At 42.8% G+C, this 142657-nt stretch overlaps 8 protein-coding genes across 10 annotated transcripts in view; 4 read left to right on the top strand and 4 right to left on the bottom strand.

The window, feature by feature from the left end:
- Positions 1-3853, bottom strand: part of ushbp1 (Usher syndrome 1C binding protein 1) — a 7580-nt gene extending 3727 nt beyond the window's left edge. The window contains exons 1-8 of the mRNA XM_063460346.1: positions 3655-3853; positions 2441-2664; positions 2107-2234; positions 1747-1910; positions 1361-1519; positions 992-1239; positions 241-381; positions 24-112 (exon numbers count right to left, since the gene is read on the bottom strand). Of these exons, the coding sequence (XP_063316416.1) occupies positions 24-112; positions 241-381; positions 992-1239; positions 1361-1519; positions 1747-1910; positions 2107-2234; positions 2441-2664; positions 3655-3660 (1159 nt within the window). The 5' untranslated portion in view covers positions 3661-3853. The remainder of the gene's footprint in view (positions 1-23; positions 113-240; positions 382-991; positions 1240-1360; positions 1520-1746; positions 1911-2106; positions 2235-2440; positions 2665-3654) is intronic.
- Positions 3854-4286: 433 nt separating this feature from the next.
- babam1 (BRISC and BRCA1 A complex member 1) lies at positions 4287-8586 on the top strand. Its single transcript, XM_063500996.1, has 9 exons — positions 4287-4391; positions 5007-5456; positions 5549-5607; positions 5682-5802; positions 5995-6073; positions 6155-6179; positions 6286-6415; positions 6514-6600; positions 7696-8586. Exons 2-9 carry the CDS (start codon positions 5022-5024, stop codon positions 7894-7896), a joined length of 1137 nt encoding a protein of 378 aa, XP_063357066.1. The 5' UTR covers positions 4287-4391; positions 5007-5021; the 3' UTR covers positions 7897-8586.
- Positions 8587-10134: 1548 nt separating this feature from the next.
- Positions 10135-15406, top strand: plvapb (plasmalemma vesicle associated protein b). Its single transcript, XM_063501000.1, has 9 exons — positions 10135-11495; positions 11804-11980; positions 12073-12160; positions 12516-12717; positions 12805-13024; positions 13719-13868; positions 14034-14090; positions 14273-14377; positions 14528-15406. Exons 1-9 carry the CDS (start codon positions 11295-11297, stop codon positions 14534-14536), a joined length of 1209 nt encoding a protein of 402 aa, XP_063357070.1. The 5' UTR covers positions 10135-11294; the 3' UTR covers positions 14537-15406.
- A 5788-nt stretch (positions 15407-21194) lies between these two features.
- Positions 21195-36963, bottom strand: gtpbp3 (GTP binding protein 3, mitochondrial). Its single transcript, XM_063460590.1, has 11 exons — positions 36689-36963; positions 36117-36391; positions 34756-34842; positions 33935-34017; positions 32439-32558; positions 29457-29529; positions 28655-28798; positions 25281-25446; positions 22587-22702; positions 22221-22395; positions 21195-22007 (listed from the first exon to the last, which is right to left on the bottom strand). Exons 1-11 carry the CDS (start codon positions 36751-36753, stop codon positions 21776-21778), a joined length of 1536 nt encoding a protein of 511 aa, XP_063316660.1. The 5' UTR covers positions 36754-36963; the 3' UTR covers positions 21195-21775.
- Positions 36964-39316: 2353 nt separating this feature from the next.
- ano8b (anoctamin 8b) lies at positions 39317-74807 on the top strand. The gene is made up of 19 exons (XM_063500355.1): positions 39317-39694; positions 57447-57557; positions 59060-59192; positions 62214-62352; positions 62438-62534; positions 62696-62812; positions 62900-63027; positions 63109-63270; positions 64545-64697; positions 64979-65105; positions 65585-65640; positions 65721-65795; positions 68012-68259; positions 68571-68730; positions 68813-69202; positions 70107-70298; positions 70490-70621; positions 71303-71413; positions 71760-74807. Exons 1-19 carry the CDS (start codon positions 39517-39519, stop codon positions 72507-72509), a joined length of 3459 nt encoding a protein of 1152 aa, XP_063356425.1. The 5' UTR covers positions 39317-39516; the 3' UTR covers positions 72510-74807.
- A 113-nt stretch (positions 74808-74920) lies between these two features.
- On the bottom strand, positions 74921-79331 carry dda1 (DET1 and DDB1 associated 1). The gene is made up of 5 exons (XM_063500356.1): positions 79021-79331; positions 78384-78464; positions 78231-78282; positions 78035-78096; positions 74921-77629 (listed from the first exon to the last, which is right to left on the bottom strand). Exons 1-5 carry the CDS (start codon positions 79027-79029, stop codon positions 77525-77527), a joined length of 309 nt encoding a protein of 102 aa, XP_063356426.1. The 5' UTR covers positions 79030-79331; the 3' UTR covers positions 74921-77524.
- A 1618-nt stretch (positions 79332-80949) lies between these two features.
- Positions 80950-91817, top strand: abhd8b (abhydrolase domain containing 8b). Its single transcript, XM_063460141.1, has 5 exons — positions 80950-82082; positions 85126-85938; positions 87501-87671; positions 88922-89138; positions 90119-91817. Exons 2-5 carry the CDS (start codon positions 85136-85138, stop codon positions 90356-90358), a joined length of 1431 nt encoding a protein of 476 aa, XP_063316211.1. The 5' UTR covers positions 80950-82082; positions 85126-85135; the 3' UTR covers positions 90359-91817.
- Positions 91818-92837: 1020 nt separating this feature from the next.
- On the bottom strand, positions 92838-109227 carry ptprc (protein tyrosine phosphatase receptor type C). Of its 3 annotated transcripts, XM_063501313.1 has the most exons (32): positions 108989-109227; positions 105837-105851; positions 105636-105653; positions 103825-104292; positions 103527-103679; positions 103302-103319; positions 102872-103138; positions 102525-102764; positions 102314-102436; positions 102018-102152; positions 101757-101903; positions 101094-101240; positions 100721-100938; positions 100548-100608; positions 100319-100427; positions 100088-100125; positions 99416-99525; positions 99115-99205; positions 98952-99028; positions 98728-98764; positions 98548-98645; positions 98269-98394; positions 97994-98151; positions 97568-97703; positions 96691-96840; positions 96291-96381; positions 96063-96202; positions 95780-95914; positions 95582-95698; positions 95315-95475; positions 94396-94531; positions 92838-93864 (listed from the first exon to the last, which is right to left on the bottom strand). In XM_063501313.1, exons 1-32 carry the CDS (start codon positions 109050-109052, stop codon positions 93541-93543), a joined length of 4308 nt encoding a protein of 1435 aa, XP_063357383.1. In that variant the 5' UTR covers positions 109053-109227; the 3' UTR covers positions 92838-93540. The 3 variants fall into 3 exon arrangements, with proteins under 3 accessions (XP_063357383.1, XP_063357384.1, XP_063357385.1); XM_063501314.1 differs by lacking the exon at positions 103825-104292; XM_063501315.1 differs by lacking the exons at positions 103527-103679; positions 103825-104292.
- Between the last annotated feature and the right edge of the window lie 33430 nt (positions 109228-142657).

The raw sequence follows: 142657 nt of genomic DNA, 5'->3' as shown, positions 1-142657 counted from the left end.
ATAAAAACTCGGTATTCCATCACCTGCTGAGACGCTCTGCTGAGGACTGCTTTGCTGCTTCCTGGCGTCATAAAGCGACAGCAGCTCGCCATAGGCCTCTTCACACTCCTCACTGTCAGTCACAAAAGACAAAACGTGACCTTGCTAATACTGTTAAACCGACCTGCGCGTGCTGATGGTTTCTGACAGGTGATAACAAACTCGTCCAGCGTTGACACAGACAGAAATATTTATTTGTACCAGTATCTGAGAGCCATCTGCAGGGCCGAGCAGTCGGACTCAAGCCTGTTTAGCGTGAGATTGATCTGCTCCGACTCTCCTTTCCTTCGCTCCAGAGCTGCAGTGAGACGTTCGTTTCTGGCCTTCAGCCTCTCGATGCATCTGCGGTAAAGTGAGTGAGGATGAGGCGATTAAGAGTGAAATGGCTTTAATGATGAAAATAACACATGTCACTAAGGAAGAAGCCGATTTACTTGATTGGTTGAGTTAAACTTCAGCAATTACATCATCAATCAGACCAGTGAGATTTGAGATTTGACCCTTATATGCACTTTGAGGCGGTCTTCAGGAGGTAGAGCAGGTCATCTACTGATCGCAAGGTTGGTGGTTCGATCCCTGGCTCCTTCAGCCTGTATGCTAATTATCCTTGGGCATAAAAAACTAATCCCAAGTCAGAGTGTGAATGTTAAACAGAAAGCACTGGTGAATGTGGCATGTTGTATAAAATGCTTTGAGTACTCTGTTAGAGCAGAAAGGTGATAAGAACCAGTGTACCTGTTACAGATATCTACCTGAATCTTTAAATGAGCTGTGGGAGGTTATAAGAACACATAGTCATAAGTCTAGTAAGTGAACGGGTCAATAAAAACTGTATCTGTGTCTTTCTTTACAGACATGTAAATACAGGGACAGCGTGTGTCAACAATGTGGTAGTCGAGTTTTTATTTTTATTTATAACTCCTAAACCTTCTAAGCTGCTAATCACTCCCACCTGTTGAGCCGCTCTGTCTCAGACTCCAGGCTGAGTGGGCTGGGACAGGGACTGCCCGAGTTAACTGATCCCAGCGGAGATCCATCCCCACCCACAGTCAGAGGCGTCACAGCTCTGTTGGCTCTCCTGTGGAGTAAAGGTGAACCGGGATAGGGGGGCGGGGCCCAGTCTGGACTTAGGGCCCCAGCAGTGGACCGGTAGGAAGGAATGTGGCCGCCAGACCTCCAGGCTTTATGGAGACCAACCAGCTGAAACACAGGAGAAAGGCAGCTGCACTGATTCTTGTCAGTCTCTTGTAGTGTTTAGTGTATCTTTGTCCGCTGAATGAGATTCATTCTGGTTAATAAAGTACGAGACATCTTCTCCCACCTTGTTCTTCTCCTCTTCCACCTGGCTGATGCTGCTCTGTGGGGGGCTTCTGAGAGCAGACTCCTGTTTGTCCCCATCCAGCGTGTCTTCCTGGTACTGGTCTCTTGGGAAGCTCGACCGGCACGAAATCCCAAACTCTCTTTCCATCTCTTCCAGTATCTGTCAGAAATGAAGCAGGATCATGAAAGGGACTGATGGGAGTCTAAGGATAGTCTGAACAATGACATTTTTTTCTCATAAACCGATCCGTGCTGAATTTTCTTTTTTTATGAAAGAAGAAGAGTCAGTATATGGACACTGAAGCTCTTTTTTCTTGGGCTTTGCAGCTTTAAATTACTTAATAGATATTTTAATTGTGATTATTCTTATTTGTTTTTAACTTATACCTGGCTGGCTTTAACCCAGTTCTCTTGAGCTGCTCTCAGATGCTCTCTGTGCTTTTCCTGGTCAGAAGCTGTGATGGGGGCCGCCCAGGTCCTTCTGAAGCTGATGGAGTCCTCCACTGACGATAAAACCTCCTGCAGTTTGCTCCAGACAACACCACTGCCTCCTAGTGGATAGAAAGCAAAGGTGCAGGGATGTATGCAGTATATGATGCTCTAACAAACATAAAATATGCAATAAAGGACATAAACATAAAATATTAATCATTCTCTTTGGTGGAAGCTTCTGGATTGGATGAAAGTGCATGGCATCCAAACTGATAAGATCTGCTGATGAACGAGTGATGCTATGGTAACGCCAACCTTGGTCATTCAGCGGAGGTTTAGATGTTGGGCTGTTTCTTTCTGGGCTGCTTCTAACGAGCCGGTGAGACAGTAGATCTGGAACCAGAGGCCTGGATGGAGCCGGCGGTCTCGTGTCATCTGGTTCACTGCAAGAGTAGTGCGTTTAGACGAGCTATAAGTTGAATATCAAACTCCCTATTAATGTGAAAATATGTGTGGTATTGCCCACAAGGATGAATACAAATCCACAGATTTCAGGTGTCTTGTAAGGATGGCATTAGTATTCAAGTCAAAGTCGAGCCAAAGGTGATGCTGCAGCAAATCCAGCCGTCGCGCCGGGCGCCTCGCTTACCTCGGAGCTTTTAGTGACCCCATCTTCTTGTTCAGTTCAGCAATGATGTTGAGCAGCGTGCCCACTTCAGCCTCACACTGAGCCAGCTCTGCTGGTGTAGGCTCGAGGATGACTGCAGGGTCACAGCCCTCGTGGTAGAGGGGGATATAGTCACTCGGGCTCATTGCCTCCTTGTCACACCTTGACCCTGCATCCAGACTGTCACATCTGCCTCGCCTGAAATCCTACAGAAACATGGAGTCGTGTTTGGACTGAAAGAAAAAATAACTTGGTGGTCCCATTCATTTAGTTTTTTGCTGTATTTTTTTGTATATTTCTGCAATCTGTCACTTCTGTGTGCACCAATAATAACACACATCACACCCGATGTATGCAGCCTTCTTTCTTCCTGTGAACAAGCACCTTTCAGCGAGTACAGCAAAATAATCTAATTATATAATGTATCAGCATTAAAAATCTGTTACGCTATTGAGCCAAACATGTTTGGCAGCTATTGTTCTGAGCAGCGGAAAAGGAGGAAACTAAAACATCCTGACATCCAACTTCCTGCCAAGCAAATATTTGTGGACCGAACCATCTATTGTTTTCATGAAGAACACTGAACAAATCTCTCAGACACAAAATGTTGAATCAGAACAAAATGTAACTCTTTTATTATGGAATTAACTACAGTTAGATGTAGAATGAAAATGTACTTTTTAAACAATTAAACACATACATCTTTTTTAATAACACACGTATATATGGTGCAGGCCACAGTTGGCAACATACTTGAAATTCCTTATCCTCATTATCAAACTATTCCCAGTCAGTGTCAGAGAAAAGTCATTTAGGCATGAAAAGGGGGAATAAAGACCTTACACATACTGTCAGACCAACTCTCTGATTTCAGATTTGTGGATTTAATTACTTATGTGCAAAGTGCATGTTTTCAAACAGTAAAAAGTCTTACTCTGCCTTATCGATGGTGCAGATTAAATCATTTAAAAGTCTCTATTATTAGGCTGCAGCAGTTCTGCAAACAACAGTTCTTCTCTTATGGGGCATATTGGAGCAACATGCGACATCTGCATTAGGCATTTACCAGTGACAGCTTTGAACGTCATTACAAACTCGTATACTGTGTCACATATCATAAGCTTTACTGGATTTATGTTGCTCCCAATCTCACTACACCTTCAAAACAATCCCTCAAACATTTCATCATAACTTACCTCCATGCTCGCTGATCTGTGTGACTGCAGAAGTGACTCAGTTTATCACGTGTAAAAAAAAAAAAAAAATTGACAAAATGAGGGTCTGTTTTCTTCAGTCCTACTATTTTGTGTAATTATATTTTCCAAGAGTCAGTCAGTCTCTGTAATAAGTCTGCTCTCTCCATGTCTGCCTAACACTGTTTTGTGTGATGGGTGAAGTAAGTGGAAAAGTCATCCCCACCCATTCCCTTTCACTCTGAGTCCTTTCCTGTTTTGTCCGTAGTGTGCTTCCATGTCTGATTATGACCAAAGGGGGTGTGAATTATCCTATCTGGTTATAATGTGATATATATGCAGGAAAATGCTACCTGTTTATTTTTTGGATACATTCTGCACACCAGTGTTGGCAAAAATATAGTAAAAGACTCACTTTGGTAGAATAAATTCAATACATCAATAAATCAATTGATTACTTATGCATGACAGTATCTGTGGACTCAAACAAAGCTTTTTATGCTACTACTACTGTTACTGCAGTAAAAACTATATTATTAGGTCAACAAAACTGTTTTTGAGCACCACAACCCATAAACTTCATTACCCACAATTCCATTGTACCCCTTCCAGTTTCTGGTTATTTCATTTCCGTTCAGGAAGTGTCCGTTCAAAACAAACGTTAGCTCGCTGTTGGAATATTTCTCAGTCCTCAATGAGTTTTTACCGTATATAAATACAAGACCTGTCGTAATAATTAAGTAAGTGTGTTTTCTTCTTCTTCCAAATGTAAAAGTTATACTTTAGTTCACAGAGTGACTGATTTGACGTATTTGTTTTAGTTAAAGCTAACTAATGCTAACGGCTAATGTTGCTACAGCCGCGGAGCATCAGCTGCTCTGTCTGCTGTGGTTTTTAGCACTTTGTCAGGTTTTCTGGTCGCATTGACTCAAGCTTTTGCCAATTAATAATATTTCCTGTAAATATACACCACCGCGTTTATCTACACATTACACTCGAGCTAACACGTAGAGAAGCAGTCCTTTTGTGTAAATGAACTTTACACTGGACTGAGTTTGCATTGAAAGTAAAAATATGATTTTAAAGTTGATGAAAATGGTTGTGTGGTGGTCTGGTGTAAATGTGCCCTCTGTAAGATAGGGACAAGCGGTGTTTGCCGTTTACGAGAAGCCCGTGTTTAGGATTTTAGGTGGATTTGCACTTGTTGGTCTTTGTGAAGGATGGACAGCAAGCAAAGTTAAAAATATTATACCAGCCTTTTAATGTCAAGTGATTCCATCACCTGTTAAATGCTAGAAATCTTTGAGATCCAGAATAACTTATCTAACTTCACCTCACCACCTCCACTTCTGTAGCTTCCTCCTTTATCAATGGACACACCAGAGCCCGGCCCAGCAGATGGAGAGGAGCGTCTCGTAGAGCTCCGACCTCGAACGCGCTCCAACCCCGAGGGTGCTGAGGACCGACGCAGCAGCACTGGCAGCCTCGGAGGCAACGGGAACTCCAGCATATCTCAGCCTGCCGTGGGAAGTCGTGTGGAGGGAGAAGGTGAGGCCTCGACCAGCGACAGCCCTCCAAGTTCCACCACTGCAACCATCTCAGTGTCTACGGCTCAGGCTGTGGCTCCCACTGCCGTCACAGGTGCGACTGCTGCGGCCAGTGCTGCGGTACCACTGTCCACTACGGCCGTGTCAACCAAAGACAGGCCAAAGTCCACACAGCAGCACCCCACACTCACCACGTCCGTCCCTTCACCGGCAGAGTATCAGCTCAGAGTGCCCCGCGTAAACTGCCCAGAGAAAGTGGTGGGTCCACTTAGCATTTCTGATTTTTGAAGAGTCACAAGAAAAAGAAAAAAAAAGTCATTTTCACTGTCAGTTCTTCTCTTTTATGACAGATTATCTGCTTAGATCTTTCTGAAGAGATGTCTTTGCCAAAGCTGGAGTCCTTTAACGGGTAGGCGGCTGCATGTTAAACTTCATTGTGTGTCGTCAAAGTTTCACCCCCTAATTTGACTGTTTTTCACCTAGGTCTAAAACAAATGCTCTGAACATATCCCAGAAGATGATTGAGATGTTTGTCAGAACAAAACACAAGATTGACAAACGGCATGAGTTTGCTCTGGTGGTCGTCAACGATGACGCCCTGTGGGTGAGTACGAGAGCTGTTAGGATGCTCTTTTTTATGTGTTACTTCTAAAAAAATGTAGAAGACTCAAAACACTTTTAGCCGTTTGTTTGGGTATGATCGTGTAGTTCCTTTTTTTTTTTTGTTGTTGTCTATGGCAGTTGAATGCACTTCCCTAATGTAACATCATTTAATCCATCTGTGGACATATCTCAGCTGTCAGGCTTTACCTCTGATCCCAGGGAGCTGTGTAGCTGCTTGTATGACCTGGAGACCAACGTGTGCGAGTCCTTCAGTATCCTTTTACTGAAATTGACAAAAAAAATGCTAGTAACTTCTAGATGTTTGGTTTTGACCCTTAACTCCCCTTTTATAGACCTGGAAGATCTCCTTAATGTCATGTAAGTAAAAGATCTGCTGTAAATTTGCTTAAAAATGCGAGTTTTTTTAGCTTCTAAACATATAAGTGTTTCAACTGAGCTGTTTACTCATTTTGTGCCTTTGCAGACGTCAGAAAATCGAGCTGCCGTTGATGGATAATATTCAGACTATCCCGCCTCCGTATGTGGTGCGGACTGTGCTTATCTACAGCCGTCATGCTGGGCAGCTGCAGTTCAACCCATCTGAGGCTGTTAGTGTAAGTACAGCACAGTCTCTCTTTGTGTCTGTATTTTAGTTTTTACACGTGCGACCTGTTCCTGACTGTGCACTTTGTGTTTCTCTGTCCTGTCACAGAAAATGCTGCAGTCACCATATTTTTTCTTCGACGTGGTCTATTTGCACAACGGGGTGGAAGAGCAGGGGGATGAGACCAGCTGGAGGGTGAGTGCAGAAGCTGGTGATGAAGGGTTATTGGTTCAAACTGTGTGCAGCAGCTCCATGTACCAGGTTTGACGCCCTTTTACCTTCAGAACTGCCTTAACCCTTTATTGACCGGCCCTTCAAATTTACCTGTAAAATGGGCCCGCCGGTGGGCCCATGGTCAATTAAGGGTTAAATCTTTATGGCACAGGTTCAACAAGGTGCTGGAAACATTCATCAGAGCTCTCGGTCCATAAACCGTTGCATCGAATAGTATCCAGTCTCAAACTGACCGCAGCCTTAGACTGTCACTGACCAGGTGGTTAAAGGTGACTCCTTTAACCACCTGGTCAGTGACAGTCTAAGGCTTCATGCTGTGCCACAGCGATGCAGTTACTGTGTTACCAAAGGGGGGGAAAGTGTGGATGATTATTAACATGAGGAATAAGAAAGCAGAGGAACATAAAATAAAGGTGATGGCAAGCTACATTGTAGCCACAGCTGCCCTGGGGCGCACTGACAGAGGCGAGGCTGCCAGACACTGGCGCCACCGGGCCTTCTGACCACCACCAGTAGGCAAACATGGGGTTAGTATCTTGCCCAAGGATATTTGGCATGCAGCCTGGAGCAGCCTGGGATCGAACCACCGACCTTCTGGTTAGTGGCTGACCTGCTCTGCCACCTGAGCTACAGCCACCCCGTATTAAAGCTCTTGCAGAGGTCTGCTCTGAGGCAATTCACTGCATGTCGTCCCCTGCATCGTCTCCCAGCTTTCATGTCTTCTCTCCACTGTCCCATCTCATTAAAGGCTAAAAGCCCCCCAAAATATATATTTGAAAAAATGAACCATCTATACCTCCAAGCTCATCTTTTAAAAAATTTTCTGCACATTGTAAGACAGCGATGGCAAACTCTGGGCTGTGGAGCTTTTGCACACCCGACTCTCCTTCAAACCCTTCTCTGCTCTTGTGTTCACACCCAGTGATGATAAAACTACTGTACTGACACTAAAAACCAGCACCAGCCTTTTGATTTTGTATGTAATAAGCTGTTTTACACTGTCTCACCTGACATTCTCTTGCATACTCTTAAACTGAGTATTTGCTTTTTCTCCAGGACAACTACACCTCTTTCAGTAACCTGGACTCTAAGGGCATGTGTTATCGCTTTGAGGTTTCCCTAGGCGGACCTGCCATTGAGCTGCACAATTGCATGGCCAAACTTCTGGCTCACCCTTTACAAAGGCCTTTCCAGAGTCATGCATCTTACAGCCTGCTGGAGGGGGACGACCCCCAGGACATTGAGGCAACAGTTTAAAATGGGACACTGGCTTCTTTGTGAAATCCACACGCACGCGTGTTTTGGTTTTTCCTCCACATTATGACCATTTTTTTCTCTTAGCTGCTGTAATTCATGTATTATTTGGGATGTAGGTGTAGATCTAAGGATAACCAAGGGGTTTGGTGAGTTGCCAACTGCACAGACATTGTATGTCCATACTAAAATAGACGAGTGATTTTTCTTCATCTTAACTGCAAAAAACATGCAGTTGTTAGCTGCAGGTGTCGTGGGAATGATTAAAAGTCCCAGAATCCAAGAAAAGGGTAAAAGCAGTAAGAATAGTTCAAGAACAGCTAAACGGTGTAAAGGCATCATTCATCCCTTATTGCTTTCTTTCTAACACACACCACACTGCTCCAAAGCAGGCGATCAGGAAACTAATGAACCTCAATTTGAAGTAGTGAATCACAGAGATACATGTCATAAAGTATGTGATCCTGCCTTTTCCTCTGTTGCCTGTTTTAATCTACTTTCTGTTTTATAATGGCTTGTTTTCTTTCTTAGCTGTCACACTTACGTTATGTTACATAGGCAATGAAAAAGTAATAAAGGGTATGATTGTAAAAATGGCCCTTTGTACTGCCCGTAGATGCACTCGAAACATGTTGTGTACAGATTACATTTGTAAAACTGTTTCTGTGGATTAAAACAACGTTCGTTTAATGACACTTGTCATGTTCATGTATTTGTCGTTATTTTTTAATGTCTAGGTTTTGTCAGGAGATGGCAGCAAAGCCTCTGCTGTTCTTCAGCTGTAACTATGATTTCACTGCAGCTCAGATGTCTGTATTCGTGTATACGGCGGGTGATTAAGCAGTCGAGCAGCAGACCCCATTGTAAACAGGAAGTCTTCTCCAGTTGTAGCATGAAGATTAATTCAGTGTGGAGGTTCTCAGTCTTGTTCTGATGCTTCACGTGCTGTTTGAAGCCAGCTGAATGTTAGTGAAGTACTGACAGCATCAGTCATGTCTTTATCATATTCATTCAGTTTGGTTCCACTCCATATTTTCCCCTTGTTGTTCGTGAGCTGCATTGGCTCTGTCCTCCACGTTGAGAATCACCGCTTTAGTGGTAAAATATGTTTTCCCGTCACCTCAACGATGTCTAGTCTGTTATCTTAAAAGGTGTCTTATCACGGTCTTCAGCCAGTTGGTTTCCTGCTTTTGTTCACGTTATCTAACGAGTCTTCCCGACTCGTTGTCTTCTGTCACTCTTAACGTGCCTCATAAATAAGTTTTTTTCCACTTGAGGACAGGTTGTCAGGGAGACAATAGGGAGCAGGAAAGCTTCAGGCTTAGAGGCCCTTTCCCCTTTCACACCCTTCCCCGGCAGACCAGACTGCGCCTGACGTCACCAGCTCAACCGTGGATGCCGTGGGTGGGACGGGGGGTGAAGGGTGTCTGCGCTCTGCAGGGAGAATTTGTTATTCCCCATCCCCAAAGAATGACAGGTCCCTATTGTTTTCACTCCTTCACTCCTCCACTACCACGACTCCTTTCCGTGCTCGTTCAAGACAGGATATGCTGGGAAAAAAATAATTTTGTTTGGCATTTTCTGCTTTTACTCCTTAAATGGTTTATATTGTTCATCAAGCACCAGGGGAATACGATCAGTCTGCAGCAGCTATAATTAAATAGGGCACTGATGGGTAATATTTCCTGTTGTTTCTTCATTATTTTTATATCACATGAAGTCATGGGTAACATAAGCAGTCTTACTAAAGTACTGAACGTCTGTGCTTTTAATTCTGGTGGACATGAGTCCTGACTGATTTGATCTGAGAAAATATCAGTGGCTTAGTATGGTGGCCCCTAGAGACAAAGCACGTACAAATTCCAAAACACATACAAAACTACAAAACTACAAAACACGTACAAACTCCAAAACACAACGGAAGTGCTCCAGGACGCTAGGGGCAGTGTTGAGCTTTTGTTACCTAGTGGCTACACAAGCCAGGAAGTACCAGCGACCGGATTTTAGTGTGTGGTAGTAACAGGTAAATGAACTTTTTAAAAAAAATTATTTGAATATATATAAGTGTGGTTGTTTTTGTTGCAGGTGTTTTCCGCCGGTATCCAACTCCATGTGTTTGCAACAAACTTGCCGTTTATTTTGCAAATCGAGCTCAACACTGCCCCCTAGCGTCCTGGAGCACTTCCGTTGTGTTTTGGAGTTTGCTTGTGTTTTGTCTCTAGAGGCCACCGAACGTGGCGTGCTTGTTGATGCCCGCTGAGCTGCTTGGTGTATTTGAGAAACTGTTGATCTGCTGGGATTTTACTGCACAACCATCTCTAGTGTTAAAAAAGAGGTTTTATTTATGTAGTGGCAAATCACAACTGTTACTTTGTACTGTAAGGTCAAGACCGTACAGTAATACAAAGAAAAACCAGAGCGCTTCAACCAACGTTTGTAGAAGAGCATCTATGAACGACTGTGGCAGATGGGCCCCAGCAGCAGGAGGCCTCACCTGTCAACAGGAAACTGATGATCAAAATTGGACCACAGAAGATTAGAAAAATGTTGCCCGGTCTGCTGAGTTTTGATTTCTGCTGCAAATAGCATGAAATCATGGACCCATCCTGCTGCAGCCCAGCCTGGGTGTTGTTGCTAGGTCCATATCTATGACCGCAGGGCGCTGTGATGCTGTCGCGGCAATATGGACCAAAATCTCTGAGAAATGTTTGCAGCATCTTGTTGTTTCTGTGCCACAAATTATTAAGGCGGTTCTGAAGGCAAAAGTGGGTCCAAACGTTACCTCCGGGGCATAATGAAGTGATTGCTCGCTTATTTTAAACCCTAATTTAAGGTCATTTAATAGAGTTAGTAGATTCCACTACAGGAGAGCATGCAGCCACAGTCCTCTGCAAAGGCGACTTCTTTAGGCAGCGTGAGCACATTTTGTTAGAACTGAAGGTTTTCTTACAGTTTTTGTTGAAAAGCTGTAAATTTATTTATGTCTTGAAGATCTTTAAATATAATTCCCATCACACCAACTTATTTTTGTTTCAAACGTTCCATGGAAAGTTTCTGATAACTTGGGCAGCTTTGCAGCAGGAGGCTGTCCTGCGACAGAGGCTGATTAGGGACGGGAGGGGAAGAGGCAGGAGAGGTTGGGCTGGGATGGGCAGGAAGTGTGCCTCTAGCACCAATTATAAACATGACCCTTCTGGACACCTAAGGGTCATTGTTTACGTCCATCACTGCCTGCCACTTGTGCCTGTCTGCTTCTTCACGTCGGCAGTGCTGCAGAGCTGTAAAAGGCGAGCAGAAGACCGGGAAACCATCACCTCACTGCACGCTCGACTTCTTCCATCTTCCAGAGGGGAATACTTGCGGATTTTCTTTATGGACAAATAATTTCTCTGTAGTCAGTCATGTACAGCTCCAGCTGCTCTCGGGCCAAACTGAGCCCAGAGGTAAGGCACCTGAACAAGTCCAAAGGGAAGAGCTGCGGCTACTACATGAGGATCGTCTTCCTCTTTTCTTCTCTCATCCAGTCGCTCATCATTGTCAGCTTGGTGCTTTTTGTCATCTATGGACAGCCGGAGAAGACTGCAGCAGAGAAAAGGGTCAAGGTCAGTGAGCTGGTCTAAGTTTAGTTTATTAAACTGAAGCATTCAAATATTTTTAAAGACATTTGAATGTCCAGGCCCACCTTAAATAACAATACAACTGCTTATTAGTAGAATTATTTTTTGAGAGGTTTTCTTAGATTTCAGTGATGTCATGTTCAGAAACCATTAATGTTGTTTTTCCACTGTAAATATTTTTTTCTAATTATAATAATTTTAGTATTTTATTTGATTTCCCAGTTGTTCTACTATCATATGTAGAGCTGTATGAAGCAGAGATGGCTTTGATGCTGAGTGCTGTTATCCTGCAGGAGCTGGAGCTGGGCTTCAATAAACTGAGTAACAACAACATCGACCTGAGGAAGGAGAAAAGTAAGATGGAAGCTCAGCTGAAGGCTCGCGCTGAGGAGAGAGCAGCTCTGGAGAAAGAGATGGCGAAGCAGAAGATTGATGCCAACAAGACGGAGCAGGATTTGAAGAAAAAGTCTGTAAGTTCACTTCCCCGTTGGTCCCCAGTGCAAGAAAATATAATCGTGAATCATTCTTCAAATGTCTTTGTTTGTGTGTTTTTTCTTCACAGGAGGACTGCAACAGGTTACTGAACCTAGCACGGCGTCCCCCCCCTCAGTTACAGCCCCCTCTTATGGTCACTAGAAGCAGCACGAGCAGTATGTACCTCAGTGCTTCTTCTTCTTCTCAGGGATTTATCATCTCATCAAACATGAGACATAAACAGTGTCTGCAGATGTAATTCTAAAGGTGAACAGTTAAAAGAATATCGATGCCGCGGATCTTTTATCCAAAACGCTTTTGGGTAGCGAGGTTGATCTCTTTCTGACTAAACAGTTAAACATGTTGCAAACCATCTGGAAACTCATTATCTAATAACTCTGAAGCATTAATAAATTATGCGTTAAGCCTTAATAAGCATTACTGTGAGAGTAATTATTTGGAGTTGGCCTTAATAAGAGTAAAATCGTCGCTTCGAGTCTCCCTGTGACAGTTTCTGTCTGTATCCTCCAGGCGAGCTGAGTAATCTGAAGAGACGCTACGATCAGCAGGAAGCCAAGCTGGACGTTGTCAACTCAAACTTCACCCAGACGGTGCAGAATCTGCGGGATGAGTTAGACAGCGCCGTCAAAGACCGAACGCGCCTCAACGACGAGGTGGTCAAGCTGCGGCGTGACAACACCTTTCTCAGGGAGCAGCACGCCTTGTACACCAGGTACGTGTGTGTGGCGTGTGCGACTGAAACAACCTGAAAAATAAGCAAAGTTAAAGCATTTTATTTTATTCTTTCTGCCTCCACCAGCAAGTGCAAAGAGGACTTTGCAAATTCTCTAGAAGGCATCACGACAGTGACCAGAGGATTCTTGGACCGGATTAACAAACTGTTTCCTCACCAGCTCACCTTTCACCTCACCTGCGACAGCCAGCGGGAGCATATGGACAAGATAAAAAACAGCTGCACGAACCTGTCCAGAGACGTGGAGAATAAGTTCCAGGTTTATCTCGACAATGTGGGGAAAATGGTAATTTAACACTTTTTAATGCCTCAGTGGAACCGTGGTTATACTTTAAAATCACTCTTTGGTGCAGCTGCTGCCAACTCAGAGATGCATCAGATCAGACAAACAATCAACCAGATCTGGGTTTTTAAAGAAGGGGTGATAGGCAATCGTAATTTCACTTCTCACTTTATTCTGAAAGGTCAGATAAATATAGTGAGCTATACCGTGGAAGAGAGATGTCTGCATAAAAGAGGTTTGCTTCAGTAAATTAACTACTTGAGGGAGAGGACGTGTTTATTTTCAGCCACTTTCAGCCTTTAAACTTTTGAACTGTCCCTGAAGAAGTTAATTCTGTGGAATATCCCAGAGTACAATCTGAATGGGAAACGGCTTTCTCAAGGGAGGAAGTCTCTGCATTGTATCATTGCTGATAAATGTAGCTAAAGAGACAGATGTCCTGTGAGGCGAGTGCCAGGTCAAAGCAGACGTGAAGTATGTGTCTCTGCTGATGCAGCACTTTAAAATGAGCCTCGGACGCTTTCAAAGTGTCGGGTCAAAGTTCTCAAAACAGCTTAAAAACGTTCGAAACGTCATAAATATTTTGATATTTTTCATGTTTTTACACAAAATTGCAGCAGGGGAAGCAAAAAAAAAATTCTATCTACTTATATGTTGTCCATTATTAAAATAAAATTGTGTTCTGTTTTGCTCTCAGGTGTCTGAAATTCAAGAAAAGTCCAGTGAGCTGGAAGTGAAAAACAAACACTTAATCTCCGACTTCGAGGAGTGTCAACGCAATCACTCAGAGTTTGTTGAAAAAACTTCCAAACAGTCGCAGATCGCACAAAAAGCTCATGACGATAAGGTAAATCAGATCTGGATGGACGGGAAGTGAGAGCCCACTGTGTCGTTACAAAGCAAATGCACCGTTTATGTTCCTGTTTTTATCTGCGTTTATAAGAGTGCAAATCCTACAGTTTCATATTAGACACAAACACTGTTTGACTTACACTGTGTGTATTTTCCTCAGGTTGAGAAATTACTGCGGGAGAAGGAAGAACTGAGACAACAACTGTCCAATATGAAGGTAAAAGACACGAACAAATAAACAAACAAATACTCTGTCACAGAACGAGAGCTTGATTAGGACTCGGAACAGATGGAGAAGCGAGATGACAAAGGAAGGCAGAAGTTCACAAAAGAAAGCTGCACTAATGTGCTGACTGTGTCTAACGTTAAATGACAGTGAAATAATCCTTTATTTTGCAGCCCGGTGCTAAACCTGCAGGCTTTCAGGCATCCTCGCTGCAGGGCAGACACACTCCAACTAACTGGACTTCTGTAGGAACGACCGGCATCTTCAAAGCTCCAACGGTAAACGTTCAGATTGCTGCGAGCTCGAAGCTTCATCAGCCTGCAGATATCATCCCTGTGACAATGATAAAATACTGATGCTGAGCAGGGATGAGACCTTTACACGTCCAGCTCATTTTACTTACAATTTTTTGATGTTTTATCTTCCAGGTGAAATGAAATAATGCGTCCTGATGGTCACAGAGAGAGGAGAGCGGCAAATCCAGCCCACAGCGCTCAGGACTTTGTTTTTTAAAGCATGTGTATATACTAGAGTGTGCAGATACTTTGCCTCCATATAGTAACTGCATCATTATGTGTTTTTGAACTTCTGCTGTGAAAGCATGTTTGTACCCAGGTAAACGTAAGAAATAGGTGTACATATGTCCTTTTGTGTGTCTCTCTGTGCAGGTAGAAAAACTGACTCTGGAAAAATACTTTTGTTTGCTGTGAAACGATGAAATTTAGTCCCGCTGACATTAAAAATGTAACAAAGACTCAGACACGGCTTCAGGCAGCAGCTGCTCACTTGGCTGTGATAAACAGACTAGTCTTAAAATAGCAACTGCTAAGTTTCCCAGTGGCTGGCAGGTCTTCACATGAGATGTTAACATAGCCCGGATGACAGTACAGATGTCCATTAAGTCATAAACACGTGGTCACGTCAGCCGAGTCGCTCGAAGTCGTAAACACTGGATGTCAAAAAGAGAAATCATGAATTCGACTGAAAACACTTTGTTTTTATGATCAGCTTAAAGAAAAGAAAGAAAAACAGCAAAACAGCTGAGTCTTCATGAACTGTCATTTTCCAGTTTCGTTGCTGTTTTCAGGCTTTACTGCTTCCTTTTCTTGTCATAAGCACAGGTCGCTGAGCACGTCCAGCCTGTGGCAGGAAACAGAAGTCTGCTTTTATGATTATTGTGGATCCGTTTGGACATGAAAAAGATGTCAGGAAAACAACACAAATACAATGAAAAGTCGTGTTATTTGGTTATCTGGAAGACTGTTTCATGGCTACTATTTATGTAAATACTGTATATTTAATAAAAATAAACAACCATTTCAGTTATGCAGTTTTGTTTTGTTTTTTAAATTTTACCAGATGTTCAGCTTTACGGGGTTAAACAAAAGTGCTTGTTACAGTTACATAGTTACAGCCATCTTTATACAAACGCCCACATTCTCAGAAACTCTAAACTGCAGGTGACTGACAACCAGTTTCACACACATGAGACCTGTTCTTTCATTTCAGAGGTTAAGCTTGTATCGCGTTATCTTTTCACTGTAATAATTCTTATGTGGTCCAAATGCACGTCACAGCCAACCGCCTTAACTCACAAAAACATGCTTTTTAGTTTTTAAAGGCAAAAACCAAAGAAACAAACAAGCAGCAGCTGAGGCGGCTGCTGTGACGGCCTGGCACAGCACGTTAACGAAGGAAACACAGCACTGGTGTCCGTGGGTTCTAGGCCAGACTCGTGTCCTATGAAGCCTTTAAGGAATTTTGTGCGTGGGCATTAACACTGAGACGGTCACCGCCTCCTCTTTGATTAGTGAACACGGTGTTTAAGTTCAGACACAAAAGCGTTTTTGCAGAACATCTTTGCCTATTTGTATACAGTGGCTTGCAAAAGTATTCGGTCCCCTTGAACTTTCCCACATTTTGTCACATTACAGCCACAAACACGAATCAATGTTATTGGAATTCCAGGTGAAAGACCAATACAAAGTGGTGTACACGTGAGAAGTGGAACGAAAATCATACATGATTCCAAACATTTTTTACAAATAAATAACTGCAAAGTGGGGTGTGCGTAATTATTCAGCCCCCTGAGTCAATACTTTGTAGAAGCACCTTTTGCTGCAATTCCAGCTGCCAGTCTTTTAGGGTATGTCTCTACCAGCTTTGCACATCTACAGACTGAAATCTTTGCCCATTCTTCTTTGCAAAACAGCTCCAGCTCAGTCAGATTAGATGGACAGCGTTTGTGAACAGCAGTTTTCAGATCTTGCCACAGATTCTGGATTGGATTTAGATCTGGACTCTGACTGGGCCATTCTAACACATGGATATGTTTTGTTTTAAACCATTCCATTGTTGCCCTGGCTTTATGTTTAGGGTCGTTGTCCTGCTGGAAGGTGAACCTCCGCCCCAGTCTCAAGTCTTTTGCAGACTCCAAGAGGTTTTCTTCCAAGATTGCCCTGTATTTGGCTCCATCCATCTTCCCATCAACTCTGACCAGCTTCCCTGTCCCTGCTGAAGAGAAGCACCCCCAGAGCATGATGCTGCCACCACCATATTTGACAGTGGGGATGGTGTGTTCAGAGTGATGTGCAGTGTTAGTTTTCCGCCACACATAGCGTTTTGCATTTTGGTCTCTTCTGACCAGAGCACCTTCTTCCACATGTTTGCTGTGTCCCCCACATGGCTTGTGGCAAACTGCAAACGGGACTTCTTATGGTTTTCTGTTAACAATGGCTTTCTTCTTGCCACTCTTCCATAAAGGCCAACTTTGTGCAGTGCACGACTAATAGTTGTCCTATGGACAGATTCCCCCACCTGAGCTGTAGATCTCTGCAGCTCGTCCAGAGTCACCATGGGCCTCTTGGCTGCATTTCTGATCAGCGCTCTCCTTGTTCGGCCTGTGAGTTTAGGTGGACGGCCTTGTCTTGGTAGGTTTACAGTTGTGCCATACTCCTTCCATTTCTGAATGATGGCTTGAACAGTGCTCCGTGGGATGTTCAAGGCTTGGGAAATCTTTTTGTAGCCTAAGCCTGCTTTAAATTTCTCAATAACTTTATCCCTGACCTGTCTGGTGTCTAAATCTAATCGAAAATCTGTGGCAAGATCTGAAAACTGCTGTTCACAAACGCTGTCCATCTAATCTGACTGAGCTGGAACTGTTTTGCAAAGAAGAATGGGCAAGGATTTCAGTCTGTAGATGTGCAAAGCTGGTAGAGACATACCCTAAAAGACTGGCAGCTGGAATTGCAGCAAAAGGTGGTTCTACAAAGTATTGACTCAGGGGGCTGAATAATTACGCACACCCCACTTTGCAGTTATTTATTTGTAAAAAATGTTTGGAATCATGTCTGATTTTCATTCCACTTCTCACGTGTACACCACTTTGTATTGGTCTTTCACGTGGAATTCCAATAACATTGATTCGTGTTTGTGGCAGTAATGTGACAAAATGTGGAAAAGTTCAAGGGGGCCGAATACTTTTGCAAGCCACTGTATACAATAGCATCACTTCTTTTCCAGTGCACGTTTTCTAATCATTTGCACGATGATCTAACAGGTTGTGTCCTCATTTAAGTTTGTGTGAAGTCACAAGAGATGTTTAACCTTTGACCAACAAATTCTACTCAGTTTATTCCTAAATCCGACGCAATAATTGTGCTAAATTTGAAGATATTTCCTCCAGGTGTTCTGCATTCACAAGAACGGGATCGTGGTGACCTTTGACCGATATCTGGCTCTATCTCAACAAAGTTTTTCTGTTCTGTCTTATAAATCCCGAGGATTTGTTTTAGTTTCATTTTGTGACAAACTTGCGTCAGACGTGGAAGAAATAAGGCCAGACAGAACAAATATTTGAGTTTGTTTCCATATTACATAAGAAACAAACCAGGTTTATCTCCCAGACTCGCTGTACACAAGGATGTGTGTGTTACAGGTGAGCTGGTCTGCCTCCTGTTTTCAGGAAATCCTTTGTTTCGCATCAAGTGTTTCCACTGCCGTGTATAGCTACGAATGCACTCACGCTGGTTTAAGTAAAATGCGTGCAGGGGTGGAACCTGCTGCACCGGAGCAGACAGTCATTAATCAAAACTACAGGAAGCTAATGGGCAGAAAGCTAAAAGTACCCATCATCAGTCACATATGGACCAAACTGTGACGATGAGGTTAAGCTTAGGCGTCATCTCTTTTTTCCATTCGTGTGCAGACTGATGATTATGAGGAAATGTTATCATGTTGAATTTGTTTAACTACATTATTATAACTCAGGGCACTGATATTTGCAACCGTGATGATTCAGCTAAAATAAAACACCTCAGGTTTAGTTAACACGAGGCGCTGATGGACGAGAATATCGCGAGCTGCGTTTTTATTGTCACAGATCTCTGTCATATACCCTCCATATAAAAAGAATTAAAAAGACTAAACCTGGATGGATGGATCCATCACATTAATGTTAACCATGTGTAACAATGTAAAATGATACATTTGTAGATAACATATCAACAGGACACATAAAATTGACAACAACCACTGAGCTTTCACGGAGCGGCACCGTAAGCGTTGTGAGGTCCCAAAGAAGTACAACTTTCCTACTGATATACAAAACATCCGACTTTCACAGCTGTAGTAAACACAGTGACCCGGAGGCCATCGCACACGGGCAGGGCTTCAAAGACAAAGCTCCAGAATTTACTACCACTAATTTGTCTGACAACAAGCCCCACTTTTAGTTTACACTTCCCTTGTTTTGCAATTAATCAACGCAGAACATGAAAGTCAACAAAAAGGGTGACAGAGCAGCACAGGAAGAGGAAAGGTCAGATAGCACAGCCAGAAGCCAGAGACGCAGAAAAGGCAGAAAGGCAGCGGTGGTGCTGGGTAACAGAGGTGCAAATGTCGTCAGAGACGGGGCAAGAAGACACCAACTGGGGAAGAAGGGTGAGGAGTTCAGCGTGGAAACATAAATATTTGATCAAGGCTAAACTGACAGGGAAACAAAGGGCACAGAAAGCAGTGCCAACAAGAATGTGTCTTTCTCACAGAGGGGAACGCTGGCTTTAGACAACACTAAGCCCGTCTTTGTAGGAACAGACAGGAATATATGTAATGCATAATGAAGAAGGTTAAAGCATGCGATTCATGCAATCTGGTCTTTGTCTTTACTTCTTTACCGTAACAAGTCGGTGCACCTTTAAACTTGTGCAATAAAAATTTATTTAAATCATCGCTGAGCGACACATTCCTGTTTCACCAGTGATGCAAAGGACTGTGGAGGTCATTCCAGTACAATGAACTCACTGTCATGTTCAAGAAACCAGTCTGGGATGATCCGAGCTTTGTGACATGCCACACCTGCAGACGGGTACACTGTGGTCATAAAGGGTGGACGGTGCTCAGGTAGGCTGTGGTGTTTGAACAATTCTCATCTGATACTAAGGGGCACAAAGTGCGCTAAGATAATTTTGTGGATGTGGTCTGTAATAGATCAGCAGCCCATTTAGCACCAACCATCACACCATGGTCAAAGTCACTTAAATCGCTTTTCTACACAAATCAATTTTATTTATACAGCTGTGCTTTATATTGTAAGGTAGACCCTACAATAATACATACAGAGAAAAACCCAACAGTCATATGACCCCCTATGAGCAAGCACTTTGGCGACAGCGGGAAGGAAAAACTCCCTTTTAACAGGAAGAAACCTCCAGCAGAACCAGGCTCAGGGAGGGGCGGGGCCATCTGCTGTGATTGGTTGGGGAGCGATAAGGAAGACAGGATAAAGACATGCTGTGGAAGAGAGACAGAGATTAATAACAAGTATGATTCAATGCAGAGAGGTCTATTAACACATAGTGAGTGAAGAAGAAACACCCAATGCATCATGGGAATCCCCCAGCAGCCTACGTCTATTGCAGCATAACTAAGGGAGGATTCAGGGTCACCTGGTCCAGCCCTAACTATATGCTTTAGCAAAAAGGAAAGTTTGAAGCCTAATCTTGAAAGTAGAGATAGTGTCTGTCTCCTGCATCCAAACTGGAAGCTGGTTCCACAGACGAGGGGCCTGAAAACTGAAGGCTCTGCCTCCCATTCTACTTTTAAATACTCTAGGAACAACAAGTAAGCCTGCAGTGTGAGAGCGAAGTGCTCTAATAGGGTGATATGGTACTACAAGGTCATTAAGATAAGATGGGGCCTGATTATTTAAGACCTTGTATGTGAGGAGCAGGATTTTGAATTCTGGATTTAACAGGAAGCCAATGAAGGGAAGCCAATACAGGAGAAATATGCTCTCTCTTTCTAGTCCCTGTCAGGACTCTTGCTGCAGCATTTTGGATTAACTGAAGGCTTTTCAGGGAGTTTTAGGACATCCTGATAATAACGAATTACAGTAGTGAAGCCTGGAAGTAATAAATGCATGAACTAGTTTTTCAGCGTCACTCTGAGACAGGATATTTCTAACTTTAGAGATGTTGCACAAATGGAAGAAAGCAGTCTTACATATTTGTTTAATATGTGCGTTGAAGGACATGTCCTGGTCAAAAATGACTCCAAGGTTCCTCACAGTGTTACTGGAGGCCAAGGTAATGCCATCCAGAGTAAGAATCTGCTTAGATACCATATTTCTAAGATTTTCAGGGCCGAGTACAATAACCTCAGTTTGATCTGAATTAAGAAGCAGAAAGTTAGCGGCCATCCAGGTCTTTATGTCTTTAAGACATTCCTGCAGTTTAACTCATTGGTGTGTGTTATATTTGTTTATTATGGAATATGCAGTAATATGTTTTGAAAAGCTGTAAAAATCCCTTGATGTTTCCTCTGTGGGGCAACCTGTATATGGCCAATAAAGCAATTCATTCATTCATTCATGTTTAATAGCATGAGGGAAATGTAATTTTCTATAGGGAGGCTAATTTTGTACTGTTAACGAGTAGCTGATGGGTTTATATTATTATTATTATTATTAGTGACTCAAAGAGGGCACAGAGTATTTTTAGTTCACTGTTTTATCTTCAGCAAAAAAACAAGAACGTAGCTTCTGTGTATGTTTGGTTTCTTTAAAGAGAATTTTTATTTGTTACAAAAATACACACGATCTCATTTATTTAAGGGTCCAAAGTAACGTAACACAGCAACATGTAACAAACCGATACAATCATTCTGATTAGTATCAGTTATTTTTTGGAAAATAAATAAATAAATGTAATAAAGGTACAAAGTAAAAAATAAGTCATGTTCCTGCGGTACAAGTAAACATCCAAACTTTCAGTCCATGACCTTGCAGGTTATATTTGAAAAGATCTGGGCTGTTATGTTGCAGCCCAGGAGGCCAATCTTCACCTATCAAAGGCTTTCGACATCTATTTTCAAATTACGACTCAAGGCTTGCCAAACACTTGTTCGGTAAATTGGGCCTTTGAGGCACCTGTCATCATGCTCAAACTATTTTGGCTGATAAAAAGCATCAACAGAAAACATTTTAGCGTCCTGGGAGCGCACGCGTTCAGCGGCCAAGAACACAGAGTTTTTTCTTTCAGCTGCGACTGTGTGTCGACGCCTGGCCCAGCGCCCAGCTGTGTCCTTTCAGTCCTGTTTTCTGACACCGTGAGACTGCAGGAATGCAATTTTCCTCTCAGAGCAGCCGGCGATCGCATATCTGTCAGTTTTTCACTCATTTATTTTCCAACGCAGAAGTCTTTGAAGATGATGTCCAGGATCTCCTCTGCCCCGACCCGTCCAGTGATCCGGCCCAGGCTGGTGACAGCTAAACGGACACCTTCGGCTGCCAGAGCGAGGTCAGTGTCACGGTACCGCTGATACTGAGCCAGAGCCGCCGCACACCGCTGCAGGTGGGCCCTGTGGCGAGCCTGTGTCAGGGTGGGGGCACCGAACAGAGGGTCGCCACACCTACAGAGGAAGTTAATCAGCGAATGTGAAGAGCCTCTGGAGGAGAACTACAAAGATAAAGATGCACTGGGAAGACTGCCTTAACAAATAAGCAGTTAAGATTGATCCCTGCCATCAGTTCAGTTTGTACAGCTATCTCACACATCCTGCAAGAGGACATTCAAATGAGACTTGGCCTTCGCACTGGGGCAACAAAACAAAACTCAAACTCACAGAGTCTTGACACTGCTGTGCAGCACTGTGAGGAAGTCCTTCAGTCCCTCGTTAGTCTGGCAGGAGATCAGACAGACAGCAGGGAGACCAGAGACACCCCTCAGCTCCCTGTCCAGCTTTTGTCTCTGCTTCTCAGGCAGCAGATCGGCCTTATTCAACACCAGGAGACACCTGTCTGCAGGACATGATGTGGTAAGTTAACTTGACTGATCCGGATCCTCATTTGTCTCTGACTGGGGTTACCTCATGCACATTTTAAGACTCTAACTAATTGCAGACAGCTACAGACACCAAGGCTTTGCTGTGAAAGTCAAACATCTTTAAAATTCAGTTGGTGCATCAGTAGACAAATGCATGGCACGGTACCTGTGTCAGGCAGCACACTCGTCAGGTGTTCCCGCAGGAACGCTGCGGCTCGGTCTGCCTCAGAGGGGAGATGAGCAGAGTCCACGACCACCAGCGTCAGATCCGCCTGCTCCACCCTGGAGAAACAGAGCAGCCTCCACTTTAGTCACAAACCCACTGCTGACACTCGACCTGTAATGATGGCGTGGCAGGTATTTCTCATCACCGTGTGCGTTTCCATGGCTAAATGTGGTTCTGGTAACTACAACAAGGACAGTTGTGAGTATTTCAGACGTGGCTCCTGAAATGTGTTTATTCGAGGCAACTTTTCCACAACAGCGTGAAAATCGAGTAAGATGCAGTCAGGACACTTTATGGGCGATAGCTGAGGTCAAAATGAAGGTGAAGGGCGAAAGTAGTTGTAGTCCAAACCAGGAGTATTGAGTAAAGGTGCAACTGTAAAATAATCTGGGGCCTCTTTGCCCCTTACTTTGACGATTTATGGTTCAGATCCCACCGATCTTTGACCATGACCTTCACATCTGTATCTTACACTGTACACAGACGAACAAACACCGGCACTCAAAGCTGCTTTTGTGATGGTTTTTGTGCTACAGGTGGTTCCTCTAGGATAAAGTATAGCTCTACAATCTATGGCAGTACTGTTGGGAAATACATCAAGCCCAAATACGTTTCCCACCACCTGTGCCCGCTCTTGGCTGTGCACCAAGATATCTCAGAGCAGAGACTGTTGTTCTGTTTCACAAACGAACCATAAGCTATAGCCCGGAAAAGCTGGCAGGGACGTCCCATGACTCTAAATGGTATTCACGTGAAATACTGGTTCCTTGCATCCGTCTCACTGCGAGGTAGCAGCAGGAGTGGAGGCGGATGCTTGTACTTACCACGTCCTTCCTGTAGTGACCCAGGTCACGAGCCTTTCTCCTGCTCCCTGCAAAAGCAGTTTCCCACAGAACACAAACTGCCTGCCCTTCCTATAGAGCCACCAGGTCAGGCACATAACTTAAACAAAGAGTAAAGGGATGAGACTGCATTTGCACTGGAAATGGCATTCCTCTGGACACATCTGGATTTGTACCAGCAGCGACAGCTGTGTTCATTTTGGGAGTCGGGAGGTGACGAATAAGAAAAATACAGTGTAGTACTGTGAAGGCGGACACATGTAAGAGGTTCTGTATTCACTTTACTCTATACCAGTGAGTACAGAGTGTAAATATGAGGGTCCTTCTTTCACTGCAGGCCCCTTCATGTCCTACTGACTCACATACTAGCCACCCATCCATCAGTTTGTCCATCTGTTTGTCCGTGCATCTGTACTTCAATCCATCCTTCCACCCATTCATCTGTCAGTCCGTCCATGCATATGTCCCTCCATCTGTCCCTCCGACCGTCCATCTGTCTGTCCTTCCATTCATCCATCTAAACTTCATATTCAGTTTAGGACATCAGGGGGACTGAAGCCCACCTTTGCCCATCACAGGGCTCAGCTGTCTTTATACACTGTTTATGTGAAAGCTTTATGTTTTTAGCCCTTTCATTAGCTCGCACACTGACATTGAAACCTTGTTAGAAGTTCAGCCTTGTTCTACACTAGCTCTGATCAGCTACCTGAACCCATCTGCCCGACTAGTTTACACAGGTTTGGTCTAGTCTAATATATTTTAAAACCCCACTGTAGTCTAAATAAACCTACTTCCTGCCATCCTACCACCTCACCTCCCTAAAGAGGCACAAATGAGTCATAAATAATACCGTTCAGGATGTGTCCTTCATTTTTGGTTTAAGCACGCTGTGGAGCAGCCTGTGCTCGAGACCTTGATAACCTTCATCTCTTCTATAATTTCAGGTTCGTTTCCAATATTTCTAAAACTAATATTAGGGAGAAAGTTGTCCTGTACCAATTCCAACCTTTTGTCACGTGAAAAAATAAGTCTGGCTTTAAATCACACACACTCAGTGTGACACTTGGCACTAACGACTCGGCTTTAGCTTCCATTAATAATACTGTAGAGCACAGTGCTATCTCGTTTGGCGGGCATGCATGCACTGCAACCAGCTTTAAGTTATAATTGTCAAACAGAAGATTTTCCGTGTGCCTCACCTGCTTCCACGGGACTCCTACCAGCCTCCACTCTTGACCTGTTTCTTTATTCTCTGTGCCGTTTATATATATTTCCTGTTTGCTATTTATACCTCATGTCTTTACTAGTTTACTATTTCCATGTGGACTAATGTGGAACTTCTAAACTTGTTTTAAAGCCTTCGCGGCTCCATCGCGGCGGATACTGTTTTCTATTTTTGAGTCTGACTGCAGAGATGTATGCGTTGTCATGCTGAATGGCCTGATACTGTATGTACTTCTTGACGGTACAATGAGGAAAGGGGACTCTTCGTTACGCAACCTCCTGAGAGTGTTTGCACTGTGTATTTATAACTGTGGTTAGCATCAATATAAACTCTGGGGTAGGACAGACATTACAGAAATGACTTATTTCTTCCTTTCTTTGTTTCCAGGATCATTTCGCATTGGTCTGCAGGCCAATGTGTTCTGTTAAATCATACATAATGCAGTACTTTGCAATAAATACTCGCTTGCATTCCTGTCCTGTGCAAGTATTCGAACATCAGCCTTCATTTCTTTCTATTAACACGAAAGCAAAACAATGCTTTTTTTAAGAGGTTTTCATGCGCTACCTTTCCCGAGCGCGGCGGACGCCCTCTCTCTCCACCAGGTCCGAGCTGTCTCTGAGGCCAGCTGTGTCACTCAGGAGGACGGGGAACCCACCGAGGTCCAGAGCTGTCTCCACCACATCTCTGGTGGTGCCAGCAATGGGAGACACAATGGCTGCAGGTCTCTGACCTGGAATACAAAATGTTTTTAAATGTTAATAAACTTGCCTGTCACAAAAAAACAAGCATCGTGTGCATTTCTCGAAGTCATAATTTGGTCATTTCATCACCTGCAATACAGCAGATCACTTATAACCAGAGAAATCTCCTGGGTCTAATAATGCTGACATATCTGTGCTTCTGGGTGTGAGCTCGGGCCACCGGCAGCACGAATCAGAGCAGGAAGGACTTTATCTGACATCTGTCAAATACACCTATCGCTCTGATATGAAGACATCCAAGCTTCAAGACTGGAGAGCTTATATTAAAAGGTTCGACATTATGTCAGGAAACATGTCCTCACATTACAAAACACCAAATATATACATAATTAGAGAGAAGCAGAACATTTAAACTCTACAGAAACGTATCTAACAAATGTGAAAATATTACTTATATCTTAAATGTTTTATTCTTTTAAGTGTTTAGTCTACAGATTGACTCCACTGTCACCTGAAGCACCAGCACAAGCGTAAAACAGAGAACGTAGGGATAAAGGTTTCCGTCTTTCACATAAAAAACTGGGATGAAAAACAGAAGTTAAAAACTTTCACCTTTTGATTAGACAAAAGGTGAAAGTTTTGTCTAATCAGAAACTAGAACAAATTCTTTGACTTAAGCTGCAGCGTAAAGGTGTGAAAGCTCTTCAGGTGCATTTATGTTTCCATCCAGACTCCTTTCATTATTATTCTTTCACATTTAGTGAAGAATATGAAGGATTGAACTGAAGGAACTGGGCACAAAGGTAAGTCACCAACTCAAATATGAAATATGGTCACAATCTCCTCTTTGGTTCTGAATTAGGGCTGAGCATCGACTTTGATTTCTATAATCGATTCGATTTTGACTCAGTCAGAAATATTATAATTCTGATCATTTATCAGTACATATCCATATTTTTATATCTATGTATAAAAACAAAGCTGACACTTCATCAGAGGTGTGACTTTGTGTAACTGAGGATAAAACACAGGCCTGCCTTTTTATAGCAGATGACCTTAAAAATATTCTGCAGTAAATCAAAAACTGAAGAAAACCATGAATCAACATGTGAACATGACCTGATGCTGCTGAAGTGAAGCAGAGCAAAGTTACAGAGGTAGAATTTTAAAAAGGTTACATTTCCTCTGGATTGAACAGCAGAAATGAGGCTTTCTTGTTGGAGGCTGACAACTCTGAACACAACGGCAGACTTGTGCGTAACAATCAGTGAATAATGCAGAAAACAGAGATTCTGATGGTAAACTGGTCTCCGAGTACACTGAGAGAGAGAGCTGTGCAGGAAGTGAGATTTTAATCGTGGTGGAAACAAAACAGCCAAAGTCAGAGAGAATTAATGACGTGAAGTTTTCATCTTCTTTTGCTGCTTCAGTCAGTTTTGGTCAGAGTGACGAAACCTGCAGCTTCAGAATCTGTGAAATGTCGACTTTCAGCCCCGGCGGCGTGTCCGTGTTGTCGGGTGAACGGTCCACACTCCGTGTTTACAGCCTTGTGTGGATCCGTGTACCTGCTTTTATTTGCTGTTTTAAATCGTTTTGTGAGCTTTAACCTGAGATTCTGGCGTTTCTGGTAAAATACATTTTTATCTAAATTTCGATTCAGGATTTAATGAATCAATATCGCTTTACTCTAGGGCTGCCACAAACGATTATTTTGATAGTCGACTAGTCACCGATTATTTTTGCGATTAGTCGACTAATCAGATCATCATCCATTGGACGTAAAACGTACAGCTTATTGCACCAGCAGCATCTGCTCTTATATAACTATCATTAGCTTACAGCTTTAAGTGTTTAAGGTGCCAACTAAAAATAAAGACAAGATGATAGTTTATTAAATTTTAATGAAATTTGCAGATTGTTTCGGTGAAGTTTAATAGACTCAGCCGTCTGCTCCTTGCTGTCTAAAATATATCAGGACACCGGAGTAAACTCTCCAGCATCTCACACTTCTGATAACCAGCTGTCTGCTTGACGTTTATTCAGCTGTGTAAAAACTATAACTTTAATCTCAGCCAAACCGATTTACTCAGGAACAAATAAAATACTGAAAAAAGCCAAACAATAACATTTTTGAGTTATCTAAGTGACTTATAAATCATGTTTAACCTGAGTAGCGAAAGACGGCGGTGGGTTTGAAAACGATTTGCCGGGAGTCCGGTGTTCTCAGCGGCTCTAGTGAGCCTTTCCCCCGGCTAGCTATCGAGCTGGTGGGTAACAGACGTCTCCGAAAACGTCGGAGCGCTTTTGAAAATATGTGGTGTCTTGATAAACCGAGCAGATATTTGAGGTTTACACAGCTACATTCTCGCCTGAAAATATGTTAAACGTTTATTTTGTGACCCAGAAAGATTAATAAGAGTAATATTAAAACTAACTTGCTGCCGCCATTGTTGGAAACTGAGCAGGGCCGCGCTATGAATTCTGGGACACAGCTTCTTCTTCTTCGGGGTTTAACGGCAGCTGGCATCCTTGTACATGCAGTGCTGCCATCTTCTGTTTCAGTCCGTTATTACACTCTTAAATCCTACTACTTATTCCTGCGTCTTTTGGGATCTTACAAAGCTTCAAACGACGCGTCGACTATTAAATTAGTCGTCGACGATTTTGATAGTCGACGTAATCGTGACTAGTCGACTAATCGTGGCAGCCCTACTTTATTCAAACTAAAAATGATTTGAATCAGGAAATCAATATTTAAACCAAGCCCTAGTCTGAATTATGGTTTTAAATATATTACCATGCTGATGTCACAGTGAAGCTGAATGTTGACTTCTGGATATAAAATGTAACCAAGTTGTCCACATTAGTATTCATTCATCTGATTCCACGTTGGTGTTTGCACCAAATGTGCTGCGATTCCCTAAAGTTGTTGCTGATGCGACACTGGATGGATGAATCAGATCGATCCATCAGAAACTTTTGCACTCTTCAATCAGATGGTAAAAACGAGGAACGGCTTCTGATGAGAATGAAAAATCAGGTTTCTTGTGCTTTATGGTACGCAGCACAGACTTCCTCTGAATCACACACATTTCACTCTTTTTGAATCCATTCTGAGATGACAGATATCTTTTTCCCTGATTCGCCATCAAAATATATATTAAAAATATTCTTTGCACATTATAATTGTGATCCTTTCGCTGTATGTGAGGGTGTGTCCAACTCTGGCTCTCTTACAGAGTTTGTTAAGAAGGCTACTTTTTCCTGCATTAGTAGCTCCCGCGATCACCACCTGGACCCCGCTGCGAAGCCGCTCGCCCCGTCTCTCGTCCTTCAGGTGTCGCTCAATCTCCGCTTGCAGATCACATACTGACACGTCCACTATGAGGGGATCAGCACAGACACAGACACGGTGGCATTATAAAATACATTTCTGTCCTCTTTTTCCTTAAAACTCTTCGATGGATAAAGTATTTCACTCGAATTTTGGACACTTTGAAGGTAAAAATTAACACAATGTCAGATAAATCTTGCTGTATGTTTGCAGGTGGAAAAGCAAAGTATTTATACCACCTTTCCTATTTTTGAAAGTCTATTATTATTTTCCGCTCTGTGGCATGAGCCAACATTCCTCACCACCAAAACAAACACCCGTTCCCAGGCTTTGTGCTGAAATCTCAAAACATTTGAGACTTATGAAAGAATCTGGCAGTGCCAGACGACTGGCGACACTCACAGGGGGCGTCGCTCTCTCTCACGTCTGCTGAGAGGATAGGAAACCCAGTCGGGCCGCTGACGGCACTCTTCCTGGGAGTAGGCTTGTTTTTGAAGGCAGGCCAAATGCCTCAACTGTCCTTCTGGCCGTCCTCTCAACACATCCGAAGAAAATGACCCTCAGAAAAATTGCCACTTAGAGCTCAAAACAGGAAGAGCAGTCGGACTCCTCTCTCACTGACAGAAAAAGTCCTCGGTTCCCTTTAACCCCTTTAAACCCCAAAGGATGACTGTCTGTTCCGCAAAGGTCAAAGTGCACAGGTACCTCGGTTCAAGACCCCGTCCTCAATGAGCTCATCCTCGCTGAAGTCTATGAAGGCCTCGACGTGGGCCAAACACTGTGAAGACACAGGGAGGGGAGGGGTGAAATCAGGGAGCTAAATCGCAGCTCTTTCAATGACTTAAGTATAACATTTTTGGAGGAGTCTTAAAAAATGAAGCAACTTTTTCTATTTTTACTGCAAAGCTTATTTACATGAAATGTGACACCAGGCCAGAAAAATACACGACAGAGAGCAGGAGACTCGTGAACAGCAGATCGCTGTGCCTGCAGTGATGCAATTCAGCCAAAGAAAGAGCAGAAACAAGTCTGTAAGTCACTGATATCACTCAATGTTTTTACTTTAAGTTCAGTTTCAAGGTAAAAGCAAGAAGAGGCTTTCTCCTTTTTGAGCCGTCCAGTTATTTACGTCACTTATCTGCAGATATGAACATAAATCCCTTTTGTTGAGTCTTTCTGTAGTTTTGCTTCACTGCCAGATTTAAGCTCAGGAATAGCTCTGTATAGAGAAAAGCTTCAGCATTTCCACCAAGATCAGTATCTTGACTGACACTGTGGAACATAAACACAATAGCGGTATAGCTCCAGAAAAACAGGAAGCATCAGATTCCCATAGTTGAATCAATTTATAAATGTGGTTGGTTAAAAAAGCAGCATTGTTTAGTGTCAAATGCAGGTTTGACCTCCACCAACATACACATATAGGATACTTTTTTATTAGCAATCTTCTCAGAAATGCGAGTCCAAAATAAAGCCGTGTTTTAAAAGCTTCTAGGAACCGTGCTAAGTAGCTGCCAACAAGCAAATTAAGAAGGTTTTCTCAGGGGAGAACACCTGGACCGGTTGGTCAGGTCTGGTGCCAAAGTATTGAAAGACCAACGTTTTATGCTTTTCAAAACAGGTCAGAGTACAAAAGGGCTTGGCCCACACCCAGCGAGTTCAAGTGTTCATCCGCGGTCAGCGACCTTCTCCTGTGAACTGCCTCCACAAAACGGGAACAAAAAACACGATCGGGTCAGGATTACGCAAACGCACAGCAACACACGGCATCACGTCAGCGTCCTTTAACTTAGGCTCAACTCACAATGACTTCTTTATCATTTTGGACTGCATGCATCAACTCAACCACAAATGAACAACGCTGCTTTTTAAATCTTTAGAAATAATAAAGCAAAATAAGGCAACGAGCTACAGTGAGCGGAGCAAAAACGGTCTCTAACCTGAGATTTAAATTTGCATTCATTTCTCCTAACCTGAGCTACACCTACTGATTTATGATGCATACAGGATACTTCACACAGATAAGAAGAACAATACCGCTGCACGTACTGTATCATGCTTTTATTCGACTGTGGTCATTTTCAGATAAACGTTAGCCATGCTTCAGATAATTCATCTTTCAGACGTTCGTTAAACACTGCAGCAGGTTTTAATCACTTTTCTAAAACGACAGTTGTCAGAACAGATGTGCCGCTTTGTCTGCTTACTAATATCGCACTTTTCCTCAGGAAATAAAAATGTTAACACAGTCTGTCAGCAGCAGTGACTCAGGTCTGATGCCACGAATGCTAAAAATGACAGGTTTTTTATTTTTCTCTGGAAAGCGAATCACATCACTGATCAGAGGAAACGCTGCCGTTACTCACTCGAGCGCTTCTGACTCTCCCGTCTGAGCATTTTATCCGTATCTGTAAGAAATGTTCAATCATTTAAAAAAGTTATTAAGACTTTAGAAAACCTTCTGTTTCATTGTTACGCTGCTTAATTGAATTCATATGAGTTTCTTTTAATTCCATGTCTGTGAGGTCAAATTAAACTGACTTTAATATTTTAAAAGTACTTTGTGTACATGTGCCCTGGAAAGACTATCACTTTGATTCCAAGCATTGAACAGAAACGCACGTACTGCAGCAACTTGAAAACAGGAAGCCTCAGACTCCCATAGGTTGCTGCATCAACACTGCAGTCTTGGAGGTACAAAAAATGCATTGTGTTGGTACGAAGCAAGTGAATCCTGACCTACAGCACAGTGCGGACAGGTTCTTTCCTGAGTTTCTTCTGGGAAAACTCCAGAAGTTCCCCTCGTTTTAGGTGCCAAGCTAACTCGGAATGAGTTAAAACAGATGCTTTCTGTTTGCGCAGAGACGAGGTGCGGACAGGAGAGACCGGGTGTCAAAGCTGCTGCGTCCAGTCCAGCTGAAGACCGGAGCAAGTTTAGGATTTTCTTGTAGACGGCAGAATTCATGGTTTCATAAATTACTGCAAGTGTTTCAGATCAGAGCAAAGCAGCTCCAGACCATCACACGACCACCAGGTTGGACCGAATCGCTGCGTCAGTTTTTCAATTCAATGCAATTCAGCTTTATTTATACAGTCGCCTCAACGTGCTTTATACTGTAAGGTAGACCCTACAATAATACATACAGAGAAAACCCAACAATCATATGACCCCCTATGAGCAAGCACTTTGGCAACAGTGGGAAGGAAAAACTCCCTTTTAACAGGAAGAAACCTCCGACTGAACCAGGCTCAGGGAGGGGCGGGGCCATCTGCTGCGACGGGCTGGGGCGGCGGCAGATGGCCTCAAATACTCCAAAAAGTTCAGCTTTTGACTCATCAGGATATGTCCTCAATTCATTTTCCCACATGAGGCCTGCAGCTCTCTAGATGTTGTTCTGAGTTCTTCCTCCTGGATGAGTCGTCGATGTGAGTAATTTTGGTCGGCCGGTCGCTCCTGGGATTGTTCACCGCAGCTGAAAGACGATGCTCTGTGACTCTTTCCAAACTGACTTTGTTTCTCAGCAGTTTCTTTTTCAGATCTTTTATACTACTGCGTTTTCTCTCGATTCAGCAGGTCCGGCAGGTGTAAATGAATTAAATATGTATGTGTGACACAGAAAAACTAAAACATCATGAAAACGGGCAAATACTTCTTCAAACCAGCCGCTTTTCTACCAGAGGACGTACCCGTTTCAGTCTGTCGCTCCAGTCCTGATACAGGCGTCCCAGTTCGCCTGACATCTGTCTAAGAGCCTGCCTCCTCTGGGCCTCTGTCTCTGCGTGGATCAGATCCCCAAGCCCCTCCACCTATGAATCACACACCATATGTTACGTATATCCTTATACTGGAATGTTTAATATGTACACATCCTTTCTGTCTCCTGTAATAACAAACGTTTCTCCCAAAAAGTTTAAAATAAAGTGAAAAATTCAATAATTTCCAAATCATTGAAACCGAGTATTTAAACACAACATATCAAATGTTAAAGGTTAGAAATGTCGTTGTTATTATTTTTTAACATAACACAACATAACTAATAATTGTTTGGATTTGATGAAGCTGACATCTTTCAAAAAAAAGAAGCAGAGACGTGGAAATGTTTGCCGTGTGTGTTTATCGGATCTATAACACACATGATAACACACTGTGAGCATATGAGGAAATGAGCAGACGCACTGCAGGAGTTTCAGGGTATAAAAAATACTGGGATCACCCAGAGCTACCCCTCAGCCTCCCAGCAGACATCCCTGTGCCAGCAACAGTTTCACAAGTCTACATTGACCTGTTTTCAACTTATCGCAATCACTGGATTTTCAGGAAACTTGCCCTCTGACCTCTGACCTTTTGTCGAAGACACTGGGATTCTAACTCGTCTGACCTATCCCCCCCAATCAGCCCTTTATGGCTGAGGCATATATAAATATATGTAATGCAGCCCATTGAATACGCAGATGTGGGTCTTCAGGCCTGTTCAGCACCCACAGTCTGGCTGCTGGGATACGTGCAGAACCCATTTTGGTGCCCACGATTTCCAGAAAACATATCTGCAAACTTTAACGCGTCCCATTATCAGAGTCTTTTCCAACAGCAATTTTAAAATGAATTGTGTTCACTGACAACAGTTTTCAGAAGTGGTGCGGGCTGTTTCATCAAGTGTTTTTCCCTTATTATGTCCATTAGGTGTTATCTACAGGAAAGTGCATCCTGCTGCTGTTTAGAGAGGGATGTCGCTGCCACAGCTTAGACACCCAGGCCAAATTCCTTTCAGCACCAATAAAACTCATCTTATCTGAAAGTCCTGCGAGTGTTTGGCTCATCTGCTATTTTACTTGTCCTCTCAAAACAGTCCATTAAAAACTTTATTAAATTGTTCGTACGTGTTATTCATATCTAATGTCCTGTGTGAGGTTAATATATTGGTTTTTACGCTTCACAGAAAATCCAAACAGACTTTTATTAATGCTTCAGGCTGTATATTAAAAAAAAAACATCTACAGAGGCCCAGTTGTTGCATTAATGCGGGAATATCAGACAACTCAATGAAATAAAATTGCCAAAGGGCAAAATATGCAAAAGGAGAAGTTGTTCCTGTTTACATTTCATGCGTATGAAATCCCTGAACGGGCTGCTATAATAACTCTAGATGCACAACAATGTGTTTTACACATTCCTCTCGACTCGCCTCCGTTAAACCGAGTTTCCCTGCTTGAAAAGCTCTCCGCGTGAACTCCCCCGCTTCGGCCGGCCTCAAGCCAGGCACGCTTCCTGAAAAACACACGTAAACACAAACACGAAGAACTGCATGAGACACGAGGTAGGCATGCATCGTGCACACAATGCACACACGGAGGACAAAACATAAGGTCAATGACTCACGCAGAGAGCAAAAACAGGCACAACTACAGGTTAAGTAGGTTATGGGTTCATTGTTTTCTCAGACACTTTGCAAATCTCATCAGGTGAGACAATAGTGAGTGCAAAACCATTTGGCAAACGTGGGTCACCGTCTCCTGATTAGAGACATTTTACCGGAATGATCTCGCCGACACGCTCAGTGTTTTTGGTTTCCAAACAAAGGCAACAATTTTATCTGAATGAACCTTGAAAACAAAGGTAATGTAATATTAAATATTCCTCCCTGCTTAGAAAAAAATCTTACAGCAGATAAACTGACTCTCTGCTTTATACAATGCTGCCCCCTGGGAGGTCAACAGGAGAACTGCAGTGAAAACATCAAGCACAGGAGGACTGTCACGCTTGCCACAGCGCATATTAAAAGTATCTCAGACGCGCCGATGCATGCGTCAGTTCTCTGTTTTAAGTCGCAGTGATGGATGGCCGCCTGACTCCAACAGATATCGTACTTACGGAGGCTTAGAGCTCGCAAAGCTACAAAGACTCACAAACTTCAAAACGCTCTTCATCTCAAGTCTGCATATGTTTGCTTGTCACATTGAATTATATCAAGTTTTTTAAAACATTATACTGAGAATCACATCTTACCAAGAGCCTGTAAGACAGCAGTAATGACAGCGGGACCTCCGTGGATATGGAACTCCACGCTATCTTCTCCGGAGAAACTATGAGGAGCTGATGAAACAAACAAAGGAATAACAACACTCTGTGCGTCCTTTAGTTATTTAAATATGTAAAGAGAACTGAAGTGAATAACAGGCAGGATGTGAGATACTGGAAAGATTTATTACTGGTTTTAGATAAAACACAGCAGCTATGGTTGTGGGTTACTGACTTTAAATGTTAGTGAGAAATGACGTGGTTTTACCAAACTCTGCAATGTTGTTTATGTGTCCCACTTTTAAAGCAGCGCACCGCTCTATTTCCACCGTTTCGCCTCTACAGGCTATTTCCAAACAATGCAGTGAAAAACCTTATTTCACGAGTGGAAAACATTCGAGGCAGATGCTACACTTCTCAGGCGTAGACCTTCCACCAAAGTCACTCCAAGCTCAGGTCGTGTTCAGAGAAATGGGGGAAAAAACTAAACAAAGAACTACGTCTCAGACTCTGCAGGCCTCAGTTAGCATGTTTGGTTTGCATGGCTGCATCTGCCAAACACAAGCCTTCTGCAACAATGTGCTTTAGGCAGATGAGACCAACGTGGAGAAACAGCATCTTAGCACAAATACTTCAGCACAGTGATGGAGTGATGAAGGTTTGGGCTTGTTTTACAGCCTTGTGGCTTAATAAATACCCACAAACATCAGTGAACTGAAGCACATTTGAAAAGAAGAGTGAGCCTACATTCCTCCACAACAATACTTGAAGCTATTGCTGCTAAATGGGGTTCTACTAGTTCCTGAATCACGGAGTGTAGTTAGTTTTTCACACACTGCTTCTGTATTTTAGCTTAGTATCCCAACTCCACCCGCTCTCTTCTCTTGTTGGTACCCAGGACTTAGAAGAAACTGCTGATCCTCTTTGAGGCCTTTCCCAAACCGCAGCATCAATCAAGATCTTTGCTCACTCCATCCATCATCCTGTTTCAATAAGCACTGTTTAATCAGAACTAAGGTGTGGTCCCTGCCTGAGGAATAATGACACTGTGTAATACATCATAAGGCATTACTCATCTCAGGTTGTACTTACCTACTTTTATTGCCTGGCAAACACGACATCATTTTTATATTGTGTACTGATATATAAATCAATAACACTGGCTGAGGGAATACTTCCTTTTTATCATCGTTAAGTACGAGTCTGTCTACATATCGGGGGTATGTTTATAAACCTTTGGACATGGATGTAACTTATGTGCTTCTAAACAAAAACATATCCACATCCTCATATTCTCAGACAAAAAAAAAGAGAAGAACAAAATGTAAGAACGGTCCAGTGGAACTGACCTGGAAACCACAGGACGAGCCCACGGTCCAGCACTTCTGTGGAGCGGGGGTCTGTGATGCTGCGTAACAGGGCGGTGCGTGGAGGGGGCAGACGCTGCGTGAACCCAGCCATACACCTCAGGGCTGTGGCTGAGGCGGGACCACTGACACGTACCACTGCCACCCCGCACCTGCCGTGCCCGGACGACAGCGCAAAGATGGTGTCAGCATCAGCCAGCGCAGCTGGGGCTCCATCACAGGTAGAGGAGAGGAGCCTGTAGGGTGGAGCTCCACGGCTGGAAATAAGAAAATGACTGATTCATACTATAACATATTCTACATCTTGTTTTCAGTTATTATACCTCTATTGTATTATTTAAACTCAAAATCAAAGTTATAAATGAGCACTTAAATAAACAACACTGCAAGTTAAGTCAGTGTAACAACAAGCATTAAACTTGTGTGGATAAATAATGAAAAGTGCCCAAAAAAATCAACGTAACTATATTTTAACAGCACTATTTTGCTTCTGTGAATGCAGCCATAAACATAAAGACATGAATTTGACATAGAGGCCGGGAAACAGAACAAACCTCATCCTGACTGTGTGCACAGCAGCTCTCCATATCCCACCACACACGGACCGCAGCGGCAGCATGATTATGAGACACCAAACGTTTCATTTATTTGCTGCTTCTCCTACAGACTGACACCCAACACATTATTTCCACTTTGCTTCTTTTCAGTTAACGTCGGAGTGTCTGTGAAGCTAATGTTAGCTGCCGGACATTCACTCTTTTGCGTCTTATCTTATGTTATATGAAAGTATAATTTACACACTCATCCCGCTCGTGACTTTTCCTTCCCATCTTTCAGTCACATTTAAGTAGCTCCTCCCACCCTTGATTTCGATTGGCTAGCGTTTCTCACAACGACAGCAGATTAAGCACTCCCGTTTGTTCAACGCTTGTCAATCTGGCGTAAGCCACGCCTATCGTACGCTGAAAATTCGGTCCGTGTGACTATTTCAAATATGATCGGTTCCGGGATCAAAGGTCTGATTTTCAGCCTTTTTTGTTGTTTTATATCACGTTAAACAAATACATCCATTTAAACATTAACATATAAAATTTTGGTTATTTTGTGGAAGGAATCTGTTTGACAGTAATCTTTTGTCCCCCCACAAAAGTAGCGTTGCATGAAATAAAGCATGAAAATAACTCCTTGTCTAACTTGAAATTGTGTTGTGATATTTACAAACCTTCCTCTAATATGAAGGGATTTTATGTGATTTAGGCCACAAAAAGGTTCATTAACACTGTCATTGGTGTACATCGATCCCTGCTGCAAATTCCAATGTTTTACTTTTTGTGTATATAGCTAATATCATTATGGCTATAAACATTTCACTTTTTATCATTACTGTTTAATTTTTTTTTTTACTTATGTTTACATGAACTCAAATGATTAACTCAGTGATGCACCTGCTGTCAAAGGATCTACTGTTTGTGCGATGTCCGTGCCAACATGTCTGTCACCTTTGTTTTGTGGTTAGTATATGGAAAAAAGGAGGCTGTAAAATTCAGTTCAGGACAGACTAGAATTTGTTTTACTGCCAATTTTCTTACCAAATCATCGAAAACTGGGGGAAACACCTCTGGCACATTATGCAGAATGCACATGTTAACCAGGAAACAAATCAGCAGTCAAGTTTGGCTTTTTTCAGCACAAGGTGGAAGGTATCCCTTAGTGTGTGAGAATCAACAGCAGTGCAAACAGGGTTATTCTTACAGCACTACTATTTTTAATTGATTTCAAATGATAAGTTTTACAGTATTTGTTTAGATTGTGTTCTGTGTCTATTAAAACTAACAGTGCTTTGATCTGTGGTTCTTCATAGACTACATAAACAGAGACTGTGTGCATCAGTGTGTGTGTGTGTGTGTGTGTGTGTGCCCCACTGCAGCGTCTTGCAGCTGTCATCCCAGAGAGTGGTGAGTAAGCAGAATTTGTGCTCACAGATGAGATGCTTCTGAACCATACGAGGGGGCGGGCTGCCAGCCTGCCTCTGTAGCCGCACAGTGAAACACGGCCTCCAGGAGGGACGACAAAGATGATAGATTGTGTACACGGTGAAGAGGCATGGCCCGAGGCCTGGGAGCAATCTTTAACCTGGGATCTAAATAATTTATAGACTGCTCAGTGTGTGCACAGAGCATGACAGCTGCCACCTCACAGCTGCCGAATACAGTCCAAACAGAGACAGTTACCTCTCAGCCCCGATTATGATTCAAGGTTATGAAATGATCTTTGTCTACAACGATAGCTGTGTTCACCTTCCTTGCACACACAAGCACTCCTATATGTTTAGCAACTCCCCCACAGGTTGAAAAGGGGCAGACATAGTAATTTAAGACAAAGCACATATTTTACCTGCAGAGGATCATCTGACTCGCTCTGCTGTAACAACATTTATTTTGAGGGATGTGTGTCTCTTTAGGGTGGAGGACTGCTCTTTGCTCTCTTTCCAAGACAGTGTGACCATGTAAACTGGCCTTAGCGATACAGTGATGGAATGACCAAGCTTATTAAGCAGCAAAGCAAACATTGCAGAGCTCCACGCTGTGTTTACTGTAGAGTGTTTGACTGAGAAGCGATATTACCGGTAGCCACACCCAAGTGTCACTAAAAATTTAATCCGTGAAGATATTTTTTGCACAGCCTATTCAGTTTTCCTATCATAGTCAAAGAAGAGTGATAGTCTATGAAAGGATTATCAAAGGCGTGCACATTAAAAGCACAAGATCATCTGATTGGGCATCTTGCCTGTAAGGTAATGTCATCACTGTGAAAACCATGCATTTTGAATGAGTTTTCCTTTAATGTAGCCATTTGGATTCTATTTTTGGCCTCGATCTGCAGCCTGCGAGGTGATAAAAATACATTTCTCTCAGAGATGGAGGAACCGCTACTACATGCATGCATAAGATGATCCTAACAGACAGATTTTTTAATTCCTACAGTGTGCGTGGTGCGGGTTTGTTACATTTAACAGTTTTGGTAATGTAATCTGAGACAACAATCAGTCGCTAAATCAGTCAGCGACCGTGAAGGTGCATGTGTGTCACACAGCCCCCTCCATCCACCCCTCCCTCCCTCTCTTTGTCCCTCCTCCTGTAGTGGTTGGAGGAGCGCTCTCCATCTAACCGCGCATCCTGCTCCAGAGTACCACCAGGATGATCCGCCGCTGCGCCAACGCCGACAACCTTCACTTCACTTTCATTCTCATTTAACCCCCACTCTGACCCCCCACCGGCCCCTACGCTACACCCATGCTTTGCCCTCCTCTTGAGATGCGACACCGCTGCACGATTTCCCTGAGAATACCTTCATCCTCAGTCGCTCCTCGCTGATAGAGAGCATGCCCGACACGGGGACGGCAGCGGCGGGAGCTGCTGCAGCCGGGGCGGCCGCCGGTGGCGCGACCACCTCCGGGGACGGCCCCGAGAGTTCCCGGCACCGACACCGAGCGCCGCAAGGAGACGCAGAGAGGCCGGATCCGGGCTCGGCTCCGCCACAGACCTCCTCCGGCGTGCTGGGTGAGTGAGAGGAGGCGGAGGGGAAGGACAGGTGAACGCGACGCTGTTGGAAAACGAGACAAGAGGCGCACTGCCGTCGCGCACCTCGCGGTGGCACGGTTCTTTTGTCTCCGCGAGGGCGTCCCAAAATCAACACCTGGTCAGGCAGCAGGCCTGTAAACGATGGCTCTGACTGGCATTTCGTGCTGTTTCCAAAAATCACTGATGTGATAATAGGTGTTCAGGAAAAATGGCCACTTTGGCACGTCCGAGTTATGACCTTCTGGTCGGTTATTGTCTGTTTAGCCCATTAGCCTGCCTCCTGTTATGAGCCCATTTGTTCCCTCTGGGCAGCTGTTGTTGTCCATACTATCCTCACATGCAGCTCACGGCCTTGATTGGCTGATAGTTAGCCTATTTTTATTGAAGGGGGTCCTCTCTTGTCAGTCATCTCCTCTGTTTTAAGGTTGTTTACCTTCGAGATCACTTTACTCGGGATTTCCGAACTATTGCAGGTGGACTGCACTATTGCACACAGCGTCGTGCACCGTTATTTCCTCAGTGTCAGTTTCCATGCTATTGGACAGACTCGAGGACAGGTGCATGTTTAATCTGCTTTAAGCTCGTAGTGTTTTCCTTTTTCTCGGTTCACACCTCCTCACATTTCATTGTATTTTGGTCTCCGGTGCTGTTCTTGTATTGGAGGCTGCAAGAAAAAAAATACATCATAAAATCGACTTTTCCCTCCTTCCTCTTTACAAAGGATAATCAGAACCAACCTGCTTCATGTCAATACTCCGTGCCTCTGACAGTGGATTTGAACAGCCCATATCTTAGTTGTCTCTTTGCAAGATTTACAAGTGAGGCTATTTTTGGATCAGACCACAATATTAGCTGGGACAGGGAGCCTCAGCTGCCAAGGCAGGATTGTTTTCCTGCATGCGGGGTGCAGAGACAGCCTCTGTGCCTCCTGAGTGCTGCTGCAGAGTGATGCAGTGGAGCAGTGGGCTGTCAGCAGATGAGACCTTCTTTCCACTCTTGGTCGAGGTAACCTGAGCAGGCAGCTGCCGAATGGAAGAGCAACCTGTCATCCAGTTGAGAGGGTGGCACCCAGTGGTCCTTGAATGGGCTACAGACTGTTAGAGGGCCAGTGAAATGAAGATGAGTTCAACTTTACGGTGGCTCAACTAGCTAGAGGCAGTGCCGGGGCAAAGAGAAGAGACTAGGGCTTTAAAGCTGGCTAGAGGCACATGTGTAGGACAATGCAGAGCTGTACAGAAAGCATTGAGTGCTTGATCAGACGTCTAACACTATGCTTTTAATCTTCAGATCAGAGGAATCCCAGTTTTATTCAGATGTTGGTTTTGTTTGACTTGATATGTTTATTAAGTTTAATAAAAGAAGAAATGAGTTTATAGAAAGTCCCCATGCTTCCCACGGTGCAGGGACAGTAACTTAAAGAGGTTTTATATTAACTGTAACGCCAGACATAATAGCCCAATGCTTCCAAAGGTTTCTGTGACATGAACTAGGCTGTGAGATGTTTATTGTTCCCATCTGTGCTCGAGAATATTATGTGTAGAAATAAACATCAACATGTGTGGCAGGTGGTGAGGTGGTTAGCACAGTTACCTCACAGTAAGAAGGTGCTGGGTTTGAATCCAGGTTTGTCCTGTTTTGTTTGCACATTCTGCCCCATGTCAGCGTGGGTTCAGCCTGGTGAATCTCAGTACGTGAGTGTGGATATCTGCCTCTGTGACAGATTGCTGACCTGTCCAGCGAGCTGGCATAGGCTCCGGCTCCCGGCCCATCCTCTTCAAGCCTGAATTAAATAAGCATAAGAATATAAATGGATGGTTAAACTTCAAAACCATCTACAGTGTGGGAATCTACATGAAAACAGATGCTTTTGTGTAATAGTTTCCCCCAGCATTACAGAAACACACATGTAGAGAAGCAAATAGTGGGAAAGGTGAGGATTTTCAGCACATCTGGCTCTACTATTACACCTGCAGTCGTTCAGTGAATCAAGACTGTTTCACAGATAGCAGCGATGATGAAATGATGCAGTGACGTTTCCATGAAGCACTTCTTAAAGGGGTAGTTCACCACGAAATCCAGGGTTTTTCCTCTGAGCTGTGCTGCTGTTTATCTAGACTGTTTTTGCTGTGAGCTCCAAGTGTTGGAGTTATCAGAGATGTCTGCTTTCCCTTAAATATGATGGGGCTATCTTCGAGAATGTGAACTGTACCGCTGTGCAGAAGCAAGGGTGCTTTCAACCGTGACGAGGGGCTCGCGCTCATGGCAGTGGGACACGATGTAAACATTAATGCTGTTGCCCTAAGCTGAGCTTAAATTTGAGCTTGCTGCAAGCTTCCATCGGCTGTTAGGTGAGAGAAAATAGTTCCAGTGTGAAGGTTTGTGTATTTTTTTTTTGAGTAACTGGTTCAGGATTTCTGAAAAGAGACACTGCTGCAGAGTTTCAAATGTATTTTTCTGCAGATTTGTAATTTTGTTCTCCTATTTTTATATAAAAGTTGAAATAACTATAAGATTTTGGAGTGACCTGCCCCATTTACTTATAATAAATACTTGTTAATTACATACACAAAGGGAAAAGCCATGCAGCCAATAGCTCAGGGGTGTCCAACTCCAGCCCTTGGGGGCCGGTGTCCTGCAGGTTTTAGATGTGTCCTTGATCCATCACAGCTGATTTAAACGGCTAAATGACCTCCTCCACATGTCCTGAAGTTCTCCAGAGGCCTGGTAATGAACTAATCATGTGATTCAGGTGTGTTGACCCAGGGTGAGATCTAAAACCTGCAGGACACCGGCCCTCGAGGCCTGGAGTTCGACACCCCTGCAACAGCCGCTGTGTTTTTAGGGAACCAGCTACATTTTTTGTCCTAACGTTCTCCTTTAGTTTGGTGCATAAACAACATGCATGCTTACGAAACTCATAAGCACTCACATCTGTCACAAACTACGAAATTAAAACAACAACCCGCTATCAGTAGTTGCTGCAGCAGTAACTCCTTCCTGTGTCTATTCTCCTGCATGGGTTACGAAAAAGAGGCTCTGGGACTTCAGTGGGATTACTACGATATCACATAACGCCCTCGCACGTGTCAGTGTCAGTCAGCGAGCAAAGCACAAGGGCAGGGTGACTTCTTCGTGCAGCCGGGGTCTTGGTTGTGCTCTGGAACCGAAAGGCTCGGATGCTCGATTGTCTCCGTGCCTCCACCGTATTTTGCTAATCTCTCCCACCGCAGTAGACTGGAATGACTTTGATCCTCGCAGCCATCCTCCTTTGTAGCCTCAAAACTCAAAAGCCCGCGTTTCAAGGATTAATTAGGCACCCAATGTTAACGCCTCAGCAATTAGTTTGTGTTCCCTCTGAGGCCAGTGTTGATAAGATTTGTTATGGAAATTAGGCCATGCAATTTGTGGTTTAGGATTAAGGACACGTATATGCTGAGGTTATTCCTGCACTGATAATGGTTCACTTTTTTCATGGTGCTGTTAAAAGCTTCTTTTGACCCCAAACACCAGTTAGTGGATTGTAGATGTGGATGTTCTTCATAAATTAGCCCAAAATTTGGGAATAAAAATAAAAGTAACTTTGTGATCACAGGAAAACCTGTGTGATCTTTTCTCTGACGTAAAATCGAAATACATTTGACAATAAATTCACAGGTGATAGTCCGAAACCATCCTTGGACCCCTGCTTTTATCTGCAACTCTAGTCTGATCCAGTGGGGAGATTGGAGCGGCCCATTTCTATCCCTGTAAACTTGTCTGACCTCGTCCTCATGAGAACAACATTAAGCAGTCACCCGTACACTCTTTGCCAGAGCGCTGCTCTCTCTGTATCTCCGGCTCTCTCTCGCCTCTTCAGCGAGTTGAATGCCTCAGCTTTGCCTCAGACAGATTTAGTCAGGCTGAGTGTCACACAGGTTGCTTTAAATACAGCAGCGTGAGGGGAAAGCATCCCACTGAACTTCCTAAAAGAAGAGCTGCTTTTCACAGCAGCGGCAGACGAGCCTCTGCTTTTGTGCCCTCCCACGGCTTCGTAATGAAAGGGCTGATGAATGTCGTGCAGTATGATATAATGACAGCAATGTGTTGTGCCTAATGACTCTGAACTTAATGTCTCTCTTGCATCTGCCTCCTCGCCTGTGTCCCCCGATATTCATCGCACACTCCGCAGAGATGTATTTCCTGTTCCTCCCTCTCTCCTCGCCTTCTGGTGTAAGCGCTGAGCTGCACATTAGCTGCATTAGCAGTCAAGGAAAAATGCCTCTGTGTGGGGTGACCTTGCTGCTGTAGCTTTATCAGCCTTTCCCCGATACGTCACACGCACAGCTGACTGATCGCTTTGGCGACTATAAAATGAAACGGCCCGCTCTTTATACGAGCAGCTTGCCTTGAAATTGTGAAGTCAAGCTGCCGACCAGATGATATTAAACACTGCAGTTAATGCTGCAATGATTTTCTGTCGATGGTGACAGCGGTGGTGTGTTTGTGGGAACAGTGGATCTTTGTGTGTGCCAGAAAAATGTCAGGCTACAAAGGATTCCTGTGAGTTCCAACAAAGGGAGCTTCCCCAGATTGTTAAAGGAGTTGAGCTGAGCACAGGACTTAAATTTGGCATAAGGAGATGAACTGAGTTATCGATGCTGACTGTTCACTGAACAGATCTGTTTTCTTTTGTTTTTTCAATTTATTCTGATCATGTAAACCAGCGGTGTCCAACTCCAGGCCTCGAGGGCCGGTGTCCTGCAGGTTTTAGGGTCAACACACCTGAATCAGATGATTACCAGGCCTCTGGAGAACTTCAGGACACTTTGAGGAGGTCATTTAGGTAAAGATCAAGGACACGTCTAAACCCTGCAGCATACCGGCCCTCGAGGCATGGAGTTGGACACCCCTGATGTAAACAATATACAGAAAGTCATTTAGGAAAAAAACTATACAAGATAAAGCAAAATACCCTCTACCTATTCTCAGTTTACATATCCAAAAGCATTGGGAAGAAGTGCACACTTATTTAATTCCATCCTTGTCCATAATCTGTCAACAATAGACATATTTCTAATAACACTGACTATTAAACTGCTTAAAATACAAATTATTATCATATTATTTAGTTTTAACAACTCATAACTCCACACATTAAAGCCAGTGACCTCCAGTTGTGGAGCATTCACTGTAAAATCTGAATAAGAATGAAGCAGCAACTTACTGAACCGAGACATTTACTGAAAGTTTTCCTCTTCTGTGGATTTCTGTGCTTTATGTTTGGACATTGTTTTAACTCCACACTCAAACTGTTCCACACGCAGAAACACAAAAACGTTCCCTGATAGCCGCACGTTCACAGCTGAAGTTGGAAAAACAACTTAAAAGCACGTTAAATGATAAGTTGCTATAACTCTTTAGTGCACTGGCCTGATGACGCAGCTGTCTTTGCTCTGATTCTGCAGTGCATGAAAGGAACAGCATCATTATTGGACCTTTGTGACAGAATGAGTCGTATGATGGACCTGAGAAAACAGAGATTGTTTCTGTTTCTTTTTTCTAATGCAGGCTTTCGGAGGTGTCCTTTAAATATGTGTGGTGGTTTTACTGGCCCAGCCCCCTGTAGGCCATACTGGGACCAGCCCATGAGCTAAAGTCAGTAATATAAACTGAAACATGAACTAAAGAAAATCTAAAACAAACTGAGAGCTATCTGCTCTGATGAACTTGTATCCCTTTAGCATTTGGTCAGTGTGGCCCCGCCCTTGGTCAGTGTGGCCCCGCCTCCACCTTCTTGTTACCTGCTTGTTGGTTGCTTTTTCTAAACTGCAGAGATGCTCCAGCACACACATAACTTGTGTTATCAGGCTTCCTGCTGTGTAGGTGTTTGTGTGTATCCAGCAACATTAGATGCAGATATGTTTTAGGAAGCTACAGATAATTTCCCAGAGCTGCGATAAACCGTCTGTCTTGCCAGCAGTGATTCACTTGCCCTACATTCTCAAGTTTTTAATGGCTTAATCATATCATCCGTAATGCCTCTTTGCTTCTAGCCAATCGACTTCGAAAAACTCCGTTCGTGGCCTCTGGAAGTTTACACTCCTCCATTTATAGCCATGAAGATTATCGGTCCTGCATGCGGAAAACGATAATGCACACTCCAGAGCTTAATGCGTGTGAGGCGCAGAGAGCTGCTGGTGTTGCCCGTCCTCCTGTTTGTGTGGAAGCAGTGACACAATGCAGAAGCCTTATCAGCGGGTTTAGGCTCCACTCTGTGATCAAAGCACGGTCCTGTGCAGGCTGATAGCTCATTCCTGAAAGGAAAAAACATGAATACGAGGACTGAGAGGAGTTGGGTCAGCGTGCCCTTTATCCTGTGTGACTGCACTGACTAGGCCTGGATTTGATTCCCTTCTTTTTTCATCAGTTGCTAAGCAAAGCCAGGAGAAATACAGTGACCATGGTGAAGAATGCTGTTTCCTGTCGCAGTCGTAGGAAACTGCTCTACATTAGCTGCTCCGCAGTGTCCACAGAAGACTAAAGGTTTGTCAGAGCGTAGTGTACGACTCACCAGGGAGGGATGCTCTTTCTCCTGAAGCTCATAACCGGACACATCCGTGTCAGTGTTAACACGGAGACAGTTTTAAAGCACAGTAACGTTGGTTCTTGTCCTATCTATCACTCACAGTTCTCAGTAAATACCCTCCTGTGACTCGTTTTGTTTCAGCCACTAAGTTAGATTTTTTTGTGGGTAACGAGGTGCATTCAGTCCTCACGGTCGTCTCCTTCACCCCTCTGAAGCAGCCTGAATGCAGACAGCGTCTGTCTGGCGTGCAGCACAGTCAGAAATGTTACGGCTCACTGTGATTACTTGTCTGGTTTTTCTTCGAGGTGCTTGTCACCCTGGTTGTCTGACGCGGCTCTGTGTGTGCATATATATGATTTGGTTTGGTGTAAGGGAGACATGGAGGTAGTTTAGTGCAAATGAGGATCAGAATCAGGGTTTGTTGTTCCAAACTGAAGAGAAGCAGCTCCATGTGTGAGTGTAAAAAACAATGTTTTTTGCTTTGATATGAGCACAAAGCTCAGAGCTGACACATTACAGCGTCGCTCCGGGCTTTTCTTTGAATGTCCTGTTAAAATGCTCCACTTTTGTTCTCGGCAGAGAACTGCTGCTCATTGGCTAGTTCGTCTTTCTCCTCCATCGTGATGCTCAGGTTGGACCTCGGCAGGCCGTCTTGGCCGTGTTTACATCCCTGAATGTCCTGAATTCCTGCAACGCGACTCGCTCATTAGATATTTATGTTAATGAGCCTTTGAACAGCTGTACCTAACAAACTGGCTGGTGAGTGTATATTGTGTGTCAACTGTTCCAACCAACAATGAAACCATTATATGTCTTTTAAGCCTCCATACACTCACAGCTGTACTCTTCGATAGGATGGAAATATTCTTTATGTATTATTGTTTGTTTACAGAGTTTCCTGCGATACAAGTTGACATATTTGAAGTCTTTAAAGGTTTTGGACGTCCACCCGTGTAGAAATGATGTTCTGTGAGATGTAATGAAGCTCGGTAGCATGAGTCTGTACAGCCTGATAGGCTTGTGGGGTTGAAGAGTGAGTAACGAGTGTAATGAGGTAATTTTCATTCCTCGTTCTTTGTTTGCGTCCTTTGTTCCTTATCTGAAAAACGTGAGTCAGATCTTGGCCCGTGCCTTTAATGTGAACTTGAATGTGGTGAAAGTCCACAGCTGAGCAGGAACACACAGTTCCAGCTCTGATGGAGCAGAGGTTTCTTCCTCCTCCGTTTTCTTTTTTCTCCTTGCTTATCTTTACTCTTGAGTCTACATCATCACGAAGGGAACACAAACTCAGTGTGTCCTCTGCGGCTACGCGCCCTTTGTCTTCCTGGTAGCTTTTACTCCAGCTCGTTCGAGGGAGAGGATCTGCATTGCCACTGCTATAACACCCGTATTTGGCTGTGAGAGAGGGCGATCTCCCGTTTTCACGTTTCTCCTGATCACTGTTTATTCAGGCAAAGCAGCTGAGCGCCTAACGTTTGCTTTAAGGTCTTTGAGTGCGACTGTGTGGCCTCCTTCTAACAAAAGAGGATTCGCCAGCTCAAAGATGCTGCGACTTTGAATTTGAATTAGGCCTCACGCTGACCATTTCCATGAGTTCAGCTACATCTGTTTAAACTGTGTTAGCTTCTTGAAGAAATCTGATTCCTGCCTTGTAGCGTGCACGCTGGCGTAACCGACCTTCCAACATCTCTCTCTCTGTGCGCGCTGCCAGGCTAAATGAATTATGATGATTTGCTGCATTTCCTCCTTTTGAAAAAGCTGAAGAAATCAAAGCTGACTAAGTCATTAATGATATCCTCTTCTGCTTGTAAGGAAATGGGAGGAATGGTGTCGTTATGTCCAATAATCACTGGTTCCTCCGGGGTATTGATCCGACTCGGAGCCTCCTTTCCGGCTTTCCTGTCCAGGAATAGAGTATGGTACCATCCTACAGACAGAGCTCCATCAGACTGACTGACTGTACTACCTTTTCTCTAAATGATCTAATTATCCTCCCCTTATGCTTTCTGACATGAATAAAAGCGTCCAGTTTGCCCAGTGTTTACTGGGATCTCTCACTGCACCACAGTATCTGATTATCAAATGATTAATAGTGTTTTCTGATCTCCCGGGATGCTGGTAGGAGCTGGATCCTCTGAGTCATTGCGAATACGACGTCAGAGGATCTGACAACAATTCAATCAACCTTCCCAAATAGCTCGGTCCGACCGAAGTCCCACTGAAACCAGTGCTAAACTTTAAGCTTAGTAAAGTCAGTCCCTTTCACAATAACAGAGCTCGTGCACTTTGGACACTAATGCACTAAAAGCTTTTTAAAAATGCATGAGTCTGTTTTCTGTCCGTGCCTCAGCTGTTCAGTCGTCCACACTCTGCACGGTCTCTGAATAAAAGGTCGTATTGTTGATTCTCCGTAAAATCATCACCAGCAGGACTTTGCCCAGATTTCACTTTGCACCTCATTTAGATAAGGTGATGGCTTTTACACATCGACAACTGGTATCCGTGACGTTTGTGACGTATCCAAACGAAGCGAATCGACGTGTTTTCTCAAATAACGTCTCTGAATATTTTTTCTTCCACGTCAAGCTCTTCGCCAGAAACTAACAACGTTGTCAGTGCTTAGCAAGTTTATTGTTTATTTTGTGATCAAATGCAGCCAGAACTACATCTGATCTGTTACTTAAGTGAAACGTTGCTGCTCAGAAAGGCCCACTTCCACGCGTTGCCTTTTGTAATCCGTGTCCCTCAGAAAAGCCTTCCTCCACACTGGCAGTTGTCCACTGCTCAACAAGGAGGTTTGTTTGCTTCACAAAGGGCGCTATTCAGTCCACTATATTCATCATCACCACTCACTTATTCATGATTCGTAATCCCTGCTTGACAATGTTCAGTTCATGCAGTTAGATAACCAGTCTGTGGTTGTCTGAAGGCGTACTCTGCACCGACTGGGCACGAGAGGGATTCGGCGCCGGCTTCTGTTTATGATTATTACCTGATGAATGCACACAGCCCCTGGTTTTATATTGTAAACAACAGCCGAGTCCCTGCTTCTCTGCTTTTTCGCTGAGGTTGCTCATTCAAATTAACCAGCTAACCTGAAATGAACCAGCGATTAGCCCACTTGGCAGGAGAAAGAGAGTCGGAAATAAAGGCGTCACATTTAGAGAGACTAGGTTTGAAGTGCTGCAAAAAAGTGATGTAAAGGGTAGAAAGACGCTGGGATGGGAAACGCCATGCTTTGATTATTCTGCCATGTGAGCAGTGGGGCTCTTTTCTTGCCTCGTCCTCTTGGCTCTCAGCCACAGGCGGCTCCAGTGTCATAAGCAATCATTGTCATTTTGAAGCCAAGGATGAGTCTCTGTTATCCTCCCTGCGTCTGTTAATGAGGAAACCAGAGTTCTGACATCCACGGGCGTTTGCGTCTTTATCCCATTTGTCACAAACGTGAAACAAACACAGAAATCTTAATCCGAGCGACGTCATCGATAGGTGCTTTTATCCCAGGACAGCTCTCTGCACTTCTCTCTATTGGAACCAATTTGTCATGAGTTTCAACAAAATTTTACGGATATTGTTTTCAATAAAACAACAGTATTGCAATGAACACTGAGGGTTTTTTTCCTTTTACATCTCCTGAATATTCTCAGGCTAAATATTTCATACTTGTAGTTTTGAATTAGATATCCTAACAACTGTAATTCAGCATTAAATATGAATGTTCTTGGTGTCTACACAGTGAAACACAGTCATTCTAATTTTAATCCAGCATCATCAGGAGACTGTGTCACTGGGTCAAGATAACATTAGATATTTTATTTATCCCATATTTGGAAAATGCTTTGGTGCAAAAACATGCTTGCTAAATCTAGCACGTTATCATTGTCACTATGAGTAGAAACGAATGAAGCTACTGCTGCCTTGCCACAGGAGGTGGCCACAGTCAGTAGCTCTGCTCTCTGTTTGATGTGTCTGTGGCTGGAATCGAACCAACAACCTTTTACTTGCCTTGCGCAGGTGTTGGAGATACATAAATTGGCTGATATATTGCTATCAGCATTAAGAACTGATGGGAGAAACACCATTCAACTATGTTATGAGCATTGATGTTGCGAGGTTTATCCACCAGAGGGCGCTCTGCATACCCCCGTTGGCAACAACCAGTGACTGTTTAAAATATACTGATAATTTAGCTAAGCACCATGTTTTAACAGGTATGTTGATATTAATAAAAAACCTCTTTACTTGTCTTTTAATAATGACGGCATGTTAAGGTCTGGGAATTTCAAAGTATGAATCTTAGCTGTTGTAATTATCGTGTCTTAATGGGTCTTTTTCCTTCTGGAAAATTTGCGTAGTGGAACCAGCAGGAAAACGGCCAGGCTACTTAAAAGTTAAGAGGGGGTTGTACTGACGAATGTCTGTGGGTGGGAGTTTCATACCACGGCTCCACCCGTGGTTACTACTGCGCCGATTCGGGCTTCAAATTTGCAAGAAGGCGTCTCCCAGATCCGGGATATTTTGGCTTCATTTATGCAAAATGGGAGGAGGTGGAGCCGCGTCGTCCATATTTTTTACAGTCATTGGCAACAACCAGCAGAGCAAATGAATTAATCCACAACTTGTTTCAATTAAAACAGATTTAGTTTTAAACTGCATTGTTGTGCTAGCGAGGGACGGACTCACAAATAGCTACACATAAAACAATGTCAGAAAAATCTGTTTGTGGGCGGGAGCGCAGGGGGCCACGTTCAAGTCTGCCCGTTAGCTTTCACTGCTCCACTATCCAAGGAAGCCTAAAATGTAAAAAAACGTCTTAAAAAGAAAGAGATGTGTCTGAAAGAAAAAAATATATCAGCTGATAGATTTTAAATGATTAAATATGGGTGTTGAAAATGTTACATCAGTCGGGCTCTAACTGTGAGCATGTTAGGACTTATCCCAAAGTACCTTAACATCCTGTGGTAACAGCTGTAAAAAGACGATGGCTCGTTGTTATTGGGCCTGGCTGTTTGAAACCTCAGCTGGTGCTTGTGTGTGTTTTAAATAAAACGGCGTGATCTTCCTCGTGTACCTTCAGTGATGAAGAATGGTTTAGGGTGAGGGTAATTTCGCAGGAAGCGGGCTCTCTCTTAGTATTGGCTGCTGGAGCAGAGCACACTATAAAGCTTCCTCTGGATTTTCCCCCTGCATGTGTGAAGGCATCATCCGTAAGAGCTCTGTGTACACAATGATGACAAATACCTCTTGAGACAACCCGACTGAGACAGGAGGCAGGAGAGCCGAAGGAGAGAAACGGATAAAACGAAAGCATGGCGGGAAGGAGGGATTGATAGATTCTGCCTAGAAGGGGCTGAAAAGAGAGGATTTAGATGGAGGAACAGAGACGGTGATGGTGGTGGCGAAAAGATATGAAGAGGAGAGAGAGAGCAGACTGAGGGGAAAGAAAGTGATGAGAGACTGCAGGAATGCTCTGCTGCTTTGGGATGAGGGCCTTTCATATCCTCTAAAACACATCTGTGTGTGCAGCTGCCAGAAGGACGTGGTGTACGAGATCGAAGTGTTTGCGTTGGTCGATGTCGGTGTCTGTACATGTACCTTGCTGCGGTACAGAGAGGTGGCCGCTGCGACTGCGATGGAGTGAGTCAGTGTTTGGGAGCAGGAGGAAGCAGGACGGATCTGGTTTCTATTCCTTTCCTCGAGACGCGCAGGATCATTTTGTGCTCGGGCGAAATGATCTAATCTTTTATTTATTTCAAATGTCTCGGCGCCACGATTTGATTTGGCGACTCGGTGTAAAAATGCTGTGCGTTTGTACGAGTAAACGCACAGCTGTCAGTCTTTTTGTGTTGGGGTTACAGATCAGCTCTGGGTCCTCTGTGGCTGTTTGTGGACTCGTCTACGCAGGATGGCAACAAGTCAGGAACATAAATGAAACTGTTGGGTGTTTGAACCCGATTAGGCTCGCTGTCCCACTTACTGATGTAATCATTGTAATAGGGTCATTTGCACACTAGATGTGACAGTACAAGTATTTTCTGCCTGTTTTATATTTTGCCGTCCTTCCTCTGTCTGCTGGGAGCTGTGTCTGTCTCTTCGCCTTTATTACTTTATGTCTGTCTCAGGCTCTCTATTGAATAGACCAAAACATCCAGTCTTCAAAAGCTCAATGCAGACTTTCATTAAGCTGATTTAACAGATTTCATCACCTGCAGTGAATCACCAAACCTGCTGTTTTCTCAGGATGTGATTTTTGAAGAAAATAAATCAGACGTCATGATGACAGAATCTCTCACATGTAAAATATTTGATAAAGACTACATAATATTGTTATAGACAGTTTATTGTGATGATAAAAGCTGACTGATTGTGTGTGTGTGCCTTGCTTTGATGCTTTCTGTTTAAATGAAACCTGTTTATAAGTCGACACTTCACCGAACTTCCTCCTGTGTGAAGCACAGAAGCTATTACTGCTAACCATAAAAGTCTTCTTCTTGCCGGTTGTTACTCAAAGCGACATATTTGATTTCTGTTCGGGACCAAATGTCTGTGACCATATTTTCAGGAATGTGGTTTGAAGCGATGAGCTGAAAGTTCGTGAAGAGAAATGTGCGGTCGTCAAATGTCCTGTGGTTCATTATAGGGTCTGAAAGCTGCAGTAAAAGTTTAATGAGATTTCTAAGGATGCTCATTAAGGACCTCTGTAGTTCTGCCACTCAAAGCTTCGCTCCATTGTCTACATAATCACGCACCACAAGGTAAAAGCATCTTCGTTTAGGTTCGTATTCCCACATTAATCAGCTTTATCAGTCGTGGGTTCCCAGCAGCTCTGGATGTTGGGGTCACATGACACCGTGTGCATATTGCTCAAGAGTTGTCCGCCATATTGGAAATGATACAACCTCCTTACTAGGTAAAGATGTGTATTTATCAGTCGGTTGGGAGTGGCTCCTGGAGGTTACGGTTGCACAGAAGGAGCTGCAACAATAAGCTGACTGTGATTTCTTTAGTTTGGAGCCAATTTTTCCATGTTTCTCTGGAAATATGAAATATCCCAGCAGTAGTGAAACTTGAAAACGTGCATTTTTAGAGTAACTGTTTGTAAAGTCCGGCTCCTCCATTCAAACCGATGCAGCAAAACAATCACTGGGAGGTTTTGGCCAACTGGTTGGGGAATACTCATTTTTCCTAGTGACAGGTGGTTGCCAGGGGTTACTGTAGGCCTCCGTGACGGAGCCTTCAGCAAACATTTTCACTACAACTGCCATCAGCTTCCAGCAACCACTTGCCAGCGTTTGGGGACTCATTCAGTCATTTTTCACTCATGACCAGAAATTGCCAGCCGACCAGTCTGCAGGCCTGTGTGGCCCTTATTCACTTATTCATTGTCACTAGTTTATTTGACATTGAAATGAGTTTTTCAAGGACTTCAAACTTAAATCTGCTTATTGAGACAGTTTAAAGAGGCTTATTTTTCCATAGTATGTTCATTTGATCTTTTTCCTGAATGCACATCTTTTGGCAGAGAACAAAAAAAGCCTCATGTCTAACCAGACATCCAAGGAATATGTGTTTGTTTGAGGTAAAACCTGGAAGCAGTGAGGACTGAGTGAGAAACACAAGAAAATTAATTAGTTGTGCACAAACTCAATAACACATAAAAACATATTATTATCGGTTTGCTGGTTTATGGAGTTTGAAGGCTTAACTTGTGTATTTTGGCCACTGTTTGTATCTGCTGTGACCATGTTTGGTACCTGATGGAGTCACTGTTGCCGGCTTCGTTTCTCAGGCTCGCAGGTTGCTGCTTGCTTTCAGTCACAGCTTTTATACCATTTGGAAGAAATAAGTTCATAAAAACTTTAAAAACAAACGTGCTTTTACCTGGCAGAGCAAAATCTTTAAAGGAGGCTCAAGGTTACATAAATGGCAATCAGGTATCAAACCGCTCACAGAGAAGACACATCAGGTCTGTGACCTTCATTTAAAAGCTTTGCTTGAGTTTCATGACTGAATTACACCCTGTTAATCTCATACTTTATATCTCATGTTCACACACACACACACACACACACACACACACACACACACACGCGCACACACACACACACACACACACACACGCAGACGTCCCAGAGAAACACTTCAGAGAGCGACTCAGATCACAGAACGACGCTCTGCTTGCTATGCCTGCCTGGCTGCTGTCTGATAAGCCCCGCAGCAGCCGCCTCACTCTGAAGGCCGTGAGTGATCCAGGATTCATCTGTATGACTGCGAGTCCTGGACCAGCCGACTGACCTGGTTTCTGTTACGAGGCCAAAGGGGCTTTCAAGCTCAGACGTTAGTCTCACCGACCAAAATGACATCCGGGATCTTTTGTTTTTCTGTGTAGCTGCTCCATAGTCTTTACCGAGATGTTGTTTAAAGATAAATATGGATCAAAAGAGTAAACAAACACACGACCCTCACTGCACAGGTCCTGTTTAATACCGTTATTATTTGCTGCTGTTTTACAAACCGTTACCTCAAAACACTCCAAAAATAGCTGCTTATCTGGCCGTGGTCTCATTTGTGCTGCTTGATGAAAATACATTTCTATGAAACTGACAACAACTAATTCCCAGAACATGAGAGGCGGGTTATTTCTATAGCAAAGGGGGAACGTGCAAACACAAAGCTGAGCCCGTCTGTGCATTTAAGCCTTGATGGGCGACGTATGAATCAAGCATCGGGACACATGAAGTGAAGCTTTGTTGAAACCAATCTGTTAGCTGCTCCAAGTGTGTGTGTGTGTGTGTGTGTGTGTTGCCTTCAGCGATGAATACAGGACTCATTAGAATTGCTGTCATGTTGCAGCGCTGCCTGCAGCATCTCATCTAAAGCACAGTGGAACAACCAGTCACATTTCAGCATCTAGGAGAAGCACTGAAGAATAAAAAGACTCCAAACACCTCCATCTCCTGTTTGGCCTGTTGAGATGTTTAAAAATGTTCTTCAGAGGAAAATCAGCGTGGAACCAGATAAAGCGGTTGCAACCTCTTCGTAAGTACTCGAGGGACTCTTTAAATCCTGATGTTGGTACTGAAATCATTATTCTCGACAAAAGACACCAGATATACCAGGAGGCAGACGAATCTTTAGATTTCCTGGATATATTTGTATATATTTGATAACTAATAATAATAATAATGGCCTTAATTAATAAAAACAGTAAAAAAGTAGGTGTTGCTCTTACAGCATAACCTTAATGCTGTTATATATATTTTATAATATCCAGCTATGGTAAGGTAGATCCATCCATTCTTAATAATGTTTTCTGCTTGCAGTGAAACGTGCTGCTCGTTATTGTCTTCGTCCGCGAGGTTACTTGTTGCTTTCTGTTCAATTTGCACAAACTGAACTTGGCAAAAGAGCTTTTGTCCATTTAGCACCCTCAGCTTGGAACGAGCTGCCGAACGACCGGAAAACGACAGAATTCATTTCATGAAGTGCTTTAAAATCAAAACTCTGAATCCTTGAGGATTTTTGTAACTGCGAGATACTCGCTGCTGCCATCTTGGCCAGTTCTCCCTCGAAAAAGAGGTTTTTAATCTCAGTGGGATCTTCCTGGTTAAATAAATTTTTAAAAATCACTAAAAACCTTCCTGTTTATACGTCTTACACATGTGCAGTGTTGTAGTTGGTGTTGTAGTGTATTTGTTGTAGTTAGCCCAGCTCAGTGTGTTGCGTGCTTGATGTGTGACTTACAGTGGGTTTTATCGGTGATCTGTCAGACATGAACAAACAGCTCTGTGCCAGTAACACCTGCGTGGTACACCTGGTAATTTGCTCTATTTGTTTAAAAAATAATAATAAATCTGCATTAATAGAGCTTTAAACGCTGAGGGACTGTACCAGCAGCTCTCATGACCTTTCATGAATACAGAGATGACTTCATAATGCACGTTGATCCGGTGCTGATGTGCATACATAATGTTAAGGTGAAAAACAAATCAAGATGTGCAAATAAACTCTGTGGCTTTTTTTCCCCGAAGCCCCACCGGGCGTCCCTCTGTTCGCAGTTGCAGGAAGTAGAATGATGCGCTGACTGGCAGCACCGCAGAGATGCATTAATGTGACAGCTTGATTTAAAGCACCGTAATAAAATTAGCAGCCACGGACTCAACTTCCCTGTTTGCCACATTTTAAAAGCATTTAAGTGATATCTGAACTGATAAGACTGACAACGAGCTTTTACATTTGTAAGATTCATTTTACTGCTTCAAACATACAAAAATAAACTTTTCAGATTCCACCTTTCTTGACTTTGCTCTTCATTCAGGGGGGATGCTGTGGGGTGGCCTCTCCACGCTGCTGCCGTTGTTATTTAGGACTCGTAAACAGTTTACACAGACGGTCCTGTGACAGCTGAGCAGGATGTGAGCTTACACCGATCGCAGTTCACTCGGCTTTCTTTTGACTATTTGCACTGGCTCCGATTTTTCAGCGAGGTTGTTGAAAGATGAGCGAGGTGTCAGCGACAGCAAACCCTTTTGGAGATTGCAGCGATGTTACAGGATCCAGGGAGGAAAATTTATTGTGTTCGTCTTCCTTCAGCCCGCCTGGAGTTGGCAGCGTTTTGAATGTCACATTACTGTGTAGCTACAGTCGAGCTATTTCCAGTTTGCTCTGGACTTCAGGAACCAGAGATGAAGTAAATGTACACAGACCGAGTTCATGCATGTGTGTGTGTACAGAGCATTGCATTGTCTCTGAGACTCATTACATATCACAGCACTCAGAAATAACCGCTTTAAGTGTGTGTGTGTGTGTGTGTGTGTGTGTGTGTGTGTGTGTGTGTGTGCGCGTGTGATAAATCAGAGCAGAGGGTGGTGAACAATGTGTGGCCTCTGGTCTTGGCAGGGCAGGATTATTTCAGTCAGTGTCGTGTTGTGAGTCAGAGGGGTGTGACATTTAAATCTGTCCTGTCAAGAAAGACAGTTGTGTGTGTGTGTGTGTGTGTGTGTGTGTCTTTGTGTTGTGGCAGCAGGGGTAAGGGTTTGGGGAAAGTGGGGTCAGGTGTCGGGGGTGTGTGAAAATGTTAAAAATGCCATTTCTGCTTACACCCTGTCTCTTTGAAAAGGTGACTGTCCCCCTCTCTGTGGGTCCGTCTGTCTCTCCGTCTTTCAGATAAGTTGTTTGGGAAGCGGCTGCTGCAGGCTGGAAGACACATCATGTCGCATAAGTCTTGGATGAAAACGGTGCCCACAGAGAACTGCGACGTCCTCATGACATTTGCAGGTCAATCAAACACACACACACACATTCCTGCTTGTTTCTATATGTGTGAGAATCCTGACTGACAGCTCATTCATTGCTCTGATATCACAAACACAGAACTATGTCTGCAGTTAACCCTCAATGTGGAGCTACTGCTCATCATCACTTACATTTTAATTTGCTTTTCATGTAGTAAAAGAGGGTAATGCCCGTGTTTGAAATGCTGGAACAAGCAAATATTTGTTTTGGTTTTTTTTGCTTAAAAACTGACTCACACAATTAATCACTTCCCAGATTAATTAGAGTTTAATCTTTTTCTTCTGATCTCCAGCTAATTGTGTAATTCTGTGGGCTGCAGAGCTCCTGTCCTCCTGATTTCTGCATGTAGGTGTTGCTCCTACAGCAGAACATTAATGCAGCTCCAGGACCCTCAGTGCAACTGACCGGTTACGAGACTCATTTTAAGGCCGAGGAGGTTGGCAGAGGAACGGGTCGAATGCCTAAATTCTGCAAACCAAAAGTCAGGGCTGGTATTTTTAGACTTATTGTTGAATTATTGTTTGTTCTAGCACAGAGGATCTCAGAGGCACGGTGCTTTTTTATTGTTCGGCCCATTGTGATGTCCTGGGAATGCCTTGACGAAACTTATACAGTTTTGGCAGAAACAATCACATGGACCAAAAAACTGAAATAATTAATGTTCAGGGGACAGACACCGTCTCTGTTTTTAAGATTAGGCTTACAGCGCTCCTTTTTGATAAAGCTTAAAGTCAGACCTGGATCAGATCTAACTTAGACTGCTGAGGGCTGCACTGTTTCTTCTTCTACTCTCTATATGTTTAAACACAATTTAGCATTTAATCATTAGTTATTATTCATCTCTGGCTCTCTTCCACGGGGTGTCTTTAGTCTTGCCTTGCTCCCCTCACTCCCAGCCGGTCCCAGCAGAGGGTCGCCCATCCCCGTATCCGATTCTGCTGGAGGTTTCTTCCTGTTACAAGGGAGTTTTTCCTTCCCACTGTCACCAAGTGCTGCCTCACAGAGGATCATGTGATTGTCGGGGTTTCTCCCCATGACTGCAGGGTCTTTACTTACCATGATGACTGTTGGGAGCTGATTGGCGGTGGCATACAATATGACTTTTCAGTTGCAATGACAGTCCTGGAGCAACATCAGCTGTGACATCACAGGGGTCTTATTATCTATACATGTTAACTTTGCAATAACTGCAGTGAACACGAGCTTTTACTCTGACGCTCAGTCAGTCACTGTAGTATCGGTGGAAAAATGTTAAATGCGCTCTTATTTCCTAGTTTCACTTTCAGCTCTAAGCTTAGGCTGGCACCCTGCAGGCCGAGAAGAACCTGATGATTTTTACAGCAACAGTGTTTCTTATGTGTTCAGTAGTATGACCTTACACCTCCAGCTGCTGCTTAGCAATAAAAGCAAAGACTGTGGGAGGACTCGGCAGATCCTACGGGGGCGTCAACACGAACTCTTTGTTTTTCCACTTCCTGTTACAGATACTACAGATGACCACACGTTACTATGGCTACTGAACCACATCCGACTGGGAATCCCAGAGCTCATCATCCAGATCCGACATCATAAACACACGCGCGTCTACGCATTCTTCATCACCGCTACGTATGAAAAGTAAGAAATCAACCAATCAAATCAGAAAGGAGTCTCTGGTTCATGCTTCTGTTCATTTTATTGGCTGATGCTGCTGACAGCAGGACCGCAGCGCTTTACTACTGATTATCATCTCGACTTTTCTTTTAGTTAATCAGTTAGTTCAATGTTTCACTCTCTCCTTTAAAATGATTAGAATATTACAGATTTATGATCAAACTTGCTTGTTCTCGCCTTCACTGTTTCTTCAACATATCATAGTTTGGGATGTTGGTGCTGTTTTAACTGTGGTCAATAATTAACAAACGACCCATCGCAGATATTACTTAATATCGCCTCTTCCTCCACTGGCTCGAGGTGTAGTTATTTTTGAACATTACTACGGGAGTCGGGATGTAAAAGACGAGAATAACCCTGCTGTTCTGTGTCGGTGTGAAGCAGCGCCTCCGTTTATCATAGTTTTAAATTTAGTTGCAGCTTATAGTAGGCGCAGCAGTTTAGCTCGTACACTGTGAATCACGAGTGAAGCTGATGCCTGGTGAATCAGCATTACTCCTCTGCTGCTGGTCTTTCAAGTTTTCCAGAGGCTTTAGCGTCATGCTAACCTCTGTGTAGTGGATTTGCTGTGATTACACTCCCACTGTCACAGACAGTCACAGATGAGTGCAGGGTCACTTTAATATCAGTGCTGACTTTGACGTATAAATACAGAGAAATGCAATCTGGGGATCAGGGTGGCAGCTGCTCCTGTGCTGCATTTCACCTCTTAACAAATGTTGAATCCTCTGTGCTGACTGCGCTTTTAGACAATGGGCTTATCTAAAATAAACCTTTTACCTGTGAATGCAGTAAGAGCGGACAGATTGTGGGAAAGAAGAGAGAGAGAGAGAGAGAGATAAAAGCAGAAAGGATGCGAGGTAAAGAAAAGCAAAGAGGAAGCAGTGAGGAAAGGTGGTGAGGAAGGATGGACTGGGTGCTTTTTTTAAAGTGTGCCAGTGGGTTTTGGATGAAAAGCTCAAAGAAAGTGCTGCTTGACCCGATCAGTCTCTCTGCTTACACACACACACACACACACACACACACACACACACACACACACACACACACACACACACACACAGTAATGTGTTTTCATATCTTTGTGGGGACATCTCATTGACATAATGCTTTCCCTGGACCCTACCCTAACCATGAAAAATCAACGCCTAATCCTAACCCTCAGCCTAACTGTAACCTAACCGTAACCCTGACGCTAAAACCACATTTTGAGTCTCAAACTCATGGGGACCAGATTTTGGTCCCGACAAAGATATGTAAACACACACACCCAAACACACACACACCTGCTGTGGGGTTGGTTGACCTACATTTTATGTGATAGAAATCATAACCCAGAAAGTACTCCACGTCCTCTTGAATTCCCTCGGATAATGATTCCCGGTCCACCATGATGCAGTGTGAAAAATCCTTTCCTGTTTTAGTTTTTTTGGATCAGCTGTGCCATTTGTTCAGTATGTTTTCATATCGTCACATGATTTAAAATATATATATATATATATATATATATATATATATATATATATATATATATATATATATATATATATATTATAATTGTGTTGTTATCTGTCAGGATGGAGCTGTACGTGTGGCCTCTGGAGCGTTTTGTGCGTTATTTTCAGAAAGGCTTCATTCATTTATCTGAAAGCAGCAAATTCAGCCGTAACAGAACATTTTCTTACCTGACATGTCATCAGTTACTCATTCTGCTGCTCTGACAGGGCAGTTTACAGTTTGCCATTTGAATCTGCTGAGTTTCTGCATTACCTCTGCTATATTAGCATAAACCCGTACATGCAGAGCTCTCCATCAGCAGTATTACGTTCCTTTACAAGGTTAGCTTTGTCCACACTTTGCGTCCAGCCTCACAGAAAGACTTTCTCTCTTTGTGTTTTTGTATTTTCTCGTTAAAAAGCTGAATACTTTTTGATGAAATAAGAAAAGAGAGACTCTCATTAAGATTCCTGGCAGCAGCAGCAGCCGCACACCTCTAAAAGGCCTCCTGGTTTTGGCTTCGATTACTAAACAGTTGGTTTAAACAGATAAAGCCTTATTTTTTTCTTCCTCACACAAGGACCTTTATTGTGACGGTTCTGCGCTGTAAGCAGTATTCAGGCGTGAAACAGAAGCTTACACCTCAGATTTCTGCTGTAATCCATCAGGTGCCGTCCGTGCTTCTTTGTGCTGCCCCTGCGAGTACATGGAGCTGCATGATGGATGGCTGTTACAGGCCCACATCGGCTTCTTTGTGTGTGCGTGTAAAGACTATATATACATGTGAGGGCGAGGTGAGCTCTTAGCCTGTAGGGAACAGAGAGGGAGCTGCATTATTATTGAGATTTCAGCACAAGGCCGGCGGGAAGGACAGACGGAGATGGAGAAAAAGGATGATGGGATAGAAGGAGGGGAGGAGAGCGATGGATGAAGAGGGGAGGCTGAGAGAAGACAGCGTGGGCATGAAAGAGGACGTGAGCATGGGGATAGAAGATGTGGAGCAAGGCATGATGGGAAATGAGATGAGGTTCAGACATTACAGCTGAAGGACAAACCATTGTTTTTCTTAGTAATGTGGAAAACTGGCCAAACAGAAGTGCTGCAGTGCTGTGAATAAATGGAGATAAATCAGGTGATTATTGGGATTATTTTTAGTGTTCAATCATCAGTTTAACCACCATGTTAGAAGAAAATAGGACCATCCCAGTATGCAGGCATACATGTTTATAATTCATAGCTGTAAAAAGAGAGACAGCACCGCGTGTTGCTGTTACTATGCAATTACTCCCATTATTCCTCTCGCCGCCTCCATAATGTGCGGTGTAACCACCAGCAGAGTGTGAGAGCCCGGGTGTCGTCGTGTAGGCAATTAGAAACAAAAGGAGATTTAATTAGACGAGATTAATGCACTGCAGATGACACAGATTAAACATGTAGCGTGGGCGTCTGAGGCTGGCTTAAAAAAACCTGCCCGATGTTGTCGTGCAGTTTGCTGCGAGGCGCCGAGGAAATGGGACTGAGGAAAGCAGTGAAGCCCGAGTTTGGCGGAGGAACACGAAGCTTCTCCTGCGAGGAGGACTACATCTACGAGAACATCGAGAGCGAGCTGTGCTTCTTCACCTCGCAGGTCAGTGCGACTCCAGTTATTCTCAGGTAACTACACTGGGAAAAGTTTTTCTCACGTTGCTTCCTCCTCCTCTCGGCGGCTGCAGGAGAGGCAGAGCATCATTAAATACTGGCTGGACAATCTACGTGCCAAACAAGGGGAGGTGCTTCATAACATCAGCTTCCTGGAAGGCCAGCCAATCAGTAAGTGATCAGAGCTAAAAGCTCCGTTGTCTTCAGCAGGCCGCGGTGTGTGTGATTGTTTATGCAGCTATGGTTTCCTCTCCTCGAGTGCTTCTCTCTCCAACTAAATAAAGTAAATCATCTGCTTAAATATGTTTTGCTGCTCGCTTTACTCTCTGCAGTCCCGGAGCTGAGTGCGAGAGGTGTGATCCAGCAGGTGTTCCCTCTCCATGAGCAGAGGATCCTCAGCCAGCTGATGAAGTCTTGGGTCCAGGCTGTTTGTGAGAAGCAGCCGTTAGGTTAATAAATCAAAGCACACTTTTACGCTGTTTCCATCTCTGACTTTGCTGTTTGCCTTACTGGTATCTTATCGATCTCACAAACAGATGATATCTGTGACTACTTTGGGGTGAAGATTGCCATGTATTTTGCCTGGCTGGGTTTCTACACCACCTCCATGTTATATCCCGCCGTGATCGGTTTTGTGCTTTGGATGCTCACCGAGTCCGATCAGGTGAGCAGAGATGAATGTATAGGCATAGGAAACAATGACACCGCCCAGTCAAACCGATAAATGTCTGCATGCTTGCCTCAGACGAGCCGGGACATCTGCTGCGTGGTGTTTGCCCTCTTCAATGTGGTGTGGGCCACCCTGTTTCTGGAGCGGTGGAAGCGGAGGGGGGCGGAGCTGGCGTATAAGTGGGGAACGCTGGACGCGCCTGCTGAGTCCCTGGAGGAACCACGGCCTCAGTTCCGGGTGAGAGAAATTAAACTCTGATTCAGTCAAGGTGCTTTACACCGTCAGATAAAGACAATACAGCAGAGTAACACTGAACAAAGCTTTGCAACAGGAATTAAAGGTGAACAACGTGGATCTGAAAGTTTAGTTGTAGCTGATGAAAAATAGGAGGACAGATTTAAAGCAGAGCATGAATCAACAAATAGTCCAACATGTAAGGAAGCTGAGTGATATTTGCTCTATAGTGGGCAAATATCCAGATAATATTTAAAAATGAGAAACAATAGCTTCTTAGAAGAAGCTCCCAGTATAACACACTGGAGAAACTGGTTACATGCTGTCCTTGTTATGGAAAAACATCCCTGCAGGACTACAGCTGAAAATAGACGACCTGTTGTTAAATGCTCACCAATGACAGCGACCGTATCAGAATGATGCTGACACCTGTACAGTTTACTGTTTTCTCCTGCTGACAACTCACACCGGCTAAAGGCCGAGGAGGAAAGGTGTGTTTTTAAATGAGCTTTAAAAGCAGCGAGGGATGGAGCCTGCCTGAGCTCCAGAGGAAGCTCATTTTGGGCGACAAAGCTGCAAAGACTCGGTCTCCTCGGGATTTCTAAAATGTCTCCGGGACAGTCAAAAGCAGCTGGTTAGCTGAGAGCACGCGACGGCACGTAAGGGTGAAGCAGCTCAGACAAATAATAAGAGACGAGACCATTAAGGGACTTAAAAACAAATACAAGTTTTAAAATGGATTCAAAACTTAATGGAAGCCAGTGAATTGCAGTAAATGCATGGATCAGAGTCTCAACAGGACGGGTTTGATTTTTGCCGGCTGCCTCAACTGAAAGGAGAACTTAACCACAGCATTGATGTGAGTCAATGAGGCGAGTTGTATAAAGTACTTTGAGCAGTGAGAATAGAAAACAGTCCATTTATGTGCATTTATGTGAAACGTGCACATTTTGCACTTCATGTTTTCAAAAATTGAAGAAAAAATGCAAAGAGGAGAAAAAGCTTAAAACAAAAATATGTTACTGTCATCATCTAACAGCGTCACTAATGAATGGTCCAGGGTCACCTGATCCACCCTAAAATATTGGCTTTATCAAAAAGGAACATTTAAAGCTAACAATAAAGGCAGCGAGTCTCCTGTGTGACGGCTGGCTGAAGGCTCCGCTTCACATTTTACCTTTGAGAACTCAAATGAGTGCTTTGTACAGATAATACGGTACGTTTTCCCTCCAGCTTCTCCTCTTTAACACCGTTTCATATTCTCTGCCTGTCTGCAGGGAATCAAGCGCTGCAGTCCTATAACGGGATGCGAGGAGTTCTACTATCCTCCGTGGCGGAGGCGTCTATTCAGGTGGCTGGTCAGCCTGCCCATCTGTATCCTCTGTCTCTGTTTTGTCTTCCTGGTCATGCTCATCTGCTTTGAGCTGCAGGTCAGTCCAGCTGTCAGCATCTGTTTTCTTTGTTGTGTCCCGCTTTGATGAATGCAGCAGCAAATTTAACGCAAAAAAATCATCCTCTTTTGTCAGATTTCTTTTAGAGTTTGACGTAATGAAGCGTTTTAAAGAAGCTTTAATGGCCACGAAACCAAAAAACACAGACAGTAACTAATAATAAACGAATAGACTCCACGCTTCATAATCCGGCTCCAGAATGTGAGTGTTTATTTCCTTTGGGGGCTGAGAAGTGAGAAGTTGTATTTGTGTCTCTGCAGGAGTTTGTGATGGGGATCAAGGAAATGCCTCGGCTGGCTCGCTTCATCCCCAAAATCATGCTCGCTATCACTGTGACTGCATGTGATGAGGTGTACAGGAAAATCGCCTGCTGGCTCAATGACATGGGTGAGAGCTGAGCTTCTAGGTCGGTAAAACGTAACCGCAGATTCAGAGCAGAGCGTCTCTTATTCAAGATAATCTCCTAAAAGTCGCTTCCTTAATATTAATTATGGATCGCTTGCAATTCCTTTTGAGCGCGACCTGCTGGGCTGGCTGTGGCTCGAGAGGTCGAGCAGGTCGCACTAATCAGAAGGTTCCTGCAGTCTGGAGACGATGCGTCCATCAGCGTGTGTGAATGTTAGGCTGAAAGAAAAAGGCGTGAGTGTGTGAGTGTGTGTGTGTGTGTGTGTGTGTGTAAGTGTGAGTGTGGGTGAATCAGGCTTGTAGAAGTGCTTTGTGCGCTCAAATAAAGGAGTGAAGCACTACAAAAGTACCAGTCTGTTCATTAGTTACTAATTAAGTAGTTAATTATTAAAACTTTTGCTGTGTGCTGCATGTTTTTAATGGTTCGCCAGGTGTGTTAAGCTGATGTTGTGTTTCCACAGAAAACTATAGACTCCAGAGTGCCTATGAGAAAAATCTCATCATCAAAATGGTTCTTGTAAGTGTCCTTTGCTTCGTGAGTTATAGTGCTAATTCCTCTTCCTATTTAATCACACCTGGCATTTCTGTCTCTTGCAGTTTCAGTTTGTAAATTCCTATCTCAGCCTTTTTTACATCGGATTCTACCTCAAAGACATGGAGCGCCTGAAAGAGGTGAGACGTTTCCGCCGCTCAGATACTCGCACTCACTCGTCCATGTCGTCATTAATCCGCACATCCGTGCGTTTGTCCGTTTGTGGAAGATGCTGCTGGTGTTGTCTCTGATCAGGAGTCTGCAGCGGCAGGTCCGGGTCAATGTGCTGCCTCACATCTCCCTGAAGATCAAGATGCTGGTGGTCTCTGTTCCCTGGTTCTTCAGGGCTTTACTCGGGAACAAAGTACGATCCCTGTTACGCGTAGGGAAGGTCAGAGGTCTGTTTCTGACCACCTCCGTTATGCCTTTGCATGCCAGCTCGGTGCCAATCAGTGAGCAGGTGCTTTGGAAAGAACATGTGCTGGTTTGTCTGCTGAAAGCTGTTAAATGGCTGCAGGGCTGTTTTCATTACATCTCTGTATTTGGGAGACTTTGTAGCTGTCAGCAGATAATGTCTGATTATCTAAAACAAACTTTATATTCAATGACATCAACTCTCAAAACATGCCTCTTCATACTTCTTCTAGTGGGTCATTTCATCTGAGGATCAGTCTTCCTGGTATTCCTTGTGATGGGAATTGTGGATTTCTTTCTTGGGCTTTTTTCCCTCTGTGAGTCATCTTGTCCCTCAGCTTCTCACCATCTGCTCCACCTTTCAGACTCTCAATGTCAGCTGACTTCCCAGTTTTCCCAGTTTAAACCAGCACAGCCCAGGCTCTCCACATGTCGGTACAAGCTTACTGACTTTTACTAGAACTACCATGAAAGGCTAAAATCATTTAAAACATGTGAGACTTTTCTTGTTTCCAGTTGATGAGAGAGACATCAGCTGTTATGTGACTAAGCAGTGCTTGGATATATTAGCGATCAGAGAACAGCGTCTCCTTCTCTCAGTTCCTGTGCTGTCCATTATTGAAGATATGATTATGTCCTTTTGCTCTCTGTGTTTCTGTGCTGCAGCATCTTCTGCGCAGCGTGTTGTGCATCAGTGTTTGACCCGGAGGAAGTGCTTTTAGATTGAAGGCAATAATGGATCGTGAGCTTTGTGGTGATGCAGTCCCTGAAATGTCTAACCTCGGCGTGTCTGTATTATATGATTGAAGACATATTAAACTCTTGGCTTTGACTGTTAAACCTTAGTTATGGTTTAATGCAACTCAGTTTCTTTTTTTGTAGTTATTGACAAGATCAGAGAAACAAAGAAACATTTTTTGTTGTAAAAAACAGGAGATCACTGAGTTTAACCAGATTAATTAAGCAACTTTATTTTGTAAAGCTAAATAAATACTTTGTGCACAGACAGAGACACGTTCACATCCGATAAATGAAGGTCTACAGTGTTATTAAAAAATGGTAATGAATCCCAAAATGATAAGAGTATAGTTGTGTTCAGCTACACGTTTAATCTTAATCTCTGTACTTATTGTCACGCATAATTTATATTTCTTCTTCCAGATGACTTTTTCAGAAACAAAGAACTGTGTCCGTGTTGGACTCACACATGATATTAAAACTAATGAAATGATTTTATTTGTAGCCGTTCTGCTTCCCGTCAGTTCCTTTTAAAACACAAACACGTTCCTGTTCTGGTCGTCTCCCGTTCGCCCAGAGGTCAAAGTATTTAGACGAGGGACCGGGCCGTGGGAGGAGGTGCCGCAGCGTCTCCTGTTGCTTAAAGCAGACATGACAGAGCCGGGAAAACATGACAACTTTGAGGTTTCTAGTCAGCTGTCCACAAACAAGCCTGTCGCACGTCTTGACTGCTGCGTCTAAAGAAACTTTGTAGTTTCAAGACTGATGAACTTTTCACTCGAGCCTGTCCTGTCACAGGGTGGAGGTGTAATTATTGTGCGTCACTTTGTGTCTCGGCTTGGTGGAACAGTGTAGTTGAGATGGGCGGTTCGTTCTTGTCTGCCGTGTGCAGCGAGGTCTGTAGGTGGGAGGCTGCTGTACTTTTTAGAGTTAGAATGTGACACAGCGATTGAAAGGATGAGCCAGAACTTGCTGCCTAACACCTCAGGACCCCCGATTACAGGGTCCTTCCTACTGCACACAGTCTGCATACATGTCTCTTTATTTGAAATGTTCTTCCCTTTATTTTAAGTCCTCTCTCTCTCGCTGCTCCTCCTGCGCTCTGTCCACTGTCATCTATCCTGTTGTGTTTCTGGTAAATGCTCCAATCAGTCTGCTGTGATCTGTGAGTGCTGCAGCTGTTTCTCTGCCTTGTGTTTGTCAGATGCTGGCCACTCTACTCATCATACGCCAGTTCCTTCAAAACGTTAAGGAGGTGCTGCAGCCTTACCTGTATGAGCGTCACAAGCTGGGAGAGCTTACGCTGCGAGCCGTGTGGGACCTGCTGCTCTCAGTGCTGCTGAAATACGCCCGGCTGGCAGCTGGAAAAGCCATGGCATCTCCCACTGACCAGACCATGCCAGGACCCGGACTGAGGGGCACCAGGCCTGGAGTGGGGCAGCCAGAAAGAAGGTGGTGCTCTGAGCCGTTCAGTAAAGATGATGCAGTAAAGAAAGCGTGTGCTGAAAGATCGGTGTGGCGAACCGTGACGTTCATGTGTTTAGCTGTCATTCACACCAACACTTACTGCGTTACTCACTACAAACGGAGCCGCTCGGGTGCAGACAGAACGACACTTTATCGTCCTCTGCTATTGTTCACGCACTGCATGCAGTTATGATTCATAGCTATCAGACACCGAGTGCACAGACCGCCAGAACGCCGCTGTGAGTGGTTGGCACACAGTTACTCTGACGTTTATCTGTCTCTTCACCTGCTCTCAGGGAAAAGAAGTGTCTGAACGGAGGATGTGGAGTGCCTGATGAGGAGGAGGGAGGTGAGAAGGACGAGGCTGACAGCGGGAGGTTCAGCGAAGGAGAGACGGAGGAGGAAAGTTTGATCGACTGCGGCTTGAAGCTGAGGAAAGTGAGCTTCATAGAGAAGGTACAGTGCTGTGTGACCTGCGTTAGTACGTTCACGCTTTAGAGGTTGAATCATGTAGCTGATCAGTGATGTCGTCATTAAGGTGGAGAGGAAGGCGGCGTGCAGTGGGCCCCCTGTGGACAGCAGCTTTCTGGAGGAGGGAAGCCCCACCATGGTGGAAAAGGGAATGGACCCGGCCTCGGTGTTCGAAATGTGCGACGACGACGACGACAACGACAACGGAATTCATGATGTGAAGGACTCGAGCGGGGGCGGGGCTGAGGCTGCTAATGCTGCCGCCGGTGCCGCCGCCGCCAGCCCGCTGCCTTCTGGATCTGAGAGCAGCGCGTCGCTGCGTCACAGAAGAAGAGGCCGGAGCGCCGAGAGGGTCGAGCCGAAAACGAAAAGGGAATCGTGGATGGATCCCCCAGAGGAGAGAGAGAGCACAACGCTCACTCAGGCGGAGATGGAGAGCTGCATGCAGACGTACTCAGTAAGTGTACATATATACTCACCCTGCACGTACGAGCTCAACTGAGACCTTGGCTGATTGTGATTAGGCAGAGGATCAATAGGGGGTCCATGACACTCTTTGGGACACTCCCACAGGGCTTAAATCTGGGATTCTCCACCAGTCGCATTTAGAACTGAAGAAGCTTCTCAGATGAGAGGTGAAACGTCCAGACGCTTTTCTTTCCAAGCTCCTGAGACTACTGACAGAAGGGAAATGCAAAAGTGAGGTCAGAGGTCAAATGTGACATATTTGGATCCAAACTGTAGTGTGATATTTAGTATTTAGTATAGTTTGAAAGATCAGAGATTTTCTTGAAAGTTTGACCTCATTTGACCTTGAAGAAGCGATCAGAGGTGATTGAGTAACGTGATATTTAGAATCACTATATGCCCGCATAGCTTTACATTTGCATTATTATCACTGAGGTTCAGATCAATCAAGTCAAATGTGATGTGATATTTTGAACCTTTTAAAATCGGTACTTTATAAGTACCATATGTTGACCGTACACCACACGTGTGATAATCATCCCCGCAGACCTCGGTGGACGTAAGCCAAAGTTTCCTGGATCGTTAACATGACCTGACTCCACCCGCCTACAGACATCATCACAATTCATTCTAAACGTCTGGTATTTACAGGCAGAATGACTCGTTCTCTGTTATTCTCTTTAAAAACTGATCACGCTTTGAATCCTAGAACTACAACGTGAATCCTACAGAACTTAGAAATGCTTGTATGACTGCCATATCTCATTATATCTTATATATCTCATCTACAAATGAGTTTAGTCCACAGGAAACGCAGCGTCGTCCTCAGCAGCCATGTAGTCATGTACTGCACAGACTGCATTTGGCTTATTGCTCCACTTTGTCCTTCTTAGGACACTTTCCAAGACTACCAGGAGATGTTTGTCCAGTTTGGCTACGTGGTGCTCTTCTCCTCTGCCTTTCCTCTGGCTGCCATGTGCGCTCTCATCAACAACATCATTGAGATCCGCAGTGATGCCTTTAAGCTCTGCACCGGCCTGCAGAGGCCTTTTGGAGTCCGTGTGGAGAGCATCGGCCAGTGGCAGGTAAGAAATGCACTGTGTGAACATCTAAAAGTGATGGATTTAAAGGTCAAGGGGAGCTGATTAACACACAAACGGCATTAATGTTAACAATCGAATCAAGTTAATCAGTAATCAGAGTCTGGCTGAACTTGATTTAAGAGCAAAGCACAAAGTCAGAAGAAAATGGAAACCTGTTATTTTCCCGTTCACAGACTGCGATGGAAGCCATGGGCCTGATTGCCATCATAGTGAACTGCTACCTGATTGGTCAGTGTGGTCAGCTACAGCGTCTTTTTCCATGGCTCAGCCCTGAGATGGCCATCATCTCCATCGTCATCCTCGAGGTACCGCAGCTACTTCCTGCTCAGTCTGAAACACAGCGGCGCTCTTTCAGTCTTTTCCCGTCACACAGTTTTCCTACCTGTAAAGACTGGGATGGATTTAACAGAACAAACATTTACTCAAACCACTTCATCAGTCGGTAAACTGTTTAACACCGAGATTTCACTTTCATGACACAACACGTTGTAATGAAGTAGAAGCCCAGGAAATAGTTCACTAATAGGAAGATGAGATTGGCGGCCAGTCATGACACGTGCTGTTATTTTCTAACTACGCATTTTATAGTTTTCGTGGTGAGATAATCTTTACTCGCTGAGCAAGTGTCAAATCACCCGTGCTGTTCACAGCGATGACATCAAACAGTTTTAACTCACCAAACGCATGAACAAAGGAACCGAAACCCTCTGTGCACAACGCTGCTGCTGCTACAGCTTGTAACATATTTAGAAACAGGCTGTGCTTCACTGTGCCGGCCGTCTGCATCCAGAGAGGTCAACAGCCTGCAGCTCTGTGCTGGCCTGATAAAGAAGATAGTTTGAGCCCAAATGTTGCAAGATTGACCTCAAGTGACAAGTTGCTTAAAGGGGGCGTTTGAAGCACCGTGTCCTATTTACTGTATGTGAATTACTTTATAATTGTTTGACTTCACCTTCCTTGTTTTCCACCTCTCTGTCTGTTTGCAGCACTTTGCCATCCTGCTGAAATACATCATCCATGTGGCTATTCCCGACATTCCTACGTGGGTCAAAGAGGAGATGGCTAAACTGGATTACCAGCGCAGGGAGGCCTTTAAGGTGACTTCATGGAGTTTGAAGAAGCCCTTTAAAGTCTCCCTCATTAACCTTATGATGCTACAGCACTGCAGTTGTTTCTTTTTGGAAATAAATGACTAAAGTTGCTTTGATATTGTAGCAAAATGACTGTGTTACTGTAAAGGTTGTCAGCTGTGCTGCACAACACAGGAAAAGAGATTAGCTTGTAGCTGCCCCGGGAGCACTAATGCAAGATTCTGACTGTAGTAAGGGCTTTTAGACAAGTCGCGCTGCAGTAGTGTAGTAGTTGGCTGCTGCAGTAGTGTAGTAGTTGGCTACTGCTGATTCTTTATGAATGCATTGTGAGAACGTTTCCCTTCCTCTGCAGAAGCACGAGCGGCAGGCGCAGCAGCATTACCAGCAGCTGCAGAGGAGGAAGAGGGAGGAGGAGGAGAGGCAAAGGCAGGCAGAGCACATGGCTCGCAGGGAGAGGGAGCGGGACGACAGCAAAGGCGACGTTTCGGGGGATCACCACCACGACAAAGGTCACGGCAGCAAATCACGTTCTGGGGGTGGAGGCGGAGGAGGGAGCGGTGGGTCGGACAAGCCCAAGAGGCCCAGCTCCCTGTTGGCCAATAATAATGTGATGAAGCTGAAGCAGATCATCCCGCTGCAGAGCAAGTTCTCCTCGGGTGGCGCCCGCTCCCCTCAGTCACCCACGGGCAGCGAGCCAAAACTGCCCGGCTTCTTGAGCTTCAAATTCCTCAAGTCGCCTGAGAATAAGAGGGAAGGTGCTGCGGCTTCTGCAGCCGCCGGTGCCACATCCGCCAGCGCCACGGCGACAGCGGCGCCGTCATCATCGTCATTATCAGGTAGCAGCTCTCAGGAGCGTTCTCAGTCACCCAATAAAGCCTTCAACCCCGGGAAATTGTTTAACTTTGGGAAATCCGAGGGAGGGACTTGCACGAACGGGGCTCCGCTGCCCAGGTCAGGAGAGGGGTCATCATCGCAGACGTCGGAAAGACAGCCTTCCCGGTCTGACTTGAATGGCGTTCCAGACGAGATCCCCTCACCCGGAGGGGAAGGCGCAGAGAACGGACATTCGTCAGACTTGGACGCGGCTGGTTTTAAAATCTAGAAAACGACGACAAAAAAAGCGCAACTTGTCTTTGGTTCCATCTCACCTGAACAGGTGACGTGTTTACTGTGAGGAAGGCCTGACCTGCCCTCTGCGCTGTCACAGGCCGGTGTGGGAGTACTCGGAGCAGAAGCTGATGAGACGAGACTGTTGTTCTGGTTTGCTTTTTTTGCTGCGAGACAAAAAAATAAATAAAAAAAAGAAAGAAACAAAAAAAACAGGCTTTGTAAGAAAGACGAAAGCCCTTCTATCATGACCGAACACACACACACACACACGCACACACACGCACACACACGCACACACACACACACACAAATATTCAAATTCTTCCTTGTCTGCAATACATAAAGAAATGCATGAGCTGCGTTTCTAATATTTTTACGCCTTTAAAGCAGAGCTGTGTTTCCTGATTTCTTCTTGTCAGAAATTGTAAACATCTCAGTGGCTTCACACCAACACGTGACAGTCTGTCGTGGAGGGGAGGAGTTTAAGGAAAAAAAAAGCTTACATGGCGGTACGAACGGATTAGAGATTGATAATTACTGAGAGTGTTTTTAGCTGTCACCACACGAGCGATCGTTAGAAATCGGTCTCATTTTTAAACTGCGACGAGTTGTTGGGCCCTTCGCTTTCGTACTGAAGCCGAAGAGTGGAAAAGCAATATGAGTCAGTGTTTTTGTTTTTTTTATTAAGTGTCAATCATCGCATAAGCCCCTCCTTAACAGTCGCCCCTGATGTATCACCAGCTTTATTTTCAAAGCAGAGGTGAGGTCTGAGCTTTGCAGAATCCGGTTTGCTCCAATAGAAAGCGGCGAGCTTAGTAAGTCGTACAAATCACAGTATTTTGGAAGAGCGAGCGATTTTCGAGGAAAAGGAGCAGAGATGCCCGTTGCATGCTGTTCTCCATCCGAGCCCGTAGAGCGCCTCGTAAACACAGATGGTGCCTCATTCCACAAACTCCAGCTAGACTTGACAAACGAGCACAGAGTTAAAGAAGTAACATTTGCACTAAAGCCTGACGCCCTGCATAGAAACCACCTCGGCACAGAGGGCCCACACCAGCCTGCCTCATCATTATGCAAAAAATGCATTTCTGTTCATTTCCCCCTTTCACCTGGTGCATGCTGTCGGCAGCAACGAGCTTTCAAAATATTCATGTTTTCTTTTCTTCTTGAACAGCTGTTTTTATTTGCAGATGATGGAAATTCCCTTTTTTTTAACCAGTGCAGAACCTTTCAGAATATACTGTTAACCCAAGACGTACAGTACTCTATCAAAGTTTTAGGCACTAAAATATGTGAGAATACTTTGAAAGATGTCAGTAAATAGAAAAACCCTACATTAGCGAGAGCATCGTTTGACTACTTTTCCACAGTCGCTCAGTCATTATGAGATCTTACCCAGAATCCTTCTCTGGAGTCGGGTGTGTCTCTCTTCGTGTATTTACTGGCTCACTTGATGACATCACCATAAAGGTTCTGCAGGGACCAATGCATGTGTTGCAGGACTCCCTTTTCTCACTGAAGATACATTTTAGGTCATCGTCATTTTTCAAAAAGCAGGATGGCATCATGTGATTTACAAAAACATACAAACTTCTCAGAGTGCCTAAAACTTTTTCACAGTACTGTACTTTGCATATTGTTTGCATGATCCATGTATTTTCAATGAGCCCAGCATGTACCCTTAGCTGGTATTTCACTTCTGCGGGGTCTCCAGAAGGTGGCGCCAGTTTATTCACATAAAACGATGACGTTAACCCGCTGGTTACTTATGCACAGCATCAGGCAGGAGTCACCAGTACACACCACAGGCAGCAAAATTAAAGCAGTCTGACAAGTTTATGATGATGTGAGACACTGAGAGAGGATTCAGAGGCCGTCGCACTGTCGAGATACGGAAACATTAACTATGCATTTCCACACTTTCACCTCCGGCGAGGATTTGGGCAATAATACAGCGTTGAAGTTGACGTGTAGTACTAAAGCTCGACACTAACCCCCCACCCAACCTCAAACCCCAATTCCACCGCATCATCCTCACCCAGACTCTATGCATTTTCTTTCCCTTTATGTTTTAGTGTCAGCTCTCTCAGATCGCCTGTTTCCTATTTAATGTTAAGAACCTACCCTGACCTGCATCGGCTTAACAGGTTTTTGTATTCTGTTACAGCTTTAATGTGCTAGTTTTAGAAGTCTGGTCCATTTTTCGCTCACATGCCTGCAGAAGAGACGAAAAATGTTCTTTCCGGGAGGCAAAAAGTTCTTACTGACATTAAATGCAATACCGAAATAGTCTGTGCAGTCATGTTATCATTTTTTAGGAATATTTGGAAGTCACTGTTCATTATAAATGTAAATCGAGAAGGCCGAGGCTAAGAGAAACGTGACATCATCAGCGTCTGATCTTAAGAGCAGCAGAGCGAGACGGTTACAACGTAGCTGAGCACAGTCTCATTAAAAACCCTTGATATTCTTGCAGCATCAGGATTTCAAGGATAAATGGCTTCATGGTGCATAAAGAGTCCATCGTTTGAAAAAGTCCCATAGAGAAGCAGAACTGGTGCGCTGAATAGATCTGCTGATGCCGAGCGGAGGTCACTTCCATGTGTGCATTCCCACCTTATTCAGGTAAAGCTGAAGAGCATCACAACAGACATCGGCTTGTTACTTTTTTCGTTTTTGCAGTGAAACATGTTCTGCAACGGAGATCTGTAACGTTTGGAGGAACAGCAGCGTCACGGCGCAGGCATCGCCTGCATTAGGACAGAAGCTCGGACTCTTTATCAGAACAGCTTCTTTGAAAAGTTCGGACATCGTCTGTCTCATTTGGAATAAGCAGGAAAGACTGAATGGACGTATTAATGTTTCTGTGTTTCAGAGTGGATGTGAACATTAAAGCCCGACCCGAACCTCAAAGATGAGACATTTTCATGGAAGCCTCACTTACACAACATCATACGCTCTTCCAATGTACCACTGTACAAAAAAAGATCTTTTAAAGAAAAATACTGGGAAATGGGGTTATTTATTTCTTTTAATTTATTTTGTCATATTTTTGTAAGACCTGACAAATAGTTAATAAAACTATTTCAAATGCATTCAATGTGTTGTGAACCGCTTTTTAAAATTTTTGAAGTACCACATAAACCAAAAAAGTGTTTTAATCCAGTTTTATTTCAGCAAAGCTAAAAAGAACATATCTGATCTAACACATGTGGGGCAAGGCTTCGGGTGGTGTAGAACAGTCTATCTGAGCAGAAGCATAATGAGGTTTTTATACTTGAAATAACAAGACGGGGTATTTACACTGTAGATAGGAAGATGACTGACCGCACCGTCGACCCACAAAACAGGAAAGAGAGGAGGTTTCGTCGTGACTCAGCCGGGCAGTGATAGGAACGATTTTTTTAAAGGACAGGAAAAGAAAAGCTTTTTTGGGTGTATGGACACCAATACAAACTGAATCTCATACAAGGAACAAGGCAGGATGGCAGCTGCACTTTGCTGTGCATGCTTATTGTGCATTCTATGGCTGAACGTATAATACTCTAAACGCCCACCCCCCGGTGCTCACAACAGCCAGCTCTCAATCGAGAAAAATAAAATAGAAACCATCCAGAGCTGTCACAAAGATGAGACGAGCAGTAACGCTAACCCGGGCCCTGAGCTGCATCCAAATCGTGACGAGTCTTAAGGCCTCTCGGCTAATACCTTCCACACAAAAATAACACCAACCCCCCCCAACACTTTATTTCTGGTCCAGGGTTATAACATCCAGCCACTGAAACATTAACATGCAAGGCAAGATAACATCCACTGGACACTGGGGCTCTTCTCTACTTTATTCTGTAGTCTTTTACAAAAAGGCAGACACAAAGATACTAAATTGGATAAGCTACTGTAATTATTTACACACGTTATGCATTCTTTTCCCTTTCCCACACGCTACTATAGACATTTCTCTTTAGTGTCTGTGCTGTTGCCAAAGTTGCGCGACTAAAAATGAAATCTCACATTTCTGTATTTTCCTATTAAGACGTAAAAGCTCTTTCTTTTTCTTCACATCTTTCGGAGAAAGATCTGCTAAAACTTAAAGAGAGAGAATCCCCTTCTTACTCGCCTCGATCAGCCAGAGGGAGGTGCTAGACGTGACGCTACTTCTCAGCCACGCCCACACAACGTTAATCCTACAAGCACGAGTCCCAGGATAGAACACAGATATTAATATATTCACCATAAAACAAACAAAAGAAGCCACACGTTTAAAAAGGTGGGGGTCCGGGAAGAGTCGCTTCTACTTTGTGCTGTTCTTCACAGTGCATTCTTGGTTCTGTCGATTCAAACAGTGTGGAAAAGAAGTCGCAATGCCCCCGTGTGGTTGCAGAGTGGGCAGTGAAACTGAGATGGTGGGCACTGTGGCTGGCAGGAAGCTCATTGCCATTTACAAACAACAACAAAAACATCATAAAATAAAATTAAAACAGTAACAAAATACTCACACAAATCAGAACAGACTGTCCGGATGACAGAGAGGCTACACGAGTCTTGTACCAGTTACATTTTTAAGAGTAGTGTCTGACATTTTCTGTCCAGTCCGTCTCATCTTAATCCTACGATCCGCTCGCACGTACGGCAGCACACGCAGTCCGCACTCACAGCTCAGCATGCACACAAACATATACATGTGTACTGGCCCACATGGGGAAGAGCCAACACAATCAAAACACCAGTAATGATTTCCCCTCCACGACTTGAGATCATTTCTACCAACGTTATTTTCATACACTGTAAATGGTGGCTTTGTGAGTGGGAATTTCCCGGAATTCTCTCTGGAGTGACTTAACTTCATGCCAGGAAAGACATCCTGCTATAGACCAGGAAAAACCAGGAAGTCTGCATGCAGGAGGGATTATCCTATGGTTTTGCTTAAATTGGCTATACCCTATTGATACAAACACACATGTATACCCACCCACACACACACACACACACACAAAATCAGACGCACACTTATGAGTCCTCGTTCATCTCTTGGCTATCTGTCCTGGCGATCTTCCTCGGAGGCGCCGGGCTGTCACCCTCAGCTTGTTCCTGTTCCCTTTTCTTTGCTGCATTCTGTTTGACACAGAGGATTACACAGGAATCAGCAAAATCACAGCCTCTCTCTCTTTCAACATGTCACTGCTTTATAGCACGTGATTATTTGAGACCTAATAAAGACTCCTTACAAAGACTTTTGAATTTCAGGAGTGGGACCACAGCTCATACTCTGCCCTGCCAATTCCATCAATATATTTCCCTTCCTACATTATACACAGCATTTATTGAGGTTCTTGCATTAGTACCTGTTGCCACTCTTTACTGAGGCCTTCCCCAAACTGCAGTTTAAAATCTAAATCTATCTTTATTTCATCTGCCATTCTCTTTCAAGAAATACTGTCACTCTTAGCTCTAACCCTAATTGATGATGTGGTCTCTGCCAAATGAGACTAGAGAAATTAAAGAACTGCACATGCTCACCTTTTTGTCCCACTGCTGGTGGAGGTAACGCAGGAGAATGTTGGTTTTTTCTGTAACAATGACTGTAAACAAACACAGGCAAGATGTTTTACATACAAAACACATTACATAGGGTGCTAGTTTAGCCACGGTTAGTAAGCATTTGAAAACATCACCACAGCAGAGAGGGTTGGTTTACAGTTTCAACTGTACTTACTCTGTTCAGAGGGGTATTCGCGTGTTGGTAGGTACACGGAGGGCCTGCGGTTCTATACGAGAGATCAGAAAGAGGCTGTGAATTAGAGCTGTGCCTTCTATACAGGAACAAACCTTTAAAAAACTGCATCAAGTGATTTTAAAGGCTACTTACAGATGCTTTACAAACTGAATCTGCATGAAACCTGCTGAAGTTGCTCTTGTTGTAGACAGGAAGTCCTTTCAAGAAATCAGCCTGTGGAAAGAAGGTGAGGTGACTGTTAGACTCTGCAGCTCTCATTTCATTTGTCTTTCATCTTCAACTTCATACGACTCCAAAGATCGCAAGTCTGAAATCATCTGACTTTTAGCAGTCAGACTGCTGTCGTTTACTCGCGTCGGCTCACAGCAACAGTGTAAATCATCACCACCGACATCAGTGTAGGTGTGCTCCTCTTAATGCAGATGCTGCTGAGCAGGTGACAGGTCCCTGCAGATGACTGGATACAGCATTCAGGGCGTTACCTCATCTTTCACGACAACAAACCTGCCGCCCTTCAACGTCGCCATTAACCTTCAAAGTGGATGCAATATCGCACAATGTCCATTAAGAGGTTTCAAATGGGCAAGACAGAGCTGAGCAGCTCAGAGCACAAATCGATGCCGGCTTGGCCTTGAATACCAACAGGAGGAGCAGGTGTGGCTAGCAGCTAGCCGGTAGCCTCAGGTAGCTGGCTTACAATTACTGTATGCCTTATGACACCAGCTATACAGCTTAAACCACGGTAATAAACATGGGGTATACGAACTACCTTCTCCATGATGGTGGCAGAAACGTCCAACTGCCAAACGCCGACTTGTGGACTTGGTGTGTGTTGTTCTGGTCGTGATGGCCGCGCTAGCTTACAGGCTAGGAAACCGAGACCGCTGTCCTACGTCCTTTTCGAAAGAAAAAATCACCGTCCTCAAACACAAGTTGCTGTTTCCATTTTACTTCCCAGTGACTGTGAAAAAAATGACACTACGCGCATAAAAAAGCCAAGACACCAAAACGCTCAATACATGAGTTCGCAAAGCTAGTTACACAGGACTTCTTCAGCTAGCATGATGGCACCGACGCTTTTCTAGGCCACGCCCCAAGTAGCGCCTATTGGCTTATTCTTACCCCCACGTGGTAGCAGCTTGACCGGACAACCAATTGTTAAAAACAACACAATTTAGCCCCTCCCTAAACCATTGACCAGGCAATCTGCTCTCCCTCATTGAGTTTCATTATGAAAACCATCAGCCACTATTGATCCGAGCCTGAGTCCATGATTGATGTCATCATGTGGGCGCACGTATCTCCTGCACGCGCCAATGTTTATTAGTGTCTGCAGTAAAGGCTTCGGGAAACTGAAGGACTATTTAATTCTTTTGACTTTTGTTGCAAGTTTACACCAAGTTGAAAACTTCAGATTGAAACGTGAGAAATTGAAAAACTATGGATAATAAAGGGTTTTCATAACACAAAGTCATTCAGGTGTTGTTGGCATTTTAAATCCTTTCAAATCTGAGTGTAGCGCAAAATTATTTTTTGTATCATAAGAAATATCTAATTTATGATGGGTGCACAGCAATCACTGAAATCAAAGATCCACAATATCTTTATTCTTGTCATACAAAATCACACAACAATCAAGCAAATGCAATAAACAGATAATAAATATACAGGACTGAGCAACATTAACATTAAGAATATAATGAATTATTTTAAAGACTGCATGTCAGTATACTGTGTCTACACCCAGACTCTTCTAATAAGGTGTTGTTAGGATCAGAGTGAATAGACTGGGCCTTCTAGCCTTATACAGGTGACGAAGGCCATTTTGCTGCACACTGTGACTATACTTTGAAGTCTCTTAGTCTGCTTCTTAGGTTCAGTGACTTTTACCTGCACACAAAAGAGAAAGTCAGAATGGATTCAATCAAACAGGAATCCATATGAGTAAAGAGGGCAGGAGTATTTACTTTGTCCAGGAGATGAGATTTAAATCACATGATGGTAGGACCTTAAGAAGCACAGTTGAAGAGTCACAGTATTGCACACTTTATTTTAATCAGTGCTCTTGCGTAACATCATAGACTTTAAAGGAGATGTAAATTATAACCGTGTGTGAGTGGATTTGCCAGTCCTTCCGGTTTCTCGTGGATTGCTGGGTCTTGGTTTCTGTATGTTCTCCCACCTCGCTGTCACCTGCCTCCTTGGACTCCTTACAAGTAGTTACATAGCAACAACAGCCACGGCAACTTCCACAGCAGCTCCGTATGATGTAAAAGGACATAAAAAAAAAAAAAAAATGCAAAGATGGAGAGAATATTATTTGTGTATGACATCTGTTTTCACTGTAACTTAAGAAGATTTGTGCAAAATATCTGAAATATGTTCTAAGTTGGCTGATGGATTTAAATGGGGCTTCTGGATAACAGGGACACTTAAATTCTAACTGGCTGAGTGGCTTAGTTACATAGCAACAGCAGCCACGGGGCCTTATGATGCTGGAGGAAAAATGCTAAGAAGATGGAGAGAGTATTCAGATTCACAAACTAACGTATTTAAGCTCTTTGAGATTACTGTTGTTTTGAAGGTTCACTGTATAAATGAGACTAAATTGAATTTAACTGAACTGAATGTTCTGTGCTTATCACTTCTCATTTAATCTGAAGTATTCAAATCAATGACAAGACACTTTCAGAATTTGACCTTTCAAGTTAACCAGTGTAAAATCTATGTTGCAAAATGCTTAATTAAAGTTATTTAAAAGTGAGGTGAAGGAAGTATTATTAAAAGTGAATGAAAGAATTCTTGGTTTTGTTAAGCAACACTGTCTAAGAAATTGACCACATTTAAAGGGAAACTGTGGCTCAGCTAATTTGCTTTCCTGATCAACAAAAGAAGAGAGAGAGACAAAGGGGTGTGGCAGAGGGAGAGAGAGAGAGAGAGAGAGAGAGAGAGAGAGAGAGAGGGAGAGAGACAGAAAAGCAGACAAGATACAAGGAAAACAAAGAGGAAGTGGTGAGGAAAGGTGGCAAGGAAGAATGGACTGAGTGGTTTTCTAAAAGTGTGCCAGTGGGTTTTGGACGAAAAGCTACTCTCTCTCTCTCTCTCTCTCTCTCTCTCTCTCTCTCACACACACACACACACACACACACACACACACACACACACACACACACACACACACACACACACAGGCAGGAACACCTCAGGCCCTTAAATCTATGTCAACCAACAAGATTGTTAATGTCAATTGTTCAAACATTTATATAATAACTTTTTTAATTTATTTGAGAAAAGCTGTAGGTTTCGTTGCCCCCCCCCACGACACACACACCCTTCTTTACGTTTCTTTTTCTTTGCTTTTTAAATTGATTTCAAATGTTAATCAGTTTTACTTCACTGGCACCTTTTCCGCCGGACAAACAGGTTTCTCTCCAATCGTCTTCTGCAGTCTCCCATAGCAGCAGGGGACATGCGTTCCCTCCCACTAACAGAACGGGGAGTCCACGGTGTTTGTAAGACGCATCAGCTATTGATGGATTAAAAGCATCCGCGGAGCTCCGGTGGGTTTCCGAGCGCACGCGCAGATATTTCAGCGTGGACGTGGAGTTTCTGGAGCGCGCAGATATGTGGATCTACCTGTGACCCACAAAGAGATGCGCTGTCAGTCGGCCGATACTGGCCGCCATGTGGAGGCTACCGACAGGGCAACAAAATCCAGATAAATTAGATTACTGGATTGACCGCAACAGATTATAGTTCTCCTACTTCCCCGATGCTTGACGAGAAAACAATCTGAAGAATTAGACGGAATTTGAGGGAAAATAGGGAAAGGTAAGCCTTCTGATTTAATTAGTGTGTTTATAACATTTTTTTTCCTGCGGACTGTAAATATTCAGATTATAAGGTAGTTTAAGGATTTCTGGCAGGAGGCAAGACGAAGGTCGCTATGTAAAGGTGAGCTCCGTCACTGAAGACGCACGGGTCTTTCGGTGTAAATAACGAAAATGATTTTTTATTTGGCATTAAATTCTAGTGTACACTAAAAAGAGAAACCTTCTGGCACTTGCTTCACCTGATGCATCAGACAGTGAGCAGTCTATTCAAAGAGCTTTTATTGTGTTTAGTGAATGGATGGGCCCAGCAGCTTTAAATACCAGGTACAAGACTCCTACTATTATTATTATTAGTAGTAGTAGAAGAAGACCACCACCCAAACCATTAGAGATGGATTTTCGTTGTTGTTTTGCCTAAATTATTTCTTAATGATCACTTTATGAATTTGTAGTTACAACAAACTGCTTATAAAAAGGTATAACTTACTAACATAACACATTTCAAAGCTTCAGTCCACACCTGATATGTGATTCTAGTTGTATCAAACATGGATCTTTAATGGCACAGCACAACTAATACACTTGATTAAATAAACAAGTGTGGGACTGTAGCAACAGTCAGGCTAATGCAGTTGTTTTTAATCCGAATTACAGTCTCTACTCGTTTTTCTGGGCACCAGTCCCTACTGTGATTGTGTCTAACCTGCATGCAATGTTATATAACAGCCAGTCACAGTCTTTGACAGCAGGGCCCGAGCAGAAACTTTAGCAAGAAGCAAACTCACTAATAGGGACGACTTCAATCAGGTGATATTTAAATGGACGGCACAGCCACAGGGAGGATGTTGTGAATATCACTGGGAAGTTTTAGCAGCCCGGCCTGTGATCATAAGCTCATCATTGTTAAATCAATCGATAGTAACACCCTGGCTGTACTTTGCATAAAAAATATAGTGTTAGATGAATGTAGGTACTTTCATGTGTGACTTTGTGTTACAACGTGTTAAAAAAAAGAAAGAGCACAAACGCAGTCCTTCCCACTCTGCGTCTATGTGAATGTGTCCTGGTTGGTGGTGGTGGTGCTGTGTTAAGACATTCTTTGTGTTCAGTCCATTTACATCAGGGGTGTCAAACTCGCGGCTCAGGGGCCACTTGCGGCCCACGTCACTTGCGGCCCATATATTGACGTGAAGAAACATAATGCAATTTGAAGGGACTTTTATGGTTAGGGAGGATTTGTTTGCTGTTGAGTGCGATGTTAAAATAAGTTCTTTAAAAAGCCAAAAATGATTGAATATGAAGGCAACATGAGCAGAGAGCACAAACATGCTGAGGGATCGGCTGTGTTAGCTCAGTGAGACAGTCACAAACTAATGTGTACACGTATGTCTGCATTCTGATTTTGTTCAGTACAAACAAAATCATAGCAGAAGTGCTGCCATGTGTGAAAGAGAGGACGAGTGTGATTATTTGGTATTTCAATCAAAGGCTTCAGTTAGTTAAGAGTTTGCAGTTTTGTCTTGTTATACAATATTTGAAATGTAAATTCTGGTGAGGGGGATGAGGGGGGATCGGACTATGTCACAGGGGGCGTGGTAGATGGATAAATGTTTATTTTTTATGCTTGTAAGCTGGTTTAGGTTATGATCCAGCCTCACCAGTATTTTATACAAATGGAACAGGAAATAAAATGCGTCACTCCTTCTGCCTGATCAAAATGATGCCTTTTGTTGTGAGATGAATGGGCGACCCTCACTCATGTGAAAATGCCACTCTCAGCCTCTTCCTGTCAGTAAACGCAGCACCGCACTGCTATTTGGAGAGTGGATGTGCCAGTATAAGCAGAAAGGGCTAAAAGGGCCAGCCAAGCAGGAATATTGTTTTACATTGTGTTTATAATCCTCACATGAAAACAGGAGCTGATGTAAAGTTGAGAGAAAAATGCAACAGTTCACACAAAGTATAAAAGTGTCTCTGCACAGTGCCATAGTTTCCTGTTTTCATCCAGAGATAGACAGATTGTGCTGTGTGGACTTAAACAGAGAGACTGAGAGTATAATCCTTTCTAGTAGGGAGGAAGGTAGGATAATGCAACCAGCAGAGAGACTTGCAGACCCTGCATGGCTGCTGTGCTGTTGCCATAGCAGATAATCAACCGACAACTGATACTGCAGGAGGACCTGTGTAATGCACAGCGACACCTTTTGGGGGCTATTTAGTTACAAAATTGTTGCAAAAGTTTCAAAAGAAGCAAGGAAGTAGAAAGGTGGTTGTATTGGAATTGAAGAATATGATATACAGTAGAAGAAGGAGAGCTAACGTGCTGTCTATATGAGCTTAATTTACACCAAAGTAACACTCTGGCTTTTCTTTATTCTTGAATATCCTTCAATAATCACTGAGCAACGCTTCAAAAAAGCAGCTTTAATCATCGATGGGTTGTTGTGTGGTTTTAACCAGTAGCACTGCTGCGTGTTGTTCCTGCAGAGCGATCACATGGTGGACAGCTTTAACTCAGGGAGCTATTACCGTCCGTTCATGTCTATTAATACCACGAAAGGCCGTGCTGAGTAAAGATGGTGCTCAGTTACGTCTGACAGAAAGTAGCAAGGCTTTAAGTTGTAAACAGATGCCGGGTTGTAAAAGCACCTGAACTTGTTTATCTCTCTGAATGGTACATTTAAGCTTCCCAGATAGTCAGTTGATGTAGAGAAGTCTTAAATTACATGTAGCACATATTTAGTTAATATTTGCCATTTAACTCTGCTGTTTCTCTGAATGCATGTGCTTGATGCATGTATGCATGTATACTGTGTCTTCATCTCCTCATATTCATCTTGCCGAGCTCTCCTCTAAAGTAATTTCTAATGACATGAGCAGAGAATCATTTTGCCATTGTTTTGTGTTCTTAGCTTAACTAGAGAGCTTGCTTGTATGATTAAAGTTCACATTGTTGCCTGTCTGCATCTCTTCAATGACCCTGTTCACTCGTGTTTCTTTGTGTTTTGATTTATGTTTTTATGTGACTATATTCCCTGCAGACTGGCAGCCATGCTGACCAGCTTTCTGGAAGGTCTGCTCTGCTGCTTCACCTCAAAGTCGACCAATATTGTGGTTCCTGTAGAAACTTCAGAACCTGCTGATGGCTACGAGTTTGTGGAGGTAAAACCGGGCCGCATTCTGCGAGTTCGGCATATCATCCCCGACAGGCCGGTGGTGGAGGAGCCCACTGGACCTGGTGGGAGTGTGAGCTGCAAACGAAAAATCACTGTTTACCGTAATGGACAGCTGTTCATTGAGAACTTGGGTGACAGGGCGAGCGCAGAGCTGAAAAGCTGCCAGAATGGAGAGACAGAACCCAACAGCACCGTGGAGGTAGAACTGACGGACTGTGGTAAGTCGTCGCCGCCCGTCAGCATTCCTGAGGCGAGATCAGACTCTGTCACGGCTGGAAACAACGGCGCATCGGACACAGCAGCAGCAGCAGCAGGTGAGGCACCTGCCGCTGGACAGACTGACCAATCTCAGCAACCCAGGAAGCGCAGGCGGAAGCCAAAGCGCACTGTGGTGATCGACTGTGAAAGGAAGATATCAGCCTGTAAAGGGACACATCCAGATGTGGCGTTGTTCTTCATTCACGGGGTCGGAGGTTCGCTGGATATCTGGGGAAGCCAGCTGGACTTCTTTTCTCGGCTGGGCTACGAAGTGATTGCCCCGGACCTGGCAGGACACGGAGCCAGCTCAGCACCGCAGATTCCTGCAGCGTACACTTTCTATGCACTGGCTGAGGATATGAGAATCATCTTCAAGAGATATGCTCGGAAGAGGAATATCCTCATAGGACACTCTTACGGGTGAGTTCCACATCACGGCGTTCAAACAGAACATGGTGCCAGAGGTCATTCAGAAGTGTTCAGGAAACCTCCTCAGTGCCTCTTTATTTCAGTCATTTGTCAGGCAAAGATCTGAGATCTTACTGGAGGTTCTTAAATACGAGTATTTACTCTGCAGTTTCATGTCAGTTAAAATTCAACATATTTAGATTTCATGAAGTTAGTCAGATAAAACAAGAATTTTACCATACCAGACCATACCAACTTCAAGCACTTTAACAGCCACAGCAGTTATAAAGTGATGTACACAAAAATGATTAAATACATTAAAAACATTAAAAAGTACAAAAATAACAACAATTAAACTACAATAAAAACAAATACACTGGTTCAAAGTCCACGGGGGATGAATAATTAAAAATGTTCAAAACTAATTCTAAAAATAGGTTTTTCAGACACGTCAAACTAAGCTATGGAAGATAAAGCTGCCATATATTTAATTTCAAAGGGACTTTCTAGTCTAACTAAATAAATGATTCTTTGCCCTCATAAGCATGAAGCAATAACTTTGAGTAAAATACAACAGAATTAAATGGTAAACAGACTGGTTCTTATAAAGTGCTTTTCTACTCTACTGAGGACTCAGGTAGCTTTATACAACTTGCATGATTCATCCAAGCACTTTTTTCTATGAATATGTGCTTTCTAACTAACATTTGCACTCCGATGGATACATCAGAGAGCAACTTATTTATACAGCGCCAAATTACAACAACAGTCGCCTCAAGGTGCTTTATATTGTAAGGTAGATCCTACAATACTAGATACAGAGAAAAACCCAACAATCACATGACCCCCTATGAGCAAGCATTTTGGCAACAGTGGGAAGGAAAAACTCCCTTTTAGCAGGAAGAAACCTCCGGCAGAACCAGGCTCAGGGAGGGGCGGGGCCATCTGCTGTGATTGGTTGGGGTTGGGGACTAACTTGGGGTTAGAATCTTTCCCAAGGATATTTGGTGCCACCCACAAACCGCCAGCCTTCCAGTTAGTATGTATGTTCTGTCTCCTGAGCTACAGCCACCTGTAAACTGAATCTATGCCCATCAAGTGAACTTCTTTTGACCAGATTCTAATAAGTGTGTTTTGCATTGTACCTATGTAACAAAAATTACATGGAAAGTTTACACGTAATCAAATTCCTGTAATTTCCTGCAATCAAATGACTTGAAGTCGGCATTTTGTGCATAAATACTTTTTTGAGTGTAGTGAATATTTTATTTAGCCTGGTCTTATGCTAGACTAACTTCCTTTTACTTCCTGTATAGCCATTAAAATCGGTGTTATTGCTGTTAACTGTTATAATTATTGCTCAGTTTCCTACACACTGTATTTAATCCAGACTTTAAAGACGTGCTGACTTGTGAAAATGTGAGCAAGTGAAAAACTGGGGCACAATATTTGGACTCACACATAAAAAAGGCCAGTTCTGAACAGTTTATTTGATTTCAAAGATGACTACCACAGCATGATTACCTTGTTTCTTCAGTCTGTCCTGTAACCGGCCTTTTGTTCTTTTTGTCTAGTGTGTCGTTCTGCACGTTCCTGGCTCATGAATATCCAGAACAAATTCACAAGATGGTGATGATCAACGGCGGCGGTCCCACAGCTCTGGAGCCCAGCCTCTGCTCCATCTTCAACCTGCCCACCTGTGTGCTTCACTGCCTCTCCCCGCTGCTCGCCTGGTGCTTCCTCAAGTAAGACAGTGAAACTGAAAGATCCTCCAAGGAAGGAGGCCACGACTCAGTTTGTTTTCTGTTTCTCTAAACAGTTGAAGGTTTGTAGCCTCCTAAACATAAACGCTTTAACGCAATGACCGCAGTCGGATGAAACGAGATGGTCAAATGTGCACACTGTTGGGTATTTTGCAGTGTTGTACATTGTTTATTCAATATTACATCATAGTGCCAATATTTATTTAAGACAAATTGTATTTACACATTTTGTAGAAAGAGTGTAAGTAAGAGAGTTAAAGAAAGAAAAGTAGTGCAGACAGTAAAGTTGTCTGTAGTAGCAAATCATGTTTATTGTATGTTGAATAATGTATCTAGGATAAATCTCCAAAAGTTGAATCTGTTCATCTGGACGTAGCGTTTTGTGGGAGAAACGTTTCGTCACTCATCCAAATGACTTCTTCAGTCTCAGCTGACTGCAGGTTTCAATCTTATAACCAGCACATTTGCATAATGACTGAAACCAGCCCACTGAAGGAACAATGGGCTGGGAGGTCAGTTCCTTAATCTTAATTATGCAAATTCCCATGACCATTGATCAACAACCACTGATCAAAGAACACTGATCAATGGCCATGAGTATCACTCACAGAGAGTTGGGGAATGGCTGCAATCACAGCATTGTAAGATGGTGACAGATGTACCCTTAGGCCCCCTCCTCGATTCAGAGATGGTCTTTCCCTTTTCACGTAAATGGCCTCCTTGACTCCGCCCTCAAACCAGCGTTCCTCCCTGTCCAGGATGTGTACATCCTCATCATTGAAAGAGTGTCCACTGGCCTGTAGGTGTAAATAGACTGCAGAGTCCTGGCCTGACGAGGTCGCTCTTCTGTGGTCTTTGATCAGTGGGTTTTGGTCAGTGGTTGTTGATCAATGGTCATGGGAATTTGCAGAATTATGATTAAGGAACAGACCTCCCAGCCCATTGTTCCTTCAGTGGGCTGGTTTCAGTCATTATGCAAATGTACTGTTTATAAGATTGGGGAAACCTGCAGTCAGCTGAGACTGAAGAAGTCACTTGGATGAGTGACGAAACGTTTCTCCCACAAAACGCTACGTCCAGATGAACAGAATCAACTTTTGGAGATTTACTTTCCTGGATGATTGAGAATGCATCAAGACATCTAGGATAATTCTTCCTATGTTTAATCTGCTGTTAAATTAATGTTTAAAATAATAATTTTTTCTTTGGTATAAATGTCGTCTACTCTGCAGGGCGGGCTTTGCTCGGCAGGGCGCCAGGGAGAAGCAGTTGCTGAAAGAGAACAATGCCTTCAATGTGTCGTCTTTTGTGTTGCGTGCCATGATGAGCGGGCAGTACTGGCCTGAGGGGGACGAGGTCTACCACGCTGAGCTGACAGTGCCCGTCCTGCTGGTGCATGGCATGCATGACAAATTTGTCCCTGTTGAAGAGGACCAACGAATGGCAGAAGTAAGAGGGGGGGGGGTCTCACACTTCCAACAGATTGTGGACTAAAAACAGCGTTCTGTGGTGAAAAAGATAAGAAATGTGTCCCAGTTTGGAAAGAAGAAAATCTAGTTGAAAATCTTCATTAAAGCAGACGTTCAGCTTTATTTATACAGCACCAAAGCACAACAACAGGTGCCTCAATGTGCTTTATATTGTAAGGTAGCGAACCTACAATATAAAGCATAATATGAAGAAAACCACAACAATCAGAAGATCCCCAATGAGCAAGCGCTTTGGTGATAGTGGGAAGGAAAAACTGCTGTGGAAGAGCATCATAATTTCATAATTATGTAATATAAGATAAAGCACCTGTTGGAGGAATCATCACCTTGCTTTGTGTTTCAAATTGAACATTTTATTATCTTTCAGCCTGGTTTTTCTCTCTGATGAAAATAGCTGCTCTGCACGCAGCGATGAAATTAGCAACTTACGAAACAGATCGTTCCCTCAGGGGAAGGTAATCAAAGCAAATATAGAAATATAATTATAACTCTCAGGTGGCCAGAAAAACAACTGAATCAGTGCTTTGCTAAATGAGCAGCAGTTTGCAAACAAATTCACCGTAACAAGCTGAAATATGAAATCATGTCAGATATCTGTTTACAGCATCCAGTGAATGTTTAAAAAATCAGCTGCTTAAACATATTCTCAGGTAAACAACAGTCAAAATGATGATGCAGCGGCTGAACTTTAGTGGCTGATTCATGAGACACAGAAATTCATTTAAATGCCAAATTGTGCCCTTCTGTGAACTTACACACATACTGTTGTTTACCGCCCACTAAAAAGGACCAAAAAGTTTTGTTTGGATTAACACTTTGACTCTGATTCATTTGAACTGTAGTTTGTTATTTGCATAAATATTTGACAATATCATTCAGAAAGCGCTGAGCTGGTGACGAGTCTAACGTTTATTCTTATCCTTATTTTTTTTTTATCAGATACTTCTAATGGCGTTCCTGAAGGTCTTGGAGGACGGCAGTCACATGGTCATGATGGAGTGTCCGGATCCTGTTAATACGCTCCTGCACGAGTTCTTCCTCTGGGAACCGCCGACCCTCCCAGCGCCAAAGAAAGAGTCCAAAACCCGTCCAGAGACCGCTAAAGCTCGAACTGATAACGCTCAGGCGATAGCTGAGCCCAGCAAGGCCCGGCCTGCGACTGCTAAACAAGCCCAATGAAGCTGCAGCAGATGCAGATCAGAGCTGAAACACTGGGTGTTACAGTGAATCGAGGTCGGCCAGTCGGTGCATCCCAAGCATCCCAGTGCATCTGGTGCAAGCTGTTAAACCTGATGATGAGCCAGTTTATCTGAACTGGTCCTGCTGGCGGCGGGACACTGCAGAGGTCACTGATTCCAAATAAACTCCCGCCATGTAACACACAGCAGCGAGGACGCGTTTGTGCCTTTGAGTGATGCGTTACAGTGACGGTACCTGGATCGGAGAAGCACAAATGGAAACAGCCACGTGGCAAAGATGATAAACTGGGACAAGAACATGTGGCTCCTGGTTGAGCGCAAGCTGTAAATTAACAGCTGAGACTCAACCTTAGGAAATGTAGCTGGATAGTCAGTTAGCCTTTTTTATTCCTCATAAGTATTGCAAACCTTACCTGTTGTAAAGGTAAGCATGTGAAAATAACACAATGCCATACGCAAAATAACAAATTGGAAAGATGTTTTTTGATAAAAAAAAAAAAACTCCGTCCATTGGCCTTTTTCTTCTCTCTTAAAAGTGAACCAGATAATTTTCACACTGTGCACTGACGCATGAAGCTTTATCTCGTGCTCAGTGTAGCTATGAAAGCAGCTGCTTCTGGTATTTCATAGAAATGCATTAATGGGGGTGTAATGGAGGGGCGGGGAGAAGTGAAAGTAAGTTTGCTACTTCTGAGACATCAAGAAAATGATGTTCAATCGAGTGTGCACTGCTAAACTTAGCAATAACTGCAGGTCATCACTGAGTCCTACATTTACAGGAACAGCACAGTCGCATGTACGCAGCGAGGTGTTAATGCAGCAGGAAACAAAGCATGTCGAGCAGTGCAACAGAGAACGTGTCCAAGCTGAACACCACAAAGTATTTGCAGACATTATTGATTTTGTAACGCAGCTACGTGTCGGTGCTGTAGCACCGCTGAGATTTAATTCCTCACTAAAACCGAGTCACTGACAAACAGCTTCTACACGTCCTTTATTACACTGTGTTGTGATGTTTAGCTTGGAAACGTGTTACTGTCCCGTGCACTGACTGTAACGTTTGAGTCCTTCATAGTTTAATGTGGACGTCTGTGTCTCCACAGCGTAGACAGTCAACACTACGAAGCTGTTAAATCCTCTGTGACTGTAAAGGTTTAGTTCGTTTGTGGATTTAAATTCTGACATTTGCTGTGTTCACAAACCCTCACAGAGCCTCAGTCAGCTGTACAGGACAGGCTGTGGCACAGATCTCACCGTTTTCTTTCTTTTCAAACATATTTGATTTTTTAAATTCGTAGGACAGACTTTTTATACTTTTGACTTCAGGTTGGGATGAATTTTGCTTTTGATTCAAATAGAAGGAAACTGTCTGCTTTGTATCTTGTGTGTCTTAAATTTTGTAACTGTTGGCCTTTGACAATGAAAAACATGATAAATTATTTACATGATCACATTAAATGTGAATTTTCAAAAAAATAAAAGATAAATCTGTTTTTTTTCTACATTTGGAGCAGCTGCCAGTTTAATTTTCTTAAAATCAGAAACAACCTTCTTTACAGTTATATTGTTGCACACAAACACACATAGAAGCTGTCCAACCACGTATTAGCACTGGGATTCACAACGTCCCCCCCCCCCACACACACACAGGTCCTCGAGGATTAAAGTGCTGACATCCAGGCGTGTATTCACAAAGCTTCCAAAGGTACAAACAATAATCGAATCTGTAGAATTTTGATATTTCTCAGAATTTCCCTTCAAAGTTGAGACTAAATCTCGATAAAACAAAAGTAAAGACATAAAAACTGCTCCTGCTTCTAAGGTGAGACTGAAAGAAGGACTTAAGAGAATCTTAAACAGAGAGGAAACAGAATATTTGTAGTTCATATTATTCACTTAAATCAGAATCGTCCATTTAAGCAAAGGAAGATCCAACCATCACCAAAGCACAGGTTATGCAAGACAGCCAATAAAAACAAGCCCAGCGGTTCTCACAGCGACACATTAAATAAATGTAAGCAAATTATAAATGTCAACAGTGAGCAAAGTTTCTAATATTTTAAGGCAGAATGAATAACACCCAATTTATTGAAATGAGATATTTCTAGTTATGCCTTTTAAAGAGATTTAATGATATGACTGAGTCTATTTTTTTGCACTGTCAGTTTTCTATTTTGTTTTTTTCCATCTTTTGAAACAATCACACACTTTAACACACTTAGCGACGACTTTTGATGAAGCTCGAGGTTTTGTTTTCTTGCTCAGAGCCGCCCTGAGAAGTTTTCTGATTCATACCTGAGCTGAGACGTGTTATTAGTGTGTCCTCCCTGCCTGATCGGCCGCTCAGCCCTGAAACTAATATGAAGAACAAAGACACGTGTATGATTTAAACCTCCTGAAGATTTGAGCTCGTTTTCAGATCTCGCACATTTTTCTATTCAAGGAAAGATCCAGAGTAAAATGGTCATCAGATAAATTTATTTATTTAAAAGAAAACTGTTGACCTAGTCTGCTCCACAAATATGTTACTGGTGTGACCTAAAGAAACTCAAACCAGCACAACCAAAAAATGTTGATTCAAATGTTGCTCCAACTTCATTAGTGGGAGAAATATACAACAAATACTTCAAACCTTTCAGTGTTCCTGTAGTAAGAAGCCGAGTGAGTAACATATTTATCCTTTAAAGATATGCTTAACAAAGCCGATGACAGTGAGCAAATACAACGCATAAATACAACTGTAATAAAAAACGCAGTGTGCCATAAAACACTGACTTTAACTAAATGTTTCAAAAATGCTTGTCACTATGTACCAAAGAGGAAAACAGAAGATGAACTAAATCAACAGAGGACAAAACAACTGGTCTGCTGTATATTTCAGATTTAGTTGTTAGACGCCTTTAAATATCCAGTAAATCCAGGATCTAGTTTGATGACAGCTGTGCTGGTAAACTTTGTGAAAAGAGAGAAATTATATTTGTATCCTAGAAACATTTATAACTTAATTTAAATCAAACATTTTGGAAACTGACATGAGCTATTTGGTCAAATTCTTCCACAAATCTAAAAGCTTTACAATGTTTATACATTCATAAGGTAATTTAAAAAAGCAACAACTGAAGCGCTTATTTCCATCAGCGGACACAGTCACGGCCGTCACCCTCACACCTCCACTGTGACAGTGGGACCGTTGCTGGTGTCATCCAGCGGCGTGGTCTCCGTGGGTGGGGCCTCTTTCTCCGCCTCCTCTTTCTTCTCTTCTTTGTCTCCCTCAGACACCAGAGGAGTGCTCTCTGCTGCCGCCTGCTGGTCATTGCTGGTAGTGCTGGCTGGCTCCTCAGCCTTGCCTTCGTCTTTCTGCTCGGCCGCTTTCGTCTCGTTGACGATCTGCACCGAGTCAGCCGCAGAGGCCTGCACCGGTTTCACTTCCCCGTTTTGAACGGGGAACACAGCCTCCACGGCATCATATATGAACTGGTATTGCTCCTGTTAGAAACAGAGGAAACAAATATTGTTTCAGTGTTGTTCTTGTTAGAGTGAATCTTGCTTTGTAGACAGTCTTACACACTTCCCTAAATAACCAGCAAGAAGAATCCCACGAACACAACACAAACACTGAACCGATACTACTAAACTCTGTGTGGACATGCACGGATATCACAGCTGCTTCATATTACTAAAGACTTCTGCTGTTGCCACAAACTAGTCATTACAGTTTCCAGCCGCTGTAAAAGCTCACACAAGCCTGAACACACTGCTGAAAACAGGCAAAATGCAACAATTACTCATGTTTGCAGCAGGAGCAGGGAGAAAATAAATGGGCGTGGCTTTTTCATGGATTTGTTATCAAATAAAAGGCATAAATGATCTTTATGCTTGAGCTTACTTTTGTTTTTAAAACAGTAATATAAAATACTGCATCTCATAGTGAGCTAGAACAGGGAACTGGTGATGTGCAACGCTGATCTCTGGTTATAAACAGCGCTTAGTGTGAATGATTGGGTTCCTCTTTCTCACCAGGCTGGAGACCATGCGTTGTCTCTCTTTACGCAGCGTTTTGACCACTTGGAAAACATCCACCAGCTTCTCGCTCTCAGCGTTGTCCAGCACGTTCCACAGGGCGCAGAAAACCCCCGAACGGGACGAGCCGTCACTGAGGAGCACAAAACACCACAAGTTACAAACAGGAACCAGTTTCCTGATCACTTTATTTTATGTATATCCATTTATGTATTAGACAGCTGTGGTTTGAAAGTGGATCTATTGTCATAGGAAATAAAAATATAACCAATTAAACATTAAACATTAGAAAGTATGAATGATGTTGGGTTAAATCCATGGGAATACTAAACTATTCCTGATCAGCTGAGCTTTACTGTCTCTCACACTAACATAGATGCATTTGACTGTGTACACTTACTAATCACACTTTCCGTGAGGTGGCTTTAGAAAGTACGGTTGGGAGTATTCGCACTATTTTTATAACATATTCACGCCCCAAAGGAAATCAAAAGCATGGTTTCCTTGAAATGAGGTGAGGCTGCAAAGCAGGGTGAGCTCATTTTCATCAAGATCTTTATCTAAAATTTGCAACGTAAATGATGGCTGCATTCATTTTTTTATGCATGCTCTGTCAACTTTAAGGCTTGCACTAAAACATGTGGCAGCATCTGTATATGCGCAGAAATGCAGCTACGCAGCTACGCAGCTGATCTCTCTGTTTATAAGATATCCTGCTGTTTAGCTTTTACTGAGCTCTTTATTTAAAATCACTCATCAATGGGAACACTAGTGTCCACCCTGAAACCCGGCGAGATGGAGAAGTCGGCTGTTGCGACACATTTTACTGATCTGAAAGCTGCGAACAATGACTCGTCCTCGCTGCGTGCTGTCCCGTTCAGATCTCATCACTGAACAGACGACATGTGTTTCTTACTCGCAGTGGACCACTATGGGATTGTTCCTCTGTGATTTGCTGGTGCCACAGTTTTGCTTGATGTCCTTGATCATGTCTGTGAGGTCTTGAGGTTTCTCTGGCACCTCTTTGCTCGTCCACTTCAGGAACTGGAAATGGTTTATCTCGCGTCTGTCTTTCCTCTGTGGATAGAAGAGGACGAGAAGAGCACAGCTGGCTTAAAAATGTCCGGTCTCATCAGCGGGCGATGCTCGCTTACAGAGGCAGAGTAGGTGGCTGCTGTGTTACCTTGGCGTGGCGGATCTGCATGGTGCGTCTGATGAAATTTGGCGAGTTGTCTGTGTTCGTCACCTCCACCTCAATATCCCCAAAGCTCTTCTTCTCTTTGTCCCAGTAAACACAGTCCTGTTGAGCAGAAGAAAACAAGCATATTTACCACATGTACATTTACTGTGTATCACTATAAGTATATTATATTGTATGTACCGTGTCTCCTTCACTGCTGTCTGAAAGCATGACGACAGTATAAACTTTCTTCTGGTGAATCATCGACCAGAAGTCCCCCACAGTGTCTGCCAGTGGGGTCTGCGCCACTATGAAGGCACGGCAGCCCCAGTATCCCTGTGTGGGAGACAAACACATCGAGTCCAAAGAAAGAAGATGAGACACGTTTCGTTATCTGGTGCAGGAAAGACGGTGACAGGAAGCAGTTTGTCACAGTTTAACATCAGCTGGTATTTTTAGCAGTTTATATAAATCTGCACGTTACCGTGATGTGCGAGGCGTTGATGTATTGAGTGGAGTCTTCATCCTCTTCATCTGAAGAATCTTCCTCCTCCTCATCTTCGTCAGGGTCACTGTCCTGACTTCGTCCTTCATCCAGCTTCAAGAAGACGCGGTTGAAGTCATCTGCAGGTTTCATATGAAAGAAGTGGAACTGAGCAGATGTAATCTTACATGTGAGCGCACGCGTGCATGCAAAGACGTGTAAACTCACAGGGGATGACCGACGACGAACGATTCTTCTTCTTGTTTTCTTCGGTCACTCCTGTGTTGAACGTCCTCCAGTTTTTAAAGGTGGGGAGTCTCTGCAAGATCATTTTTTATTTTTATTATTAAAACTTTGCTTCCACCTAATCCATCGTGCAGGATGTGATGGAAAAGAGGACGATAGGCACACTTGTGATGATATTTTTATATTTCAGACGTTTGTGCTACATCAATGTTTTAGGGTCATTTACATTATTCTGTCAGAGCTTTCTCAGACACTCTTCTCTGCAGTTTGGTAAGAACCTGTGACTCACTCAATGACTTAAACATGATCAAAGCTGCACTTTCAGTCCCTCGCACTGCTCTTCTGTAGTTTCCAGATATAAAGGTGATAAGATACAGCGTACCTCAAACTCCTCCTCCATGAGCGTGGGCTCGTTGTCCGAGTTTTTCTCTTTGAGCGTGTTCATGGTGCTGTGCAGCTCAGACAGGCTGATCTCTGTCTCTCCAAACTGGTTGTGCTCCAGCAGGGCCTGGTGAATCAGGATGTACTGGGCCTGTGTGCAAACAAATGCACTCATGTTAATGTACAGGAGACAAACCTCGAATGTGCTGCAAGTTTATATCTCATTTTCCCTCATTTATTTATTACAGTATGTTAAAAAAGTTAAGCTTTGTTTATATGTCGTGCAGTCAGTGTATGTACATCTAACTGATTGTGAGGATGAATATGAAACAACACAAAACACACATTTCTAAACTATTATAGTGATTTCTTTACACAGTAGCTGAATATAAAGGTGAATAAGTCTAAAATATGAACATGCAGACTAAAGAACAGGACTACATGTACACACAGAGGGCTGATTGACACAGAGCTGCACAGAGTCAGATGTAGGTGAATAAAGAGGGCGGGGCCAAACACAAAGAGGAGAAACAAAAAAAACAGGAAGCAAAACCGGAACAAGACAGGAGATAATAAAAACCAAGGAAGACAGGAAATGACAGAAAAGAGTACAGGGTACATGTAAAAATACAACTTTTTATAAATATAACATTTTTAAAAATATATTAAAAAATATACATAATATATACAATTATATATATACACGTTTAGCTGATTTAACTAATTGTTCATCTTTGTCATATATGTATCCATCCATCTGTTATTCTGTCTGTCTGTAGATGCTGATATAGGTAAGGTGATTTACTCTCTGTGTTTTCTGAGAATTGGCATCAAATTTGTGTGTCAAAGTGTCTGTATTGTCTATACTGATATTTTACCTCGACTTGGACCATGAGGCATCTCTGTCTGCGGAGTCTGACCACGTAACCGTAGATGTCCACTCTGCCCTCTGCCTCCAGACCTTCCATCATGGCATCGATGCCAATGTAGGTTCCTGTCCTGCCGACCCCCGCACTGTACGAGAAAGAAGTTTCACCTATGAGTGTGGTTGTGTTATTTAACGTGTGTCTGATGTACAATCATGCACTTTAGATTAATCTCAATTAACAGCTCTGGTTTAATCTGAATTAAACTATGAGGTGGTGATCTGAAGAAGTAGGTGTGGCTACAAATAGACGTCCATCCATTAGACTTTGCCTAATTTCAGTGTACAAATGTACTGACATGGCTGATGGAAGAAAGTGAAATGACTACTAAACAAACACTTTAAACTGAGCTGAGCGTGGAGTGTGACATCTTGATACCTGCAGTGAACAACGATCGGCCCACTGAAGAAATTCTTGAAGGCGTTGACGCGCCGCCTCAGTTTCAGGAGGAGGTGTGGCTCCCCGGGGACTCCGTGGTCAGGCCAACTCATGAACTGGATGTGGGTCACCTCCCTCTCTGAGTTCTTCTCTCTCTTCTGCAGGTGCATTTATTGAGATAAAAATGCATGTTGAGCAACACTTCTACACAGATATGATTACAGACATTTAACACTTTTACAGTTTTGTCTGTTCAACATGTGACGGAGGCTCACGTTTGTCAGGCTGAGACGGCGGATGGTGTAATCTGGGTAGTGGTCCTCTGAGTTCAGCTTCACAATAAACTCCTCGTAGAGCTCAGTCTCTCGGTCAGGCGATGGCCAGTACTGAGCACACTTGACCTGTGAAACGATGAAAGAGGAAAGAAGCTGACTGTCGCTCAGTGAGGAAGGAGAACGGAGCAAACAATACGAAGGTCTAACTAAATCAGATAAAGAAGATATTTCTCTGTGCACGAGTGGACTCATTTTAAGAAAGTTTAAACACGATCTTACCCTGTTTCCCTCCTCACATCGTGTTACCATGACGATAATTGAGGACTGTTGTTCCCAGATCATCCTCCAGAAATCATTTATAGTTTCTTCCTTTGGTCCTGCAGCAAACACAGCTTATAAGCACCACACATCACACAGTCATTCAGTTCAGCTGTGTGAAGAATGAGAGCGTGACTTTACCTTGAGCTGCGATGTACTTTTTGGACTCTTTGAATCCCTGCAGGAAGAACAGGAGTCATATTTGACTGTTTTATCAAACAGATGTCTTGAACTTATGTGAGTAATATCTCAAAAGCTTTGATGTGATTTGATATATAGAATATTTTTACATTTGCATGATAATGATGTAATTCTGATGACTGCAGCAGCAGCAAAGACAGAACAAGCTGAACATTTTTACATACGTCAATGAAGCTGGCGTTGATGTAGTCGCATCCTGGCTCTCCATTTCCTGTGGTTAGCTGCACACGGTTATAATCATCTAGTTTAAGACAAAAAATAAAATAAAATAAATTATGAAGTCTTTACAGTAACTCTTAGTAATTTTAATAACATTGATCAGCTCACAGGGCAGGATGTCGACGTAGCGGTTCTTGACAGAATTGCAGGACTTCTTGGCTTCTTTCACCGTGTATCTTGAGAAAATTCTGGGGATGCTCTGCAAGCAAATATAAACTGTGTGATTTACAGAAAACACTCAGCACTCAGCACCCATTCACACCCTTTCTACTCTGTACTAGGCCAGGACCAACAAGCCTTTATGTTTTTATATTGACACTCTGACAGCCTATCATAAACCAAGGCATAAATAAATGGTAATAATAATAATTAAAATAAAACCCCAGAAAAAGCTGATAAATGAATTTACCTGAAACTCAGCCAGGAAAAGTCTCCCCTCATCAGCAAGCTTCCTCTTGTAGGTTTCCAGCAGGACCTCTGCTGCGATCGGCTCAACAAGCAACAGGTTTTCTTCATCATCTACAAAAAGCAGTCAGCAAAGGAGAGATTATTACAAATAAACGTACTTTTACCCGACCACTGATTGTTATCCATATGTGTTTCATACAATATTAGCAAGCAAATCTCAAGGAAACAGCTTTAGTTATTTCATGTTGCTCCTGTTGTGATCATGGATCTTACATATGAGTGACTTTAGGCATTTTCTTCCTATGGCCATGCCTCGCCTATGCAACTACCATGTGTTGATGTTTACCTCTTGGTACTGTTCACGTGCACTATATGGTCAACATCATTCAAAAATCAGAGTGAATTTCATTACCAAAAAAAGGAAGGTATTTTACATTGCTATGCTTCTGTCTTTGTCATCGTCTTCATCCTAAATGTAACATCTTCCCTTTTACTCAGCAGACATGGTTGAGATACAGGCTCCTAAAGGTTTTATTGAGTCCTGCTGCTGTTTATAAACGTGCTTTATAAACAGTGTCATGTGGAATATTTAAGCACATTTAATATCCTTTAATTATTATCAGTATGTGAACACAGAGAAAAAATAAAGTGACAATAAAAAAGCTCAACTCACTTGTTGTTGAAATAAGATGAATGTTTTCACTCAGGTCCCTGTGAAGAAGTTAGAAAAGACAAAGTTTTTGAGTCGTATTCAGCATCTACATAAATAGTGCGATAATATTATAAAATCTAAATGAAAAGGCAACATGAATGTTTGCAATTCATATATAAAGATGTGTAAACAATACAAAAAAGAGGGCTGATTTCAGAAAAAGTAAATGATCAAAAGCAAAAGTTTCCTTACTGGGACTTTCTGCGTTTTAAAATGTAGATCTTATAGATGACAAAAAGCAGAGCCACAGACGTGAGGATGATGAGGAAGACCAGAAACCCAATAACAGCTTTGTCGTTGTCTGTAAAATAATATTAAAAATTACATTTATGTGAAAGATAAAATTTATAGAAATATGTGCTTAAAATGAGACGAAGCATTTATGTCAGTAAACTGTATCATGAATGAAAACAGGACGTACACAAAGTGCTGATGTCTTTTATTGTGGGGTCACTCTCATAGTGTCCGTTGAAAGCCGTCACCTTTAAAGACAAAATGTCAGTTCAGTGTGAATTACAACATTCAGGAGTCTAAAATAATATTTATAAGTATAATAATTTCTTTATTAAACCAAAAATGTTGGATTTAACAAACCTTCACTTTGTAGGTCGTAGAGTAGCTCAGATCTTTGAATTCAACTTCATATTTTTTACCTTCTAGCTCCTTCTTTGTCACTTCCTTATCATCAGCTGTATTTAGTCGTATTATATATTTTTCCTCAGGTCCGTTGAACGTAGAGGATCCGTGCCAGCTTACTTTGATCGTATTATGTTCATGAACATGTAATTTCAGCTCAGTGACTTTAGCAGGTGCTGTAAGAGAAATTTAAAGGAAGCCATATTTTAAAGTAAAACACTGACAGACCTGCAGCCCTTTGCTGCGTGTCCTTCCTGTTTATCTTCACTGCTCAAATATCCAGTGAGAAATAAATTCTAACATTATGTAATAAAAAAGTTTGATTACTTACTTCCAACCTTAGTTTGCAGTTTAACTTCAGGTCCAGTGGAAACTTGAATCTCGTTGTTGTATTTGGCTCGGACTCCACATTTATAACCAGTGTATGGAATCAATCCAGTAATAACACACGTTCCTCCATCAGGACTTGTGACTGTAACTGTAACATAATTTCCATGAAGCATGTGAAGTGTTTAGAGATTTAAATCAACATCATCATGTACAGAAACTTTAAATGACAAATGTCAGGTTAAAGTTTCACAAACATACATCAGCTGGTAGTTCTGTCTGTCAGCTGATCCATAAACTGGCACAAACCTGTTTCACTTACAGTCTGTGTTCCTGCTGACATAAAGCACTGATGCTACAAGCTTCTCATAGAAACTACGTACATGTTAGAAACCAACAGACTGAGAAACTGTTTATGTTGCTTTTTATAAAGAGAATTACATTTCAAACATCAGATTTTACCTTCAAACAGCTCAAAGCTTCTCATCATTTCTTCTGTGTGAAAAAGTGAACTCGACTCTGATGTTTCAGTGTTTATTCTGTTTTATATTTGCTATTTATTTTAATAACTGTGTATTTATTCACACCCAGTCAGAGGTTTGGCTTTTTCACCTACAGTCAAACATCATGAACATAAACACATAAGCAGAGAAGTCATCTCACTCACCTTTACCTGTCTGACCATCACAAATGCAGTCATAAGAAAGCTTATGAAGGCTGGGAAGGACCTGTTGACAGTTCTTACTGGTTGTTTTCCAGCTGAGCTCAATGGAAGTATCGGATGAAATTTTGTTTGTGTTGGTTATTGTAAGATCTGTTGGAACAAAGTAAACATCAGTAACAGTGAATGAAGTTTCCTTTGCTTCACTCTAAACTGTGTGAGAATAAAAGCTTTTATTTTGATGAGCTAAAGGAAATATAAACTCACCACAATCAACCCTGACGTGGACAGATGGAGTCGTCTTATTCATGCTGGTGTTGTTCTGTAAGATCAGACCAGTACAGCTGTAGTCTGTGAACGGCTCCAGCTCAGACAGTTTCACAACATCAGCTTTGTGTTTGTCTGAGGAGACACAAAGATGACATCATTGTTGTTCCTCAGTGTGTGAACATTCATCCTTTGGGTTTAGACTCAAACGTGAACACATTCAAAGAAATAAATCGAAACAGATTCACAGAGAGCACAAAGCACTCGTCTCTGACACTCATATAGTTTCCACTTACCTGAACAGGTGTAGTTACTAACTGAGAGGTTTTTACACTTTGGTAAATCAGGTAATGTTGTGTAAATTTCTGCAGGAAGTCCAGTGGGTTTAATCTGCTGTATTTCACTGGAATTTAAGAAATCTGTGGAAAAAATGAATGAACACAAACATGATTAAATCAGGTGTAAATGTTTGAATCTCAGAGCAGACGTGGACTCGTTCGTACGTACCAACACTGATGCTTTTGGTGAAGTCAAAGGAAGAACCTCTGCACTCTCCTGAAGTAAAGGTTACGGTCAAATCTGAGCAAATGTCCTCGTTAGCAGGTCTGACACAGAAAGTGTTCTCGTCATTTCTACATCGTACAACAGAACGGTTATTTGGTGTTGATATTGACGAGCTGATGTTCCAGTCACTTCCATAACAAACATATCCAGGGATGCAGCTGGTTTCTTTAACGTCTCCTTTACCTAAATTAAACAAGTGATACACAAATGTGTCAGTTTATAAAAGATTAATTTGTTAAGTTAAAAGAAGATGGATGTAAAACACAAATATATGAATTAATTGTACTCACTCATTGGATCTGTTCTAAAAGATTTGTTCGTAGAGTGACAGAAGATTTCATTTCCAGCATCATTAATAAATGAAACATTAAGACTGTAACCAGTGCACGGCTTCAGGTGTCCAGTTTTCCCTACTGGGATTTGCTTTAAATGATCAGCTTGGATTTTCTTTCCAGTCTGTGGTCGGCCTTCTTCAAAAACAGTCAGTGTGTAGTTAGCAGGGGGGTTTATTTCAATCTGCAAGCCAGACGTGTTGTTGTATTTGACGGTGTAAGAACCTGCAAAATCAACAACATATGTTTGTCAATATAAATCTGTTGGTTACATTTTTAATCTCAGATGGTTTCTCGATGCAGATTCTGACTGTGTTGAAGATGAACCATAATCTGTACAATTACTGTAAAAAATACAATAAAACTGATCTTTTAAACTGATACTCACACTGTGGAGGCTCAGAGGCTGAGAGGACACATTTCAATGAGATCAGAAAAGAAGAAAACAAATCATTAGTATATGATTATAATTATACAATGAAAGTATCAGAATACCTCAGAGCACCTTACAGCTACTGGTACCTCAGAGGTGTTGGTGATCTCTGTCTGTACACTATATGTGGATTCAACAATCTTATCACAGTCCTGTATGATAAAAACAGAAACGTCCAACCTTTGGTCGTAGCTGTCACTGTGGTGGTGGGCGGAGTGCCTGGAGGTGAGGTCTGATTGTGAGGGATGTTTGCCTGAGAGGCTGGTTGGGTGCTGGATGTATTGGATGCGGGTGAGGTCTCTTTCGAGGTGATTGGAGGAGGAGCAGTGATTACTGTTGGAGAGCATGCTTGGAGTCAGCTTTAGGCAGAAAAACCTAACGACAGCAGTCTTACCTGATATGGTGTTTAACATTTTAGGACTTTGACTTGTAAAACTAACAACTAATGCAAAACTCAAGCTGAGGCTGAATACATTACCAGATACAGTAGTTGAATTGGATTCTTGAAATGAAGACTCTGATTGAGAGGAGGAGTTATTTGGCAAACTAACTGAAGAATTGGAGGTGGTTGGGATGACTTTGATTGTGGAAGTAGGTGCTGTGACCGTGGAAGGCTTCACAGTGAGTGGAGGTGAGGAGGAGACTGACTGGTTTATTACAGGATCTGCACCCGTGCTTGGAGGTGAGGTGGCGACCAACGTGCCTGCTACAGGATTCGTGGTCGTGCTTGGAGGTGAGGTGGCGACCAACGTGCCTGCTACAGGATTCGTGGTCGTGCTTGGAGGTGAGGTGGCGACCAACGTGTCTGCTACAGGATTCGTGGTCGTGCTTGGAGGTGAGGTGGCGACCAACGTGCCTGCTACAGGATTCGTGGTCGTGCTTGGAGGTGAGGAGGCGACCAACGTGTCTGCTACAGGATTCGTGGTCGTGCTTGGAGGTGAGGAGGCTGAAACATTTTCAATCCCAGAAAAAGAAGTAAGTATGACATCATTATGGTATTTTCATCAGCTGTGAAACGTGCTTCATGTACAGTTTTCCCTCCTCTCAGTATAAATATGCTACTTTTATATCTTTCCCCTCATTTACATCTACACATTTTTTCATGTTTGGGTAAAGAGTGATTTAATGTCACTGGTATGTGAATGTTATCCTATCAATAACTTCATGCTTTAGATAAATATAGTATTATATTCTGTTGTACAGGTTGGACAATCATTGACTTACAAGTTACAATGATGGATAGACTTGCGTGTGCACGACTCTAACCCTTGGAAAATTGATCTAAATCTCATCAGTACTTTGGACTCTATGAGACACAATAAACCCCAAACATGACAGTACACGACTACAGCTACACACCAGCGGTCCCCAACCTCTTTTGCGCCACGGACCGGTTTAATGTCAGACAATATTTTCACAGACCGGCCTTGAAGCTGTCGTGGATAAATACAACCAAATAAAATGATACGACCGAGACAAAACCTGTGGTATTTTGTAAATATAATAATTAACGTGAATTCACTGTGTAACTGTGTAACTTTATTAGCAGCGTCCTCCTGAAATGGGCCAACAACATTGAGAGCAACATCCTCCTCTCTGCCCCTTAATGCTCCCTGGTTGCTATGGTAACGCGTAAATATTTCTTACTACAACACGGGAAAGACCCTGGGAAACTGAGTTAACGATAAAAACCCTGAAAACCATAAATTTCACACCCGAGCCTCAAATCACGCAGCCCGGTACCAAACCACCCGGACCACAGAGCGACTGGGAGCCGCTGGTATACAGCATGTTAATCTGCTTTCAATCAGCTTCACAGAGGGTAAAAAATGATTTGGAAAATACTTCATCACATATATGTGACCACCCATTCATGGAACATTATCTATGCAAAACAGCCACTATATGAAAATAAGGATTTCATCTTTTTCACAGTAAACTTACAATTAAATGAACACAAATAACAATACATTTTACACATTTTGCAAAAACATAACTGGTTTTTGTTTTTGGTGTTTGCATTTAAATTCTGGCTGACACAGATAACCCTGCCTCTGTTCATGAATTTAAGTAAGAAGACATATTTCTGTCATTTCATAGTAAGTGTTTGAGGACTGTGTATATATGTATAAAGAGATGAGATCATGTAAAGAGTATGAGGCTGAGGGAGATGCATGCTACATCATGAAGCACAGCAGGGGGACAACTGGAATTAAACAAGTCTGAAAACGACATAATAAGAAGTAAATGATATAAACTGAATAACATCATAAATATATTGGAACTCACGTTTGGTGTCATCTGGAACTACAAGAGAAAAAAATGTCAGAATGAGTGTTTTGGTCATGAAAACATTGACTGTGTATGCAGGAAAACACAAACAAACAAAAAACACAAACAATGAGTGATTCCCAAATATTTGTAGTGATGACTACGAGAAGTGAACAACTATAGAGATTGAATAACATGATAAAGTATAATGGTACTCACTTGTGGTGACTTGAGCTGTAATTAAAAGAGAAAAAAAGTGTAAATCAGTTTGATTGTGATTAAATAATTTATTGTACATGCAGGAAAAAGAAAACAAAACACATAAACATTGAGTGATATTGAAATATTTTTACACATAGATCTGTTCAACACAACAGTGTAAACTTTGTTACCCAGCATTGTGTGGATGAGGTATCGCTGCTGTGTAACCTGGTTGCTATGACACTGTGACAAAGAGCCACAGTTGCTACATCAGAAAGCAAACCGCAGCTTCCTGCCTGCACTCAAACCTAGAACCACCCCGTGCTTACAAAACTGGTTTCGGTTTGGCCGTGTCACTGAACCAGACACAACCAAAAATACATTTTTAACCAAAGTGTTTCAATAGATATGGTTTCAAATAATATTTGTCAGGTATGAAGTTCTCTTTTGTTCTTTTTTTGTATTTCTTTTCTCTTCCAAAATCTGTATTTTTGATATTACAAAGAATTAAAAACAAATAAATACATTTGGATCACATCCACAGGTACAGGAGTTAATTTACTTTAAATGCATTTATTGATTTTGTCCATTTGTTCTTTATAACAATAGAAATGAGAACTGAATGATTGGGTGATTGAGGACAGTCAAACAATGAGTGTCAGGATGTGGTTTGGCGCGTTGTTGTTTCACTCAATCGTGCAGAGATGCAACATGTTTGCAGCGACATTTCAGCGCCTCGCACAAACGCATCTCATCGATTATTAGTTTGAAGATGACTGCAACAGGTTTACTGACTCTTTATTTATATCATAACTATGTCGTTATGATGTGTTTGAAGCCCAGGAACATAAAAATAAAGAAAACCTGTTTTTCACTATTTAAAGTAGTTATTTAAACTGGTTTTAAATGTTTTCAGTAAAGAATGATTTGTTTTTAATTGTGATTTGCACGACAGTATTATAGTATTATGACAATCACAAATACAGTAATGTGATTATCCCTAAATGCAGTAAAGAAACTGACACAGTAACCATCTCTGTCTCTAATTCATTGATTTTCTCTGTTTCACTGTTTTTTCCTCCTTCTCATATTTTGCATTCACCACAGAGTCCTGCTCTGTGACACTCTCCTCCTCCCAGAAACTTTAAAATCATGCTTAACATTTCTGACCTCACTTCTTCATTTTAGACCCTGTGCTTCCCCTTTTTTTCTCAAGTCATTTGCTGCGCGGTGCCTCGGTCTGCTCGGCCTGCGCTGCGCTGCCAGGAAATGAAGATGACTCAGAATGGAACACGGAAGTGGTCAAACTTTTTGATCACACAACGCCGTCTTGCTGCTGCTAATGCAGGCGGCCTGTTAATCAGGGCCCAGCTTCTCTCACCCAGTTTAAGCAAAAGACACGTGAACTTTGGCATTTACTACTGAGCTGACACACACGTGTAGTAATTCTTTAAAAGTGATGAAAAAAAGCAGGAAAATATTGAAAAAGATGAAGAAATTGAGCCGAGTTTTAAACAATTTTTAATATGTTTAATATTAAAATACAATCACACACTGAGAGAATGTGTTTTTGTATTTTAATCCACATCTTTTTGGGAGATGTCTTTTAACTGTTTAAGAGACTTTCATCTCAGAGAGACATTAGACAGATTAATAATGGCACAATTAAATTTAACTTTATTGATTAAAAAGCCTGGATGTTACTTAGCGGTGTTCCTAACATTTTGTCTGTAACGATTACACACATAGCTTGCTAAAGATAAATAACAAAGGATAAAATCAAATGTTATTAAAGTGCATTCAGATTATTTAAACTTCATAAAGTTCATGTAAGTAAATAAAAGTATATCAGTATTTATTAAAGTAAATATTTAAACACATTTCACAGTGTTACGTGTTTAGTGTTGGATACAATTTCATGTAAAAATCAGTTAAACTGTAAAACAATGTTTGTTTAATAATAACTGTGAGTTTTCAGTGGAGTTAGAATAATAATATTTCAACATGATAATTAATATGAGATACATCACTAAACAGAAAATTTTAACATTTTGTTTTTTGATACTTGTATGTATTTAATTTTTTAAATAATGGCTGATCAGTTAAAAATCCACACTAATGTGATTGAAAGGAAAACAACAATCATGTTTTGGGTGCGATGATGACACACCTTCACACTGGCTGAGAAATTCTGTATGTTAGAAACAAATGACGAATCCTGAGCCAGACTGAGGGCAAAGACAATAGAGTGAAATAAATGACAGATTTTATTTCAGCTCATCAGCACAGACTGGCTGAAAACAGCAGAGTTATAGCAGAATAGTGAGTGATGCTGGAGGCAGTGAGGTCAGTGTAACTTAGCGTGCACACGCGTGCACGCACACACACGTGCATGCACACACACACTGAAGTGTTTATCACATACAGCACCCACAGTCACCGAGGTTCAGAAGCAGCTTGCAGGGACACACCCCAGAAAATGTCTCTCCTTTCAGACAGACACAGCCCCCCCACCCCCACCCACAAACCCACAGTTACACATATACAGTACACAATCACACATTCATATGTGCACAGTATCAAAGCAGAACAGAAACACGATTGCAAAAATTCCCAAAGCACCAAATAAAAGAAAATGTTTTAAAAGCGTCTTCTTCCTGTTAACAGCCACCTTTGATTGAACATAAGTGTTCATTCTTTAGCCAAAGGGCTCAGAAACCTGTCATTTTTAAGCTTTCACATCACAAGCGTGTGCAGTTCCTGTCTGCTGTTCTTGGGGTTGGAAAGTTTAAGAAACGTGAAGTAGCACAAACGCGGATGCATCTCCAAAGCGTGCTACAGCGCAGCTTCTGCCCTCGGTTTTTATTTAAAAGGTCACATTTTGCTTGATTATGTTTTACAATTTTCAAAAACTAAAAAAGCTTTTCAGCTGACAGATTCACGTCTCCATCTCACACATGGATAATAATCCTCATACACGATCACAAGCTCAACATCCGACTTCAAACACAGCGAGGTTAGGGGGGGGAGACTTCATCACCTACATGATTTGCATTTGCAGACGTTTTTTTGTTATTTCTCCTCAGTTTACAGACACAAAGACACATTTCAAAGTCTTTCTACAATCCTTAAAGAAAGCAGCACCGAGAAAACTGCAGATGGTCACTTACAGTAGGTCAAACCGATGATCCCGGCCCAGAGCAGCAGGATCTTCAGACCCCAAAGACCTGCCATGTCCAGGAGTCAGGGTGTGTGCAGCCACACACCGTACAGTGAAACCAGCCGGCAGATCGTCACACGTCAAACCGTATTTCCAACTCTTAACTCAATTCAAAGCTAACATAGAAAAAGCTGTCTTTGTTGAAGCTACATAAGTTCTCTGTCTTATCGGTTGACACAGCTTCCTGGACTTGTTCCCCAAACTCTAAACCTCGCCTTTGGTTTCGAGTCAAGCGAGTGGCAGTGATGTCACACTTAAGAGACTGCCTTTACCTTAACGTCTGCTGACAGGAAGCATCATTTCAACTACGCCACTAAGAACAGGAAGCCTTCGCTCGTTTAATGTTCACTTGAATTTGCTCAAGGGTGAAATCGCTCTGACCTTTGAGAAAGGAGGCTAATAGCCACCAATACGGTCAAGATTTCAGTTTAAGGGTTGAGTCTGACATATTAGGGTTTAGCTCAATAACATGAGGCACACAAATGAAAGATGAGACTGATGAGAGCACGGTGAAGCCTCCAGGTTAAAGTTTCAGGCCCGAGTAATTTCTGTTTTATTCATGTTAAACTTCAGCAATTTTGCTTGTGAGACGCGAGACAGAGAGTTGTGAAACTTCTTAGAGCACCTCGTCTTTTTCACTGACTCCTCCCTTGCAGGCCCACGACTGCTCCGTGCAGTCAAAGCTAACAAGAAGTTAACACTGCAACATGCAAGAAACCAGAGGCAGTCTTTCCTTTGTTAAACTCTGTTCTCTTTTTTCTTCTTCTCTCCTTCTAAAGAGAGAAAACACACGGCCATTGGCTCCAGAAATGAATTTCTTCATTGCTGCAGTTCATCTCGCGTGAACGACATTTATAAGAGGCGTTAGATCTCTTCAAAGTCATTGATCGTGGATGGTGTTTGATCACCACGCTTTGCCTCGGAGCCCTAAAATGCTTTACTTCTGTTTACATACACAAGAAAATAGAGGATAAAAGAGGAAGGAGAGGAGTCGAAAACTCTCTGGGGAGTGAGACTCACACACTGGGGGGGTGAGCTGATGTAAAAATGGATGAAACACATTCAGCTTTTCATGCTCTTATATGAAATAATACAGGGAGCTAAGCAGAGCCTTCTGTGAGCTGAGACGGTCGTAGTGAGCTGATAAAACCTTTTGCTTAAACTTACACAGCACACTTTGCATGGCGTGACAAGCTGATATGAATCACACAGTTATATATAGTCTATTTAAAGAAGAGCAGTAGTCATAGTCACATGATGTCCTTAATGTTTTCATTCATTTTGAAGAAGAGAAAGTTTCTTCTTTCTTTCACTCTGAAACATTCTGTGGAAATTAGTTTGAATTCACAAACCCAGCAGAAACATTGTTTCCGACAAAGACATCAGCTTTTTGTAGAAAATCTAAATATGGATTTCCTCCTAGACAAATGAAACACATGCATTTGGCTATTTCCACTTCTCACAGTGCAGATTCTTGTAATCAGGAAGTGACTCTTGAGCAAACAGCCCAATGTTCATGTAATCAAATTGAAGCTGTTGTTACAAATAAAATGTGTTACTGCAAGACTGTACGAGGAGCGCAGTGTTGCTGTTAGTAGCTACACAGATATTTAACCAGTGTAACCGCATGTCATTCATTAGACAGACGCTGTATTTAGAAATGAAGAATATAATGTAGCACGATGAGACCTCTGAATGTTGCTCATGTTCGCCTGTACGCCCTCCCCCCTCCCCTCCGCCAGACAGAAAAATATGTTTAATCACATTTAACTGCTTAAAATGCTGTCAGCACTCGAGCCTTTCAGAACGAAATGATCACAAAATCGGATAAATTATTTTATCACAAGATATATTTTAAATATGATCTTTAAAGTGTGTACAGTGTGTTGATTTTAGTAAGAAACTACAAAGTTTTGTTGTTTAAAAAGTGAACAGTTCCTCCTGATGAACCACTGAAAACTTGGGTTTCTTAAATATTGTATCAAAATTAGATTGTTATCATTATGAAAAGAGAAAGAAGAAGTCGTTTGGCTACCTTTACCATCTATTGACCAACTAGTGACATGGTTACATGTAACATGGTTTTCTTGCAACAGTGCTTTTAATAATGGGACAGCTGAACAGTCCAAAGAATTACAGCCTCCTGACGGTCAGTATCCACGACAGGAAGGCCCAAAGCATTTTTTTATGTGACATAAATGTTACATAACAAACTTATGTTTTAATCAGGGTAAACAAGTTGGTAACAGCTGCCACTGAGGCATGACTGAGGCAGGTGGAAAAGAGCCTGGAAGGTTGGAGGTATGGATTGGAGAGAAGAGGAGGAGGAGGAGGAAGCAAGGCTGAAGATGTTAATATTTTCATTGGGAGTGAAAAGGATGGACAAGTTTAGACATTAGTATGTCAGAGGGTCAGCTCAGCAGCAGAGTGTAACGAGGCAGCGGCTGCAGCTGGAGCACAGAGACATGAGTTTCTCGAGATGTAGCTGAGTACTGGTGAAAGGAGCCACACTGACAGGAACTTGCACCAGGCAATGCAAATAAAGACAAAGATGTTTTTCTGCAAGTTAAAATATTTCAAATTTAAAAAAACCCCATTAGCTTCACACTGCACTGTGAAAACCATAAAACCATTAACTCATCATCAGAAATAAAATAGACAAAAAGAAAACAGGGCTTGTGGAGAAATGAACACAATCACAGGACTTCATTGTAAATTCTTAAAATATATTCTTGTAACTTTATTTCACCTCTCAGTTCTTTGTCCCGTCAGCTCTAACAGGTGAAAGTTCATTCATGCACTCACATTTAGGTTTGGTGTGAGAGCTGTCTGACACCAAGTAGCAAAAGCTGGCAGTTAAAAAAACGAAGCAAAGCCAAAGTCACTCTAATGGTCACTGGTGACACAGCACACACAGCATTAAAACACATGTTTACGGTCCTCGTGGTACTCTGGACCATTTTGAGTTGCTGTAATGACATTTTCTGTAAAACTGACTTTTTTCTTTTTTCACTTTAAATTTTCAGGATGTCGTTACATCAAATGATTCCACACACATCCACATCAGCATATATACCCAGCAGGATTTTTATTTCCCATTGAAATCTGATGTGTTTTCAAAGTGCTCCTTTTATTTTATGATCACACAATCATATTTAAAATTTCCCCATGTTTTTAAAGGTCTTTATCCTCCAAGCTCAGGTCCTCTAACAGAGGCCTGGAGCTCGGAGGTCTGTTCTGGACAGAGATCTTGGGTTTTGTTCCTGGGATCTGCTAAAGCTACTCGCTCAGCTTGGGGGTCAGTGCCCCACACGCTCTGGTCACCACGGGGACCACTGTTGCCTTCATTCGCCACATCATCCTGATCTCTTCTCTCAGCCCTTTGTACTTCGAGCTTCTCTTGTTCCTTTTACCTGATGGTGCTTTTGCTCATATAGCTACATCTATCACTACGACGGTCTTCCTCTGCTTGTCCACCACTGCTGTGTCTGGTTGGTTAGCCTGTTTGTCTGTCTGTATGTGGAAGTCCCACATACAGACAGACAAGATCTTAGTTCAGTCATTCTCAACCACCATAGGGGGCGTGTCCTATTTTGACCTCAGGACTTACAGGCCATACTTGGCACAGATGTTGCCTGCTAGCATCTTACACCCTGCTGTTATGTGCTGAATTGTCTCAGATTGTCTCACATCCCCCTTGAATTTCTGATGAAAGCTCACAGGTTCCTGTTGATCTTGTACAGTTGTAGGCATTCTAGGATCCATGTGTGGGGCATCGAGCCATAGTGTCATGGTCCGTGGACCTATGTCTGAGGAGTGTGTGGGATGCCCTGGTGGCCACACCCCTGAGCTGGGCCATCACCTGCACACCTGCTTTCCATTCTGGGCAATTACCTGGAGGACTATTTAACCCTGCGCCGACGGATGCTCCACGCCAGTCTGTTAATCACCCCTCAGTGGTAACTAGGCTTCCCACAAAAGCTTTGTACATGTGTGTCAGTTGAACTACGTTAATTCTGCCTTCGTGTGCCTAGGTTACGATCCGACGTTTGTGTCTGCCACCTGCCTGTCCTCCTGCCTGCTCGGATCACTCAGTGCACCATCTGTCCTCATCCCTGCCTCCTCGGATTTGCTTCCCACGGACACACTTCCCCCCCCTTCCGAGTCCCACTGTCCCACTCTGATTGTAAGCCAATTAGTAAAGCCCTGTCTTGTTGTGTCTTTCTATTTCCCGGCTCACTAGTAATTTTCTCCCCTTTCTGTTGCAGCCTCCCACGGTCCCGATTATGGCTTCCCTGTGTCGCTTATCTTCCCGGTTTTTCTTCAGTTCCTCTTTTTGCTTCCTTGGTTGTTCCGGGTCACCTTTTGTTAAAGAAATAAACTGTTTCTTGCTCGCATTTGACATATTGAGTCTGCTTTTGGATCCCGCTTGTGTGCGCGCACTGCGGTGCATGACACATAGGCTTTCTTATAGTCATTCCAGGTGGTCCACAGGTTGGTGAGCCTGGTCTTGCAGTCTTGGGCGACTGCTCTATTGACCAGTAGCTGGTGTTCCTGCCAATCCCTTTCTGTATTGAGCCATGTGCCCCATCATCTTAGCCGATATGATGCCTGACAGGAGCTTCCACGTGGTGCTGAGGCAGGTTATTGGTAGGTAGTTGGATGGGACCGGTCCCTTCTGGGGATCCTTGGGGATCAGGACTGTTTGAAAACCAAACAGCCCTGATTTTGCCTGATTTTAGGCATTTTGGGTGTCTCTCATCATTTAGCATTGGGTTCATTTGTGCTGCCAGATGCTCGTGGAGTGCAGTCAGCTTCTTCAGCCAGTAGGCATGAACCATGTCGGGGCCTGGTGCCGTCCAACTCTTCATACTGGAGACCCTTTCTTGGATGTCTGCCACTGTGATGGTTACTGGAGATTCCTGTGGTCTGCTGTTAGAGCCGCTAGCCTCTGAGCTTTGTTCTTTCCCTTTCTTCTCCCTTCTTCTCCATGGAGGGTACTGCTCCTTGTGGCTGTTGACCTTGTAGCCAAGCATCTCAGTGATCATTGCTGCTGTGGTGTAGATCAGCTGATTAGTCTCGGTGATGTACCAGTAGGGATTTTCTTTAATGCTGCATCCACATCTTCTAGTAGCCCCTCAGAGGGTACTTCTTGGTAATAAGCCATGAATTTCCAGCTTGATCATGATCTCTCAGGTCAGCTGCTCTTGCATTCGCACCTTCAGTTGTACTGATCACAGATGAGTGCAAGGAGCACACTGATGAACAGGCCTGAAGTAACACTGTTTAAAGTGGTGTAACAGCTTTGCAGAAAGTAGACAGATAACCAGGTCTTTACACACTGCAGTTAAACAGTTAATGAGGAACAAACGTGTCAGCTAGGAATCCAATAGGAAATGGAACTGGGCCCAACTTCAGGAGGATTTTGTAACCACAAGCTCAGCAGATAGAAGGTGAAATTAAAAGAGAGAGGCAAAGAAGTAGAAGAAAGAGGAAGTGAAAGAAAGTAGCAGCGAGCATGAAAGACATTTAAATAAAGATGTTGGCACTTGTATGTGCAAAATTGCTGGTTATGGTTTAATGCTTACCAATTAGATACTGTTTTACAGATCATGCCTGTTTAACAGCATATTCAATACTGTACCCCTGAGAACAGGGGACCCAAATGCAGGATCCAAAGAATAACTCACTCTAACACAACATGGTATCAGAAACCAGACACAAAGAGCTTAAATGATACAGGACAAACGTGAGAGGAGGCCCAAAACGTGGCATACGTACATACTGGAGCAGACTTTACTGGACACGTAGGTAAGTGATGGGGACGAGTTGGGTAGAGATGGTGTTAAGGAGAGAAAATGCAGAAGTACAGATGGTTTAGCAAAAAATGAATGGAAATGGCTGCAGTGAACATGAACTTTAGCATCTGTCACATCAACCCTTCGTCTCCTTGTACTCCACCCTATTCTTAAAGATAGGTTGGAGGAAAATGATCCATTGTCCAACCTCCTAAAGAAGAAGAACTGAAGGTGTGGGTACTACGAATGTAAGTTTATGGACTGAACTGACCTTTTAAAAAAGGAATGAAATACAGTTACTTCTTTATTTAGAGTAACTAATCATCCTGTTACAAACGCAACAAACTTAACAGAGATCTGTGTAAAAGTTTTAACCTCATTCTGGGTGAGAAGAGAACAGAAGCCGTCTAACAGTCACCCCGTACCACACTGCTAATGCCACACACTGCTGTTTGCTATGAACCATTGTATAAAATATATAACAACACACATGACTACAGTAAGACTTCAAGGCAGAATTGGTATACTTCTTTTTATCCATCACACAAGTTGGCATACTAAATGAAAGCTTTTCTTTGAAGTGAGTCACACCATAAAAATGACACACTGTTACGCTGCCCACTTGGGTTTCTCACTGCTATTTCTAAAAAAAACCCCCAAAACCACAAATTGAAAACAGAAGTCACATGGCCTGAAAAACGTCTCAGTCAGTGGAGTCAGCAAACAGCCATGTCCACTTGTGAAAGCCTCAGACCTCCTTTTGGTAAGCGGCTGATTAAAACCATGAGTATTTTACTTTGGAATCAATTGGAACCTTTCACACACTGATGGGCTTTATTAAGTCCCCTCATCAGCCAAACCTGACCAAAACCTACAGTGTATGTGCTTCATGAAACCTCAATGAAAAAAAGAAACAAAGACCTCTGCCTCATCTTTGCTCTGCACAAAGCATTTTATCAGCAGCATCAAAAAAATAACACCAACTTCCACAATTTCCTACTTTCTCAGGAATTACTTCAACAATCCAAATACATTTATTCTAAATTAGCAACTTATCTTCAATTAGTGCGGTGCTTCCTGATGCTTATATACATATTTAGAGATTGGTATCCAAGCATTTGACTCGTGGCTTTATTTTGCATTTTAATGTGCACTATTAGTCATTTTTGACATTTTCATTATTCAGCGCTAATCGCTCTGCACGCGCAGGAAAAAGTTGTGGTTTTGTGATGATTGTTTCTAAATGATGACAAACTCTGCTGTGGGCATCGGCTGTGTCTTTGTCATTGAACTATAGTTAAAGGTAGAAGCACACTATACTACAGTAAAAAAAATTAACCCTCAGTTTATCTACAACGGAGGCTTCAGGTTTTTATATTACAATATCACAGTCGCCTCAAAATGCTTTATACTGTAAGGTAGACCCTACAATAATACATACAGAGAAAAGCCCAACAATCATATGACCCCCTATGAGCAAGCACTTTGGCGACAGTGGGAAGGAAAAACTCCCTTTTAACAGGAAGAAACCTCCAACAGAACCAGGCTCAGGGAGGGGCGGGGCCATCTGCTGTGATTGGTTGGGGTGAGAGAAGGAAGACAGGATAAAGACATGCTGTGGAAGAGAGACAGAGATTAATAACAAGTGTGATTCAGTACAGAGAGGTCTGTTAACACATAGTGAGTGAAGAAGAAACACCCAGTGCATCATGGGAATCCCCCAGCAGCCTACACCTATTGCAGCATAACTAAGGGAGGATTCAGGGTCACCTGGTCCAGCCCTAACTATATGCTTTAGCAAAAAGGAAAGTTTGAAGCCTAATCTTGAAAGTAGAGATAGTGTCTGTCTCCTGAATCCAAACTGGAAGCTGGTTCCACAGAAGAGGGGCCTGAAAACTGACTTTAGGCAAGTGAGGTCAACAGTTATTTAGATGTTGTTCTTCGTTCTTTATGACCTCCTGGAAGAGTCATTGATGCACTCTTAGAATAACGTTGGTAGCCCAGCCACTTCTCAGATGGTTCATCAGTGTTCTGAGTTTTCTCCATTTGTGGATAATGGTTCTCACCATAGTTCAATGCAGTCACAAAGCCTCAAACATGGCTTTATAACCCAGCTTAGACTGTGGCATAATGTCCCTACTTTACTTTGTCAGGCTCTAGTTAAGTGATCTGGTCTTGGTGACGCCTGATCACTGCGTCCCTGTATTCTTTATGAAACTTCAAACCTTCTCCATCATTATTCATTTCCTGCTGTTAATATTAATACAATTTCCTTTTGCCTCTGTGTGCTCAAACATACTTGAGTAGAACTGGATGTGGTGCTTTGTCACGTCAGTGAAGCTGCTGTCCCTCAGGGTCTGATGTCACTTTAAAAATGCCACATGCCTGCCAGGATCATTGTACCGAGATTAGTGAACAAAAATGAAAACAAGCCTTCAATGAATTTGTAACAGTGAAAGAGAATTTTTAAGCAGAATGTACAGTAAGCATTTTGCAAAAGACTCAAAAATATTTTATCATCTCATGGGGCATCTGGTGAGTGTGTGTGTGTGTGTGTGTGTGTGTGTGTGTGTGTGTGTGTGTGTGTGTGTGTGTGTGTGTGTGTGTGTGTGTGATAACATAATTTGATATAACAGGGACCGAAGGGTAAAACATCGTGGCTTTACCATCAGGTCGGTGTAGCTGTTATCACAAATCACCATGAATCTAGTCCAGTGGTGTCCAACTCCAGGCCTCGAGGGCCGGTGTCCTGCAGGTTTTAGATCCTTGATCCAGCACAGCTGATTTAATGACCTCCTCTACATGTTTTGAAGTTCTCCAGAATGATTCAGAATCACCTGAATCATGTGATTCAAGTGTGTTGACCCAGGGTGAGATCTAAAACCTGCAGGACACCGGCCCTCGAGGCTTGGAGTTGGACACCCCTGCTGTAGATAAACCATCGACGTAGTCTCCATTGTGCAAAAATTTAAATCGGTGTGGGAAAGTCTTAATTTTGCACTCTTCACTGGGGGAGGACAATGAGAACATTACCCCTGATCTATGACCTGGTGAGTTTATAGTCTCAACTGGCTGTTTCTTCATTAAGGCATCTCCCCAACCAATCACAGCAGATGGCCCCGCCCCTCCCTGAGCCTGGTTCTGCTGGAGGTTTCTTCGTGTTAAAAGGGAGTTTTTCCTTCCCACTGTCGCCACAGTGTTTGCTCATAGGGGGTCATATGATTGTTGGGTTTTTCTCTGTATGTATTATTGTAGGGTCTACCTTACAATATAAAACACCTTGAGGTGACTGTTGTTGTGATTTGGTGCTGTATAAATAACATTGAATTAAATATTGTTAAACAGTGGAGACAATTAGAAGCTCTAACATAAATATGCTTTAGGATGTGGTTACTGTGTGACTGACAAGTCACTGGTATATTAGAGCACAGTGTCCTAGTGTTCTCAGTCAGATCTGTAAGCGCGTGTAGTTTGAAATAACCAGGAAACCCAAAATGCAAAGACTGAGGCTTAAAGTCCACAAACCAAAAAATCACAGACAGGCATTTTTCTTACACAGTCAGCGCACGCTTCCCATTAAAATACATTTATACTGCACCGTAAGTTTACCAGCACCTCATCTTAGAGCTCGATTTGTGCTTTTAATTGGTGATGAACTTTCTTCTTTTCAGGAAGTGACTGAATGAATTATATCTCCGTCATGTCTGAAAGCTGTGGCTACAGGACAGAGTGAGTTCAACATGTCAGCAGTCACATGTGGCCTTTGATAAGGTGTATGATAACAAGGTTTACTACACATAGTAACCCATTATTATTTACACTACACTTTGTTCATAATAGTCCAAAAACTATTACACAGCATATTCTTAATTCTTTCTTTGGTGAAAAGCTTTTTTCAAACTAAAAATCCAAAGATGAAACAAACTGTTAAACTAAACCACGTTATATTAATATCCTACTCAAACTTTTATTTACTGGCTCCCTGTTTCACATCCATCAGTCAGAAACTTGTGAGGCTGCAAGGTGAAGGGAAACAATACATCGTCTTTCCTCCCACTCGACAGAACTTCCTTTGTTTGGTAAGATTTCAGGGGGAAATACTGATCTCACCTCAGACGGGGTACATTCCTGACGTGAAGCACGTTAAAAAAAGAGAAAAAATGTTTTATTGTACAACTGAAACTTTCCCTGTTATCAGTCAGCAAATGTAAATGTCATAGGAAGACTGAGGTCAGATAGATTTTAGTGATTTCCAGCTACTACACAGCATGAATTAACATAATTCACAGCCTTAACAGTAAAACTATCTCAGGCCTCTATTTTAAGGTCTGAATGTTTATGTAGGGGATGAGGAAGAGGGGGTGGGGTTTGAATGAGAATGAGAAACTGTGCCACAGCTTCCCCAATTTCTTCTGCAATTTTGGGTTGTTGCATCAAAGTTTCATCTTCCTTATTCTCCTCTCCTCCCTCTGCTCAGGTCTGAGGGGCGAGACAATGGCAGTGAACATATTATACTAGGGCACAAACTATCTACTGAAATGTGCGCTGTTAGTTCCTCTGTGCAGTCACAGCTGTGACCACAGGGAGGTGAGATAAAAATGGATTGCAAGCGATGCGTGTGCATGCCTGTGCATGTGCTACACCCAGATAGATGCATGCAGCTTCTTCTCTACTCTTTGCACCCTGCACCTACACTTTGTGGGTTAAGGGTTTCAGATAATGCATTTTTTTAAATTTGGGCTTTTGAACATCTTCCTGTTGTTTTGAAGACTATTATTTTTAGATGATTGACAAAGATGGCAGCCACAGTGGAAACAACACAGTGGAAGCAAGCAAACCAATAAAAATATATCTATAGGCAGTCTTGGTTTCTTTTCATAAAGATACAAGTTTTTAGGAAACCTGATTAAATGGATTCATTTCTTTGTTTCACCGTCAGATTCTCAGCAAGTACAAATAAGAAAAGCGGTTGAGGTGAAGGAAGAAGACTGACACTCTGTCTTTATTACAAAAGGTCAAAATTTATTATAAAACACTTGCGGTAAACTTGGCGTGCTGTGCTATTTGCATTGATACAATAAAATATAAAGGAGGTGGGCTCTTAAAAGCGTCTAAGGTTAAAAGCTGCACACCATGTAGGTGGTTACTACAACTCAGAGCTCTGGATACGCGGCTTTGGACTCTTAAAATACACACTGACACCATTTCACGTTAGCATGTGCCGTGAAAGTACAACAAGAACTGCTCACGCATCAACACGTGAACTTAGAAACTTGTACTCTCACTTCTCATCAATGTTTCACCGGATCCAAAAGAAACAAACGTCCTTTGTTTCTTTTCACATATTTTTCCACGTAAGACACTGAAATGGAGACACGCTTGTTTAGAAGGACTGTGCTGAGCGATACAGATCGCTGTCAGAACCTCTTTTTACACTTCCCCTTTCTCCTTCCTGTCTCAGCTCTCTGCTGCGCTCTGTGCGCTCTGTAGCACTACGACATTTATTTATGCAAACACCGAGTACTTCCACTTGTAACGATACGTTCACTTTCAATAAAAGTATTTTGCATTTCGTCTAGTTTTCAAATCTCTACAGTAAATTAGTAGCAGGCTTTGTGTTTTGTCACTCGAGCCTCCACAGTTTCACAGCGCGCTGGTTTACTGTGGTGAAGCAGCAGAAAACCACTGGAGGGCAGTGTGGCTTCACGTTGCGGCACAGCCGATCCCTTTTCACACATCTCTCTCTTCTGACTTGTTTTTGGGAATAGCCAAGTGGCTGAATGCATTTTATACACACACAAACATGCGTACGCACACATACACACCCGCTCAGTGTTGCGATTTGGACTCCTTTTGGTTCCTCTCTGCCGATGACTGACAGGTTCTTAACGAGAGCAGCCTAGAGCGTTTGCCCTCCAGGCCTGTACATCAACTATCAACATACAACACACGCACACACGCACGCTCACTCCCATATTTATACTCACACACACACCCACAAACACATCTACTCTCTCTTTCTGCACGCATTCTCCATCCCATTTCTGAGCCTCAATCAGTTCGTCCATTGCTGAAGGAACGTTTGACCGTCTCCAGGAGACATGGCAGGTTTAGCAGCATTATTTTGTCTCTATGAAGCGGCCTTATCCAACACAGAAGGAATGTCAGCTGCACCGTTGTTCGATACGGTTCAATACAAACACGTTACAGCAGCAAACAATACGAGCTGGTGGAGGTGCAGGTGCACGAACGAGTGTGTCGGTGTGCTGTGAGGGCCTCGGTGATGAGGTGGCATAGCTGGCGAGGTGAAGATGGAAACCCGGAGAAGCACATTTTCTCCCCCTCCACGCCTTCATGATTCATCCCTCCTCTCACCTCTGTTACCTCCTTTCTTTCTGTGAGGGAGCGAAAACCCAATTAAAATACTATGTGGATGGATACGTTGAAGAAAGACATACCTCCTCCATGACATTCTCTCTACCCCCCGTGCAGTGACAGATCTGGTGCATTGAAAAGGAGGTGGAAAAATGTGCAGGCTCCCACCCTTCTGCTGCCATTAAATGTTGATGTATAGTTTCAAAAATATATGTACAATATATGTATAAATCAAAATCTGCTGCAGATTCCCCTCACACGCATGCATAGGCTATTATCCTATAGGTTTGTGCAGGAGATTCCCACATGCCGAACAAATAGCTGATACAGAAGGAGGTGGAGGATGCATCCATTTTTTACATTTTGCACACGCATGTGCGTGCACGCAGGAACACACCAATAGATTCATGTCTTCCATGTCTCCTACCCCTCTTCTCTTCCTCCATTCTTGTTTTCCTCTTTTCCCGACCCAACACGCGGCCATCCCAGGAGATCCTGCTTTCCTGCTGCTGGTCTGGGCCTCTGTAGCACACACACACTAACACTACTGTACACACTGCCTGCATCTCTCTGCACGCACATACGAACTGCCAGTCAATCAGGCAGCAGCGCAGTGCAGACCTCACTGCCTCTCTGTTGTGGGGGTCAGGAGCTGGATGTCTGTGTTTGTGTGAATGTGAGCATGTACACAGACAGACACAGGGTCAAGGGGCTGGATGAGACCCCCTAAATACTATATGCTGCTGATACTTACCCGCCTTAATATTGCAACAAAGCCCCTCAGGATGGTGTGTGTGTGTGCATATCCCCAGCTCAACAGTTCAACTCTAATCTCAAATCAGCAACAGTGCAGGAATACAAACATCCCTATTAAACACTTCTCCCCTGTGAAGACATGCTGAAGGGACTCGGCTAACTGCAGTAAACACAGCACCCTTCAGTGAGAAAGTCCAGGGAGACGGCAGTAACATCGTTCTCACGCACACACATCCATACAAATCCAGTTCTCGGCTTTGAGTGGCCATTTAGAAATCTGGACGGCAGTTCACTGACCCAGCACTAACGAGGCAGCTACCCGGCCTTTAAGGATCGGTGTCTCTTATCTAGTGACCACACAGAGCCGGCTATCTCCTGACCGCGTTTGACCACCGGCTCGACTGATTAGCCCGTCATCCAGTCAAGATACAGTAAGCAGAGGCACAGTCACGACCACGCGGCACATAATTGCTTTTCCGTGTAGGATTTATTATTTTTCTTGGACAAATTGCGTAATTTTCTAGAACTCTAACGTGAACGTTTTACAGTGTAACACAATAGCAGTGAAATCCCAGTCTAGCATCCAGAGAGGCAAACAATCCAGGGATCTCTCCACTATCTGTCCAGTTGGATTGGACAAATGGTCAGTAGTGGTAAGATGGCAGAGTGGACATGTGATGGCCCAAGTGTCAGGGACTGGGGATTCACCCGTTTAATGAGGATCTATGGCCTGGACTGATAAAGTGCCCTGACTGAAAGGCTGTGACAAGTCCTAATGCTCACATGTATAAATGATGTGGGTGGGTGGGTTGTTGAAGGGGGTGTAGGATGTGTGGCTGAGTGGACACAATCCTCAGAGAGCGTGGGTGGGAGGAACAGGCCAGAAGCTGACAAATGGTGGAGGACAGAAAACCGCAAAGTGCTCCCAGAGCACAGAGAAGAGCAAAAATATGCAAAGAATGGCCGAGGAGGCCTTAGAAGTAAATACGTGTGTCACTGCATTGTAGAAATACACTGTAGAAGCACTATTTATGACTATTTCACTCTGGAAATTTAGCCACTGCTACCTAACCAGCGCTGGGTCATACAATCTCATATTTCCCTGTATGCAGAGGACAGCGTGTGGTTATAGTTACTGTCCATTTCTACGTTCACACGTACACGGGTATTTTTGAAAACGCAGATTTTTCTATGCGTTTGGGCCCAAATCTCAACGTCCGTTTTGAATAAATTTAATTAAAAAAAAATTAATTTATGTATGCTGTATGCATTTTGTTCATTCCTAAGTTGTGAGTCTACACAACAACAAAATGCTGTCTTTCATTATTAATATTTGAAATGATGAAGGCACTTGAAAAATAACACAAAGTTATCTGCCTCTCCAGAAAAACAAAAACGTTTCAGAAGTACTTAATGTTTTGTGAGGGTACAAAAACCCTGTTTCCCTCCCAGGCTTCTAGACTTCTGATTGGCCAACATTTCATTTTAGCGATGACATGTGGTCGGATGTTCTTGTCTCCATCCCTCTCGGTGGTTTTATACTCTGTAAGTTAGTTAGTACTCAATGCCATTTTCTTTCTGCTGAGCAGTCGAGTTAGCTGTTTTCGCTAACTGGATGCTCTAATATTCCACATTTAAAGGACATATTCAGCAGTGATATCCATCCTCTCACTGAGCCAGCTCTATTAAAAATCATATTTCCCAAAGCATCAATTTGTCACATTAAAAACTGATTTCAGGGCAAAAATGAAGTAAAAAAGTGCATGCAAACATAAATCATTGTTTTATTTTGATTTGCATTGATGGAAGTGGCATTTGTACTCCCCTGTGTGGTGATTATTCAAAAGGCTACACATCTGAAACAGCAACGCGAAAAGCACACACATTCATGCAGACACACACACACACACACACACACACACACACACACACACACACACACACACACACACACACACACAAAGCCTTTGTTATGTTGAGAGTATTTGTCTCTGTACGGCAGAGAGGGGTTAAAATCCGACTGAGTCGATATCACTGGAGAATAACAGATTCAACTCGCAGTCTGAGTGTGTGTATGGGTGCGTGCTTGTGCACGCGTGTGTGTGTTTGTATGTGAGCAACACGGCGCCTTGGGACTTCCTCCCTCTTCGTCTGCAGCCCTCAGTTGAAATAGAATTGAATAGTCTGAATCCTCAATGGTAAATGTTCACAAAGTCAATACCAACTGTTAAGTCTCCCCTGCATTGGGGTTAAGGGCATTACCATTTCTGAGGAAAACACACACACACACACACACACACACACACACACACACACACACACACACACACACACACACACACACACACACACACACCAGATGCCCCATGAGATGATAAAATATTTTTGAGTCTTTTGCAAAATGCTTACTGTACATTCTGCTTAAAAATTCTCTTTCACTGTAACAAATTCATTGAAGGCTTGTTTTCATTTTTGTTCACTAATCTCGGTACAATGATCCTGGCAGGCATGTAGCATTTTTAAAGTGACATCAGACCCTGAGGGACAGCAGCATCACTGACGTGACAAAGCACCACATCCACTCAAGTATGTTTGAGCACACAGAGGCAAAAGGAAATTGTATTAATATTAACAGCAGGAAATGAATAATGATGGAGAAGGTTTGAAGTTTCATAAAGAATACAGGGACACAGTGATCAGGCGTCACCAAGACCAGATCACTTAACTAGAGCCTGACAAAGTAAAGTAGGGACATTATGCCACAGTCTAAGCTGGGTTATAAAGCCATGTTTGAGGCTTTGTGACTGCACTGAACTATGGTGAGAACCATTATCCACAAATGGAGAAAACTTGGAACACTGATGAACCATCTGAGAAGTGGCTGGGCTACCAACGTTATTCTAAGAGTGCATCAATGACTCTTCCAGGAGGTCACAAAGAACGAAGAACAGCATCTAAATAACTGTTGGCCTCACATGGCTAAAGTCAGAGTTCATGGTTCAACAATTGGAAAGTGACAGTAAGAACAACAATAAGAAAATGGCATCCATGGAGAGTTCATGGTGAAAGTGACTGCTGACTGAATGGAACAACAAGGCTTATCTCACATTTTTCCCCAAGACGTTTGGGAAAATATAATAGTGTGACAGTCTGGGACTGCTTTACTGCTTCAGGACGACTGGACTGGACGACTTGCTGTTATTGATGGAACCACAGATTTAGCTCTCTGCTGGCAAAATCCTGAAGGAGAACATCTTCCAATCAGGTGGGACCTCGAAGCTCAGGCACACTTGGGTTATACATCAGTGTATAAAGAAATGCCCCGAATACTAGAGTGATTGACAGAATCTAGTTATTAATGCGCTGCTATTAATAACTAGTGCATTAATACTATTCACCAGAAACTCAAAGGGAGCGCTAAAGACAAGACACATCAACTCACTGATCTACCTGACTAAGGACTATAACAGGAAACTGGGATGCTAGTTGGTGGGAAAGAGAGGGAAGATGATCCAGACTAAAGTAGTGGAATTGCCTGAAGGTAGAGCAGCAGACATACAGGATACAACAATTACCTGGGTATCCAACGGACCAATGGGAACTATGATAAAGGTGCACAAAGATCAGCCACAGCCAAATACCTATTGCAGGTACAACAGATGCTGATAATCCAGCTCAACAGTAGGAATAAGATCCACGCCACCAATACATACGCCCTACTGGCCTTACCAAACTGGAATAATAAGATGAATGTAGGAAGAGATAGATATCACTGATGTCAAGACATGAAAACACCTCCCAGTGCATGGGGGTCTCCACCTGAAGTCCAACACCCTGAGGCTCTATGAGCAACAGAAAGAGGGAGGGCGAGGATTAATGAGTGTCAGAGCCACAGTTCAGACCGCTCATGGAAGACCAAGCTGCTGCATGGGATGTACCATCAACAGAGGAAGAGACTCACATTAAGAAATCCTACCAGTGGCTAGAAAAGGCTGCCTTAAGGGACAGTAGAGGCACTGATCATGGCAGCACAAGAACAGGCCCTGAGCACCAAATCCACTGAAGCTTCGGTTTGCAGTTACAAACTGTGCAAAGGTGCTCCAGAGACCATCCAACACATACGAGCAGGATGTAAGATGCAAGCTAGGACAGCGTACACTAACAAGAACAACCAAGTGGCTGGGATAGTGCCACATATGGATTAGAAGTCCCCAGGTCCCGATGGTAGACACCACCAGAGGTGGCAAGCTTATGTACTTAGGTAGAAGTGTATATACTTATGTTAAAAAATACTCTGTTAAATCTGAAGTTCTGATTTAACTTTTTTACTCAATTAAAGCAAAAAAGGTACACTTGAGGACATTTGTGCAAAAAAACCTTGTGCTATGTTAATGCAATAAAATTGTATTAGTGCATGGAAATGCAAACTTAATTTCAGTCTAGATTTTGATTCTAATGAACTCTAATGTACTCAGCTTGAATCAGTTATGCAGAAAATGAACATAGAATAAGAAGGACTTTACTATTTTTTTTAATTAAAATGTTTTAATTTAATTAAAACAAATTAAATTAAATTTTTTAAATCTATTTTCTGTTGCCTACATATTAGAAGGTGAATTTCCCTCCAAACCTAAACAGGAAAAAGAACCACAGCCCAGCCCATGCAGCAGTATATTAATGACTAACCTGGTATTGTGGATGGATTATCTCGTTTGTTCTCCTGACTGAAGTTTGGTCCGTTTACAGCATCCTGCCATGCGATTGCATTTGTCCCTAACCATCAGGAACCCTCACGTTAACTTTTATCGAGTGGAAAAAAGTTAGCGTTCATCCTCCAGTTTGTTTTCAACTCCATTGCGGTTTATTTCACACCTCAAACATTTAGTAAACACTTAAGCAAATACAAGTAAACTGCAATAAATTACAGGTAGTAAGAAAGTAAACTACTAACTCTTTTACGCTACGTCCGCACCTACACGGGTATTTTTGAAAACGCAGCTGTTTCGTCCACTCGTAAACGGCGTTTCGAATCACCGAAAACGGAGATTTTTAAAACTCCTTTTTTGCGTTTACATGTGGACGAGGAACACAGAGTTCATCACGCAACGTCAAAGGTATGTATATATTTTTTCACGTCACGCTGTGAGCCACGTTATTGTTTACATGAGATGAATTGCAGAATGGCAGATAGAGACACAATACTGTTAATCTGACTATCTGCAGGTTTTACACGCTTACATACACACACGCAGTTACTGTCCCTCATTTTAGAAAGGCAGAGGCATCACAGTGTGATTATTTTACGTGTAGTTGTTTTTTCCTGTGTAATAATATTCAACATTGCTGTCAATATATTTTTCAAAAAATGTCTCTCTGTGCAAAATGGGTTTAAAAACATAAACAACTGTGGGACAATGTTTGTCCGTGATTTGAACTGAGGGAACAAACTGTGGCAGGATCAGCCTGATGTTATTTGTATCCAACTGTAACTTTACTGTATAAAGAGCTAACATCTCCAAAATCTCAAAATCTAACATCTCAAGAATGTGGGATACTGTTTGTCCGTGATTTGGAGAGCCCAGCGCTGCTCCCGACGCAGGGAAAACTAATTCTGTCGCAGACCTACCTCGGCACTTGTGCAGGTGAAGCCAAAGGGAAGATATGCTTCACCATATTTTCTAGTCTTTGGTTTGGAAACATGCTTCATCTCCTGCTTTGCGTTTGTGCTGGCCCATATGGAAAAGATATATATAAATCTTATAAAGTTTGTATCTGTCTTGTGTGAAACTTGTATGAAAAGCATACAAGAGTGAAAACAGATATAAGATCCCTTGAAAAATTATATAATGAAACTTGTATGTTTTGGATACTTACTAAAACAATATATGCAAGTAATGAGAAAGTGGCCACTTTCATGAGTAAATCATATAAGTTTTTACTATTTCTTTTCCTAATGGGGGAGCCCCGTCAAAAAACCTGTCCATTATGCTAGCAGTGTTCAAGCATTCTTTTGTTTTCTTTTCATACCGCGCCCCCCCTGCAATGGCTCTGCGCCCCCCCTACGGGGTGGGCCCCACACTTTGGGAACCTCTGAGCTAGCCCAACTTCAGTAACCCTACAAACGTCACTGCTGTTTAGTTTCTGTCTTCATTTATGTTGGAAGTGATAGCAGAGCTGTACGTTTGAATGTTTCAGAAATCTCTCAGTCAGAACATGCTATATCATGTTTATATATCATTTCCTGCTAACTTCTAACTCTGTTAAATGTAATAAATTCTGTTTTCATGGATGCCTGGATATTAAACTTAATTGTTACACCTGGTAAAGCAGCAACACTGATCATTTTATTAAAGATGAAAGAATTTAGACAGTTTGTAACTGTCAGTGATGCTGCAGTGTTCGTTTGACTTTGGGACCTGGAAACGGCGAATGACGGCTGTAGTTGTTCCAGTGTTGTTTAGAACAACAACACCCCCCCCCCCCCCCCCCCCCCCCCACCTTAACCCCTGACTGTGACACTAAAAATTGTGCCTAAATTATTTTGGCGTCTTTATGTTGTTCTATGCAATAACCCTGGTGACACCATTAGGATTGCTTTTCATGTGTTAGGCAGAAACAGGTTCGATGTTTGAAGGCCTGCAGTGATTCCCCCTAAAATGTGTTAAACCAAAAGAGCCCGTTTTGAAGATGTAAATGTAAAAAGTTTGTAAAAAGTACAGATACCTGAAAACTACAGTAGCAAAGTATTTGTACTTCATTACTTCCCACCTTTGGACACCACCAGAGGTTGCTGAGAACAACAGGGCTAAGGCCTCATGGGAGTTCCAGACGACTAATGATACACAGTGATGCTTTATAAGGAGCAGAAGGCCACAGCTGTAACAAGTATGCTAATCCTACCAGGAACATTAGGAGCTGTAATACTGAAACTGGAAGAGTGGCTCCAGCAGATTTCTGGCTCAGCATCGAAGTCCAGATAAGGAGACTCAATCTAGATTTTGTATCTATTTTTATTATGTTTTTACTATTAAATCCCACAAATGTCACTTTGTTTCCCAGCAGCACTCTAACCCCCAACACTGAACCCATTAATCTAATATATGCCTTTATTGTTCTGACCTTGTGAGCTATATGATGTTTACAGGTGCATTAAATATTTTTGAGTTTTATCTTATATTGTGTTGAAATCCTTTAAAGCTTCTGTGACAGTCTTTGTACCTCAGACTTAGGAAAAATGCAGACACATATATTTTCAGGTTAGCCGAACAGTTTGCCAAGCAAAAAGTGCACCATACATTCAGGGCTCTCTGGGTCTATGCAAACCTACATAAAGCATCGAGTCGCTCTGTAGCTCAGGTGTAGGTTAGTTCAGTATGCAGCAGTGTTCACACAGTGCTTCTGTGTAGATCCACAATAAGTTAATTTGGGCTCATTTGCTGCTCAGTGTGGTAGCTAGCATTTACGAGTGGTGCTGCCTCTAATACGTCCTGCTGGTCATTAACGCAGACCTTCTACCATAAGCGCAGTGTCTCATATGAACAGTGAGCCATAAAACCCCAGGCTCTGTCACTCAGTGTCATTTAAACCAGGGCTGATTGGAACTATCTCTGGCCTTTGCGTTCTCATCCTCCTCCCCGCTTGTGTTCTTTCCTGGTTGGTTCATGAATAATGAATGAGGATATATGCAGGCTGGAGCTCAGATATTAATGGAGCTAAAAAAACAGAAGGAGAACCATCCTTTGTGCTGCCAGCCCTTCCTTCTCTGAGCTGCAGCGAGCTGCCCCTGCCCGGTTGCCCCTTCTCCTTACCTTGCCTTTTCCTTCCTTATTTTTTCTTTCCTTCTGCTGCCGGTGGGCCGAGATGAGACATCGCTCAGCCTCTGTTTCTCTCTTGAATAGAGTTATTCCCTCTTTTTTGGCTGTCACTGTGGGGGCAAAAGGTGGACAGTGACTATGAAATGAGACAGGATAACTTTCAAAATGTAAAAAAAAAAAAAAAGTAGACAAAACTGTGGGAGATAACAGAAAAGTTGACTTGGCTGGAAAGTGCAAGGTGGCTATTGTCTGTTAGACCATCTCTCATTTGTTCAAGGGCACAGCACTGAGCTTCCTCCTTTGTTTGCCCTCATCCTGTCTTTATTCCAGCCTTTCCATGATCTGTTGACTCTGGCCAGAGAGGCCCCTGGCCAAACTGTGGCACGCAAGGGCTCGAGGTTCAGTGCTGTCATGTGGAGGTCAACTTAGTGAACGCTGGTCTCACTGTTATCACCCTACTCCAGAATTTTACAGCTTTTCTTTAAATAAATTGATCGAAATAAAATGTGATTTACTTTCCAACAAATCTAAATTGGTTTGTAAAAAGCAAAAAAGCAAATTCAAAAAAGAACCAGCTTGCTGAAGCGGTCCATGTGGCATGAGTAGGCTGGCAGTCAGCAAAGTCTGGCCCCAGGCTGGCAGAGTCGCTGCCCATCCTTGGATGACTTGCCCAATAAGGCCAGAGGGCACAGATAATGGGCAGAGTCTTCTAACCCTTTATTTGTGCCAGAATGTCTCCACGTTCAACAATGTCAAATCCACACCTTATAAGGTCACACAGAGTCACAATTCTGTGGTCCAGAAAGCTGTGAATTGGCTGTGGATGGAGGGGTGTGGTAGGCAGGCCAGACCGAGTGTCCTTGACCTCTGCATCGCAGTCAGAACCTGGTTTATTTAAAAAAATGAACTTTTGGCACCTAAGAGAAACAATCAGACAGTTTAAACATGAATGCAGCTCATTTGGAAGAATCAAAACAGCTTTAAAAGCACAACTTTTTGCACCGGGTGGGATCAGACCTTTAAAAACAGCGGTCAGTGGATTCAATCACTCATCTCTATAATCGCGTTTTCTCACAGGCACTACTTTTTTGCACAGTTTTAACTTTGCACAACTTGTTAATAGGACTTGCAAGTTGGCAGCACTGTTTTGCTGTCCACATACTCCAAAGACTCATATAAAATATATTTCTACCACGCAGCAAGGTTTTGATCTCGGAAGGGAAGCAGAGTGTCAGTGAAATACCGCTAAAAAGAAGTATAGTTCAAAAAGTTTAAAATTTAACTTTCTGTGCTCGCTCGGGTGAGCGTTTCAGCTAATTACGCACAAATCCCTCACGCTCACAGCTCCAATCCACCGGCACCGCTGTCTCGGCAGAGGACAAAGAAAACAAAGGAGACTGACAAACAAACAGTGAGTGAAAAAAATATAAAAGAGAGGAAGCTTTCTTTCCATATAGCAGCTGAGCTGAGGCGACAGTGGCGTTTAATCAGTTGGTATTTGCAGCGCCGTCAGCGCGAGCAGCCTCGGCGGTGCAGCCCTCTGATCAGTGCTGGGAGAGGAGCTCCCCACCGAGCCGCCGCCGCCCCTGAACCACAGGTCAGTCCTTGGTGAGTAGGTTTCATTCGGCTGTCGCCTTCACAGTACCATCTCCTTCTCTCATTAAGATACAGTGCGTGTCTGTGTGTACATGTGCACATGCATGTATTTATGGGCTCGTGTTTGTTTCTGTGTGTGGAGTGAATGCACCCCAGGACTAGCCTAAAGGGGATGTGAATTCCTGGCCTCCGCTGAGATACGGCAGCACAACTAGGATTTCTACCAGTGGGGGGGTTGTGTGGGTGTGTGTGTGCGTGCGCGAGTGTAAATGTGTGTTAGAGAGAGATGCAAGACGCATCAAGTGACTCGGTGCCTCGGGGTCAGACACACATACATGCAGAGAAGGAGCTGGTGCTGCGGCGGGGTAAACAAGAGCAGGCTGTTAGATCTCATCAGCCTCATCACACGCTTTATTATGCTGATTTGGGAGTATACTGTAAGCTAATCAGGAATCCGGGAGTCACGGGGGGCGCTCAGCTTAAAGGTTAGGCATATATGGAAAGAGGAAAACTAAACTCCAACTTTATCTGCTTATTTCCACCTTTCTTTTTCTTTTTTTGAAATCGCAAAACTCGAGTACCGTGGCACAGAAAAAAGTTGGAGCTGAAAGGTTGCAACCTTTCACCCCGGTTTAAAGGCTGCGCTTCATGTTTCACAGGTGTGGGCTGATTGGCACCAGAGAGTTGATGTGGACCGGGGATTTCGAATTGAAGTCAGGACTCTGCCTGCCTGTCGCTATATGCTAATATTGGCCTTTAGACAAATTCACAAAACAGCCTCCCAGGCTCATGTTTGTTCACTTGCATAAATGCATATGATTCTTATTCTGCACCGATTTACACCCCAACACGACAGCGCAATGTTACAAAGTTCAGACGTCTATTAATTCTGACGCATCTGAAAAATATTTCCGCATTTATTAGATTTTAAAACATTAAAAAAGTGACCCCTGGCTTTGAGGATGCGACTTTTTAATTATTTTCGTTAATGAATTTCTTTGACAAGACATCACTCATTTTAACCTTTTCCAAAAGGTGGATGTGAAAGAAAATACCGTTTTAATTTGGCTCTCTCTCGGTGACAGCCCATTAAACAAGCATGGAAGAGGAACACACGCTCACACGGAAATGTGGCAGATTAGCAAGTTAGAAAACAAGCGGCAAATGAGCAGGAATGCTGGTGAGAAGTGGGAGCGCTTCTTCCTCTGGTGACACATCAGAAACAAGAGTATTAATTAAGAGTTAAATGCAAAGATGGACTGGAACAGGCAAACAGCCCCAGGCAGGGCTGTCACCACCGTCACCCAGTGTGTGCATTCAAAAATATAGGAACATTAAATAATAGAAAAATAGGAAGTGAGAGAGGTACGAGTATTGGATACATCGACATTAAAAAAAGTCTAACTGAACATCAGACATGTAAACAATCACACATCACTGCTGCACAGTGAGGCAGGAACAGTCTCTGCTGCTGACTGAGAAAATTCATTAGCCCTGAAACTCAAACAGCTACACTCACACTAAATAAAATACATGCTGCATTTTTTCATTACCGTGTCACCCTCTGCCAATTATAAATCCACTGACCTTCACGGTGGCAACATGTTCAAAAACCTTTTCCCTCTGGATCGGAGCTGCTTCACCAAAAAAAGGTTCCACTTATATCTGGTTACTGTGCATCCAGGAAGTCGTCACAGCATCTCATCACACAGCCTTGCTCTAAAATTCTGCATACAATATCCCATAGTAACAAATTTAGTAATAAATATACCATGTGCAAAAGTGGCCAGGAGGCAAGTACATGGGATTGGACCCAAAGCAGACTTAACGGACAGGAAGATTTTAACAAAGCTTTATTGAACACAGTGATATGAGATGGGAGACATGGGGAACGCTGCAGGAGTCTCGGACGTGGAGACACTGAAACAGACGGAGAGGGTGGATAAATCCAGAGAGGAGCCGAGGTTGACCGAAGGTGAGAATGAGTTTAATAGTTAAGGGATTACTCGCAGGTTGAAGACAAGAGGTTTTTGGGGAGGGTAGCCGAGTGAACGTCTGGCTGAAGAGCAACATGTGAGGTTCTGACTTTATAGTTCCAGTGATCCAGAGGTGATGGTGAGCAGGTGGGCAGGCAGGTGGGAATGGTGAGTAGTTACACTTCCAAGGAATGAGTTTGCAGGCTGACTCTGTGAGTTCTAACAGGAGCGAGCAGCATCCAGTTGATCGCACTGCAGGTGAGTTGAAGCCGAGTCTTAGCAAGAAAAATGGAGGCACAAAGAGAAGAAGGTAAAGTAGAAGGAAAAAACACACAGGGCCCAAGAGGAAAAACACCAGACACTCAACAGGATAATGACAAGAAGTTTTCATAGCCTACGCCCAGCCTGTTTCCACTGATCATCTGTCAGATGTTTCTACAACTTGATTGGAGTCTACCTGTGGTAAGTTCAGTTGATTGGAGATGATTTGGAAACGCATACACCTGTCTGACACCTGTCTATATCCCACAGCTGACAGTGCATGTCAGAGCACAAACCAAACCATGTCCAAGAAATTGTGTGTAGACCTCTGAGACTGGATTGTGATGAGGCACAGATCGTGGGAAATTTACAGAAAGATTCCTGGACCGCTGAACGTGCCAATGAGCAATGAGCACAGTGGTCTCCATCATGTACTCTTTGTAGAGCTGGCCGCCTGGCCAATCTGAGCAATAGGAGTAAAAGGGACTCCAGAGCTCCAGTGCTGTTCTTTGAAGAGAGTAAAAGGCACAAAACACCGGCCTAGAATTTGCTAAAGGCACTTGAACGACCCTCAGTCCATGAAAAACCAAATTCTAGGGTTTAATAAAACAAAAATTTAACTCTTCAAGCTGAATCCCAAGTGTCACATCTGGAGGACACCAGGCATCATGTGATGAATACCACCCCTACAGTGAAGCATGCTGGTAGTATAACACTGTGGGAATATTTTTTCTTCAGCAGAGTTTTTGCAGTTTAATTATAACTCAGAAAATAATTTTGTTACATATTTGCAGATTCTTTTAGTTTCAAGACCTGCATCATTACATCTTGAATCATAATTTTTTGGGGGGAATATTTTATATTTTAGGTAAATCTCTGATTTCCTGTCCATCTGTCCACCCTCCAGGTGGGCTTCATCCCTGCCTCTGATTCTGCATTTGGTTCCAGGTTAGACAACGATAACAGTTCACACCTTATTATCAAATATATCATTATATTATGTTCAGGTTCAGTAAGTTCATTGAAATGCAGTGAAAAGGTCATTAGTCACTGAATGAAATCTCATATTATAATAAGGGTAACTTGAATAAAGTAATTGGTTTTTAACAAATTTGATTGCCTCCTGTAGCAAAACTCAAAAACTCAAAATGTCCTTTTGTGTTTTCTTTTGTTTTTTTTGCAGAAACCTGTAAATCCAGCACTTTGGACCAGACATAGACATTAATGCAACCTGCTGCTGTTGCATTAATGCTCAGGGAACTGAATGGAGCTAGCTCTGAAGATCTGAAAGGATGAGTGATAACGTCGTATCAGCTGAGTCATCAGCTCAAAACAATGTCACACGATACTTGAATACGAGAAGTTCATGTTCAGCTCATGGTGTGAAGCTCTACTGGTAGGAACATTAAGTTACATTAGCTGTTGCCTTGCTCAGTTTATTATGATGTGTGTATTTGCTATAATGGTGCAAACAGATGCAATGATTACATATAATTCTGATTTAATATGTACAACAACCTTATGATGAGATTATTGTTACTTAGTTATCAACCTAACTAAGTAAGATAAATGTGACTAGGAATACAAAAAAGGTTTGAAAGAAGAAACAGCCGTCCTGTGCGTCCGGTCATATTATCTATTTTGAAGTTTGAGCAGAATCTGAATAAATCATGTTAAACTTAAGAGTAACAAAGTCACTAAAGCAGCAAGTGGAAACATTACAAATATTAAAAGCACGATTCAAATGAAACACTGAACAAACTGATTAGGAACAACAACCCAACAAACGTCAGCGCACTTTACTGATTCAAACCACAGAATAAACATCAGACATAAAACAACAATCAGACCACACGCGGTGCTCAAAAACGATATACATATAAATATGGAATAATATTAAAATAATATCCAAAATAATTAAACAAAACACTAATAACTAAATAACTAATAAATAATAAAACGAGATAAATAAAACACAAAATCAGTAGGGGGCATCAAAACACAACAGGAACACAATGACAAAAAGAAAATGCAAAAGAAGAACACAGGACAGCAAAAACCTGAATGTAGGTAATGAAACGACAGGATAAGAAAGAAAGAGTACAAAGAAGACAGAAGAGGAAATATAGAAGGTCGTAGAGGAAACGATGAAAAAGTAAAATTAGGACAAAAAAGAAAGTGACAAAGAGGAAGAACCAAAAACAGGGAAGACAACATGTTAGGACAGCAAAAATATGTTTGATACAGAAGAAATTCATGAAATACATAAGACATTACTTAAAGGGCCTTAACATGGAAAAATACGGGAAACAATTCAGACAAGCTGAGGAGGAAGAGACGGGATCAGAGAGAGATGGGAGAGAGCAACCAAAAAGAAAACACTGAATTAAAACGAAGAAGACACAAGAGCAACAGAGAGAGGACAAAACAGGAGAAATCCAAAGAGGATTATGGAGACAGACAGCAAAGCAAACCCCAACAGTTAAACACGTTTAATGCAGTGGCCAGAAACTCGTGTGATGACCTGCCAGCTGACAGTGTGACCTCGCTGTGGAGCCCCTCTCTGCCAATCCTATAAAAGGTACTTTTTTATTTTTGTATGTGTGCTCATGTATGCGCACAAAAAACAAAAGAGAAAGCATTTTGGAAAGCTTGCACACACACATACACACACTGCTCACCTGGAGGTGGTGGGTGGGAGTGGGAGGATGGGGTCTGTGTTTAGCTGTGGGCCCTGCAGACAGGCCGATCAAAGGCTCCTCAGTCTTTGTCTGCTAACGTTGAATAGACAATAGTAAAGAGGGCTCACTTTGATTTCAGCTCACTTTTATTGATCACAGAAGAGCAGGGATTGAAATATGAGAGACAACCCTGAACTGGATTCTTCTTTAGCTATTGATTATATCCAGAACAGACGGCATTTCACGGTGATCCAAGTTTTTATTTTATCCTCTTTTTCTTTCTTTTTTTTGAACTATGAAAACGTGTCTGGCTCCTTGCCTGTCTTTCAGGTGCAGCTTGTGATACATTATTTTACCAGACAATGCCTTGTCTTAAGTCTCATTTTCTAACTACTTCTCAAAGTTGACATTCAAAACTTAACTAGGATGTGCTGACAGAGCCTCAGACTCTCTGCGTGCTCTCTCATCCATCCTAACTGCCTTCTTAGCAACCTTTAAACTGCAGTTTTAGGCAGAAGCTTTGTTTCCATAACTTCAGAGGTGGTACAGTCGGTGTACACAGGAGGCAGGGAACCAAGCACAGGGGGTGGAAGAGCTGGCTGCAGCACAGAAAGGACCGTGGGAACATGGAAACACAGCATGGCCAGGTACATCAACCCCTCCCTTTTTCCTTTTAACAGCACACAGTCATGTGGAGCTCTTGTCCCTTCCGTATAGGACCTAAACATATCTTAGCTTTGTCAAAAACACTCCAGAGAAGCAGACTGCATGCCCTAAATCTGAGACCACCAATCATTTTACTGTCCCAGTCGTTACTGTTATGAGGCGAGGTACAGAGCTGTGTGTAAGCTCAAGTTGTGTGCAAGTGCGTGTTGGCTTTAATTTTACTTTGTTGGTAATAAAAGCAGTTCGACTACCACAGTAATGAGAGGGGAAGTGCAGTATTATAAAATGTTGCATGAGTTATAGGTCTGAACAGTTATAATGTGACAGATGAGTTTACAGAGAGCGCCTCAACTTTGATCTGTTGTTCAGAAACAGATTTAAGTAATCACCTGTTTTTAAGTAAAGTGCTTAAAGGTCTTAAGATAAGATAAGATAAGATAAGATATTAGTCCTTTATTATTAAGCAGCAAAAGTTTCCTTTTTCAAACGGACTCTTTCAGGGCTGTTTGAGCTGACAGGTTTGGTTATTGGAGGACAGCTAATTTTTTGGCTAGAGTAGTTATTTATCGGGGCTGAGCACATGTGCACGTAGCCACTATTTGGAAGAATGGCATACAATTAAATATTGGAGACGTAGGAAAACATAAAGCCAGTGAGCTGATCACTACAGGCCCTGACATGATTCAGACCTACTGGCTAAAGAAGTGAACTGTGAGAGTCCCAAGAGGCCAAAGGCCTGCACCAAAACTGGGCTCAGGTGCTGAACCAAGTGTGGAGACGGTTGAGTTAGCTTCACACAAGCTTTCTTCATTTTTGCACCAAAACATAAATGGCGTGGGAACCCTGACAGCGTGGACACAAAACACAGCAATGAGACAGACGTGAGATTCGTGTTTAAGGAATCTAGAGTGGAGGTCTAAGGCGAGGCTGGTGACCAGCTCCTCTACATGACATCAAATTGTATGCAAGGACTGAACAAGACACCAATTCACTGATCCACACCACCAGGACAGCAATGACACTGGACTGTCATTTGGACTGCCGAAGTGTAGTCAGATGACACATAATGTCCTCCTTGTATAAACTCATTCACTGTATATAAAGTTCTGTCTGTCTCCCTCTTTTTTTTCTTTGCACAGTCGAGGAGCGTATCAGGTCACATTTCACTGCGTGTTATACCTGTATAACTATGCACGTGACAAATAAAGAATCTTGAATCTTGAGATGGTAAACGAGAGAAGAAACTTCGGCATGACTCAGATCATCACACTGCCAGAAAGCAACATTGCAGTCATTGAGGACAGCTACAAGTACCTGGGAATCCCACAGGCAAAAGCAGCAACCACCAAATACCTACAGAGAGTTAGTCAAGTCCAGAAGAGTCACCAAGGGTCCATCAGACCAGGCAAGACCCCAGGTGCAGGCTGTGTAAAGATGCCCCAGAGACAATCCAGCACATAACAGCAGGGTGCAAGATGCTAGCAGGCAGGGCATACATGGAACGCCATAACCAAGTGGCCGGCATAGTGTACAGGAACATCTGTGCCAAGTATAACCTGGAAGTCCTGAGGTCAAAATGGGAGACGCCCCCAAGGGTGGTGGAGAATGACCGAGCTAAGATCCTGTGGGACTTCCAGATACAGACGGACAAAATGATGGTGGCTAACCAACCGGACATAGTGGTGGTAGACAAACAGAAGAAGACGGCCGTAGTGATCGATGTAGCGGTTCCCAATGACAGCAGCATCAGGAAGAAGGAACACGAGAAGCTGGAGAAATACCAAGGGCTCAGAGAAGAGCTGGAGAGGATGTGGAGGGTGAAGGTAACGGTGGTCCCCGTGGTAATCGGAGCACTAGGTGCGGTGACTCCCAAGCTAGGCGAGTGGCTCCAGCAGATCCCGGGAACAACATCGGAGATCTCTGTCCAGAAGAGCGCAGTCCTGGGAACAGCTAAGATACTGCGCAGGACCCTCAAGCTCCCAGGCCTCTGGTAGAGGACCCGAGCTTGAAGAATAAAGACCGTCTGCAGGGGCGAGCAGGGATTAAAAATAAGGATATCTATCTACTTAAAAAAATATTTTACATATTCTTGATTTCTCTCATGTTTACATTTGCTTTGAGTATTTAGTGTCTTAGGTCTCATTCTTAGTTCACAGTTGGTTTCGTTTTATTGATCCCTCATTGTTTCTTCCTCCTCCATCAAATTCTCTGTATTTAGTTTATTCGTGTGTTTGTACTATTCCTGTTTAGTTTTTGCACTTCCTGCTTAATTTGTTTGTTTGTTGTTTACTTTTAGCTTTGCTTCATGATCTTCACGTCTCCCCTTGTCATTTGTCAGAGTGGCAGTTCATCATCTCCATGTGTTGCCCAGCTCCAGTGTGCTCTAGTGTGTGTCTGTCCCTCATGTACATATCAGGCTACATTAGCAGTTCTGTATTTCCTCATTAGGTCCCTCCTCCACACAAACATACAGAGCGTGATTTCTACTTCCTATTTGACACCAATAAGTAACCATAAAGGAAGTAAGTTTTTAAAAATCAATAGCTTACGTGTGTGTGTGTGTGCGTGCGTGCACGCGCGCGTTTGTGTGCATTTTCTACATCTTACACACCCCTTACCACCTATAAATTGTCTCTCTGGTTTCTTTTGAATAATTACTTCCTCCAAACCATCAACGTGTCTTTTAGACCCCATTCCTACAAAACTGCTCAAAGAAGTCCTGCCATTAATTAATTCTTCAATCTTAAATATGATCAATCTATCTCTAATAATTGGCTATGTACCACAGGCCTTCAAGGTGGCTGTAGTTAAACCCTTACTTAAAAAGCAATCTCTAGACCCAGCTGTCTTAGCTAATTATAGGCCAATCTCCAACCTTCCTTTCATATCAAAAATCCTTGAAAGAGTAGTTGTCAAACAGCTAACAGATCATCTGCAGAGGAATGGCTTATTTGAAGAGTTTCAGTCAGGTTTCAGAGCTCATCACAGCACAGAAACAGCTTTAGTGAAGGTTACAAATGATCTTCTTATGGCCTCTGACAGTGGACTCATCTCTGTGCTTGTCCTGCTAGACCTCAGTGCAGCGTTTGATACTGTCGACCATAATATCCTATTAGAGCGATTAGAACATGCTGTAGGTATTACAGGTACTGCACTGCAGTGGTTTGTATCATATCTATCTAATAGACTCCAATTTGTTCAAGTAAATGGAGAGTCTTCTTCACATGCTGAGGTTAATTATGGAGTTCCACAGGGTTCAGTGCTAGGACCAATTCTATTTACATTATACATGCTTCCCCTAGGTAGCATCATTAGAAGACATAGCATAAATTTTCACTGCTATGCAGATGATACGCAGCTCTATCTATCCATGAAGCCAGGTAACACACACCAATTAGTTAAACTGCAGGAATGTCTTAAAGACATAAAGACCTGGATGGCCGCTAACTTCCTGCTTCTTAATTCAGATAAAACTGAGGTTATTGTACTCGGCCCTGAAAATCTTAGAAATATGGTATCTAAGCAGATCCTTACTCTGGATGGCATTACCTTGGCCTCCAGTAATGCTGTGAGGAACCTTGGAGTCATTTTTGACCAGGACATGTCCTTCAAGGCACATATTAAACAAATATGTAAGACTGCTTTCTTCCATTTGCGCAACATCTCTAAAATTAGAAATATCCTGTCTCAGAGTGATGCTGAAAAACTAGTTCATGCCTTCATTACTTCCAGGCTGGACTACTGTAACTCATTATTATCAGGATGTCCTAAAAACTCCCTGAAAAGTCTTCAGTTAATCCAAAATGCTGCAGCAAGAGTACTGACAGGGACTAGAAAGAGAGAGCATATTTCTCCTGTTTTGGCTTCCCTTCATTGGCTTCCTGTTAAATCCAGAATTGAATTCAAAATCCTGCTCCTCACATACAAGGTCTTAAATAATCAGGCCCCATCTTATCTTAATGACCTTGTAGTACCATATCACCCTATTAGAGCACTTCGCTCTCGCTCTGCAGGCTTACTTGTTGTTCCTAGAGTATTTAAAAGTAGAATGGGAGGGAGAGCCTTCAGTTTTCAGGCCCCTCTTCTGTGGAACCAGCTTCCAGTTTGGATTCAGGAGACAGACACTATCTCTACTTTCAAGGTTAGGCTTAAAACTTTCCTTTTTGCTAAAGCATATAGTTAGGGCTGGACCAGGTGACCCTGAATCCTCCCTTAGTTATGCTGCAATAGACATAGGCTGCCGGGGATTCCCATGATGCATTGAGTTTTTCCTTTCCAGTCACCTTCTCACTCACTATGTGTTAATAGACCTCTCTGCATCGAATCATATCTGTTATTAATCTCTGTCTCTCTTCCACAGCATGTCTTTCATCCTGTTTTCCTTCTTTCACCCCAACCGGTCGCAGCAGATGGCCGCCCCTCCCTGAGCCTGGTTCTGCCGGAGGTTTCTTCCTGTTAAAAGGGAGTTTTTCCTTCCCACTGTCGCCAAAGTGCTTGCTCATAGGGGGTCATATGATATGATTGTTGGGTTTTTCTCTGTATTTATTATTGTGCTATCTACTGTACAATATAAAGCGCCTTGAGGCGACTTTTGTTGTGATTTGGCGCTATATAAATAAAATTGAATTGAATTGAATTGAATTTTGACCATGTTTAAAATTTTTGAGCTAAGTTAAGTTAAGCTCCTGAGTTTTACTCGGTGGTATTTTATAACCCCCCTGTAGACCTGCTGGATGGGCGATAGAGATGCAATGCATGCCTTTTAGGACCCCCTGTTGAGTTTAGTGGGTCACTTGGCTTATTATTTTGGCTCAGCTAACTCCAGGCTGCCTGGGCCTCCTCTGTGCTGGTTTGATGGCTGCATATTTACAGACGTGCAAAAGTCGTTCAAAATATGAATGAAACCTGTTTAAAGTTACTGAAGTTCAAACGTATTTTTAAAATGAGGAACAGGACGGTGCTGCTGTTGCTGCCTGTGAGACCATCTTGTGATTTTTCTCTCCTTCCAATCGCCAAACATGCACAAAAAATATTGATAATCTAGACTTTAAAAAACTATTGGGGCTGAGTTCAGGTGGATCCAAATCACTGTCCACCAAACAGCAACATATTTCTGCAATCAGGGCTCACCTGCAAACAATGTAAGATTATTATATTTTTTATAACTGCTTTCTATAATAAACATGATGCATACAAAACTGAATATAAAATACTATGAAAACGTGATGTTTTATGTTCTAGTTAATGTGTGTAATCCTTCCTGTTTTTCTGAATCTTATAATAAACAAGGTTATGATCTGCACGTTCACAGGAACCAAAGCCTTTTAGAGCAGGTTTGACAGCAGTACTTCCTCTATCATCTCTGCAGTAATATTTAATTATAGAAATTCTGAAAAAACAAGTCGTCAGATGAATGTGAAAATGTAAAGGTTTGAGGTTTTTTTAAGTGTTTTACTAATCAATGTTCTAATAATCTAATGGTAGATTAAACACATTTCCTGCAGGTGTTATCATTGTCTGCGTTTTCTTGCAGGACTCTTTGATGACTCGTTGGTTTCTCTAAGGCCTTTTGGTCTTTTAGGCCCACTCATATGTTTCTAAATGAGTCACTAGTTGAAGTGTAGTAAGAACTTTTCACCACAAGATGGACTTAAGGATGCATGGATTTGGGATGTATGGCAAACAGCTGGGAAACA

The sequence above is a fragment of the Pelmatolapia mariae genome, linkage group LG17 (genome assembly GCF_036321145.2).
Source record: "Pelmatolapia mariae isolate MD_Pm_ZW linkage group LG17, Pm_UMD_F_2, whole genome shotgun sequence".
Lineage (NCBI taxonomy): Eukaryota > Metazoa > Chordata > Actinopteri > Cichliformes > Cichlidae > Pelmatolapia > Pelmatolapia mariae.
This window is presented reverse-complemented; position numbering and strand designations above follow the sequence as displayed.

Coding starts and splice junctions, on each gene's coding strand:
- ptprc (XM_063501313.1), bottom strand. CDS start 109,052: ATGGCAGGTCTTTGGGGTCTGAAGATCCTGCTGCTCTGGGCCGGGATC. Junction 95,699..95,779: donor ACAGCAGTGAAGGAGACACG/GTACATACAATA, acceptor TCTGCTCAACAG/GACTGTGTTTACTGGGACAA. Junction 93,865..94,395: donor AACGCATGGTCTCCAGCCTG/GTGAGAAAGAGG, acceptor TGTTTCTAACAG/GAGCAATACCAGTTCATATA.
- babam1 (XM_063500996.1), top strand. CDS start 5,022: ATGGACACACCAGAGCCCGGCCCAGCAGATGGAGAGGAGCGTCTCGTA. Junction 6,180..6,285: donor GAAGATCTCCTTAATGTCAT/GTAAGTAAAAGA, acceptor GTGCCTTTGCAG/ACGTCAGAAAATCGAGCTGC. Junction 6,416..6,513: donor ACCCATCTGAGGCTGTTAGT/GTAAGTACAGCA, acceptor GTCCTGTCACAG/AAAATGCTGCAGTCACCATA.
- gtpbp3 (XM_063460590.1), bottom strand. CDS start 36,753: ATGCTGCCGCTGCGGTCCGTGTGTGGTGGGATATGGAGAGCTGCTGTG. Junction 34,018..34,755: donor TGCTGTCTTACAGGCTCTTG/GTAAGATGTGAT, acceptor TGTGTTTTTCAG/GAAGCGTGCCTGGCTTGAGG. Junction 29,530..32,438: donor GGAGCGACAGACTGAAACGG/GTACGTCCTCTG, acceptor GTGTCTTCACAG/TGTTTGGCCCACGTCGAGGC.
- abhd8b (XM_063460141.1), top strand. CDS start 85,136: ATGCTGACCAGCTTTCTGGAAGGTCTGCTCTGCTGCTTCACCTCAAAG. Junction 85,939..87,500: donor CTCATAGGACACTCTTACGG/GTGAGTTCCACA, acceptor CTTTTTGTCTAG/TGTGTCGTTCTGCACGTTCC. Junction 89,139..90,118: donor AGGACCAACGAATGGCAGAA/GTAAGAGGGGGG, acceptor TTTTTTTATCAG/ATACTTCTAATGGCGTTCCT.
- ano8b (XM_063500355.1), top strand. CDS start 39,517: ATGCCCGACACGGGGACGGCAGCGGCGGGAGCTGCTGCAGCCGGGGCG. Junction 57,558..59,059: donor CGTCCTCATGACATTTGCAG/GTCAATCAAACA, acceptor TTCCTGTTACAG/ATACTACAGATGACCACACG. Junction 63,271..64,544: donor AACCACGGCCTCAGTTCCGG/GTGAGAGAAATT, acceptor GCCTGTCTGCAG/GGAATCAAGCGCTGCAGTCC.
- dda1 (XM_063500356.1), bottom strand. Junction 78,097..78,230: donor CGAATACCCCTCTGAACAGA/GTAAGTACAGTT, acceptor GTTTGTTTACAG/TCATTGTTACAGAAAAAACC. Junction 77,630..78,034: donor ACCAGCAGTGGGACAAAAAG/GTGAGCATGTGC, acceptor TGTGTCAAACAG/AATGCAGCAAAGAAAAGGGA.
- plvapb (XM_063501000.1), top strand. CDS start 11,295: ATGTACAGCTCCAGCTGCTCTCGGGCCAAACTGAGCCCAGAGGTAAGG. Junction 13,869..14,033: donor AAAAAGCTCATGACGATAAG/GTAAATCAGATC, acceptor TATTTTCCTCAG/GTTGAGAAATTACTGCGGGA. Junction 14,091..14,272: donor AACAACTGTCCAATATGAAG/GTAAAAGACACG, acceptor TTTATTTTGCAG/CCCGGTGCTAAACCTGCAGG.